This window comes from Callionymus lyra, chromosome 10, assembly GCF_982586985.1.
Source record: "Callionymus lyra chromosome 10, fCalLyr1.hap1.1, whole genome shotgun sequence".
NCBI lineage: Eukaryota > Metazoa > Chordata > Actinopteri > Syngnathiformes > Callionymidae > Callionymus > Callionymus lyra.
Genome location: NC_141827.1, coordinates 27,800,456 through 27,941,494, shown reverse-complemented (window position 1 = coordinate 27,941,494; position 141,039 = coordinate 27,800,456). Strand labels below are relative to the sequence as shown.

Here is a 141,039-nt window from a genome sequence, read left to right as displayed (position 1 = left end):
TAAATATATCTATTTACATGATTACAAAAACTGCTGGTTCAATTCCTTCATACGAGTACGCAGAGAAACCTTAAAAATATTGTGTACAAGTGTGTGATCGTCACATTTCTTTTTGTGAAACTGCAAACAGTAGTGTTGTTAAAAACATGAGCAGGAATTCATGCGGTTGATTTAAACATGTTTTTTAAACATGTTTTTTAGTGGTTCAACCGTGAGAAACAATAAATCAACAAAGCACACTCCAAACTGTGGACTCTCAGCGAGGAAAGCAGGTTTACATTGATTCCCGTCCACCTGTTGTCAGGTGTATCAGAGGCTGAACAGCCAGCAGATGCATCACAACGTCCTTGACCAAGACTCCGGGCCTTGATGGCTTTCCATGTGTTTTTGGCATCGCAGGATCTCTACTCCCTCATGTGGGATTAAAACGGTGTTGTGTTTCCTTTTTCTATGGAATGTTCCTCAGTTTCAGGTCAAGGTAAAACGTTCCAGGGTCTGTCGGATCTACACCTGACTGACATAGTGGGTCCCGTCCTCACCAACCCAGTGTCTCTGACTGTCGTCGACGGCCATCTGTGTCCTCCTGTGGTTGACCTGAGGGTCAGAGACAAAACTAAATGTTACTTTTTTATTTCATTTTTAATCATTACCTTTTGAACTTAAATGATGCTTGAACTAAATGTTTTTGTTCACGTTTTATTTTAACCTAAACTAAACATTTTAAGTCAAAAACAATCATTTGAATTAAGACGTCCAAGTTTAAGGATAATTTTATAAAGGATAAAAAAGTTTCAAGTTCTTTTATTGTCAAATATACATGTATCAAGACATACAGCATAGATTCAATTGTAGTCCTCTTAGACCCAGGATGCTAAACATGAATTAGACAGTTGAAGACATTAAATAAGACATTCAGAAAAAGTAAATAAATAATCAACACAATTAAATAAATAATCAACAATACTTAAATAATTAGCTAATGAACATAATAATTAAAATGCATTTGTTTTGTGATTATTTTTACTGAACATATTTTAATCTAAATATCTTTGTTTAAGGATGATTTAACTGAAAATGTGTTTTTTTTAAGTATCATTTTACCTTTAAATGTATTTTATTTAGAAATCATTTTAACTTAAAATGTCTGTTCAAGGATAATCTTGACTCATTTTAGGATCATTGATCTTGTTTAAGGATCTCATTGAAACCTATGTATGGTTTATTTTCTTTGCCATTAACTGTAATGCTTAGTTATGTAGTCTTAGCGAGTCATATTTTATTTTATATTTCCTCAAAATCCTTCAAATATTAAAACAATAGTTTTAAGGGTGGTTGAGGTTAATGGTTATAGTTTTTTTGTCTTTCTGTCTAGTAAAAATATATTTATAACTTGTGCCAATCCTCATGTTATAATCTAGACTTGAGCTACATGGGGGTCCACCCACCTGTTCCTGGTAGTCTCTGAAGGCCACGTTTTTAACACGGACCGCTCCTTGTCGGTCCAGAGAACGGGACCTCGGGGACTTGAACTGGCTGCGTCTGTGCCACGACTTGAGTTGCTCGTTCACGATCTGACGAGGGAGAACGCTGGAGTGACAGCGGGGATGGTCTATCACGGTGGACGGCGAGAGCCTGATCTCCGGAGGCGGAGGTCTCTGGACTCTCTGAGGTGGCGTCACAGCTTCTTTGAAGCGGTAGTCACACCTGTTGAAGGTCTGGTGGACAGCGTAATGGCTGCGGTGCACGTCCGCCTCCGTGCCGTAGATGGAGTCGTTGTTGTAGTACGCCATCGGGCTGGGCTGTTTTCTGGGACTGTGGTAATACCCGGAGCCCGGGAAGACTTGAGGTCGGTAGGTTGGACCGGAGTGCGGCAGCGGCGAGAGGAAGTGCTGAGGCAAGTCGTGGGGCATCTCCTGACACGGAGAGCTGTTGTATGAGGCAAAGGAGTGCTCCGAGCTGCTCTCCTCGGAGCTGGCGTGACTTCGGTACTTCAGATTCTGTGGCAGCGTGTCCGGGACGGTGATGGTCAGACGCCTCCTCGCGCTCTTGCTGCGCCCACGCTCGCGCTCCTGGCTAAATGCAGAGTCAGGGCTGGATAATCTGCCAAAAACAAAAGAACAAAACAAATAAAACATCCATCCATCCATCTATGTTTTAATTTAAAGTTATTTTATCATCTTAGAACTCCACAGATACACCTCCACGGAGCAGACACTGCTGCAGTACCTGAGGGACAGTTGTCTGTGGACGCGCATCTCGGGCGTGGACGGCGTGCTGTTGGACTGCGCCCGACTGAGTCTCAGGTGGGAAAGTTGTTGAGGAACAGCACAGTTTTCCAGACAATCCTCTAACGGTGGAAGTGTTTCAGTTTTTGTTTGACTGTTGACACACAACAACATATAGTCAGGAAACAAATTCACTCATAAAACGTGGATTGCTTAAGAGTTGGTGTGAAATAGACTTAAAACACGATTATTTGACGGAAAATGGCAAAGTTCTATCGCTTGTAGTACCGTTTAATCCCCGATTGATGGCAGTATCGTAAACTTTTGAAAGGCAGAACAAGTTAATATAAATGTTAGTAAGTATATAATTTATTTTAGATATTTAAAAAACATTTTCAACTTTTATAAAAACATTATTTATATAATTAAAATAATTAATATTTATCTAAAAATTCAGTCTTAAAACATATTTTTTTCTTCCATAGTTTGTCAAATAACTTCAAAAGGTAATTTTATTTTAAATGAGATGTAAAACAAACAAGGTGATTAAAGTGCAGAAATTTAAACACATATTCTAGTGTCACTCAAAACCTCATGTCTTACATGACTTTTAAGTATTATTAATTATATTGTTAAGTAAGAGCAGTGGTCAGTGTCCACTTCACAATTCTTTTTTCCATTAAACATTTTTGCCGATTAGCCCGAATGATGGTATTTTAAATTTAACAGGAGCCGCTGATCATCATGTTCTATATTGTATAATGAAAATAAAGACTCTTGAATCTTCGGCAACAAGAGTGCGTTCGAACAACACAATCAACTGAAGCACCAGAAACTTGAAAAGCAAAACACATTCCTCATCTTCACAGATAATCTGTTGACAAACATGACAGTGAAGGATCGTCCGCTGACCTGGTTTTGCTGGAGGAACGTGACTTCTTGCTTTTCTGGAATGGCTGGTCCAGACTCGACTCCGTCCAGGGCGAGTGCTCGATGGGAGGAGCGTCGTATTTCGGACTGGAGGTGAAACTCATTGGCGAGTCCAGGTTGAAACGCGGCGTGAGCGGCGTCGGCGTGAGTCGCGGACTCTGAGCCGCCGCCGCCACCGGGGACTGGAACGAGAGTTCTCTGCTGGGCTCCGAGGACCCTGTGAGGCTCTGCTCAGCCTCTGCTGGGTATAGAAGCCCTGGGGTCGTCTGTAACGACTGGCTTGCCACTTCTAGATAAAGAAACAACGGTTAGAATGTTCCCCTTTCATGACATCCGCTGTGTGAGCGTGTGACAAATATAACTTTACCTTCATCTTGAACTGCAGAGTCAGACAGAGAGCTGTCGTCCGACGTTCCCAAATCTAAGAGACGGGAAAGAAGTTAGTGTTTCTTGTCCGTACTGAAAATACATTTATCCCTATATTGCACTTTACATCGTAACATTAGAAACATTCTCATCATAAATAATAATAATAAGAAACATGTATATAATAAATAATAATTCCTAAAGAAAGTGTCTTAAAATAGTTTTTTGGTCAATTTACTTTGTTATGAACGCAACAAATAAACAATCATTTTGTTCATCTTCCTGTTCATATTTTAACTGCATAATAACAGACAAATTATTGTGATAAATTAGCTTATTCTTGGACTAAATATGTGACATCAAGGGTACCATTTTGACCGACAGTCGATAGAATCAGGACTAGTTAAGTCTTGTTCTTTCATTGGTGGCAGGACAGACTCCTCATTCCGCAGACTATAACCATTTTATCAACCCCTGTAGCTCGGGCAGGTCCATCACTCGTACCTTGAGCAAGATTAAAAGCAGGCAGTGGCGAGGACCGGCCGTGCTCCAGTCTCAGTCTGAAGGCAGAGTCTTGCAGCAGCTTCAGCTTCTTCTCCTCCCTCTTGCACTGCTGCAGTCGACTCCTCCTCACAGCTTTACTGAGGTGCTCCTCCTGGCAGAGCTTTCGAGCCGCCTCGTAAATCTTGGTCTGGAGCGCCAACTCAGCGTCTATTAAACTGAGTTCTGATTCCTGCAGGTAGAAAAGTTTCACTCAAATACTGTGGGTGGAGTTACACGGACTTGTGTGGACGTACCTCTCCTCCTCTCGGGATGCTTAGCTCGTCCAGCTTGAACGCTGCACCGATGCGTCTCCGGATCTGAGGAGGCTTCTCTCCAGGAAGTAGAGGGTAATCTTCTGGTAGTCGGCCTGTTATCTCCTGGACAGGAAACAACATTTACAGTTAAATCTTACTCGTCGCCAAACTCCTCGATAGAACACATGAGAACAGTCAGCAGAAACGACTTATACGACGAATGTTTAAAGCACAAATAACTCAATAGATCATTCATACTTCACTAAAATATGTTTTAGAGGCAAACTATAGTATAATTGTCTACTGGATCATCTCACCTATGAGATCAAATGAACACCTAAATTCACATCAAGACTTGATGCTGCCTCCTGATAATTCTTGTTACTTCACCGGCCTTCTTAAAATGTTGTAAAGATTGCATCTTGTATTTCATCTAGGGTACTTTTGTACCTTTTCTTGTACTTTTTTAAGATTGTATTTTATCAATTCATTTCTTGAATTTTACAAGAGTGTATTTTTCTATTTGGTACTTTATCAAACGTTTATTTTTGTATGTTGTACTTTATCAAGAGTGTATTATTTAATCTTTTACTTTATCAAGATTGTATTTTTGTATAGTGTACTTTATCAAAGGTGTATTTTTGTATGTTGTACTTTATAAAAGTGTATTTTTTAATCTTTTACTTTATCAAGGTTGTATTTTTGTATAGTGTACTTTATCAAAGGTGTATTTTTGTATGTTGTACTTTATCAAAAGTGTATTTTTGTATGTTGTACTTTATCAAAAGTGTATTTTTATTCTTAAACTCTATCAAGATTGTATTTTGTATTTGTTACATTATCAAGAGTGTATTGTTGTATATTGTACTTTATCAAAAGTGTATTTGTGTATGTTGTACTTTATCAATAGTGTATATTTGTATCGTTTACTTTAATAAAAGCGTATTTTTGTAACTTTTACTTCATCGAGATTGCATTTTTGTATTGTGTACTTTATCAAAAGTGTATTTTGTATGTTGTACTTTATAAAAGTGTATTTTTTAATCTTTTACTTTATCAAGATTGTATTTTTGTATGTTGTACTTTATCAAAAGTGTATTTTTGTATGTTGTACTTTATCAAAAGTGTATTTTTATTCTTAAACTCTATCAAGATTGTATTTTGTATTTGTTACATTATCAAGAGTGTATTGTTGTATTTTGTACTTTATCAAGTGTATTGTTGTATGTTGTACTTTATCAAAAGTGTATTTTTGTATGTTGTACTTTATCAATAGTGTATATTTGTATCATTTACTTTAAGAAAAGTGTATTTTTGTATCTTGTACATTATCAAGAGTGCATTTTTGAATATTTTACTTTATCAAGAGTGTATTTTTGTATCTTTTACTTTATCAAAAGTGTATTTTTGTATGTTGTACTTTATCAAGAGTGTATTTTTTTTATATTTTACTTTATCAAGATAGTATTTTTGTATTTTATCAAGTTTTAATATCTGTGTTGTTACAACTGCCACAGCTGTTGTGAAACAATGTTCTTCACGTTATCTCGTCATCTTCTTACAAGTCCAGGCCTATAGGTTCAAGAGATCAGTTGCACAAGCCGCTCCACATATTTGCTCTCGTGGCACATTCTTCAGGTCTCGGTGTCGATATCGAACGTCGAAGGAATCACTTTTTCTCACTCATTATTACAGAAGAGTCAGGAAAAAAAAAGTCCAGACTGAGTCGGTGTGTTCCAGCCACAGTTGCTGACGAGTGTGACCACTCACGCTGTGAAGCTTTCATCATAAAGAGGTGGTGCATTAGTTCACCGCGGCGTGTCCTGACAGGAATGCCCATCCCGAGTGTCAACAAGACAGAATGAGCAATACTGGGATTTTACCCTGGAGCACCTACTGACGTGATAGTTCCTCCCATTCCATGTCCAGTTTGCGATTACACATTTGTTGAGTTTGGAGCCAAGTCATCAGCTCACTTGTTTTCTGTGTCAGTTTTCAAAACATTCTGCTAACTTGAACCATCGTGGAGAGACTGATGCACTCACAGCTTCTCGGATGCAAAGCTTCTTCAGCTCCAGGATGCAGATCTCCAGCCGGTCTTGGAGCGACTGGTGTTTGAGTTTCATGGCTCTTGTGTGTGTGGTCACATCTTTGGTGTGGGATGTTGGACTGTCGGAGCCTGACGCACGAGCAGAAGAAAAAAAAAAAAGAGGTTAATCCGAGATTATGTGATGTATAATCACAGCACATTAAATTTTTTACAAAATTCCTAAAGAATTAAGCAAGTACTGAGTAATCTTTGGAAGTTAAATAAAAAGAGATGATTTGAAGGAAAATTTAACTCGGGAAGAGTAAATTAAAAGTCTGTTAAGTGACAAAATTAATCATGTTGTATATTAGGATATTTTATAACATTTACAATATTATTTTAGATTTTAATACATTTTTCCAGCCCGGTAACACGGAGCATAGTTCTAAGATTACCTTCATACAGACGGTGAAACTAGAAAACGTGTGTCAGATTAGACGTACAATTAACAGAGAGTGAGTTTTTGGCCGGTGTTGTCTGTAGCCTTGGAGACTAATGACATCAGGATTAATGTGGGAGCAGCTTGGGGCGAAGGCATTGAGCGGCGCATACCTTCAGAGATTAACAGAATCACTGCAGGTACTGACAAATGTCTGAGGTGTGACAGGAAAGACGTGTGACGGCACAACAATGGAGCGCAGAGACAGTGGTGGACGTGACCCCTGTGTGGCGGGTAGACACCACGTGGATTAATAAAGGTGTGAGGAATGTCGGGGAGGCCGGGACTCATCAGAGGACGTCGCACGACAAGTCGACTGCCTCGGTGCCAAGTGCACAGCACGGACTGATAAACACAAGAGGAACTAATCATGGCTGTTAACAGATTAATTCAAGAATAGGGATCAAATTGAAGTAAAAATTAGTTTATGTGGCGGCTTTGACTATAGAAACTATAACACAAATTTGTGATTTTTCAAATTTAAACAAATTGTCCAGGCCGGGATTCACAAAAAAGCAAATTTGTTGATAAGCCAAGCGCTGAATAAATTTTAGACACTTGGTAGAGGTTTTCAAAAAATATTCTACTACAATAGCCTTTGCAATCAAAAAAGCACAACAACTACACAGTAAGATATTTATATTAGCCAAACGAGTTAGAACTTGTACTTCGTAACAAAACATGTATTAAAATTAGGGTTGTCAAAGGTATCAAATCTTTAAAATGTTGTATCCAGACACAATACTCAGTTTTCAAAAGTATCAAAAGTTCAAAATATTCTTCTAAATGTCATGTTAATTAATTTATTATTGTTTATTTACTACCTCAGACAGTTTTCGAACAACTATTTTTTATTATATATATTTCACATGTGGTTTTGTTAATTGTTACAGATATTATTTAAGGATTTTTTCTTAATTTGGAGGCCTTTGTTTTTATCCCTTTGCAAGAAAATAATGTTAATAATTATTGGCCTTTTTTCAATTTTACTTATCTTCTATTACATTATCTATTTTTAATCTTTTGCCTTCCCTTGCAATTTATTTAAAAAATATTTAACAAATGGTTGATTCACAAAAACATATTTTTGTTGATACAAAACACTTATTTTTGCATGTTTTAATACAAAAGTTGACATAATTCAAGTGTTTGGTCAGCGATGAAAGAGTAAAACCTCATCGTAGCAGCAGCGGACACATTTAATACCTTTGAGTTCATAGTGTTGTCATGAGAGGGAAGTTTGTGAGGATATTTAAAAGTCATCAGCTGATTCAAACCTACAGAGAAATGTGACCTCTTAACTTCCCTTTTCATTGAAACCGTCTTCCTTCTATCATCTTCAGAGCGTCATTGCAAACAGAACATGACTCAGCAGAACCTTACCAGAGTGAAGAATGATCCCACTGTCCGTGTCACTGGCTTCGCCGTTTCCGTCCATCGCCACTGGATGCTTTTGCTTGTGAGGCGGCTCTTCCGTTAACGCAGAACTCAACGTTGATAAGATCATCACCTGATGGTCAAAGAGGTACTTTCGGTTATTTCAAGCCAAAAATATCTCAAATCTATTGCAGAAATAATGTTTCTAGAAGAGTAAAACACTGTTGATTTGAATCCATGTTAAGGTTAATTTAACAACCAATATATGACTCAAACATTCCTTAACACAGCCTATGACCTTTGCACAGAGACTATTAGTGCATGATGACAGTCTTATAGTTGAACTTGTTGTTTATTATACTTATTATTAACATGTTTTTTTATTAATTTGATCAATAAAAGTTTATTAAATCATATTTTTTCTATAACAATATTTTTTCATTTTTAACTGATTTATATTGATTCCTTGGTGCTCGTTCTCTATTGCTTAAATTATGAATTAACTTATTTAAAAGTCTCCATGTTGTATTTACAATACTGGCAATACAAGTTTCGGATTCTGAAAAATGTACAGTATTTCTCATGTTATGCTAAATTTCTTTCTTTAATCAAATCAAACTTTTATTATCAATGAATTATTCCTCGAGCTGAAAATTAAAGTGTTGTAAACGGCCGATGGAAATTTAATTGCCCACCCATGTGTAGATTGTAGTCATTTTCTTTATTCTGAACCCTAGCGTTATCTCGGGGTCAAGGTAACCAGAAGGCCCGAAAATAAATGTGTTTGTGGTATCCCTTGTGTGGTCTCTGGGTCAATGTGAATGACCTTGACCCTGAGATAACACAAGGGTTATCATTTCTTCTAAGGTAGACAAAAAAACTAAATAGAACACAGTGCAACAACTGACGCATTGATCTTTCCTGAAACTATTACTTAATACTATGACCTGTTGGGATGATTCAGGCGTGACTTAAACACATCCACCCGACAGTCAAGCGTATAGTCATCGTCTGTCTCCCGCTTTCCCTCCGTCACTCCGTCTCTAACCAGTTCGATGTTTAGTAATTCTGCTTCCTGTGATCCCACTCGTTTACGAGCCTGTGATGTCATGCGACGCCATTATCTCGGTTTGTCTGATAAGAAACTGGGTGCGACTGGGTCAGGATGAGATGACACATCGAGAGCTGCTGGTTAGATGATTAACTTAAGGAATTTGGTGCTGGTCACTCATTCCAGCGTATGGGAAAAGGGTTATTTATTGTAGAGAAGAAGAGGACATCCCGCCTCCCCTGATAATGAACTTTTGGACAAACAAATTCTAAATGTTCACGAGGCACTTAATCAACGCGAGGCTGCAACTGGTTTGCCCGAGCGGAGCATGACATGTATTATCCACCTAATCATGACGCCCAGATGAGCCATCTTAATTCTAGTGGCGGACAGAGAGGGAGTCTGTGTGCTCTCAAAACACTTGGTCACAACAACAGCATCACTTGCATAAGAATCGTGTGACAACAGAATTTCCAAACAGTCGCCACTTCTGCGTGTGAAACTTTAATCCCAGAAATCCACCGAAAATTATTTGTGCAACCGCAGTTACAGCAGCAGTTTAAACCTGCGAGATGTTGTGGGGAACAATCCACATGCACTGAGCAGATGTTTGATCCCTGCAGAAGAAAAAAATCTGCAGGGCATTGCTTTTTTTCCCTCTTCAATTGTAGTATTTCTTCATGTATTTGCAAGAAAAATCTTTCTTGTTTACTCACAAGGAGCCCAATAACATAACAAATACACAACATACAAGGATCACAACAACAGATCGGTGGCGCTCATTTTATTGAGCACTTTTTCACACGAATAGCTTTTCCCATGAAACTGCAGGAATAAAAGACCAACCACAATTATTCCAAAATGTTCATTGTAAGGACTTTGAAGCTGCCAACAATAATGCTGTTCTCCATTCTCTCCCACACACAAGTAGTTCCTCTTCTTTACTGGAATTACATTCATATAAAAAAGCTTTTACAACATATATTTACATATTTAACTTTCTATTATTATTTAAAAATGTACATTTGACAGTCACTGAAATTGAATAACTAACAGAATCTTTGAAAGCGCATCAAAGTAAGAATACAACCGGTGACTAATTATAATAGGATTCAAATAAATGAAACCACATTTATGTTCACAAAACAGAAACTAAAAACATTTTTTGACTCATCATCCTCTTCCAGTAAGAGTTTCTCAATCGTCCATGTCACACCTTTCCTCTTCATCACATCCATGATCCACTCATCTTTGTACTTTTGATTATTTTAATGTAAAACATTTGAGTCATTTTAACTTTATTGTGACCACATCACAATGTGAATATTTATCTTCTCATTTTCAGGACCTTCTGACATTAGACGACTTTCTGTAGTACACTCTGAGCTGCTGCACTCTCGCTTAATCCCAGTCCTCTCTAAATCTCTAAACCATTTAATGCTGGGTGAGAGGGGGAAAACAAGACATTAGAACCAGCGGGGAATACTCACGTTGACAGTCAGAATCATTTGTCACAACAATGGACAAAATCAGAGACTGTAAAATCCTGAAAATCATATTTAACACCAAAATGCATTTTTCCTCACTCTGTCAAAGTTTCAAAGGATTAGTCATTTCCGATTTAAATTCGAATTAAATAACAAATCTAGTTGACTGCACTGTTAGAAGAGTGTGTACATACTGAGCTGTACATTAACAATCACCAGGCGGATACGTCGGAAAAAACAGCTCATTTGATCAGTCATGTCTGAAGAAGAGAAGTTACTGATCACATTGACATCCCAGAAAAAAAAAGTAAAATAGATCATGTTTTTAACTTCCTATAGAGCCGGGAAAATACTGAACCTCTTAACAAAAGTGTTGTGTATAACAAATGCTTGTTACTAAAAGTTAAAATCTGTTTGTTTTTCATGTTTGAAAAAATAATCTGAGCAACAGGTGACTGACTAACACATGATTTTAACACTATTTTCGTCAGGAAACTTTCATTAATTCAAGATGTCAACATCAACAAATAACATTATATACAAATTATGAGTATTTTCAAAATACCTAAAACTACTTTTAAAACCCTAAATCGATTAGAAAAACATTTTAAAAACAATACACACTAACAATACTCACTTTAATAGATGGTGGTCAACAAATCTGAAAGATATCATCCAGAGTCTGTGATGTGACCGGAGCGCTGGACAGTGTGGCTAGGAATGAGAGACTCACCCCCCTTCGGGAGTGCTTCCTGCTGGAAGGGAGTGGCCACAGTCACTAAACAGTCAGGATCATGTAACCGGGCTTGTCCCTCCTGAGTTTGAAACTGTGTCGACAAGAATGTGCAGCTTCCCTGCTTCAGTTCTCATCACCATGCTGAGCAAGCGTCAACATGGACACTGACATGAACCCCAAAAATGATTCAAATAAATATCCATTTTTTCTCCTGAAAACTGTGTTCATCATATTGTCACCCTCCTCCGATAATTTCTCAAATAATCATCTTCATCATCTAATTGGCTCACTTGGATGAAATATAAATCAGCAAAATAGTTTAAAGAAGAAGCTATTAATGCATACTGCCATCTGCTGGCTCTTGAAGGAACAATTGCCCTGTACAATGAATGTAAGTAAGTAAGTAAGTAATTTATATTTGTAGAGCGCTTTTCTAGACCAGGGTCACAAAGCGCTTAAACAATCAAAACAATACCCAATAAAATATATACTTAAAAGATCAAGATAACACCCAGACAAACACATATGTTCTTCCTCATTTCCTGCAACAGTCCAAAAGCATTAAAGGTTATTGTTGAATCTAACTTATTTTAGTTCATTTGGGTTTCTTGTGAAACACTTATTTCAACCAATGTAAGATGGTTGGTTGGTTTTTAAAATATGATTTATTAAACCAAAAAAACCAACACAGTGATCAATTATTTGAAAAGAAACCACTTATTTTAGCCCCAATGCGTTTATGAAAAGGAGCAGTTTTATGTAGTAGCTTTAATATTAAAATATATTTAACATTGCCTGCAATGGTGTCTCTTAGGGTCCCTCTTGGGGCCCCAAGTAGCTGGGAAAGCCCTGCTGTGACCCCAGAGAAAATAAAGAAAATTGATAAACTAACTTGTGCAATTTAAATTAAGTTCCTTTTTTTTTTTAATCCTATTCCCACCAGAAATGTGTCCTCCCAAAAGCTGACAAGAAGCGGGTGGGTCAGTGGGGTGTGATTTACAAAGACCCCCGGTGGCAACACCTGCTCTTCTAACTGCATGATTCGCATTCATTCTCAAACTCAATATTCATGTTGGCTTTCTCGGAATGTCGCTGACCAGACAAGCTGAAACAAAGTCTTGCAATTCACAGTCCCTGAAAAGTAGAGATCGGATGACACGGCACAAGCAGGAGCGCAGAAACATTTTTACTTTTAGACTTCAGTGTGGGAACAACAGAGAGGCAGATAGTGTACATTACTATCCAGTACAAAGATTTTTATGAGTAGTATCAATATAGTTTTATCATTGTATTCATGTTGAATTTAACATGTCTACATACATTCACATGAGAAGCATTATAAACCACACAATATTACTATGTACCATTAGTTAAAAACACGTGCAGAGTTCAACTTCCTCAAACAATAGATAACTTTAGTAGGGTGAGAAAATGATGAGAGGAAGATAAACGACTAAAAAGAGAACAGGGGCGCCTTGTGTCAACATACCATGGCTGAATCTGATCACAACATTGTTGTCACATTACAATTGGACATGTGATCAGAACTCGTAATATTCAATCAACAGTTTTTTTCTACACGTGTAACCAAATCTTTATTTCCTTACCTTTATTCCGGGATATATAAGGTGCATTGAAAATCAAATCTTGGTTTTACTTACTGACTTTCAACCGATTTTCTTGGCAAGTTTGGTAAACTATGAACCGCACCGCAGTAGTAATACCCGAAGATATTTATTTGTAATTTACAAAAATTTGAATCTATTTAGAATCACAATAACCATTTTTTATAACTTTGTATTTGTTTATTAGTATGTTGTACTAAGCCGGTTAAAAATATGCTGCTGCTATTAAATGGATGATGAATCATATTAATTAATATGAAACATCATTATATATAATGATTGATGTTCAAATGAAATTTAAACAATCGAACAGGAGAATTATTTCACTACAGTTCAGCAGTACTTTTGCCTGAGCGTGGTCTTAGACTAGTCAACTACAGTTGCAATTTTTTAACACGTTTATGAAGTTAGTGTAAAGGAAATATTATATTGTGATTTTTTATTGATTGGGATACTTTTCAATTAAAATTGACTATGAACCAAATGAATTATAAGTTAAACAAGTATTTTCCTGACGACAAAGCATATAAATTAGGATAAATAATCCAAGTAAATGACGTGTACATGTCTTGCACATTTAGATTCCAAAACAAAGTCTGGTCATTTAAAATAAGCCTCTGTGCCACCAGGTAGCTAATCCCACTCATTCTTTGTCAAGCCAAGTCAGCAATTACGCTGCATCCTCTCTGTGACACTAGGCCAGTGTTGTCAGAGTTACCAGTTGACACACATCATGAGTGGTGTTTAAAAAAGCCAAAAGTCCCACAGAGACAGAGACCAGTCTTTGTTGAAGCACCACAGCAGCTGGCCAAACACATTCTTCAGACATCCCACAGTCGTTTAATAAGTGTGCATCTCTAGACAAGCGGTGCCAGTGTGCAGCTGCCAGCGGGCAAGTTTATCAACAAAACTTTATTTATACATCCTCATCGCAGCGCTTCCGACTAACTCGTGATTACCTCAACCAAACTTGACAGTGTAGGTAAACAACAACACATTCAAGCGTGATGACAAGTACATGTATAGAAAAATGAGTAGTGCTTCACTTTCATGGCAAAAATTCTGTCTAGTCATCGTTGATCTCTGCGGTGACTTCAGACTCGAATTGATCATCACAAACATTGTATGTAAAAGCAGCTGATGCGGGCGCATGCTAGGATGAAGAATCTCATCTATGGGAAGGGCGGGGTATTTTAAAGAGAATCATTTACATCCATCGCATATTCTCTTACCTGCAGGAGGTTTCAACGATTCAAATGCATTTTGGATCTGATTTGATTTGATCATGTCTTTACATCTAAATCTAATGGTATTTAGTGCTGGAGGTGTAGCCCCTGTTTCAGATTCCCTGTGTTTGAAGGTTCACAGCCCTGCTGGCAGGTCAGCAGTGGAATGGGAGGGGGGGGGGGGGTTGTTTAACCACTTTGGTCTTATTGCCTCCAGGTCAGTGTTGAGGAATGTGCAGCCTGAGGAATTATTTAAATTGACAACACTACAATAGGGTTGTTTTTTTTCTTTAACTTACTTCCTAAAAGTTCCAATGATGATTGTTATGCTAAAACATGGGAAGCAATTGAAAAAACAGAAATAATTTCCATTTCATAGTTTGTCATGTGATCAGAGGGTTTGTTTTAAAATAGGACATTGCAACGTATTGGGCTGGATAAATTAAACTTAACATTACAGTTATATTTCTATTTAAATAAAAAAAATTATGTTGATCAAACATAAAAGTAAAATACAGAAAATGGGAATAACCGAGTGCAGTGGACTATTATATGATAATGTAGCATATTTACACAGCAATAGCAGAAGTACATGAGGTTTCATTGTTTCTTAAGTTACATCAAGACAAAAGAAAAGTGCAAAATAAATATATTTATGTAATGGGCCTCAGACTGCAAACGTTTCATTAAAATCCAAATACTTCAACCAAACACATAAAAAAAAATGTTGAATGCGTTTTGTAATAACTGGTCTTATTTTTCTTTATTAAGCTAAACTCGCATGTGTCATGAGCAGGAGATAAAAACAAGTTCCTACCTTGAGGAGCTAACGCTGGTTAGCTAGCGTCTTGCCTCCTCCGACTCCATACTATCTCCATCTGGCTCGACTTCTCCAGATTTCAGCAGCGATGGTAAGTTATTTAAACCGCAGCTCCCCGCTTGTTAAGGTAAAAAAAAACGGCTTGGCAAAGTTAGGAGTCGCGCCACAGTGAAGCTGGAAATGCATTTGCGGGAATAAACTTTTCAACTCACACAACTTTTGCTGCACAGGATCAGTGAAGTGAGGCAGCGTGGTGCGTTTGTGTGCCCTCGGAAATATCATATAATCAAAACATCCGCTTATTCGTACTTGAATCGATTCGTTACCACGATCTCCAAATATATTATTTTAAATGTATATATTCGGGTTGTCGATTAGAATTTTACATTTAATATTGATATCTTCTGTTGATCTTAGTGGTGGGTTTCTTTATTAAGTCGGGATAATTACCATTTTCCAAAAATGCACTTGAATGCATCATCGAAAAAGATTCATCATCAACCGCCATGTTGTTTAAGAATGTACAAACTACCTGCTACCTGATTTTTTTTCTCTTTAATATTTGTTTATAGAATTTTTAATCAATTTATTTGACTATAAAATCCACTTTTAAGTAAAAGGTAAAGTTCGGCGTGGGGTTGTATACTGGTCACTAGGGGTCAGCATTATGTCACAATAAGCTAAGTGTGAGCCCATGGTTGTAAGCTAGCTTCTGTTTTGTTTTTTTGCAAGCTGTGGTTTAAAAACAACAATTCAAATGCGAAATATCGGAAGTTATAATGTATTGGTACATGGACATTTTAAAAACAAGATGGTGCCTTTGGGGTAAATGAACTGTGGGGTTATTTTTAACGACTTTCACTCATTTTTATTTTATGTGTTATAAAAGGGAACCGGTCCATGTTATTCTTCATTTCTGACCATTCTCACAACATCTTTCTTCTCCTTTTTCAGTGTTGCACAGGGAAGACAAGAGTACAAGAACTTAATTTGAAGAGCGCAAGAACAGTGAGTAAGTTATTCATTTATTTATTCATTTCATACCACTGGTTCACATTGTCCTTTTAACTGAACTGAACTGAACTTAGTGGGGTCACAGGTGGACCTATCCCAGCTACCTTGGGGAAAGGCAGGGGACACCCTGAGACACACAACCATTCCCACACTCACCGACACCTAAGGACAATTTAAAGTTTTCAAAGGTTGTTTTTTAACTGTATTTATTCATTCTTGAAAACATTGATGAACTTGATTGATAAAAGCTTTTTGTTGTGTTAATGATACAGAAATGTTAATACTGTTTATTGTATACAAGAAATGTCAAATATCTGCAAAATACTGCCAGACTGACATCAATGACCTCAAATGTTTATCAGACACAGTGTTTTGTTTTAGTTACTATGTTAAGATATGAATGATCACAAATTATAAAAATAAACAAAGATCTTACTTAGTCTGTATTGATTTTTTTTTGTAATTGTCTTATAGAATGTTCTGTAAATATTAAATACAGGGCAATGCTGTGTCATTCAGGTTGACCTTAAAGGCCGTAGCGTGGTTCATCCAATTCACCAGTAGGGGGCAGGTAAGATTTAATTCCTACGTTGAACACATTTTTAGTGCGTGTTACGAATTAACCTGAGAAAAAAAGGATTTTTGATATATCCTTGATATTCTTTTCCTATATTTTAAAGATTTGACTAAATATTACAACAAGACATGCCTTCCAGTCTCTTTCTTATGACTTTTAGAGTCAGCATTATCCTATTTAATTATTTTAATTTTGAAATATAATTTAATTATTAACATATTATTTAGGCACACTGTTGTGTAGCACTGTCTTAGAAGATTTTTGTGTGTTGGTGTTTAAAGGGATAGAGACGCAAATCATAAAGATGTATGTAATTTGAAGCAGTCATTTGAAACAGAGTTTCAATGCCTCCCCCAGGTCCTCGACTGACCCGCAGCTCTCCTTGTAACTAAAAGTATAGAATGAAAAAATACAATTATATTCAAGCAACAGCTTGTTAACGTGGAGGGTGAGAGTTGAAAAGATAAGTAGTGCTTGAATCAGAGCGTACATATTATTCCCCAGCTTCTTTTTTAGCAAGAAACACCCTGGAAAGGTGGTCAGTCTATCACAGGGCATATTAAGTCGAACGCACACAATAATAATTTAGATTTAATGATAAACCAGTCTGTTAGATAGATTCAGACTGCAACAGGAATTATATTGTTTGTTGTCTGTCATTAAAAATGAGTCCAATTGTGTTGTAATTTTTTATTGTGCTATCCTGAGCAGGGCAGATACGTCTTCAACTACGACATACTTTTACATTATTTGTCATTGTGAGTGTAAAGTATCATGTTTTTAAATTATAGTTTGTGACACACAACTTAACCTTAAGACACAGAAGTATACACAGACACATATGATAAAGCATTTCTGTCCCAAAACAGCAAATAATGAATATATAGAAATACTTCAGTTGTATTTTGTTCTTCTTCTGTGATAAAACAATTCTCTACATGATCTGCTACACCATTAGTCCTAGTTTCTCTCTGGACCTGGGTCAGCTGAGTGAGACAGGTGCGAGAACCAAGCGATACCTGTGGGTTACTAGTCATCTGCATAGTGGATTAATCCAGAGCTCATTGTAAGATGTAGAAAACATGTGTCAAACTCAAGGTCCGGGGGGGACACAAGTCATTTTATGTGGTTCGCCAGATGGTTTGCTTAGAGTCCATTCATGTATGTATTAATTAAATAAAGATGTTTACGTTTTAAAGATAAGGAACAAGGATTATTGAAGTTTACAATTCTACAGGGACTTTCAATAACAGTAAAACAGACGTTGAAGGTCACAATGAACAAACGAAAAGATAATTCGGATAAAGCCTCCAAAAATGCAGATAGCATAATCAGAATCATCAAGTCCTGTTTAGTACATTTTAATTTTGTTTTGCCTGTGATTTACATTGTAAAAATATTTTGGCTCTTTGCGTTATTGATTTTGACACCTTTACCAAAAGTAAACATTTGCCAGATCATATAACCCATTCGAGCCATTTTTTAATGGATAAGTGTTTTCCAGTAATTGCTTTATAATTTCTCCCCTGTCTTAAATCTCAGCGAACCATAGGTTATGAGAGCGGACTCCATTATGACGTAATAATGGCTTCGCCCTCGGTAATCACGCCACACTTTGCTTATACAATGAGTCCCTTCGAGGCGGAGACGGGATTACGGATATTCTGTGACAATCCTAGATGCTTGACCAAGCAGAGTGTGTGTGGTTACGGTAAACAACATTTAATCTCCAGAAAAACAGACTGTTTTCAGTGGATGGGGCTAAAGATAATTTTCTGATGTAAATATTGAAACGGAAAGAGAGTTTTGTACAAACAGACACACACTGAGGAGTAAAATAGAGTCCAAGATCTATTTAAGACGCGTTTAAATCTACACATTTGTTGACCTTTAACAGGTGGTGAGATGAATCTTAAAATCGGGCAAATCGTTAAAATTACTTTAAAACTTAATAGATAATCTGAAGAACGATCTGCAACAAAAGAATATCAAGTATCAAAGTAAAACTATACTATGAAAATTTCATAGTATAGGCAAAATAACATTTCATAATGAAATGTTATTTTGCCTTTTAGTTTTACACTCAAGTGAATTATATTTATACTATATTTATGATGGATTTAACGTGTATCTTCCTGTCAAACTATGTAAATGTCAAAGTAGAGATGGTCAGTTGTTTCATGAAGATGACCACACAAAAAAAGCATCTTTTTTTTTCATCCGGTGAGAATAATACATTTGATCCAGGAGTTGTCAGAGCTCGCATCAGAATAGACGGCCACGATGCTCTCCGGTGATTCATAATAGAGTTTGACAGGAGAGAGAAGGCTTCGGCGACCTCAGCCATTGTTCAGGAAGGAAACTGTCATTACCACTACCTTCTCACGACAGAATAGATGTTCTGAGAAAATGAAACCCGAAAAGTCCAGCTTGCAGCTATTGTGCTGCGGAGGACAGGCCGCATGTTGCAGAGTTAGAGAACGCTTCATTGTTCTGTGTGGAGTTTCAGTTAAGAAGGCACAGAGCAAATGAATGACCTCCTTCTAGGATGTGTGCTCCACTTGTTATCATTATACACCATTCAAACACTCCGCTACTTTCGGAGTGTCAAGGTGATGTGTGGATATACTCATCACGGCAGAACATCCTGCCAAACCTCTTTGTTTGGTTTGACGTTGTTCTCCCTTAAGGCTCAGCTGTACCTTTTTTTTTTTTCCCTTTAAAGAGTTTTAATGATTTCTTCTGCATTCTCGCTGCCTTGTCAGTGGAACACTACATTCCTCTCCTCGAATAAGTGCTGTCTCACTCCAATTGAGCAGAGTAAATGTGAGAGCCAGTGAATGGAGCAGCCTCAATAGGAGAAAATAAACAATTGCGTTGGTCCATGGGTGCAACGGGGGAGAGCGGAGCAGAGGAAGGGAGAAAGGCCTCCCTAACGTGCTAAGATTCCCATGGATACCCCGTCTTTTTTCTGTTTGGAGGTGGATCTCGTAAAGTACTTCAACACTGGAAGATTTCTCTTTCCCCCTTTACTCGGTTTTTATGTTAAGAGAGAAAGGGTGGTATGCGTCAGAGTGATTGTTTGACATCAGGGGGGAGGTTACGCGCACACGTGCGCTCTCGTGTACACACACACATGTACAATTTGCTCCTCACTTGTGGAGCGCAATGTTTCAGAAAAGAGTCCATTGTTCAGGTGTGAAAGGTTCTTGTTTAAGTTGTTTAACTGAATAAAAAGTTCCTCGCGCACAAAGAGTGGCACCGCCTTCTCTCGTCCATTGTCATTTTTAATTGTCAGGACCGTTTAATGGCTCCTTTTGTGGGGAAAAAGACAACCCTGCATTCCAAACACGATTCATTTCCTCTTATCATTCACTTCATGTTGTTGTGTTTAAAACAATGAATGATACACGTGGAGAAAGCAGATTCCAGCTACTTTTGAAAGGTTATTTTGACTTTATTTTTTAGCCTGAAAGTCGGCAAGAAATTGTACTGCAGAAAAGTACCATTCTTGCTTAGAACAGAAGTATTTAAGCATAAGCTAAATTCTACTAGTTTCTTCATTAAAATAATCAGCATTTTTACCATTTACAATTCTTTACACTTGTTTGATAGTTAAATTGTTTTACATTATGTGCATTATAATATAATATAGACTTTTATTTTTATTCCATATACAAATGTATACTACATATAAAGATGATAAAGAAAAAAAGGAAATTTAAAATATTTTTCAGGCTTAAACTTTTAGGAAAGAGACTGACACTTTATGTTTCAACTGTTAGGTGTCTTGAACTCATGATAATATATTGATATCAAGGAGCTTATATTTACGATCCTCCAACAATGACTTAAAGAACACCTTCTCAGGTTTATGTCACAAATACTACCCTGCTGAATTCAAATAAACATGACCCGAGAGGTTACAGGTGATAGAAAGGTCATCCTCTCACCTCGGATCATTTGGTAACCACCAGACTTAACCACTCAGAGTCCTGTTTTCTGTCCACCGCTTACGACAGGTGAAAACTAAATGAGCAGCTTTGACAGGAGACAGAGGACGTCTGTCAGTCAGTTAGCTTGAGGCTGTTTCGTTTTTGTGTTTGTTAGCCACAATGTTTTGACAATTAAATGAATGACCAACAATTACCAAAGTTATTTTTATGTAATATTTCATGTTGAACCAAAAATTGTCTATCAAGCTCTTCTGTACAGATAACAGTTAGGATAGCAATTAGTATTTATTTGGAAGATTGGTTTAAACACAAACAAACATGGATTAGCTTAGATATGTGATTAATTTAAAGAGAGATATAAAGATATTTAAAACATATTTAATATTGATTATAATTTAAAAGCCAAATAACTTTTAATATATTGTATTAGAGTTACAAGTTGAAAATAATAAAACAAAAATAAGGTTTTAAATAATCTTAATATATAGGTTCCTTATTGTCTGTTTGTGGTCGGAAAGATCATTTTTTTTATACCAATATTATAAGATCAATTATAACAAAACGAAAATGATTATACACATAGTACAAATCTCGAGTTAAAATGTTCAGCTTTGGTCAATTTACATTAAAATGTAATAACGAATACATTTTCAGTGCAAAATAACACTTGCTAACAAGTTACAAATTAATCTGATGTCCACTGCCTTTGTCACAGTTTTTCTTCAGACAAAATCACACATTATCTAGTTTTGATCACGAGTGAGGGAATCGAAAAGACGAGGCATGTTTCTATACTTGGTACTATTGCCATAATAGAAATAAAGTTCAATACCTTGCCGCCCTATGAGCATCCACTTCATTTCAAGTACTATGAAGTATATACTCTTCTGAAATGGATCAATAAGGAATTTACTGTTTTCCAATCATGATGATACAACTTCAACGAAGAGATGCATCAGGATGGTTTAATACAAAAAATGGATACATAACCAACCAGCAGCCCAGGTAATCGAGCCAACACTATATTTGAATCATTGAAGTTTTCTTATTGATTTATATAATCAGCAATTCAATGTAAAGGTTAAGTCATTAAGGCACCGGCATCATCAGTAATTCTCCTACATTTCATTTGAAAAGAAATGGCACCAACAAATGTACTGTATAAATTTGTAACTGAATTTTTAGATAAAATCAGACCATATAAAGCAAAAGTTGTTGATGGGTTTAAGTAAGTATGACCACCAATGGTTAAATTACCACTTGATCATGAACAGAGTTTGCCTTCCCTGCTTACGCTGCACTGAGCAGAATTTATATAGAAGCCTTGCTTATTCACTGCTGTGGGCTGCAGTGAGTCTGAACAGACACGATCAAAGATCACGCTTTATAACAGTGGCAATAAACATGTTCCTATTCTCTTATTTTTACATCCTGTAGATAGAATAATTAGCGCTCTTAGCTATATTTTACTGTTGAATATTATGTTTGTTGTTGTCTAGTTGTTAGAATAGTCCCAGGTGTAAATCCTGCTTGGGAAAAACTTGGGAATCTTCTGTGTAAAGTCGTTTTGTGTCTCTATGGATTAAGACTTCCGGTTCTCTGTGTTTATTCCCAACACTATACAATATTTTGAGAATAATATAATCAATAGATGCCCCTATGTATCTGCAATATATGTTTTTTTATTGTTCTTATAGTCAAGAAATGTTGTTTTTGAAACCGTTTACCCAATAGTCTGCTTTTGGGGCGCATATGTAAATATTAAGTAATGACTTATCATTGTCATCATTTTTGTTTGAGCACCAGTCTAGTCAGTTGATGGGAATACTGGTTGCACTGGGCTGCTGGAAGCTCCCAGTGGGAGTTTCAAAAGCAGATGGTCGTCTCATTGGGCAGAGATGAGTGTCAGCTGAAATGATGGTCTCCGTGATGGGAAAGCATGTCGTGATCTGCTCTTGAAAAACCTTGACCGTGGTCGAAAAAGAATAATCGTTAATGAGGATTATTTGTGGGTTTTTTTTGTAATTTTGTGAGTGATGCTATCTGTTGGTGAAGCAGAACAACTGTACTTCATTATTTCTTCTACCTTAAACATACAATAGACTTCCGTGGTTTGTTCTTGCTAAAAGTGCACTTAGGTATGTTAACAACCATGAACCTGGTCGTGCTAAAATGATTCTGAAACGATCCAATTGAAAAAATGGACAAAGGTTTTACTTTGACATTTGTTACTCGCACTTGGAACCTGTTCACATTAGACGTTCTGTGGTTCAGTAGGTCAGGACACACGGCACGCCGACACTTGGGGGACCAAGAGGTTATCACTCAGAGAGCCATTGGCGAACGAGGACCGGTCCCCCGGACTGGGACTGCAATGAGAGGTGATCAGTGGCATGATCTATCTGCGGATAAGAACATGTCCATGACTGTATTCAGATGACAAACAGGTAACTACATTGCTTGCTAATGACATGCTTCAATTTTTGTTGGGAAATAAAAAAACGCTGCACAGTAGAGAAGGTTGATGAATATGTTGGTTGTGTAGTTTTGATAGGGGTAATTTTGACCTGACAGGGCCCGGGCTCTCTCATGAATCAAAATGTGTCAGGCAGGCGCTGGAGATGGAGGGTCACTCATTGTGGCTCTGACATGCATGTGAGGGGCCGAGGCTGCTGGGGGTCAAGTGTGACACCTCATTAGGACGGTGTTGATTTAGTGTGGCCACAGCGCAACAGACCTCCTCCCATGGGGCAAAGGAGAGACGTTTCGGTGAGGGGGTAGGGAGTATCTAGCTCAGGACGGAGCCGAGGCTAACTTCTCTCCGTCGCCAGAGTCAACATCTGACAGCTTCCATGCACCGGTATAAGGATAAAGCCTTGTCCCGCTCTACCGGTCCTTAACAGTCATGTGAAATCACCAAAAACACATTCAAATGTTGGTACGTCTAAGGTTTAGTTCTGATAGGTCTTTCCCCCCACAATGAGTCCAAGACCTTTGATAGAATAACGGTGACCTATCGACCCCGTGATCTATAAATGTAAAATTGTTTTCTGTATGTCAAATACAAATGTTTGTATTTATGGAAGTCAGGGAGGTCGTTCACCTTGACCCACAGACAACACAAGGGATACCACAATCAAACTTACCATTAGAACACGTGTCAAACTCACTGTGGGGGCCAAATCTGGTCCACCAAGACATTTTATCTTGGCCACAGGATGGTTAGCTTTAAATAACAGTAGATTAATGTTTATTTTATATCTATAAAGATGTCAGTGTTTGAGATGAAATTAAGAACCAAGATTATTGATGTCTATTATACAGAGACTTTGAGTTGAGTTTGAGATTGAGTTTGACAACCCTGCAAAAGACCATGGAATCATGGGAAACGTTTTTATTTACTTTTCTTGACCTTAATGGCTACTGATCACTTCCGTCATCTGCTCTACCAACTTAGTTACTTAAAGTGAGGTGGAAGAATAGTGGATTAGATATATATATGAATATATCTATTGAAACAATTAAGTAATTCTATCTGCTATTTGTAGTTCAATACAAAATATTGTTCTAGTATTATTTACAAATTTGTCTGATTTAAAAAAAAAAAAAGAGCATGTTTCTGTGTTTGTTATTAATAATTACCTCTTGCATAGATGGAATGATTTATGAAGGTTGTTATAGTCCATCGCACGGTCCACTTTTGTTGCCTTTGAGATTTTACTCATTAGTCTGAATAATAACTGTCACTAATTCAAGCTGTTCTGCAATGGCTTTTTGAATAGAAAGAGAGGGAGAGTGCAAGTGAGAGAGAGGCCCGAGAGATTAACTCCACTGAGCTCACTCTGAGAGGCCCAGGAACGCCTGAATATTGTTCTAGTGGTGGGGAGATGGATGGGGGGGCTAAAAGGGGAAAAAAAATCCTAATGCAGCCAGAGAAATGAACTTGATGATCTCAGGGGGGCTGGGGGGAGGATCACCATTTCTTGCTTCCAACAATCAAAATTAGATTGGCCGGCACTGTGTCAACACTGGCCTCAGTTGAGGCATGACAGGGTAGGGAGGGAGGGAACCCCCCTGTGGGTGTTTGAGAGTTTGCCATGTGAACTCTTGAGACCCCACAGCGCCTTTCACTGACTGTTCAGGCCTCAAAGAAAACATATTGGCCAGTGCTATAAACGATGACATCTCTCATCCGATAGTATGAGAATGTTCTGCTGAGTCGTCTCCTGCAACACAGGAGCATTAACATGTGATTTTGCAAGTAATCTTACATAATAATGTATATTTTAACTTCTGTTTCAACCTGTCCGCTATGATAGAATACTGTGCATGGTATTAAAGAAAGTAATTTGACACTTTCAGTGTGTATTTATTAATCACCTGCAAGACAAAAAGTATAATCTGAATTCATTACTTAATTCAATTTACCTGGTCTTCTCTCTATATTAGCTGATTTGTCTCATATTTCTGTAAGATTAAATCCAAATTTCAGATTTTTATTCTAAAAACTAAAAAAAGTTCAAGGAAATTTGAATTAAACACATCTCTTGTTGTTTTTGTCATTGCCTGTGCTTAACAATTCAGAAAGGCTTAGCCTTGAAACACTAGTGAAGATACTATATATAAATGTAGTTCTCAGACCTCATATAATGTAGAAATGTCTCTTACTCAAGTAGCATTTACAGTATCTTTTCTACTTCATTTTTTATTTGTGCTAAAGTGGTCACTGTTGTGGGTTCAGATTATGACAGGCTTTGAATTTAAACTTTTTAAGGTCAAGGCAAGTGTTGCCTTAAAGAAGAGCATACATTTTAGGGCACCAAGGCAAACGTTTCTTTCGAAGTAGGGACACCAAAGCAAATGTATGTATATATATGTATATATATGTATATATATGTATATATATATATATATATATATATATACATATATATATATATATATATATATATATATACTTGTTAACACCTATTGAAAACAACAAGAAAGTAAAATGACAACTTCAATATTTATTTTCAGTCAATTATTTGACTTACAACAAATAATGCAATAACATTTTGAAATAATGCACTCGGGTTTGACATTGTGTCATTTTAGCATATCAGCTATGCATTAACATTTTGTGCTTCTACTGCTAGTAATTATTCATTTATAACAAATATGTATTATAACAAATATTCACAAACTTTTACATTTTTAAGTAAGGAGAATTACAATAAATGATAATAAATGACTGGATTCTTTGTTAAAGTAAAAGGAGTAATGAGATTTAAGGAACTAGTGAGTTTCGAGGGCAAACTAACCACTAAATACTTTTAGCACTGCATTCAAACAATGAAATAAACTTACCTAAAATGTGTATTTTGCTACATTTTTTCCCAACAGCCTGTAATTCATCGTCCTTCCTTTTTTTCACCCTTTCCTTGCTCATCATTTTTAAAGTTCGCTGCCTGACCAAAATTCACCGGACACCTTACCTTCTTTCGAGATGCTGAGTGTATCGCAAGCTTCCAAAATGGCTGCGGCCATGTTGTTTACCTTTTACCGTTAGATATTGAACAGTTGAAAGTGTGAAATAACAGTCAAGTCGAGACAAATTTACTATGTTCATTCGGCGAACATATTACACCATCAGTATTTTTAACAAATTAAAAGTCAAGGGCGGTCACGGCAAGTTGTTGCTGGAAACTCAGGTATATTTTTCAGGGAATTACGCCAAGTGTGGATGACGGTCATGGCAAGTGCCGTGGTTGCCTTCTTTATGTTTTTTTGCACATTCTAAAATAATGCAAAGGTCAATGGAGGACTATGAATTGTCAGTTGGTATCAGTGTGTGTGTGAATAATGTAATTCTATATTTGCCTTGGCATGGTTCTACAGTTGACTTCATCTACGTGTTACTCAAGTCATATTCATTCTTAAACAAGCAGTTATGATCATCTCGATATCAACATTTGAATTATTATTCAACAGCAACTTTAATTCTTACTGAACACAAACAATGTTAATATATTTAGTCCTTAACCAAGATTGAAGTGTCTAAACTGAAGTAAGAGCAATATAGAATCGTATGAAAGTAGGTCAGTGTCATCATATTTGGATTTATTTATTGAAATATTTTATCTTTAATAAGAATTGAATAATTAAAAAAATGTATTCAATAGTTTCTATATTTAAAGGTTGAATTTGTTTCCTTTAAACTAAATTATTAGTATATTGACATGTTAAACTTACTTTTGCCTTTTTGTGATTCATTTTATTAAAAAAATTGGTTTATTTTTTTAAATATTTAATTTATAAATGAATTGAAAAGGCTACGAAAAAATCGTTTTTGGAACAATTATGTATGAATTATTGGAATTAGAATATCAACCTTTCAATGTAGAAATAATTATTTTTTATTATTCAGAAAAACACATTTCAAACATTTAAAATTGTCAATACAACCACTCAATATCCTCATGGTACTGATCTACTTCCATAGATTATTTAGAAATGTTTGAAATAATCTAATGAAATTATGAGAATTTTCTCTCAGGGCTTCACAACCTTTTTTGCACTACAGGCCGGTTTAATGTTGACCAATCTTCTTGACATCTCACTGAAAAAGTTTTTTTTTAAATGTTGTTTTTTAATTTTTTTTTAAATAAAGCACCTTTCAGTAATTTATAATCAATAGTACATCAAATATATAAATGATTTTTATGTATTTATTTATGTGCGCCCCGTTAACAAATCACAGCTCTAGGTGATGAGGTAAGCAAAAGTTTATCCAAATGAAAGAACACTAATTATGGAAAGGCGGCGAGGATGTGGACATAATTACAAGCTCTTGTTTTTTCCTGTCCTGAGGAATTCCTCCAGGGAAGAGGTGGTCGTCCTGACCTTAGTTACCCTCTAAATGAAGGAGAAGGACCACATGCCCTGGCAGGGTTGACAACCAGGGCTTTAGCATGCTAACACTAAATACACAGTCAACATTCGGCTCTAAACCAGATGTTTTGCTCAAAGCACAAGACTGACAGCTGTCAGTCACATCAGCATGCATCTAGCTGGATACCTTTCTTCAAAGGTTTTCTCCTATAATTTGTTTTTGTAAGCCATAATTCGGAAATTCTAAAGTTCAGGGGGAGCGTAACCCATCAATAATTGAACATGAGCAGAGAAACTTAAACACATTCGCTATTTTAAATAGTATTTAAAATCTTGCACAAAACCAAGAACACTTGGTTCTTAATGTTTGTTTAGAACCATATTTACTCCTGGTATAAATGGATATTAAAGACGTTAAAGTGTATACAGTGCTCACATTTTAATAGCATTTAAACACTGAGGCACTCACTTAATATGTGAGGGAGAATATCAAAAAAACAAACAAACGTTATTTTATAAAACTGTAGTTTTTGTAGTTGTAGATCTCACGGCTAAGCTACCAGTTAGCCCTGTGTAAGTAGTCAAGGTTATGTCAAAAATAATGATTAGCTATTAATGAACACAGAAGACAAGATATTACCAAGTTTCTGTCAGAGATTCTCAGACACTTTGTGACAGAACAGTAGTAAAATGTTAACAACTGCACCTTAATGCTTCAGGCTACCGTATTGTTTTTTTGTTTAGATTTTTTTTTTTTGATTCATTTTTCAACTAATTACTTAATAGTACATGGTAAAACATAAATTTGTGGTTTGATGAAAAAAATGTCATAAAAAAAACACTATTTCAGATCCATTTAGTCCATTTAAAATGAATTCTTGTGACTTGAATATGTAGATGAGAAGTCACTCTCAAGTCAAAAGGACTCTCCTCGGACTGCTGGATTTTATTTACTGACACTTTCTTTTATCTAAGCAGTGTCTGATCTTTTCTGAAAGTTGACCAGTGAGACAAAAAGCTGCTACTGTTAAGTACGTCCAGCAGTTTGAGTCATCCACTGCTGCCCCCAATTCACCTTCTCTCTTAACTTTATGGCTATAATTGCCATCGTGTCCCTTCTCTAACCTCTCAGGCCCGTTGACACTCATTGTTGAGAGCTTTGAAACATGTTCAATATTCCCATCAAACTTTACATTTTTCCTTCATAGCAAATGGGCTTCAGTGAGACTTTTTTTTTTAAGTACCTGTGTCAGAGTTCTTCATGTAAGCAGTCTTAAGGCTTTGGTCGGATCATTCAGCTGTCAACACTTAATGTCTAACTTGTACTGCTAATCCTTGTGTGGCAAAACAATAAAAACATCCATCAATGTCCTCCTTTGTCTATTTAGGGCGGGTATGAATAATGATGTGTACGGCACATTGATGCACTTGAGGGGTAGTGGACTGTGTGAATGTTTGTTTATGTCAAGAGAGGACTTGTCAAAAGGTTTATGTCACTGCTGGCATCAGTCTCTCAGAGCTTGTACTGGGTGGTCTTTGTCCGTTTGCATCCGTAAAGAACTTTGCTCTCACTCTCGTTTGTCCCCTATTGATTCTCTAAATTAGGTTGATGAGAGGCCCTCCTATCAGGTGGCATATTTATTGGGTCAGGCTGGGCCTTATATGAATATCCAAATAATAGCAGCTTGGGCAAGAACACTGAGCCTCTTACCAATTACACTTTGGGTGAATCTGCTTTCTGCCACCTCAACTTCCCAGTTAGAGTGCAAGCATCGGTTGCCCAAGTGTGCTGCCGTGTGTGTGTGTGTGTGTGTGCGCGCATGGGTGCTGGAGGCAGCCCTAGCTATGCATTAGCACCATTAGAGATACGCCAATTATTTCCCAAATCACCTGAAACAAGTGTAAATTCATCTTCTGAAATATGTCTTCCTGGTTTGTCTTTATGCAATATCTGCTGTCTTAGTTAACTGAAGTTAGTTAAATGATGAATTAAGATATTATTTATATTTTATTCTCGACTTAATGATAACCCAAACTGGATTTTTTTTTTCATATAATCTTCCACCATTCTTTTAAGGTCACAGGCCTTGACCTCTCTCTCGCTCTCTCTCTCTCTCATACAAGGTTTACTTACTTTGTTTAGCTTTATGCTGTCACTTTATAAACTATAAATGAAAGGTAAATGTAATAGTTCACCCAAAATTCCTATTCCACTCGTTTTCTACTCACCCTCATGTTGACTAAGGTTGGTATTATTTTCAGAAAATGAGTTGATATTGTACATCACTTTAAGCATTAACAATGTTTTGTACATTGTATTTTTACTATCATACATATTTAACCCATACATCTATAATATGTTAAATCTCAGGCACTAAAAATTGTCAACTACTCCATTTGACAGCTTGCTCAGGACCCAAAAGTGAGCGGCAAGGTGGATTTTCCTGATAAGAAATATCTGTTTTATTCTAGTACTACAAACTACAAAGTAACTACAATTACACTGTAAAATGCCTTGCTGTGATGTTGACATATTTAATTTAAAACGGTTCGATTTATTCCCTGATTTAAGACAGACTAGATACCATAATAATTTTTTACATTTCTGATCAAATTAAAATTATATTTTTGTACAAACGGTTTATATTGTGTGCATTACTGTACTGAGACAGGTGAGGGAGGGGGAGTGTATTTGAGAGCGAGCCTCAGCGACAGTTCCACGCAAAGTTAAGTCTTTTAAAGTCACAGCAAAAAGCTGCACTTTTTTAATGCATAACTGCAAAAACACTACCAAACATTTAAATTAAATAACCACATTTATACCAATACTTACACATGCGGGTTGCCGACCCCTGCTCTAGCTATCCTTGAGACATTGTCTGTTCAATGTGTCCTGGGTCCGCCCCGAGGTATCCTCCCAGTTGGACATGTCTGGAAACATTATGTGTAAAAAATTCCCTGGGTCATCTCAGCTTGTTTATCTTAATGCGTAGGAGTAGGAGCAGCTGTACCTTATCTTATCTTATCTTATCTTATCTTGCATTATCTTGACCTTTTAAGTATATATTTTATATTTTATTGTTTTTGATTGTTTAAGCGCTTTGTGACCCTAGTCTGGGAAATATATAAATCTAAATTACTTACTTACTTACTTACCTTAAAAGAAAAGTAATTTTGGATGCGTGTTATTAAGCTCACTACCTTTAGCCTTCTTTTTTAAAATGAATGACTTTGGAATTAAAATATACTTTATAACTTCCAATAGTTTTTCTTTCATCCTCTAAATTATTTGCTTGCTCTATGTGAACCTTTTGACTCACAATCATATTTAATTTTTGCCACTAGTCAATGCAGAGTTTTACTTTTGCCCCATATTTACATGCCCTTGACTTGTTCAATAAATAAACAAGCAGTGTAAGCTAAATAGATGATTTATTGTACAAAAGAAAAATGACAGTAAACAAACAACAAAAGGCAAAATAACATTTGAACTGTTATTCATATATGCACAACCATTTAACTACAAAGTTGAGTGATTTCTTTTTTTGTGTGTCTCTGAACTACACCAACAACAGAGGAATGTGGATGAAAAGAAGCGGTGAACCTGTCCAAAACATTATAAATGAAACATTTGGGTCGTTATTTACATAGAGACTTTCTCTCTCTCTTATAATTATATGAAAAGACTTTCACTCACAGTAGTAAACCTACACTACACTTCCACTTTTCAACAGCTTCACAGGCCATAGTCGTGGGCGTTTCTATGGACGTCTTCAGCAGAGCTGCTACCGTTGCTCTTTCTCCAATAAGTCAATCTGAACCTGAGAGCATGGGGACCCTGTGGTTTTAGCTACAACTTTTTGGGGTCAGGGATCTCTTGGATTCAATGTTTGCACAGATTAATCGGTGATGTTTCTTTGAAAAAGCTAGTTTTTAGAAGGCTAACGTGAGGTAGACAGACTTAATATGCATTGATAGTTAATATTAATAAATAGACAAATGACCAGTTGAAGAATTTCCAACCACTGCATCTTAGCAGCTTTTTATCATCCTTTGAAATGTTCTAGCATATTCCTGCAATAATGACAAGAGTTACAGCACACATGTCCCCCTCTACTTTGGCTAAAATCCCTGGATACTCCTCTTTTCTTTAAATTACATACAAAGGCAAAACATGTCTATGAAACACGCTTGAAATATCGTTTAAGTTAAATCAAAAAAAAGAAAAAAAGGAAAAGGTCTTTCTAAAACTAACATAATAAAGTTGTTGGCCAGACCGTTTCCAGTTAAAGCATTCTCTGTTCATTAATCCAGACACTTAATAAACACTTGATTTATCATCCAAGGTGGGAAAAGAGGCCTTTTAGGCCACCGATACAGACAGTACTTTTAGGTTCTGGATGGGCCTAAAAAATGTGCGAGTGTATGGACAGGCCCCCGCTTCAGACAAAAGCCAGGAAAGCGGGATGGTATCAAAGATGTGACAAATGGTGTAGTATACGCGTATGGTTAATCACCAAAGTCTCCAATAGTTTCTTTTTTTTTCGACTATTCTGTACAGGGTCTCAACATCTCATAGTGCAAAATTTATTGTTGGAAGGTAGAGTGCCCCCGAAAAGGTTTTTGTATCCCTTTTAATATATACATATATCATTTATATAAAATGTCAGAAGGCTCTTTTTCCAACAGCATAGTGCTTTCGTTTACAACAAATAGAAATCTTTGTTTGGACATCCAGGAGACAAAGACAGACTTCAAGTGTACTGATCTACTCTTCAAGCACTAACGATAATTCATGACTGCATGACGGTGTACTCTGATTTATCTTGATCTATTTGACAAGCTCTAATCTAACCTCACCTTGAAAACTATTCTCTTCATTTTATAAACCCCAGTTCTGTTGGATTATTGAAGATTAGAGAGTAGGGGTGTGATCTTCTGGACAACTTCCATAAGATAAAATGACCACATTCATCAAAGGTGTAAATGGGGAGATTCTAGACACAAACCTGGAGGAAAGAGGGCTCAAATAGACTAGAGAAGGGCAGGAGTTCATACAACATTTCCCCAACATTGCATCAGCGCAGCAAAATATTGTTTAAGAATTGGAACACAATCTTTTTGCTTGAGCAGCTCACAAACAATCGCGTTCAACACTATAAAGCAGTGACTCTAACAGGCCTCCACTTCACTTCTTGACCAATTTCATTAGCCTGACTCAAAGTGCCACTTTGACTCTTAAAAACGTGTAACTTTAATAGTGAATGCCACCCTAGGACAACGATGGAGATGGGGATGACATGAATCACAAACCCATTCATCAGGATGATAGTGCCTAGAAACTGCTGAACAGCTGACAACCACTTCCAATCCAGGTAACCTTAACTGATCCCCATAACTCCATGGAGCAAATGAACTGAGTATGGTGTGCAAAAACACCGGGTCTGTGTTTGTACCTGGATAAGAAAAACAACTGTGCCCAAGTAATCATTTAGTATAACTTTAACTAAAAATCAAATTAACTATTTTGTTCCCAGAAGAAGTGACATGTAACTAATACATCATATGGTCACACTGGGGTCACAGGTATGTAACAAGCCAAGATGCTTTTTTTTAACAAATGGTAAGACTACAACTTTTATTGTTAAATCATTTTATCTTGGCTCGATATATATAATACCTTTGACCCTTGTATGAACCTGTGTCAGTTATTTTTTCTAACTGTTATCTGGAAACAGGAGTGAGATGTTTCAATCCATACTTTCAATCCATACTACCTTTTTCAAACTCAGGTAAAAACACTGACTTATATTTGTTGAATATACACACGTCTTTTATGACCGCTACCTCATATTACTGTGCCCTCGCCTCATCTCAAATGAACTTCACCAGCCTGTCTACTACCCCATTGTGAACTATCATCATTTTGGGTGTGAAGTAACTTCTTACAGCTCCAGTTCTGATCTCAATCTCCTTCATCTCAGTCTTAAAATCAGAGCTAAAGGACCTGAATGTGGGTTAAGTTTACCAAACAAGTGTCAATAAGTGGTAAAGTGGTCCTAAACCCAAGTGTTGTCCTGAGGGTTGAATATTCAGTCATCTACCTTGATGATGTAAACACAGCTTAATATAAATGTTACATTTAAAATTCCAAACCTCTCACACTTTTTATCATGTAACAATCTTCAGGAAATGTTGCATCAATTTAAGGAATTTGGTACTCTCAGAAAACGCTGTCAGAAACTAGTAGTGGACAAAGCCGTTTTCCTCGAAGAGAAAAGATCAAAGTGACCATGAAACTGTTGCTCAGATCCCCAAGAATGTCACACTAGGATGTTAGACATTTGAAGGGTTTGTTTGGTTTTGGGAACCACCAGGATGTTATTGTCTCTTGAGCACATCTCTTGGCAGAACTACCAATTGTTGCTGATCATTATTATCTTGTTGGTAATGAAAACAAAATCTATCTGACCAGGAATTCTGATTCGTAGACATTTGTGAAAAATAAAGAACCTCAAATTGTCTTTCAATCGTATCACTGTTTCTGTCTCCTGGCATCTGAATCCACTATTCTGGACTATCACAAAGATGCCACACAATTCTCAAAACAAAAACACAAAACTAATACACATACTGTATAAGACAATCATTTCTGTAGCTCTTCCATCTTTCAGCCTCTTAAAATCATACACAATGGACTGAATCTCCATTGCTCTGTACTTTTTTTATAATTACTTTTTTTTTTTTTACAGTAAAATGCAAAGCTAGTCCCATTTATTTGTGGCTGAGTGGAGTGAAATCTGGTGCCAAGAAGAAGGATCTGGTGCCAAGGGAGAGCTCCATAAGGATTCTGGGTGGTTCAATGTAGGCTGTGCACAAGTGTCTCTGTAGTTTAGGAGCATCCACATCTGTCCACCACCATTCCCGGGATCTTGCCGTGAATGATCTGCTGTTTGTCATTAAAGTAGAGCATATTAATGGGGGACATCTTGGTAGGAGTACAGCAGGGCCCTGCGGAGCCTCGGGGGTTGGCGTGCTGCACTAGATGGGTGTGTGGATATTTCTGCATGAACATGTACTCGCACTGGCCAGAACAGTAGTTGGCTTTATAGCGTTTGGGAGCAATGATCCAGTCCCAGCCAAACGCCTCGAAATCCACAGTGAGAGGGTAGCGACAGCAGCGGGACTCGGTGGAGTGCTCGTCACAGTCGAGGCCCAGATTTCGTCGAGAACGTTTGGTCGTCTCTAAAACCTTCACCTCCAAGAACGGCTGCTGGAAACAGGGGGGGGGGAAGGGGCAGGAAGGAGAGAAAGAGGTGGTTATAAGAGACAAATCAGAGGCACATGGATTAAACAATAAAAGCAGAACAATTTAAATGTCACCAGGAAAAAAATAATTCCTACCAGCAATCTGTGTTGCTTGTTAGTGTGCGACAAGAAGATCTTAAAAATGACACGCCGTTAAGAAGCAGTTTAAAAATAATTTGGGTCGGAGAGGAAAATAACTGTTAATCTGTGAACGTGAATGGAGGTGGTAAAAATGTGTGACATGTATGAGATAGTTTTTTCTATTTAAAATATGGGTTATAAAATGGGGACGGTAACATAATGTTCTGAACATTGAGTGTGCATTTCTTTGACGTTGACCAACACATAAGTGATAAACTCATTGTTAGGGTTGTGAGAAAATATCGATAAACTAGTATGTTTTCTTCCCTTTCAAATCTATTTAATGTTTTTAATAATAACTCTTATATATTTCAATGAAGTGTGTATAAAATAAAAATAATTCTGTTTTATTTACAATTAACATGCAATTACATTGGCCGCTAGATGGCAGTAGTCAACCACATTCTCCGCAGCTAAAAGAAACAATGAATCCTGGGAGTTTGATGATGACTGAGGATGAGAGGATACGGTCTTAAAAGCTGATGTTTGTATATATATCTTGTTATTAAAACGAAAGAAAGAAATTACGATTCGTCAAGAGTCATGTGGTCTGTAAATTCTGCAACACCAGAATCAAGTACTCATGCAATACTACAAATATATTATTTTTCTTAGTATCGAGTATCGCAATATATTTCAATATTTTGTATCGCTATCCCTCTATCGTGATATGTATCCACAGGTCAGAATATATTTGAAGAATTATGTCAAATTTTAATTTGAGTCACAAGACTGTGTCAAATTTCATGAAAGTTTTAGAAGTTGTGCATCTCTTAGGGTAAACGTTTACATGAATAAAATACTTGATGAACAGATGAAATCTGACCGATGACCAAAAAAGCCTCCGGACTGGACTTTGGACCCTTCTGTATTTTGCCCATATGTCTGAGAAGATCTGAACACAACCATAAACTTGACCTTTTACCAAATCAAGTTAATAAGATAAAGCTGGATCTCATGCTCTTTCTGCAAAGCTGGACGAGTTAAATGTCGGATTTGTATTTGCTCTGATCAGTGAGATTCCGTGTTTTTGCTTCATTTCCCACAACTTGCTTGTGTTTTTGATCCCTTCTTTTTTTTTGTTAAAGAAAAACAAAGCACACTGCTGTGTGCGCAGGGGGGTCTTGATTTATTGGCTTAGACCTCAGAGTTGACCTTTGGTATCTGTTGTCAAGAGCTGACCACTTAATATTAGTGTATTTTAGAAACAAGAATGTTATGTAAAATTGCCTGGTCCACACAAGAAATGTTTTCCTATTCAATCTTTTTGTCTGCTGTGAAGCTGTTTAAAGCTTTCAGGCAAAGCCAGTGATGATGTAGTAGACACGCCGGGCCTTTATGTGGCGCTGTAGTTCAACAACAGTACAACATGACACATGCTCACGAAGAAAATTACGCTCTAAACTATAGCATATGGCGTTCTTTTGATCCTGTTATTTAGAGTCATGATAAAAGGAGATCTAAGGTTGTCACTACGTGCTGCACTGAAACAACGAGATAATCTCTGTAAAAATCTGGAGTTTGATTCTGGTTTCAGAAACAAACTGCCGCTCAGTATTATGAATGAGTTTGTGTCAATTTCCAATAATAAATTATTGTTTTGATCAAAAGGGATCTAATGCTTTAAAGAATTTGGGGTTCAGCTATTTAGACATTGACAACGGAGCCGGTGTTTCATCCTGAACCTGCAGAACTAGTTAAGAAAAATGAGCATGTAGTTGCTGTAGCTTCAGCAGAAGTATGAATGCAATGACACTCAAATTCTGGTTGTATCTTCTCTGAGTTGGAATAGAGAGTTTATTTCATCTATCTGAACCATTCTTTGAACACATAAATGCAACCGTTGTGTCAACGAACTGCTGGATTGGCAGCTGAGTGTGCAGTGACCTGCCTATTAACTTTGCACCAAAAGTTTGTAGCCAATTTTAATTATCTGTCAGACATGAGTCAAGATTAATACTTTTCTAGAACAAATGCTAATGTTGACACAACTACTCTCAAAGCAATTTTTTAGCTGTTGTGAGTAAAATTTTAGATTACAGTTTATAGTCTACATTTCAGAATATGAAGAGATTTGGGGGTTTTCTGAGGAAGGGCAATATCTTAATCAGCAACATTTTCGTCTGAAGTATTTGTTTGGAATTATTTTTAAGTTGAGCTCACAGGACAAGATAGTACAATCCCTTGGATAATCAATGCAGTACATGCATCGTATACTTGTTTACTTTCTTGGTTAATAAGCAGGTCAGCAAGTCAGATTATATAAATACGTATAGCAATTCCTAAAGAGCATAAACCAAGTTCATTGTTCTTTAAGAATCTTCAAAGGGGGGCAGATGTTCTCTAAAGCTGTGTGACCAAGCTGAATTTAATAAAAAATATTGTTTGATTGTCACTTCATTTTCAACTCTACTATTGGATTTTGTTTTTGAAATTACTGTACGTTTAACAGGTTTTGTTTTTGTCTTACAAATCAAGTAGAGGTTTTGATGTAAATATGCATTTCCACTTGTGTGAAGACGATCCCTCCCAAATCCCATAGATAGGTCAGAGGGTCCTTACCAGTCCCTCCTCCCCGGGTCGCAGCGAGGTAACCGCCAGGTCGTTGCCGCTCTCGTCAAAGGCGTTGATGTCGATGCCCCAGTTGGTGTGTGGCTGCTTGAACCAGTTCTGCAACACATGCTTGAAGTCGATGCTCTGCCAGTGTCCCACTCTGGAGTTGAGCTCGATCTTCAGGGAGCGGATGCGGATGTGCCGGCTGCCTTGTTCCGTGACGGGCTTGAGTCTGAGGATCTGCAGGTAGACGGTGGACGTCTGCTGGAGCGGTCGCAGGTAAACCCACAGCTGGGCCTTCAGCACCTTGGTGAACATCAGTTTTGGGCTGAACTTGAAAAAGCAGCAGCTGGGTTTCCCGTTCACCTGAACCAGTGACTCCGCTGAGAAGGGAACGATAGTCAAAGTTACGACGTGATTTGATGACAAACTTAAAGACACAAATAATTAAATCCCAACTCCTCATCTATTAGACGAACATGTCCAACACCTGCTGGACACTTGACACTCCATGGAACACAATCTTTTTCGTCTCCGTCTGTTTAAACAAATATGATGATAGCAAGAGCTGAATTTAACATATCTAAGCATTTTCGTAATTGAATCAAAAGCTATGATATTGTCCTGACAACAACTGTGCTTTTGGCCTTTGCATGTTTTCTTTTCTGTCTTTTAGTCACATGATATACTGGAGCTACTACTAGTATAAAAACAGGGTTTTCTTTTCATTTTTTAAATCACTGTACAGTGTCAAAATTTGTGCTCTTACAAAATGTGTTACAATATACATTGATAATTAATTCTGATATAAATCATTTTTATTCAACTCATCTTATTTATATAGCTGCTAAAGTGACTCTCATATAAATCTCTATACTAGTATCTACATAAATCAGCTATCCTCTGAATTGAATATATAAATGATCTGTTCAATTGTGGCTGTCTGTTTGTGACGCTAGTCATGTGTCTTCGTTTTTGACAGGTTGTGTTTGTGATGACATAAAGCTTATATATTTACATTTTAAAACCAGAATCTTTATTGGTGGCCACTGGCCAGATGGTCACCTTAGATTCCCCAGGGTCAGTCATAATGAACTGGTTTTATTCCAACATTAAAATCAAAAAGTCTTGAAAGGAATATTTGAGGTTTAGCTGAGGGATTACATTAAGAAACACAAGGTGCATCCTAAAATAGACTAAATTATTCCGTCATGATCCGCTCGGGTGTTTATATATATTTGCATCACATGTCAAAGCTTAATTTCCATAGACCTCCCTCTGATATAATGACAGCCGTCCGTTGCATTCACACATTCATTTCCATGTAAAGTGTCCATTTATGAAGGGAAATTTATTCTGCATCTATCTGGAATAATAATGTGCTGCCACTATACAATAGAATATTTAATCTGCCTGTTTTCACAGACCTAATCTGAATGATCGCAGTTTAGATTTGGGGAAAATAAACGGGGCATTTTACCATGTATCATGTAGTCACGTACGAACAAAAGTGTAGAAAGAAAAAAGATCAAATCTGTTTGGACTTGTCAATCACTGCTCAATCTGATGTTGCCCAGGCAACCCTGCAAATGCTTCCTGGGTCAAGAGGTCATTTGGCACCTCAGTCTAGTTAAGAAATGGGATCAGGGGTCAAAACCGTCAGCCTCTTTACATCTAAGGGGTGTTGGGTGCGGGGGTGAGGGGTGCAGCCCCTAATAGCCAGATTGAGTTTGAAGGTCAAGGTCGACCCGATGGCAATGGTAATACGTCTTTCTTCACAACAGAGAATCATTTGAAATCTGTGGGACGCTGATTCTGCCCGGTTTGTTTTTGTTTTGGTCAGATGTTGGACGGGGAGTTGTTGACCGAGCCTCAGATGACCAGGTCACGACACAGGGCTCTTGTTGTTGTTTTTTTAACTCTAAACAAGTCTTGTCATTGAACCACGAGGCATGCATTGAAAGATATGAATCGAGGAGGTACAGATTCACTGTCCATTAGAAGAGTTCCGAGCACCATTGAATACGGGCCAGAGCGGGGACAGACTTGCTCGTTCAGCCTGTATTTCAGGGGAGATTCATTAGTGAGTGTAAATGTCTCACGCTAGACAAACAATATGTCAATGTTCCTCTGGGTGGGTTGCCGGGGTCACGGCAATTAACGTGGTTGGTGTTGTGTTTGCTCATCGGCACACAACCGCTAACGAATGATTTTGCAGTTTGCTTTGAGTTTACTAATTTCGGTTGTATTCAGACGTAACAGATCAGGGACGCGCAAGAAGAGGTCCTCTGCAAACCATCCACGGCGAGAAACAAGTCACTGTAAGTTTGAACTGGCCAGAGGGGCTTTTTTTTTGAGAGGGCGTCACTGGAGAGGCCGGGCACGCACACTGCGATTTAGCTACGACCCTAATTATAAAGCACACATGCACAACATATGAGCTATGTCACGTCAAACAATGACTGCATTGATAGATGAAATCAATTTGCGCCTTTATAGATCCTGTAAGTGGAGGAGGTACATGAGAACTCAATTACAGCCCACATCTTGGCAGTGGTTCCACCAGGCATTAAAAGAGGAAGCTGGCCAGTAAATGAGAAAAAAAAAAAGTAATCCCACCACCTGAACTCGCCCACAAGATTCAAAAGAGCTATTATGACTAAAAAAAGCTCTAATGTGAATCATGCAGCAAGATTTTTAGTTTTGTTTTTGCATTGAGCACCACCTACTGGACCAATCAAGATCTCTTTCTGGGGATTGTCAATGATAAGTGGAGCCTCGTCGCTCTCTGCTTAAAAAAAAGCCAGATTTGTGTCCAGCAGTGAGTTTAGAAGGCCAGGTAGTCCGTCTTCTCCCCTCATGTTTCCAGCCATCTTGGTTATTGCAGCAGCTTATTTCCCTCTGGTATAATTGCAAAATTCGCAGCACATGAATTTTACTGCCTACATGCAGCAGGCCTGCAGGTATCAAACATCTGCTGGACTCCCCGGGTACATGCCTTCCAAAGTCAGCCCACAGCTTTCTATAAGTGCGTGTAAGCCGAGACATACACAATATATTTGCTCTCCCATCTGTCCCCTTTAATATGAGCAAAGGCCATTTAAAATGCTTTTAATAAGCACATGCAGAAAATGCTGTGAGAGACGGGCCTGTTAAACAGTTGAAAACAGATGGCCGTGGAACATTAGGGACATTAAGGTGTGGTTCTACAGTAAATAGGCAACATGTGTGAGCGGGCAGAGTGTGCCTTTAATATCCTCATCTCAGCATTGACTAAAAGTGCAAAGACGTAAGAAAAATATGGCAAAAGATATCATTTTTTAGGAACCGCTGACCTTGCCCAGAGTTTACTGATTTATACTTTTTATATTGAGTCACGGAAACAACTAAGAACATTTTTAAAACATCATTTGACTTGATTTGAAATGAGTAATACTTGCATCTGACCCAGAGCAAAACTCCTGCTGGCCTGGTTATATTTCATCTTTTTCTTTTACCCTCCATAAACCAAAAGCATTCAAACTTCCAACACTTCTTTCCATGTTAAAGTTCACGTCTTTTTTTTTTTTCAAACTGTTCAAAGCCAACATGGCACATGTTGTGTGCATATGCCGAAACATATGCCATCCAGGGGAAGCGAAAACAGACCGAGAGAGACGTGGTCATCTATTGTTAATGTCCAGGAGAATACAAACCAAGATATAAGTATCATTTGCATATATATCTATATTTTCTTTCCTTAATGGGAAATGCAAATGTGCCATTTTGTGGCGAGTGTGTGTTTGGGAGCCTTCATGTTGAATAAATGTGACTCTAGGGTATCCCCACGCACCTCGGCATATTAATCATCGTGACACGTTCACGACCCTTCTAATAAGACAGGGGCCACAGTGCACCCCCTCAAACATCCCATCCCACCCCAGCCCCACTCCCTCTTTGTCCCGCTAGTGTCCCCTGGGACACTAGTGGGTGGTGGGGGAGGCTGGGCTCGAGCTGCGGATGGAGGGGGGAGTGTGAAGTTAGGCCACCTTATTCAGAAGCCCTCTCCTGGGACAACGGCAGGCACAAGACTCCTATTAGGCTTGAACACAGTCGCCCCCCAGGAGCAACAAAAGACACCTCCTAATGCTCCATATTTCAGCTATTGAGCACAAGTACACAGTCAGACATGTAAGTGCACATAAACACACGAGATGCGCTCACGTAAAATGTTAACAAACCTCACCGTGACTGCGGATGTCTCCGGCTGGACGCGGCAGAAGAAGAAAAGAGCGAGCGTGCAGTGAAGTGCAATAAGGTGGACAGCTGGACAGCAGGAAGCATGCTGGGGTGTCAGCGCTTGTGTTTGTGTGCATTCACACATAGACTACCTCTTCTATGAGAACAGTTGGACACAAAAATAAAGGGGGAAGAATACAGGTGTGACGAACCATCCGACACTTCTGGAAAACTTTGGAGATTAGTATTCGCTTTGCAAAGAATGGCACCTTTTAAGAAGTCACTTCAACTGACTCTAAAAAGCTGTTCCTCCCGCAGACACTGACGGACGACACCACAGTTCCTTTACTTCGAGACACCAATATGCCTTAATTCCCTTTTATGAATTGTTTTCTTGCAACTTTATTTTAATGTCTTTTCTCCACTTAATTTACAGGTGTCTAACTAAAATAATCTTTAGGCAATTGAGGTTTTGGGCCAAACAAATTACTTGTTATCAATATTTTGAGTCCGTTTGTAAAGTTTTCATTCCAAAGTATTTTCATTTCTGAAAACTCAATCCATCTTAATTATCTCTATGTTGACCTCCGACAAATACTTCAGAATTATTTTCTCAAGCATTGGTTTTCCTCTCATTGTTAGTCTCTGAATAATCGTCGTCGACGATAGTTCCTTATCTCAGCTTCTTTATAGGTCAACACTGAACATTAATCTTGTTTGATTTTGAGCCAGCCTTGAGTTTGACCTAACTGAACCAGGGACAGCTGAACAGTGGACCGTGGCTGAAGCATGCAGGGATGTATTCATTAAGTTTCTATTCATGTCGGGATACAAAACATAACCCTCGAGTCTCAGCTGAGTCATACACGCAGAGGGATCGGAGCTCACTGCTCTCCCCGACTTTCAGACTTCATTATCAAGAGTTGTTCTGAGGTTAGATCTGACGCGTGAGAAGTGATGAAGTATGATGGTTCCCTCTGGATTCAGAAAAGCCACTGAACTTCAGCAGCAGCACCTTCAGTACTTTTTGTGTGTTTAGTTAGAGGCTGAGAAGCAAGACAACCAGACAAAGGGAAGGTTACCTTTCCAATAACTGTTGCAGAACCTTAAGTTACCAAATACATGTTACTTTACTGATGCAGTTATGCTTGTTTTATGCTTGTTATTGTACATATATTAAATATGTTTCCTTTAAGAATTAATTCCTGTCATAGCGATGTCGAAGCTATTGTTGAATGAGAACTGAAGTGGTTATTTTCAAGGTCACATGGTCAAGATATCATCTGTTAAATCCAACTCTTGTCAGTCTTAAATCACCATAGGGTTATCTAAAGACATGTTATAGTTTAAACAAATTAATCTTTAGTTGTACCCCACGTTGAAAGATAAATAAATGAAGCCTGCTGAAATTATTTTTACCTCGATGTAACGTCCACTGAGGCATATGTGACAAACGTGAGTGGGTACATTTAAGTAAATACAGATTCATGTTCACGTTGATAAAGTGACACATGATAATGTCAGAAACAGAGATTATGGATGTCAATAGGGAAACTTCTAAAAACAAACAAAAAAGAACTTGAAGAAAGAAAGTTTGTGTAAAAAAGATTTTTTAAACATCCAATATTTAAAACAAAACATATCACAGTAATTCTTATATTTACTGCCAAGTACAGGTGGTAAACAGTAGAATTGCATTGCCTTAATATTTCAGTCTCGATTTTAGTTTTTAATGATTTGTATTGTTTAGATTTTGATTTTGCTTGCCTCATCATCGACCTCAACAACAACTATTCTCAACAACAAATTCTCCCTCCATTCTCACCGAGTGGAACAGCAATAAAAATCCATTTCAAGGCTAATTAATGACACAGTTCACAACCTCCATAATAAGCCTCCCGGTGTGCAGAAATCTTTTTCTCATTCGATGAGCAGCGGTGAACGCTGCTGCAGAAAGGCATCTTATTAAAGTTTTATGTTGACAATCACAAGCTAATCTGTCGGTAATTGTCCTGCTCGCTGATTCACTGGCTCTCTCTCTCAGGGTCTAACAAAATGCCCACGCAGCAATTCCTCCGCTCAAAGGCTGTCAGATTTAATGGACTCTTCCATAAACTTGTCTGGAACTCCTCGTACACGACCACACAGAAGCCCGGGCACATCCATCAACAATAATCCCCTCAATGATCTCCATTTTATCTTCCTCTCCTCCTCCCTCGTCCTCACTGGTGTCCCTGCACGGAGCTTAATTACTGCTGTGAAGTCATTATTTCCTTTATTAGTGAGACATAACATCTGTTTCGGGTCTTTTTAAATTGTACCTATAAAACCCTTCCATGATTTCCCTCCCTTTAGGATAGGACTGGGATGCTTGTTGCTCCCTGCGGACTAAGTGCCTCCCTCCAGAGCTCCGGCATCCCCGAGCTCTACCTAACTCGTTCAGAAGAAAAAAAAAGATCTCCTCCAAAGATGTTTCATAAGAAGATCCACAGCAGTGCTTTGTTAATTTCAGAGCTATATTTGTGATATGACGTGCATCTCCAAAAAACATCTTCCCACATGTCCAAGGAAGAGAACGGCTGCAGGGACCAGAGCATGCGAGCGTGGGAATAGCAGAAAAGAGGGTGGAGGGAGTGAGATTCCTGGGGTCCTGCGGAAATGCTGCCCCTGTATTAATAGACTTTGGTGGCTTTGAATGTTATTTAGCCATAAAGTTGACAGTACGTTGTGCTATTTCAACAGCTCGCCCAGGGCCCTTCTCGTGCCGCGACTTCTCTCAAAGCAAACAGGTCTTCTAACTTCATCAGTTTATTTCCCCCCCGCCACTGATGTGAGCGTGTGCCATCGTCAAACCCAAACCTCTGTGGAATGAATCCATCTATAAAAACCTCACTTGGTCATCAACTTCCAGCAAATGTTAAGTGAGCTGAAGACGGTCCGGCTTCTGCTGTCTTGTCCTTTTAGCGCTCTCCCTCTTTATGTTTATGGTTCCTGCACCTTCAGGAAATGACCCTTTTATAGGGTCAACACTATAAAAGACTTGTTTTTTGTGTGGGAGTGGTTTGTGGATGTCACTGTGTTTGTGTGTGTGTGTGTGTGTGGTGGGGGATAAGTGTTTAAGTTACTACCGGTTCGTCTTTGCTTCCAAAGAAAGAGACCTGATGAGGCTAATAGTCTCCTCTTCAATATATCACATAGCTGTGAACTCTGTGACCCTTTTTGTCAACAGGAGGACTTTTCTCTTGAGTGTGCGTGTGATGTGGGTGTGTGTGCGCGAGATCTTCTTGTCTCCCGGTGTGTGAACCAGGTATACCACGTGTTAGTCGGTTCAGGGGTGTGTGTGGAGGGAAAAGTTTCCACGTCTTCAATCCATCAGTGAAGGAGGCTCGACCTTGTGACACCGGTCTGAAACATAATGTGCAGCTAGTTCTTCTGGCTATTTTAAAGTGCTGAGTCATGCATGATGGGTGATATCTAGTGTAATTATTCTATAGACGCTAAGCTACATTATCGTTACAGCAAGATCGCTCATTGCATTGTCAAAATAATAGACTACATTTGAAATTACTTACTGAGTCTAAAATTGCCTCTGATTTTCTTGCTTTTTCTTTGTGACTATCACAAAAGTAGCTTTGTAGCTTTATTTAGTTAATGTATCTTGTTATTAACCAATTTTTTTTATCTTCTTTTACAAGTTGATGTTTATTTCCGCTCCGATTTCTTTGCTTTTTATTTTTGTTTTGGGGTTTCCATCAAGTAGCATCCTAGTTACATTTAGCTATCTTGTATTTACCTAAATCTATCCGCTGTTACAATTTTAAAAAGTGTGCTTAGGTTTATTTGCCTTTTAATGTTCATTTGTGATTACCAAGTAACATTTTAGCTTAATCTAGCTCATTTATATTGTTATTTACCAAACTTTTGTCCACTGTTACGATTTGATTTTTGTTTCTCTTAGATTTACTTGCTTATTTCTTTGTGAGTCTTAGCTTTATTTATTTTGTCTGCTGTTACAATTTGATGTTGTTTTTCTCCTCCAATTGTATTGCTTTTTCTTGTTGGTTTGTGATTATCATCAAGTAGCATCTTAGCTTTATTAAGCTAATGTATCCTGTTCTTTATGACATTTCTTCTACGATTTTCTTACTTTTTCTTGTTGGTTTGTGATTAACGTTAAGTAGCATCTTAGCTTTATCAAGCTATTGTATCCTGTTATTTATCACGTTTTTTCTACGATTTTCTTACTTTTTATTGTTTGTTTGTGATAAAAGTTTAGTAGCATCTTAGCTTCTTTTAGCTAATGTATCGTTGTATTTACTTAATTTTTGTCCGCTGTTTTAGTTGGATTTTTTTTCACAATGTATCCTGTTATTGCTGACATTTTGTCTAATGTACAGATTCTTTTTTTTCCTCACATTTTTTATCAAAAATTATTTTGCTTGTTACATTGTGGTTAGCATCAAGTAGCAATTTAGCTCGATATAGCTAATTTTAATCTTGTTATTTTAATAACCATCCCTGTCAATTTGCTGTAGCGATTACTAAATGACCTGACAAAATGTTAAATATTTCAGTTTAATACAATCCATTTGTTAGCAAAGTTGATGACTTTCTAACTCTTTCTTGCCTGATTTGTATAATCAATAATCTGACACCCATCAGGTCCTCTATTAGAAAGAAGGATTTGGGATTATCATGGAAACGTAAGGCTTGATGGAGAAATCTGTCAGTGTTCCAGTGGAAGTCACATGTTACTGTATGGAGGGAGACGCTCTTGTACATGAAGTGCCGCACCGCGGTATAAATAGCTTGTACTTTTCCCTGATATTTCATCGTAATTAGACACCGGGAACCATGGACCCTCTCAACCCCCACTGCGGCACCCACGCACCTTGAGTGAATACTAAGAAGCAAGCCTGGCACCGGTCCAGTTCAGTATGTACTGTGTGAACCCACATGGCCCATCAAAGGCAGTGTTCAGCACCGTGAAGGGTGATTGGGTTCGAGGTGTGCAGGGAATCGTGTTTGAAGTGCTCCTTCTAGATCTAGAGAAACGAAGGAGGCACTTTTGATCAAAAAAAGAGCCATAGGCGAGAAAGATGCACTCGTTTTTCTCAACTCTTTCTCCGGTGGTGGAGAAGAGGGGATATAGGGAGGAGGAGAGCAGATGATATAAGGAGCAGCTGACACACATACACACACAGAGAGAGAGAGAGGGAGAGAGAGGGGGAGAGAGAGAGAGAGAGGGAGATGAGGAAAACAGAAGATGAATAACGAAGAAAACAAATCTGTCGTTAATCTAGAGGTCATTTTGAACTCATTTGAAGTTGCATTTTTCATTTTCCTCCAATTGGAATACACGTTTGTGTTAACTGTTGCACATGTATTGATCAATGTGCTGCCATTTAATACCACAGTGAAATCTTCTGTATTTGTACAAATGCGTTTATAAACTGTAATGTCATTTTTGGCATTCAGTGTTTATTTTGAGTCAATAATTAATAATTTAAGGGGTTTTTTTTCTAAAAAAGCATATTTAGCTTGATTTTATTTTCTGATTTTTATACTTATATATTTTCAATGATTTTAGCTCAATGACCAAAAAAAGTGACCACGTAGGAAAATGTAATCGCCCACCACTGCATTAAAGGGTCTCATGTGTTAGTTGCACGAATGTTCATCTTTACATGCCAACTTTGCGTTACCATGGAAACAGATAGACAGGTGATGCCATCAATTGTTGTTGAACGAGCAGATACGACTCATCGTTGTTGGGTGTAAAAAAAAAAATCCCCATTATGTGATGTGTGTTTTATCCGCCTTTTGCAGAATATATTACGTGTGTAAATGTTGTTGAACCCCGCGATCCTGCAGGAAAAAGGTCACACACTCCCCTCGACCCTAAGTGATTCTCGGTCTTTGTGTACCCGTGGTGGAAAAAAAAAACTAGCTGCGCCTATAAACTTCGCATTTAAAAGGCAAGTGCGTCCGAGGGGGGCCGCTGCTTGAGGGGAACAATGGCAGCTTTTTGGACACACTTTTTCTCACTGCGATGAACAGCAGGGACACCGGTAGAGGCTCCTATAAAAGAGCGAGAGGGCACAGCTGCCAGGGTTCAACAGTAATTTCACAAAAGTGCTCCTGTGTGAATATATAGGGCGAGGAGTGGCGAAATTTGGCGAGAATAAAAGGCTAAAATAATGCTGCATCACCATTAATAATGCACTTGACATTCACATGCTGCTGGTCAGCTGCTGGACACTAACGCTGCCTTTTGTTCTGACCCGTGTTTACGAGGCGATATTGACGCTGTCACAGCTATTGATTTATCAGGTTCATGCGTGATCCCGTTACTGACAGCCGTGACTCACAGCTGAGCATCTGATCCGGCAGCTTCACGGAGGAGGCTCCCAGAACCCCCCCACCACCCCAAACAAAAAAAAAATCAATCATAAAAAGTAGGCTAGGTCGGTGTCCAGTTTGGGGTCACCGCGTCCGCAATTACGCGCGTGGCACATCAGTAGACATTTAGGGGGTGTTTTCCAACATTTTACTCACGCTCAGAAGCCATCGTGATGACGGACTCCGTGGTGGCGTGGTACTCATCCTCCTCCATGAACTCATCCTGGGTCGACGCGTAGCCCTGGAAGTCGTGGTGGTCCAGGAGCTGCTGGAGCGGAGGCGCCTTGGGCAGCAGCTGGTTGACCACCTCCCGGCTGATGTTGGGCGCCTGCTTCAGGCGCAGCTTGCTCAGGATCTGGGACTTGATGGTCTCCAGCCGCAGCACTTTGCTCTGCTCCCTCCACACGCAGGCGGAACACTCGTGGGAACCGGCGTCCTCGTCCAGCAGGGACAGTCCGGCATCCGTGGGCGTCTCGCTGGCGGGAGGCAGCAGCAGATTGGGCTCATCGCTCCCCGACTGTCCCAGAGAGATGAGCACCATCAAGCACAGCAAGAAGTTGTACCTCGGCATCACGATTAAAAAAACAACTTTTGTTTGCTTGTTTACTCTTTTTTATGGCGTCGCTCCTGGTCTCGGATGCAGCCGAGCATCAATGCCCTCAGTCCAAGTTGGGTTTTTTAAGGGGAGGAAACGCGCGCGCGCTCCAAAGTGGTACAAGGTGTCCCGATACAAGTTAAATGATCAATCTGATGGATGCATAGCAAGCTCACGTGGATGCTCGATGTTGTCCTCTCAGTTGTTTAGTCCACGGAGGTGTGCGGTGTGTTCAGAAGTGTCACTGAAAAATGTGCAAGTGCGGTCAAAAAGGGGCTCGTTATATATCTCCGCTGCCCGGTGTCGTAATCCGTCTCCATTGGCTAAGATTGTAACAAAAGGCTTTTAGGTCTATCACCAAGTCAAGAGGGACAGGGAGCAGGGAGAAGGCTGCAACTCTTCTCGCAATGTTTCCTACAGATATGCTTCATTTTAGGGGGGGATTATCATGATGATGACGTCAATATCGTGCAGCTTGTTTTTATGTCTTCAATAAAAAAAAACTTCTTAACCAGCTGAGATCTTAGCCCGCAAAACAAGGGTCTGGAATGGATGTCCATTCATGTCGACGATCAAAAGTTTCAGTTTCAAGGCAAATTCAACACTTTTTATTCTGGTACAGAAGTTTATTTTGCAGTCAAACGTTTTTAGGTGTTGTTTCCATTTGAAATCCACATTTATTGGGATTTTTTAAAATGAGTTACTATTTTTAACAACATATTTTAACATGTTGTGGGTTGTTATTATTCCATGCAACTTTCTTTCTATACTTCTATTCACATTTCAAATAAGGAAAAGGGTACAAAGAAATCTAAATGTATTGATATATTAAGGCCAACATTTATAAGTGTTTTCTTTGTTGACCCTAATAATGACCTCACTAACTATTGCTTAGTAATGACTTGAGTTTAATACAATCCATTTGTGAATCCACATGAAGAACATGTCACTGTTTGACAACTTGTTTAAATTAAATTTATAACAGAGCCATGTTGATTCTGAAATGAGAAAAATTCCAAAGGGCTTTTTTAAGATTTAACTAAGATTTAATTATAAATCAGGTAACAACAGACCAGCTCCAATAGCTAAGCTGTTTTAAACTCTAGGTTCATCACATTTAAACATCATTTCACTTAAAAACACAATAATAATTGGCGGCTTGTGGTTTGGTCCACCGCTAAAATAACACTTAATTTGGTGAAAAGTCAGTTAAAGGCGATTGACAAGTGTCATATTCGACTCTATTCTACCATCTGTTGGTGAAAGAAGGAACCTGCATCTCTCGTTTTGTCCATTTATCACGACAGATGCACTAAATGCGTTTTATTTTTCCAACGCATCTGTATTCGACTGTTTTGTTTGTTAGTAGGGAAAAAACATATAAAACGTAGCTTAGAAACAACTCAATGAACAACAAATACCATTGTAAACATTGGTTTTCAATGAATACTGAATATACTCCGATATAATAGATAGGCAGATATGGATAAGTCAACAGCAACTTTTACTGCAGTTTACTCATCTACTAATATACCTGCTACTTTTACAAGTGTTCCATTTTACAGACCTAGCTAATCCAAGATGAAAGGTCACACAAAAAAAGGATTATAGAAAATATTTGAATTTTTATATGCAATTCATACAGTATATGGTAGCTTATGAAGATAGATGTATTCATCATTCAATCAAAGAAAATGTGATTTAAACATTCCAATAAAAAATAACTTTAATTTTAAAAAGCACGTATTTATTTATTTTTTAATTTAATAATAAAGAAACAACTTTACCTTCATACTTGCATAAAGCCTGGTCATAAAAGATACCTTTTTGTTGTAGGTTATACTCAAGTTATATTTATTTTAGGAATCATAGAGTAAACAAATATATTAATATATAATTAATTTAAATATAACGCTAACACAGACAGTCAGTATATGTGTATGTTATCCATATATTTGCATTGATTTCCTTCTTCCACATGATTAACTCAAGAGAATGAATTGTCTTTTGGAGTGTATTTGTGTTTGTCTGCCTCAACCCAAGAAGCCTTTTGGCTCCAGAACTAAAATCTGAAGCTTGTTCACAACATTTTGAAGAACCCTACCTTTAAAGGGCAACTAATATTTTGATGTGAGTGTCTGCTAAATAGATCTTGGGCCTCTATTGTACTCATCAGTATGTGTCTGTTTGTACAAAACTCTCTTTTCATTTAATAATACAATTCTTTCTTCCACAATTCTCTACAATTTCTTAATATTTAGTCTTGTTTAGAATAACCACACCCACTCAGCTGTGATTTGTCAAACGTTGGGGGTTGTCACCGCGTGTCATAAATCCCGGAAGTCTTCACTTCCAAGGTACTCGTTGTATAAACAAAGTGGGGCGTGATTACAGCTGGCTGGAGGAGGAGATTAGACCATTATTATGTCATAATGGACTCCGTTCTCGTAACATCTCGTTCGCTGATATTTGAGACTTTATAACGTAATAACTTCAAAACACACAGAGGAAGACTTGTGAGTGAGTCAGGAAAGTTGTTTTTTCACATTAGTTTACCTTAAATGAAAAAAATTGTAAGTAAGTGATCAGTATTTATAGAGCGCTTTTCAAGACCAGGGTCACAAAGTGTTTAAACAATCAAAAAAACACCCAATAAAATAAATACTTGTGCATTTCGCACACAAAAGCAGAGTGTTTTATTTCAGGTCAACCTTCTGAGGGCCTAACTGCTACAGGCAAAATACCTCCTGGGGCTGCTAGGTCGACCTTGCTCAGACCAGATGCAGGCTATTGAGAATTAAAAGCACTTGCCTCAAGTCCACTGGTACTGTTGAGGACAACAAAAACGCGTTAGAGATCGAGGGACTCAAATATGTCTTTTTGGGTTTGGCTATTATCAACTTGGACTTTTCCTAACATGTGTTACATGAAGGTGTTCTCTGTCTTCATCCCTGTTCTCGACGAGTCTCGCACACGTTGACCCCGAGAGGAAGTGGGCGGTCGTGGGCGGCGTGGAGGACACTTTTGGTCCCTGCAGACCTCCGTACTTATTCTGCCTGTGCCTGGGCGTCGATTCTGTAGTTCCTCTGCGTAGGAAACAAGTCCACTTCTCCACAGCGAGGGCTTCGGAGGCGGCTCTTACATAAAACCCAAAGTGGTATAAAACAGAAAGATGCTGTCGGTCGTCCCGGACAACAGCGGCTCCCCGAGAAAACGGACGTTGTCTCGCGGCTTCAGCGAGGATGAGTCTCTGCGCACCATAATTAAAGAGGTCAGTTCGGCGTCTCACCATAAAACTACAGATAATGTTGACTTTTTACACACAATCTGCTCTGCGCGGTGACACACTTTAATATGTTAAGTGTTTTCTCTTCTGAATGTTGTTTTATTGCGGAACCATTCTCACATCTGCCGCCGCCTGTGTTGACGTTAGCTTCGATGCTAAAGCTAACTGTGTTTTGTCTCTCGTCAGGCGGAAAACTCAACCCGGCGTCTGGCTCGAAGCGAGAGCCGAGCTGGAACCCTGAAGAGGAGGAGCGACAGTCAGGTGGGCTTCACACGGCAGCGAACCTGCAATTCACTTTAGAAAATATTGTTCTCTTCTTTCTTTTTTTTCCACTCTTGGGCAAAATAGTTTCTCCAAATGTACACGCTTAAACCACTCGTGACTTCTACCATAAATACAAAGTAGTGTAAAAACATACGATTGACGACTCATACAGTCGATCATAAAAGTTAAACTCTCAGTATAACTTAATTTCCCAACATTAAATACAGAATTGGACCCACTTTGAAGGGTGGTCATCTGCAATGATTAAGTACAAAGTACAAATACACTGCTATCTCATGTTGTTCTACTGCAAAGTTTGCAAAATAGTTTTTGCAATGACCTCTTCTTGAAGAGCAACTAATGCCAAACTCCAACTTTCCTGACTCACTCGCATGTTTCCAACGTTGAAGTCTTCCTCTCCAAGATGCACCATGACCATATTTTGAAGTTATTACTTTATAAAGTTCTCCCCTCGTCTGAAATCTCAGCGAACAAGAGGTTACTACAGCTGAGTTTTTTATGAATGGCTTCACTTCTCCTACAGCTATCTACAATCATGCCCTTCTTTGTTTATACAATGAGTCCCTTGGAGGTGAACACTTTTAGGATTGATAACGTTTGGTGACAAACCCTGATGCTTGACCAATCACAGAAGAGTAGGGGGTTTGGCAAACTTAAATATCTTTCTAATATATATTTCAATGAAAAGAGAATTTTTCTACAGACACTGATGAGTACAATAGAGGTCGAAGATCTATTTAATCGACCCATTAGTTGCCTTTAAATACACAACAAGAATTGACTGACACCGAAGGGCTATCGGCTTAGAATAGTGAGCACTTAAATTAACGGCATTAAGACGTGAGATTACCCCGTAAAGGTCCAGCATGCACTACTTAAGTTTTATTTTTTCATATTTAATTTTGCACAAGGAAACCAAAGCACATTCCTAGTTGGTGGAACCCTTCACGACGATGGTAATAAAAGGATTCTGATTACACTCTAGCCATTATTTCAGAACATTGTTGGTTTACGTGGCCTAACCAACATTTAAGTTTTTTAACTTTTTACTCGCATCAATGTTAAGTATAGTTTAGTTTATGTTAGTAGTAGACCACTTTTGTTAAACTCGTATCATCTGTCGTGCTGGGTGGTTGGCTGAAAATCACACTAGATTAATGTTGTTATTGATATAGAGACTTGTAAAGATGCCAGTGTTTAACATAAATTCATATTATAGATGTTAACAACTATACAGAGACTTCCAATGAGGGTTAAACTGATGTTGTAGCAAAGGAATTGCTGGGAGTGTTTGTTAAACAAAAGCAACCACAGAGATAATTAAGATGCCTTCAAGAATCAAAAGACTATTATACTATTTGACTCATACTTCCTGTTACAGCCAATAGGCATTTTGTTGGGCCTGCAAGTTTTATTTTCTCGTAGTGTGGTTGAGATTGACACCCCTGGTTAAAACTGCAACAATGTATTCTTTATCCCACTCATATTGATCTTCCAAAAATATTATAGTTATAGCTTTATTGACTCAAAAGTGCACATCCACTGGATAATTGTAGCGGCTCAGTGAGTATCCCATCCAGCCCACTCTGCTGCAGGACAAACACACAGATGCATGTGGACCCTGGCCTGCTCTCCTGGATCTCGGACTATCTCACTGATAGACCACAGTATGTCAGGCTGAAGGACATTGTTGGATGCATCAGGGACAACAGCGAGGACGAGTACAGGAGTCTGACCGTGACTTTGTGGACTGGACTGAGAGGAACCACTTCCAGCTGAACACCTCAAAGACCAAGGAGCTGCGCTTGGACTTTAGGAGGTCCAGGACAAAGGACATGTGACTTTTAAAAGGCTGTCACTTGATTAATATTTTATCTTCATAGCTCTATTTAGTTTAGAAACATCCTAGGAATAAGAAAATGAGCATTTTCGTCATTAATAAGGGAAATCAACTGTCGCACAACCGCTTCAACGTCTTTTGTGAACAGACAATGCCAAAAACAAAAAATCAAATTGACCAGCCATTATGATTTTGTCAAGATAAATATTTTAAATTGAAAGATAAAATTGTGACCTTCCTGTCATGCTGCTCTGCTTGTCTTTATTCATCACTCCTCTCTGTATCTGTTACACTTTTGTTTGTCGACCTCTCGTCTCTCCGTCAGTTCTTCTCTTCCTTCTCATGCGCTCGCCTGTCTTCACCTCCGCTGATCCCTTCTTGTCTAAATTGATTCCACTTCCAAGCTGCACGTCTCCTCATTTTCTTTCCTTGTTATCTCTTCAACTCCGACCGTCAATATGAGTCTTCTCTCACAGGCCAAGCTGTTTAATTATTTGACGAAGCGCCTATTGTTGTTTTTGTTTCCAGCACTCCAACCAGGAGCTCTTCATGGGACTTCCAGAGATGGTGACTATCCTCGTTACATTCATTTGTCACAGTCATGACTGATCATTGCGGTGCCATCTCCGGCTTGTGTGATGATTCCTCCCCCTCATGACTTACTAATCGCTCGCCCACTCGCATGTTGGCTCGAGCTCCGCACTAGTTGCCCACACTCAGTTTTGTTTTTTATGTGTGCTTGTTGTGTAGCTGGAGCTGCAGGCCAGCTACGATGAGGCGGTGCAGGAGCTGCGGGGGATGGAGGTGCAGCGAGAGGCTCTGTTGTTCCAGGTGGACGTCCTGCAGGACACGCTGGGGGGAGTGGAGGAGCTGCTGGCTGAGGCCCAGAGGGAGGCGGGACATGCCCATGCGGTGCGTCAGCCGCGGATAAGCCTTGAGTCACCGAAGCTTAGCGGTTATGAGTTTGACTTTTTTTTTTCTCACAAAACTTGTAGGAGCTGCAGCTAGAGCGAGAGTCCAGGCGGAAGCTGGAGGATTTGGTGTCGTCTCTGATGAGGGAGGTGGAGAGATTGAAAGAGGTGAAAAGAAAACGGAAACCTGTTGAGCTTCAGCAGCTGATGATGTTGATCAGAAACACAAGTTTATCTCCAATTTCCTTTCTGCATTTTAATGATCAAATGGTCCTGTCAAACTCCAGGCCAAATCCGGCTCACCAAGTCATTTTATGTGGCCTGTAGGACGGTTGTCAAAGTAGATGAATGCTCATGTTGATAAAGTGACCGTTATTGATTAGGGGTGTGAGAAAATATTCATGGACTTGCATAACACAATATTTTTTCTCCAGAATTGTATTGATTTTACTTTTTAATTATTTGGTTTTCAAATCATATTTTATTTTTTATAAATGTTCCTTATGAATAAAGTGTGTAATGAATTAAATATTTTTTATTTAAAATGAAGTTAAGCAAATATTCATATCATATTTTGTTGCAATTAATCTAACAATGAAAACCTGCAAGATCCTCTTGTTGACTGTTGACGAGAGGATTACGGTCAACATAGCCATAGCCAATTATACACCTCTTCATGATGATGTCATTGTTAAAGACAAGATAAGATACTGAGATTATTGATATCCACATTTATACAGAGTCTATCAATCAAGATAATGTTGAATGAATTTGATGGGAGTGTGAGGTGAATGAGAACTAACAGAAACGATTAAATGAATCCCGTTCCTGTTGTGTTGTTGATCTTGATCTGTTGAATGTTTTCAGGAAGTGAACTCCAAAGAAGAAGCAGCTGCCAATCATCATGACGCAGCAGACGGGTCATTGGGACAAGGATGTCGAATGAGAGAAGAAGATGAGGAAAAAGTCGGCAGCAGATCCTCGACAAAGTGTGAGGAGACGGCAGGCGGAGAGTCCAGAGAGGACGAGCAGCAGCAAGCGGTGCGACGGCTTGTCAGCAAACCTCTGGCTCACATGCCCTCCCTGGCTCTTGAGGTTCCCGTCCAGGGAGACGGCGTTCTGCGGAGGCCTTACGATCACGACCTGGATGGACGAGATCCTTCCCCAGACCGGAACGACTCCGACAGCATCAGTGCCTATGAGGATGCGTCTGCTGATACTCCTGAGCTGGACCAGATCTTCCCAGAAAGTGCTTCGGATCTTCCTGATGATGCTGGAGACAGAGTGATAAGCGAAGACCCCAAAAACCCTGAGGCCTGCGTCGTGTCTTAACTGCTGAGTAGATCTATGAAGGTTAGTTGGAATTCCTGAAATATTCCCGTAAATCCACTGAAGCGTCAGTTTGAGAACAAACTCAGGTGGTTTAAAAGCAACTCATGACTACTTTTTTTCTTTACATGTTTGCCTTTTACTTTGTGTCTTCTTTCAAGTCTATCTTGTCTTTCACCATCTGCTGCCACTTGAAAACACCGCTGAGTCATCTTAAATGAAGTTTTCTCCTCATAGCTATATTGTCTTTGGGAACATTTTGGGCAGCAAAAAAGAGGGGTTGGGGGGCATAAACAAAGGGACATGTGTGAACTATCTGTCACTGCAAAGATATAAAAGCTCCTCTAAAGGCAGCTGCCATGGTGATCATTACTGTTTATTTAATTGTTGTTGGAGGGACTCGGGCTGCTTATGCACTTTCTTATTCATCTTCATGGTGAGATTCTGTCAAAGATAATTTCCCTTTAAAACCAAACGCGTGGGAGAGACTAGTGCGCTGCACGGTCTGACTATGTTTGCACATGAGCGAGTCTCTTTACCATGTTTGCTGAACACTTTGTATTCCATTGAGAATAGCTGAACTTTTTTAAGCGTCGTTTTTTTTTTACACTTTTCAAAAACTTAAGCAAAGAATTGAACTATCAACTCTTGTAAATGTTTGCATGAGCACAGAGGAATGTACTTTTGATTCCGTAAACCGCCATGTTTCATACTTTTGCACGCCATGTGTTCTTATCTCTGCATCTGTTCAAACTTTTGTTCTTCCTTGTCGTTCTTTGTTGACTCAACATCCAAATCCTACCGTGACGTCAGAGTTACTGAAGCACACAAGACTTTGGTGTCCATCAGGTTGATCACAATCATCCTTGTTATTGATTTTTATAAAATGCATTCTGCATGATAAACCAAATGTGTATGGAATGTGGATCCAGTTTTTACACTGATGTTTATTTTTTAACCAAAACGTTGAATATTTAAATACAATCTGTACATTCAGTCATGTTTTTAAGGGTCTTAATATTTTATCAGCAAATCCCAGACATATCAAAATAAAAATGATTTAATAATTTCTCTTTTGTCTTGTGTTTAATTTGAGGGATTGTAAAACCAGGTGGTTAACATTTTTACTTGGTCAAAATCAATGTCCAATCCTTTTAAGTGTCCTCTTCAAAATGATTGGATTGTGGTCTGTCAATCAAACTCATATTTACCCTGCCCTTTCTTCTTAGAATGTCACAAGAAAAAGTTGGAATTAAAGTCCCACACGTTCTTGGGAACATTCTGAACTTGAGAGTAAGATGCATTTTGTTTTCAAAGGTTGAGCTTCCCAACGTTTTGCAGAACATAAACCCCATCTTTAATTATCATGGTACTAATGAGTTTAGTGTTGCTTTTATTTTAAAATACTGCTGAAATATACGTAGTCAACAACAAATGTTGTCCATTTGAGGAAAAATTATTTTCTAAACTTCTTCCAGACAATAATAATCAATAGAATTGAAACTATATAAATCGTTTTTTCTTCTGCAGCCGAGTAACTAATGCCTCATGGACCGTTAGCGATCTGTGGTCCTCAGTTTGAACCTAAACTGGCTTTGAAGATATGGATATTCTTGATGGGACACACACACAACATGACGCTGGACGCCTCCTGTTTAACAGATTTTTAGCTAACTACTCGCATTTTTCAACCGTTTAATTTGCAATGGCTCATGACCCACCTCTGCACAAGCTCCCCGTTCAAAGTAATGACATGGAAAAACTACATTTTTAAGGCAAGGTTTTTGATAAACAACAAACGTGACGTCAGACCTGGTGAAAGGGTTGAAATCAGTTTTATTGATTAACAAACAACACATCTATGCTAATGTCAATAGATTTGCTCTCTAGGTGACGATATCTAGAACAGCCCCTTCTCTTTCTTCATACTCAGCTGCTTCCAGCGCGGCAATCCGTCAAAGTCGTCTTTGCTGATCCCAAATATGCTGCTGAAGTCCGAGTCTGACAAGTACTTCTGGAACACAGTGATTGGGGTGAATTTAGGAGCAGCCCAGGGTCGACCATTACATTATGACCCGTCATAATTTGCTGAGGGAGTCCATTTTTAATGATCTGTTTTACTATCCATTGAATGTTTAAAAAACATGATTATAATGTAATACAAAGTACACAGGAAATATTGCAGCAGTGCTGTAGCCTACTCCCATCAGTGTGTGATTGCCTTTGAATGGGTGAATGAGTAACTTCGTGTGAAGTGGGTGCTGAAAAAGAAAGTAGCCATATAAGTAAGAGCCATTTACTATACTTAAATATGTCTATGGATATGTATATATCAGTGTAATTGTTCACAGGTGAATATTGTACAGATAAATCATTGCACAAATTTAATGTTAGATTGAATTTTAAGATGGAGCTAGAGTCAAGAAACCTCATGTACAAGACTTCTATCATTTGAAACTTGTTTAAGGGAGATGAGGGCTCACTTTTCTTCATCCTAAAAGACACTGTTAAGAATATACAAATACCTTCTAAAAAGGAAACACTAATTATCAAGCAAGCTCCCATTTTCTATCGTGTGATGTTTCCTGTGTAGCATGTTAGCCTTTTAGCTTCTGCTACTAACTAGCCTAAACTATAGACTTGTTAAGTTTTTTTCCGAACAGTTTCTTGTGTCGATGTGTCACAACCAGAGGGACAGTAGAGACGAGCAGTATGGAGTTATTTGGGTGCTTTTAAGTTTGTCTTTTTGGACGCCATAGGAACATAATTTTCTGCCTATAACTTAAAAAAAAAAAGATGGATTACTGTATTAATCCCAACCCTTCGTTGACATGAGGGTGAGTAGAAAATGAAGGAAATCTGAATTTTGGGTGTACTATTTCTTTAATAGTCCAAAAATGGGTGCGTCTTACACCAAAAACTCACCTCTTTCTTGGCCGGGTTCACACCCTCAGGGAGTTCGTGGGTTGGCATGTTGACCAGAGAGTCTGCAGGGAACTCTGGGAAGACTTCCTCTGCGTCATCGACCAGCTCATCCTGGAGAGAGAGTGTTTGTGTTATCGTACATTTCAGCCACGGCTTAAACAAATCTGTACCACTGCAACAACGACTGGCGCCACTTCCTCTCCCAGCTCCTTCCTCAGCTCCTCGTAGCTCTTTCCCTCCTGAACACACAACCTGTGACTCATCCCGTTTCACACTTCGCTTTTACAATTTACTGACGCTCCACTTGGACGGATCCCACGGGCCGAACCACCCCGTGAAGGTTGTGGGTTCAAATCCCTGCTTGATGAGGATGATGTGTGTGTCCGGATCTCTGTCACCGGGGTGTGTGCGCAGGTACTCTTGACAGGTCCTCATCGCGTCCTTCCTCTCCGACTCTCTGGCCTCCTGACCGATCCACATGAAGACCTGAGACCAGCAGACAACCGTTCATATTTGAGAAGAAACCTTGGATCTGCACAGCATGACCAACATTTGAAGCTCATTTTGCAATATTTGCCGTGACCTGTTCCCCACCTGGTCCCAGGTATCCAGGAGCATGACATCATCTTCCAAAAGGTCGTCCTGCGTGAACTGAGTCACCTCCATCACGATGAACCGACCGGTCTTGTTGGAACACTCGAAGAGACGTGGCTGGTGCTCCAGGGTTGTTTGTTGAAGTCTCACACACACACACTCAGAAATGTTAGACAACCTTTCAAATAAGATACATGACCTCTCACCTTTTGTCGTTTGCATACGGAGCCTTTCCTCCGAGAAGCTCCCAGAACTCCAGCGGCTCTTGTCCCTCAGCGACGACCTCCTCGCAGCCGCTCTGAGAGTTCTGGCCAATCACGGAGCTGATCTCCTTGGCCATGGCTCGCTCGTCTCCACTTGACCCCTGAAGATATGATCAGACTTTGAGCCTTCATGGCTTAAAAGCGGGGTAGTTGATCCTCAAAACGTTGTAAAGAATATGCATTATGCAGCAGTCCCTCTGTTCGGAATATTTCCTGTATGTGAAAGTGTATCACTGCCATCAGAAAATTAAAAGGTTGAATTTAACATTTCAAATATTGAAACTTTGAATTTTAAGCATTAAATATATATATTTTTAATAAAAAATAATTTCTATATTGAAATGTTGAATTTGTTATGTGTTTTTATTTAAATTATTTAATTTTGATTTTTTTTTTCTGGTGGCACCATTATACCAATTTTTTTATTGAATTTAAAAGTCTACGAATCAGTATTTCTTTAAAAAAAAAAAGTTTTAATGATTGGAACAAATTGTGGGACATGTGTATGATTGACATGTCACCACTCAATTATTACTTAAAGCTGCACTACGTAAGATTAAACATATTTGATTTTGGCTTCACTAGTGGTTTACCAATGTAACTGCAAAGGCATGATGTTTTCACTGCACTGTACCTTCCGCAGGTGACTAGTATTAGTATTGACTAGTAAGTATTGCATGAATTGGAGATGGTTTTAAGCTATATATATATATATATATATATATATTTATACATATACTGTGTATATATGTATATGTATATGTATATGTATATGTATATATATATATATATATATATATATATATGTATGAAATGCAGTAAATACTTTCTATAATCAAATGTGAAAGTGCTTCTCAAAATATTATATTAACAATACACAATGTGTATTAACAGTCTCAGAGCAACATGCAATATCCAGTATCTTCAGTATTTATTTTTTAACTTTAAACTCTGTTTAAAAGCCATAATGAACCGTTAAATATATATTTAACCTTTGAAATATAATTTTACCTCAATTTAAAAGTAAGTTAGTGAAGCGCTTAACTGTGTTTTGACTAAACTGGCTAAAGTATTTTTGTGTCATAATTGATCGTCCTGAAGTTTGTCACACACAGGAAAATCAGCGCTATCAACAAGAATATCTGTTATTGTCGACTTTCATGCGTCGACTGAAAGTTTTTCGTCGCTACAGAACAGCAAATTTAACAGTTACGTTTTGTTTCACCTTTTTTTGTTTCTTCGATCTCCTCATGTTCTTTGTCATGATGCGTCTTTAGATGTTTAATAAAGTTAGTGGTTTTTATATATATATATATATACCTCTAATATATATATATATATATATATATATATATATATATCTCGTCTTGCTCACCTTCCCACACCAGAGGTGAAGTCCAGACTGACTCTTGAGCATGAACACATCGTTTGAGTTCAGCGAAGAGGCCAGAGCTGGAACTTCGATGGCTTTTGTGTTGGACGGGTCAGAACCACGGATCTGGAACAACCTAATGGGGGGCTCGGGTTCGTCCGGCTTGTTCCTACTGGTTCCTCCCTACAGAAGGAAGAACGGGTCAAGTGTCACATGGTCACGACCCCGCAGAGGTGACTTCCAGAGCATCGAGCACACGCACCTCATAAATGACCATCTTCCCTCTGAAGATCGCCAGGAAGTGTCTGGGTTCTTTGCCCATGCTGACTCTGACTTGAACAGCCTCTCCGTTGTACTTCTGGTCCAGATCTATGGCCTGCAGTGCTGAGGCTGCGAGTTCATCTGTGGTGGCGTGTCGCCCCTTGAGAGGTGTCAATCATAAGCGTGAGGATGAGACTTCAGATGAGTTACTGTCCGAATATTCACTAGTGGTGTGAGTAGATATTCATACACAGATTCATCACGATAGATATAATGTATATATTTTTAATACGTTTTCTTTTCATTTATTTTTCTTTTAAATCACATTTTATGACACATTAAATGTTGCAATTAAACGTTAGGTGAGTCAAGTACTTGACAATACTACAAATATATATTCTTGTATATCACAACCTATAAATAATAGCATTGTCCCTGTATTGTGATACGTATCATATCACCGGTTTCTTGCAAAAATCCCTTAGAGTTTCTCATGAATGAATGGAATATTTTAAACACATAATTTTTGCAGATGTTCACCTGCCAGATGTAGAGCAGATAATGTTCCTTGTTGCTCACGAGATACGTGTAAAGGATCAAGTAACAGTCGCCGCCGTAGAAATAGCCGTGACTTGGAGGCTCCACCAGAACCAGCTCCAGATCCTCGACCCTCCACACCTACCAAACGTATATAGCTGTGGTCATTCTTCTTCTCACACCTGGAGGTCACCTGACCAGAGATGCTCTCATCTCACCTCCACTTGACCAGAGCCGTTGTCCACCATGCGCTCCTCGGCCGCCATCTCTGGCCGATCATGCATCAGTGTCGCGTCAAACTTCTCTGGACTGATGTGAGCTTCGAGAACACAGTTTAAAACATAATTAAAACTCATGAAGCTCATTTATTTTGGATCATTAAAAGCTCCTTTAATAAGTTACTAGAAAAATATGATCTGTGGACAAGCATGAAAGATTTAAGTTCACTGTCTTCAGGGTCGGTATTTAACAGCCTTTTTAAGGCAGGTCTCATTTATTTTAACCCAATCATTGTTTACGCTCGACGCCTGTGAAAAGTCCAATATAACATTTCAAATGGCATTTAATTTGTTTTTTATACATTATTTTATTGCTATCAATAATTTCTATATTTAAAGGTAGATTTTGTTCTTTTATTCTTAAATAATAACATTTACATTTACAAAATAACATAACATTTTTTAAAAAGTTTCTTAATGAATACATTTTTTACATGTATAGTTTGATATTTGAATTCCTACATTTTTATATATATATTAATAATTTGTAGTCTATAAAATCCAGGATGCAAATGAGTAGCTCAGTACTACTAAAAATAAAAAAATAAAATGATATTGAATTTAGAAGTTTTATTATTGAATAATTGTTATTAGAAAATGCAACTGTGTGTGTGTGTTTTGGTTTGTTTTTCAGAAAAGATTAGCATATCTATAATTATTAATTTTTCAATAAACATTTCAGCAAAGAAAACTAATTTAAAAAAAACATATTAAGTGCATAAATATACTTCCTGAATAACTTTGATGATGCAACATGAAGAGTGATTAAAATGGATTCAAATAAATGATATTTTATTGTGAATAAATAATAAATAATTATGTTGTTTGACAGCACTAACAACATACCAACTTTCCCTTTGGTGTGCACGCTGCCCAGCGGGGTGAGGTTCTGGTCCTTCACGGTCCAGTTCTTGAAGAGCTGCATGAAGAGAGCCGACTCTCCTCCGTCACTCACCGTCTCCACGCCCGTGATGGTCGGGTAGTTCTTCACTTTGATGAACTCCTGCGGTGACGCCCGGGTCAAACGAGGGTTGAAACATGTCGTGGGTCGACCTCACCAGAGCTCTCGCCATCGCCGCCTTTCTCTCAGCCTTGTTGGCTCTTTTTCCCTTCCACACGAAGATCTTGGTCCCACCCTGGTCCAGGATGTAGCAGTCCTGCAGCAGAGAAGAGAATTGTTGAGTTGGTCAGAACACTTCTGTGGCTCGAGGATTAAAGCTGACCTCATGGTTGAGGAGCTCCTGGACCAGCGGTCTGATGGCGACCTCGGTGGTCTTCATCTCCCCGTCGGCGTCAGACAGGCTGAGATCATAAAGGCAAACTTCAAGAAGAGTCGAGGTTTGAAGAGAGGAAGGTTGCCTCACTGGTGTAGAGATAGTTTGCTCTTCTGCTCCAGGTCAGCTGTGTCATCAGGAGGACCCTCTGTGATGTCCAAGGTTCTTTCTCCAAGAACTTGAGTCAGCAGCTGCATGCTGTACGGAGAGCCGCTCTCAGCCTCGCCCTCCACGACCTTGACCTCCACTCTGCCTCCTCGCTCCCTGTCCCGGATGCTTTTGGCCAACAACATTCCCTGGGCATTCACGGAACAAACTTCATTAAAGTCTCGTGTTTCAACGATTCATTCGGGTCGCAGGGGCAGCAGCTTAAGCACAGAAGTCCAGATCATCCTCTGGAACAGACCAGGGCAGAATGTGGACTTTTATTAAATTCTAGTCTTGAAATATGACTTATTGATTTTGTTTTAAGGTTTTCTGGTATTTCCACTTTTGAGTATTTATTGCCAAACTATTTATATAACATAAAAACATATTTAGAAAAATAGGGCTTTTATTTGAGATTATAAAAAAAAGTCAAAAAATCCAATTAATTTGAGTAAATTCAGTTATTTTCTGACTTTATTTTGTGTTTTTGGCTACTATTTTTATTCTCTGCTGAATAACTGAAGAATCTGATGGATTATTATTTTAAACTTGCACATTAGATAAGGAAATAATAATGACTCTCTGAGGGTTTATATTTTAAACAATGTGTGTGTAAAATAAAATAATTCCATTTTTTTTAACAATTAAGAGGCAAATATTGAACTTCCAGCCAGAAGATGGCAGCGGTCATAACATCCTCTGCAGCTTAATGAACACTGTAATCCCGAGAGGTCCTGGCGTTGACTGAGGACGAGAGGATACAGTCGACTCCAGCAGCTTTTAAAGCTGGTGTTTGAACATATTTTGGTTTCAAAACAAATTGAAGCAGATACGACTTTGTCAAGAGTCATGTGGTCTGTAAATACTGCAACACCAGAGTCAAGTACTCGACAGTACTACAAATATATCTTTGTTACTACAGTATCACGATATATTTTATCATGATACATATCCCATTGCCAGATTATTTCCAATACTCCCCAGACCACAATTTGCCAATGTATGATTTTTGACTCTTCAATAACTTTAGACCCCTCCCAGCAGATTGACCTTCCTTTAAGAACGACCCCTCGATTGTGAGTACCTCAACAATTGTCACAGAACCTGGTGTGAACCCGCATATATACACTTCTTAACTTTGAGTCTCTCCTGTGTGTTGCTCTGGGGTCCGTTCCACTGGACGATGGTGTCGCCGACGTCGCACAGGAACACGTCGCCGATGTTGAAGCTGGTCCAGCTCAGCTCCACCTGCCACGAAAATCGCTGACTCAGCGTTCCTCTTCTTCACTTGTGACGTGACGTAACCAATGACTCACCTCCCAGGCGATCACCCTCTTCCTGCCCTTGACGTGAAGAAGCCTCTTCACATCGTACGAGTTGGTGTCCACGTGCCTCATGCCTGACGCGACTCCGCCCATCTTATAGCTGGATAAACAGACCCCAGTGAGAGCGTCGAACCAACAACACTTAAAAAAAAAAGGCTTTAATCACATTAATCCCTGTTTGAAATAACCCTTGAAGAGGTCGGACTCGTGACCCTGGACCTCCCGGTGCTGGACCGGGGCGGAGCCAAGGAAGTCGTCCAGCTGCAGGGTGTAGACAGCGGCCGCTCCTTGCTCATCCTGACTGGACCGGGATCCGATCCAGTAGTGGATGTCGTAGCGCGGCGAGCTCCTCACCTTCTGGGTCTGGAAAGTTGACAAATGGAAAAGTCATTATCCAAACCCTGCGGTGGAAAGACTCACTGAGAGCAGGAGGTAGCAGTCGCCCTCGTAAAAGTTTCCGTGGAACTTCTCCGGGACCAGAGCCAGATCCAATTTCTGTGGCGAAATGACAACCAGTCAGTCATTTACAGTAACCAGAGACCTCCAGACTCCACCTCTATCCTCCAGATGATGATCCCTGGAGCGTGAGACACGGCCTTGAAGGTCACCTCCATCCTGAAGAAAATCCTTCTGCAACGTCCACTTTTCATTAACTAGCATCAAGGTTGAGTAAAAGATGAAAAGACTTACCAAGTTTTTTCTTCTCCGACCGCTGGTTTCCTGCCCGACAAGGGTCTCCTCTCCGTCCCTCTGTCTGCTCAGAAACTATTTGCCTGACTTTGCATTATTCCACAGCAGTCCGGGGACGGCACCTGTAAGCAAATGAGTTGATAAAACGTCATATTCAAATACTTTTTCTCTCACACTTTTAAAACATTTCAACTGGTTTCAAACTCACGACATCTCGTAGCAGTCAAACTAAATGTATCCAACCGGAGATATGAGTCTTGATGTTGCATTTTCATTGTTTGACGCCTATCTTTAATTATCTCAATGATTTCTCCTCATTCACCGAACTTCTCTTACAATCTTACCTTTAAGACCGACATCTTTACAGGTCACCACACCAACATGAACATTAATCTACTTTGATTTGAATATGTCCAACCAAAGTAGAGGAAAATAAGGAGGATTTGAAGGGCACCGTGTAGTCTGAAAAATACACTAAATTAATCTGTTATTTTGGCTATAATTTAGTACCTGTTTGAAGTGATTCTACAATCATTAGTATCTGATAACCACTGTAAGGGATTTGCTGTAATGGGATTAAAAGGTGTTTCAGTGGACACAGAACCCTCTAGTGCAGGGTTAGGGAACCTGGTCCAGAAAGAGCCGCAGTGGGTGCAGGTTTTTGTTCCAACCGATCAAGCATGTACAGTTTAACCAATGAGGTTTCAGCTGAACAAGCAACACCAGACTGACAATCAACTGATTACACTCCTAAGACACCTGATTGGATAAAATGTGTCCTCTTGAATGGTTGGAACGAAAACCTGCACCCACTACGGCTCTTTCTGGACCAGGTTCCCTACCCCTGCTCTAGTGGTTATATAACGCAGTATATATAGTTTATATGTAGCATATGTCGAGAAAATAATTGTAAATCTTGACATCTGTGACAGTCTGTGACATATAGAAGAAACACACAACCATTCAGACACCCACTTTTTTTTTAAAGCTCCATGTTTTAAACCCAAGCAAGCACTGGGGGAGCACATAAACTCCGCACAGCTGGAAGTGAACCAGCAACCTTCTTGCTGTGAGGCTCTATATTACGAGTTTAAGTTTAAGAACATAATTATGGACAAACTTATATATCATGACATTGTATCAATATTTGACTGCAGAAAATGTAAGATTTAATTTAGTTTATTTAATTTAAATTCTGTATTTATTATTGTTTGAACTCTAATTACAACTTTCTTTAGTTCTTAAAGTTCTTAGTTTAGGACTTCTCCCATTTTTGCTTGGTTCTTTTGGTGAACCTTTACTTCCCCGCAAAATAATTTCAGTAAATAAGTAAGTATTTTGTTTTTACTAAATTATTTTGAAATATTTAGTTGCAAATTAAGGTTAATTTTTGTGTTGGTACTTTTTTTTTTTTTTTACTTCTGCCTTTACTAGTGTTGTCTATGTATCAATCAATATTATTGTATTGATTTTTTAAATGAACAATTAAGTAAGAAAGTAAGTCATTTTTATATTGTATTGTAATTGTAATTTGTATAGAGCTTTCACAAGAGGGTCACAAAGCGCTTAAACAATCAAAATAATATTCAATAAAGTATATATTTTAAAGGGCAAGATAAAACTGATAACACAACAGGAGTTCCAGAAAATCAAGGAAAAGCCTGAACAAATAAAAACGTCTTAAGATGTTTCTTAAAGGAGTCAGTAGACTCCATCAAGCGCAAAGAGAGAGGAAGATCGCTTAGGAGCAACAGCCTGAAAAGAATTCTCTCCTCTGGTCCTGAACATATGACTTGATTTTTGCTTTAATTTCTTCTACAATTAAGGAAAACAGAAACTGGATAGTTGTTCCTAAAGTATCACAATGTATTGTGTTTTTCCCCTGTCTCGTGACAGATTCTTGCCAATACACAATCCTAGTCACAGCTCAGGGTATAATAGATGCATGATGTCCAGAGTGACATCATCTGGTTTCACATGTTCCTGACGCCAGAGTGGAGAGAAAAATAGTATAAAAAACAAGTCTAAGTGTTGTTTATGTGTCCATGATGTAATGAATCCCTCCATTTTCGTATTAATGGAATCCCCAAATGTTTCTTGAATCTATTTTTTTGAAGACATTGGCGACACCAAGGACAGTGGAAAAGATTCTGGCTCCGGCTCAGACTTCCATCTCCACCAGATTTCCAGGGCTCCTCCTCCCAGGACATTCCAGCCCACCTCAGGGAGCCTCCTGGCTGCTCCACACTTGCAGGAGCGGAGCTGTGACGGCAGCCATGAGAGGACTAGTTATCTTAATGAGTCTGGCCTGCCTCGCCGGCGCACAGCACCAGGCTCTCATTGACTATCTGGAGCGGCGGCTGCTGGCTATCGAGGTAAGTCTTCTTCTGCCTCCCCGCTGGGCCCTTGGCTGGAACTTCCAGGAAAAGGGAAGAAAAAGAGGGGGCAAAGGCAATGGAATGCAGATGTGGATCATTCAGGGGAAAGTTCTGGTTCTACTCCACCAGTAAAAAGGATTCTTTTATTGACACTTCTGCTCTGGTTTACGCGATAAAACTTAATTTTTATGGGTTTTCTGGTCCAGAGTGTCTCTGGATACGCTCACCCCCTGCAGAGAGGATCCCTTTTTTTTGTCTCTTCCCCTGAAAGGTCAGAGGTCGAGCAGATTCTTAAGTTGCTCAAAAACGAAAAAAATGTTTGAGAAAAACGATAAAAAATGTTGAATAATAATATTTAAACAGACACTAAACAATGATGTTATTTAATCATTGATGATGTTAAAGTCTGTTTATCGGCTCCTTTGACGTGAAAATAAAACTTATTATACTCTGGGATGGATTATTCTGGAGGATAAAGGGTTTTATTTTTCCAGCAGCCTCATTGGTCGAAAGGTCACAACGCACCTTATTAAGAACAATAGGCAACACAGAAATAGATGATCAGAATCTGAAGACTTTTATTGCCTTTTATTTTATTTTAGTTTGACTAACTGATACATGAGTCTCTGGTCCAGAGTGTCTCAGGAAGCACTGACCTCCTGCAGAGAGGGTCTTATTTTCACTCGTCTCTTCCCCTGAAAGGTCAAAGGTCGAGCAGAAGTAGATCATCAGAATCTGAAGACTTTTATTGCCAGTGAACCATCATTTGTGGTGATGCAAGATAGAATAAAAATGTTTGAAATAAATTAAATTAAATACGATAAAATCAAATAAGCAACATTACATAAAAGGAATAATCATAGTTATATATATAAATAAATGTTTGTTTTGTATTTTCTTCAACTATTTTTAACATAATTTTTATTATTTTTTCTTTCAGGTTTCAAATAAATTTGATTATTTAAGTTAAAATACATTATTTTCACTGTTGGAAAAGATTTTTTTTACTTGGCGGGTGACATTCCTAAATGTACGGTGGCCAAAAAAGGTTACATAAGATACAAAAACACAATAATAAAAAGCAGCTTTCACTAATACTATAATAATATTCATCTGCACTTTATCGATTACTTTCTTTTTTTGCTCTTAAATCACAAATCATTTTTATCATTATTCGTTTATAGTTTATATTTATGTGGAGATTTTTTTTAATTCACAAATAACATGCAAATTAAATTAAAGTGTTGTCCATTTTTGTGTTATAATACAATTTCCGGTCACTAGATGGAAGCAGTCATTAAGTATTCAATTAAAGTGACGATAAAATCCTGCCAGAACCGAGGACTGAGGACGAGATGATACAGTTAAAGTTGATGTCAAGAGTCATGTGGTCTGTAAATTCAGAACTCGTATGTACTTGTTACTGTCTTATCTTATCTCAATGATTTGTCCTCATTCACCAAACTAATCCCTTTTCCTTTGACTCAGTCACTTATCTTACCTTTAAGACCGACATCTTTATAGGTCACCACACCAACATGAACATTAATCTACTTTGATTTGAATATGACCAACCAAAGTAGAGGAAAATAAGAAGGATTTTAAGTGCACTGTGTAGTCTGAAAAATACAGTAAATTAATCTGGTATATTGGCTATAATTTAGTACCTGTTTGAATTGATTCTACAATCATTAGTATCTGATAACCACTGTAAGGGATTTGCTGTAATGGGATTAAAAGGTGTTTCAGTGGACACAGAACCCTAGTGGTTATATAACACAGTATATATAGTTTATTTGTAGCATATGTGGAGAAAAGAATTGTAAATCTTGACATTTGTGACAGTCTGTGACAGTGTAGAAGTATACTACAAGTATATACTTGTTACTACAGTATCACGTTATATGGTATATTTGCTTCTGTATCGAATGTAAAGTGTGTTATTAACATCCACAGTATAAATATGATATTTACGTATACTGTCTGTATCAATGTTACACTCTGAGTGGACCATCTTTCAAGAAGACCTCCAGTCCAATGACCTCCTCTGTGATCCTGCACCAGGACCGCATCGCTCTGTGGCACGAACAAACCGCCCGCTACGCCTCGGAGCTGCGGGAGCTGAAGCAGCAGATGCTCTCTCAGCTGGTCAACCTGGACAAGGAGAAGGAGACGCTCCGGCTGAACCTGGACGGTGTGGGCGCCCGAGTGGATCGGGTGGAGCGCGAGCTGGACTACCTGGAGACCCAGAACGGGGCGCAGCCGTGCGTGGACGTGGACGACAAGCTGATCGAGCAGCAGGTGACTCTGGTGAAGGAGAAGCAGAAGAGCAAGTACCTCAAACTCTCAGGTGATTTAAATACTTTAGGGATTAAACTGTTCTTTTTAATCACATCAATTTAAACTAAGATAAGAAAGCATCAAAATTAAAATGTCTTATTGACTATTTTTAGGAAAAAGGAGCAAACAAACAATTTAGTGATGCAATGATGACAAATATACAATCAAACAAAATGCTATTATTATTAATAAATGATGTAATTATTACACTCCTATATTGTGTATATAATGTTAATTACTGTATGTTCTTCTGTCTTTTGGCTTAAAACGCTTATATAACTTCTTTCTTTACTGTACTTATGCAGCCCTCGTGAAGTAAGGGTGACACCGAGTAGAATTATCGTGTAGAAATCCTTTGGACGTCTAACTAGATGTGTTTTGGATTACTTTGTATCAGTCATTACTAGCTAAACTTTAAATTTAACTTGGTAAAGTTCTTGCTACTTAAAATAGAGTAAAATAGAGTCGATATTGAGATAATTCTTCCAAAATAGTGATTTTTAAGTCTCAGATTAAAGAAATAAAAATAAAACAGTAGGCACATATATACTTATTTTATGATAGTTATGATTTTTTTTTAGATAACACATTTTTTTCAAACAAACAAAATGATCAAGGGTTTCCTTAAAAGAATCATTATTGTCATTGTAATAAATATCGGAAAAACTGGGGCAAACAATAAAAAAAAAAAGATTCTGGTTTTTTTTTAATATTCATAATAATTCAAAAGTTTACATATTTAAAGGTTGATTTTTTTTTCCATTTAATAATTACATGTTTCTTTTTACACATAGAGTTTAATATTCTGATTCCAATAATTCAAAAATGCATTTTCCAAATTCAATATATATAAAGTTTGTGGTCTTTTGAATTGAATATAAGATGTTGGTTGAATAGTTCCAATACCAAAAGGATTCTGAGCTACTTAATCGTGTGATTCTACTTCATCAACTGATCGCCTTTGTAATTTATTAGGTAAATGTGTTTTATACGACTTTGTCATGATAAAATAGAATATAATACTCTGTCCTACAAATTGAACAATTACATTTTTTTTTTAATTATCAAAATTATAATATCAAACTCTATGCGTAATAAGATTAATTCATAATTCAAAATATTATTTTTTTTATTCAATCTTTTTAAAAAACAGTCAAACTTTCAAAATACAAATTATTAAATTCTATTATTAAGAAAAAAACAATGCTTCAAAAACACAGAAACAACATTTCAATAAACAAGTTTCAACTTTTAAAATGTTAGATTCAAGCAACTGATGATAAACTTCCATAAAAGAAAGTTGATCATTTAGAAAAGAAAAAACTAAATTCTTACTATGTTCATGATCATTGAGACACTTATTTATTCCACAGAAGATTCTTCTCGTGGTGTTCTTGTGACGTAGAGTCATGTTGAAGTATTCAGAGGATTGTGTGTCTTCTGTTCAGACTGCAGCGACATGATCTCCAGCGTCAAAGCCATGAAGATCCTGAAAAGAGCCGGAGGTCCTCAGGGCATGTGGACCAAAGACACCAACAGGGGTTCGGGGAAGGTCTACATTTTCAACGGGACGGACGACGACACCGTCCACGAGTTCTCCTCCGTGCAGGACTTCATCCGATCGTCCAGTCTGTCGGAGTCCCGGCAGATCAAGCTGCCCTCAGCCTGGAGGGGGACGGGTCACGTGGTCTACGGCCGCCACGTCTACTACGTCAGTCGAGCCGAGGATCTGACGGTGATCAAGTACGACCTGAGCAACTCCTCGGTGGCCGACAGCACCTTGTTCCCCATCCAGGACCACCTGCCCGTCTACCCGCTCAACCCGGAGACGGTGATGGACCTGGCGGTGGACGAGGAGGGTCTGTGGGCCATCTACGCCACGCGCCAGAACGACAGGTACGTCTCTCTGGCCAAACTGGAGGCGTCCGGCGTGGAGATCGTCCAGACGTGGGACACCAACTGTCCCCGGGAGAACGCCGAGGCGGCCTTCGTCATCTGCGGGACTCTGTACGTGGCGTACAACACCAAGCATCCCGGGCGCTCACGTGTGCAGTGCGTGTACGACGTCAACGGTCTGGTGAGCAGCGAGGAGGCGCCGCTCGTCTACTTCCCCAAGCGTTACGGCTCACATTCCGGGCTGAAGTACAACCCGCAGGAGCAGCTGCTCTACGCCTGGGACGACGGCTACCAGATCCTCTACAAGCTGGCCATGAAGAAGAAGTTAGAAGTCTAGGGTTGTCACTGACCGTAGTTAGTGTTACACCAAATCTTATCTGGATTTATATCGACTCGCCTCAGTATAACTTTGCGTTAAAGTCATTTTACTTCACTTGAGACGAATGCTAAAGCAGACTTGATGAACTTTATGTTCCCGTGTTGATGTACATAAATATAACACAAAATAAAACTGTAACTTTTGAATTCATGTTTTTTTCATCGCAAAACATGGCCCTCTGGCTCCGTCTATGCGGCCCACAAGAGATCAAATAATACTATGAAAAAACTATAATTATGGGGTTACTATAACTATACTATAACTGTTGTTCTAAGAATGCGTGCAGTACCCTCTACAGGCTGTCGCCTCAGGATGTGCCTGTAGAGGGCGTAATGCACACATTAAGACTGACAATTTAGAAATGTTGTTTATTTTACAATCTTATTGTAATCACTAGTTCAACTCTACATGCAACTTGTTAAAGGTCCATGTTTTTTCTAAAACAAAGTGATTTTATATCACATGTATAAATTGAATGTAAAAAAAAATAGTGAATAGATTAAAACTAAAGAATAGATTTATAGAATTATAAAATCTCATTTTATTTTTCAAATCAATTTTAAAATATATGAAATTTAGATTTTCTTTTCAAATTAAAAGATAACCAGGGACGTGGTCGGGTTAGGCAGGTGAGGCAGTGCCTCACCTCTGAATGCGCAATGGGTCACAAACTGTGTTACATGCAATTTGCGGGCGCTCGTATCTCTGTATGTCGCCAATATAATGCTCACATATACGTTTATTTTCCTAGATTTTCCACAGTCTAGATGATGTCTTTAACCATTAAAGTAGAATGTTTCTAAGGGTGTTTTTTATTTTCGCTGATCGGAAATACAACCGCAGTGCAGATGTTGTACACATCAAATGCAGATATAGTGGGAGAAAAGTAAATATTACCTCACAAGGGAATATTTCCATTTGGTATCCTTTCAAAAAGAAAAAAAAAATATCACACAAACCCACAAATAAACAAGAATTTTATAAATTCGTTTTATTTTTTTTCAAATACTTATAAAAACTGTGCAGGAATTTTATAAAATCTTTAGTAAGAAAGAAGCAACGGTTTACGAACATCTAAAACTTGATTCAAAACTTTACACCTTTTTCCTTTTCAACACTGCGCTAAGAAAAGAAAACTTCAATTTGGAACATTCTCCACATGTCGAGCTAAATGACTTACAAACAATCGTTACTTGCACTTTCCCAAAAACCTACGCAATTGTTTGCATCCTGTTGGAACAATTTAACTTCAGGGGGCAAATTGAACGACGCCCCGAACATTTACAAATGGAACTCACATAAATACACAAAAATAACAACAATGAAGAATTTGAAAAAACAACCGTTTCCTTTACCGATCAACCTGGTTTGGAAACAGCCGAGTAATGGTTTAAATCCTCAAATGCGGCAGCGGCATAGTCACGTCACGGAAGAACCGATGAACCAGCGCGTTTTTGGCAGATATTCTCTTCATTGGGTCGTACTGGAGCATCTCCTGGAAGACGCGACGACAACAAGTTCAGCGTCACGACAACAAAAAACACACAAACAAACAGAAAAACTTCTCACCACTAGCAGGTCTCTTCCGTCTGAATCCAGCAGAGGAACCACTTTGTTCAGCTCCTGTCTGGCCCATTTGGGAAACGTTGGTTTGTAGTCCGGCATGGACGTGACGCCCGGCCAGATGTTGTCGTCGGGCGTTCCCAGCGTGCGGAAGATTCTGAACAGCTGGTCGATCTCAGAGTCTCCGGGGAACAAGGCCTTCCTGGTGGTCTGGACGAAGGTAACAAAGATATAATAGTCCATCATAATACTTATTTTTTACTAGTATTTTCTTTACCATTTCAGCAAAGATGCATCCAAGACTCCAGATGTCAACAGCTGTGGAGTAATATTTACACCCCAGGAGAATCTCTGGTGCCCTGTACCACAGCGTCACCACCTGGGGAAGAAAGTAATAACTTTATCTTTAATACACTAAAGCTGACATTGAAAAAAAAAAAAGCACACAATGAGCCAAGAATCCTCCAAACATCGGGCTGTTGTGTCGTACCTCGTGAGTGTACTGGCGAGCCGGGACAGTGAAGGCTCTGGCGAGGCCGAAGTCGGCCAGTTTGATCTCGCCCTGGGCGTTGATGAGGAGGTTCTGGGGCTTCAGGTCCCGATGCAGGACTCTGTGGGAATGACAGAAGGCCAAACCTTGTAGAAGCTGGAAGAGATAACTCTGAAAAACAAGCACAGGATCTGTCAATAATTAAATAAATAAAAAGATAATTTCTTTTGTTTTTGTAACAATTATCAATATTTGTAGTAGTTTTAAAACATTTCCCTTTATAGACCCTTCGATGACATGATCATTTCCAAAGGAACCGATGCAAAAAGTTAAATACAAATATTATAATGTTTTTTAAGAACATTTTTAACAAAGATTGATTGTGTATCATATTTTCAGCGTCAATATTGTATTTACATCTGTTGCCAAGTAACCAAATTTTGTTTTATATTTCACCATACAATTCCTCCGCAAATATTCTCCACCACAGGTAACCTGATTGGTTAAAACTATTTTTTTTAATATTTTAGGCGCAACAATAAAACACATCTTCCAGCTAAATTAACCTCCAAATCACGTCGTAAATTCTTGAACACCAGAGTAAAGTACTCGACAATACTACAAATATATCCTTGTCACTACAGTATCACAATATTTCGTAGTAAATCATTATAAGCATCGTATCGCCAGATTCTTACACACCCCTAGTTTTGCGTCTACACGCTTCCTTCCATTCTTCCTCAACGATCCATCGATTCTTTACCTTGATCAGAGGCAGGGGGACGCCGTTCATCGAGGAAGAGTCCATGAACTTCTTCAGGTCCTGGTGCAGAAACTCAAAGACGAGGTAGAGCTTGTTTTCTGTATGGATGACATCCTGCAACCTGAGGCAGAACCACAAACACAATCAGACAGCAAGTCATTGGTCAGCATTGTTCAGTCATTTGTTTTCATGTTCATCTCAGGAATCAATAGTATTACATCTAATACATCCAATACTTCATACTACATTATATGGTAGAACCTCTCAAGGACTATCACTTATTGTTTAGTTATAATTGTGGGTGTCATTTTGACGAATTAGTTTCTTTGTTAACTTTGCAAATATATCTTTGAGAAAATGAAATCAATATTGTGGTAAAATAAATAGAATAATAAATAAATAGGCACAGTTTGATCTTTGGTAAGAATACATTGTAAAACACAGGCAAAAAAAAAGAGTGTGTGGACTTTAAGAAACTTACTTGACAATATTTGGATGACTGAGTTCTTTGAGAAGCGAAATCTCTCTGATGGCCGTGCTCGGAACTCCTTCCGTTTCCCTGGACATTTTTAGAGATATTTGAAGAGTCTGGGTTGCATTTTCCACAAACACAACTGAGAACAGTTACAATTAAAGTAAAATAACTGATTTATCATCCATGTTCTGAAGCGAACCAAAACATTGAGGACTGTACATAACCAGAAGCTGCCACTAGAGGTCGCAGTTTGAGAAGACAATAATTCGTCTTGTGATAAAAATAAACGCTTAAATAAATAAACTAAACTAAATTATGGATACTGACGAGTTATTACTAGTGACTGATCGCTAACTCGAGACCAGGGACACACACTAGTTGACGCTCGAGTAAGTAAATAACAACAACTTACGTGTCAAGTCTGATCTTCTTCAGCGCCACAGTCTCGCCTGTGTTTTTGTTCTTCGCTTTATAAACAACTCCATACGTTCCTTCTCCGATCTTCTCCACCTTCTGGAAGGAATCCATGGGTGAAGCACTTGTAGCGGCTCGGCTAAGCTCCGGCGGGTCTTTGTGTCGCTGTGACGCCAACAACCGTCATGTACCGACTGCTCCTCGCGCGCTCGCTTCTGTGTGAACCAGGAGCTGCAAAGTTCGCGGACAATTCGACACGACGGTGATAAAGGAGATGAAGAAGGTGATAAAGGAGGTGAAGAAGATAAAAACGTCGTTCAATTGTCCACAGTTCCTGTCGCACAGCTGCTCCTCTATGGAAACACAACCAACACACGGGCTTTTCCCGCGTTAGCATGGGAGCCGCTCGTTTCATTCAGCGACGCGCTCCGTATGAGAAGGGCGGTGTCCTCGGCGGCGTAAGTACTGAGTCCAAGTAGCTAATTTATCAAACTAAACCCGAACAATAAATATGTATTTCAGAGAAATTACGGACTTTTGGTATTTAGTTTGGATTGCATTTTATTTCTTGGTTGTGGCGACGACGGAGACAATTTGGAGAAAAGCGCTATATAAATAAAAATTACTTACTTACGTGTCATGCCGGTGTAGAAAACAAACTACCGAACTCCCGTTCAGACCACGTGGTTCCAGCTTCAAATTACGTAAAAGAAGTCAGATTTTCCAAATGATTAAAAGGTTTATATTAAACAGTTTTTATTACATTACATTTATAACCTTATTAAAAAAATATTATATTTTTTATTTTTTAAAAAGTTATTAGGTATTATTAATTAAATTAGTAACAAGTAACTTTTTATTTTGTTTAAACCAAAAGATAAGAACTGCTTATTGTTAAAGTGTAACATTGTTGGGACAGTGATGTACAAATAATTTTAGATTGACTTTTTCTTCTCAGCACACATTATTAAAATAAATGAAAAAAAAAGATTTAATCAAAGTACAATACATTTATATCATGTCATATATTGTGACCGAACGACAGAATTTTTTTTTTTAAGTACGAAAAATTGTATCATAAAATATATCGATAGAATAGAATATCTTTATTTGTATTATTAATTGTTAGGACAGTTCTGTACAACGAAAATCTGTTTTGCGTCCCTACACCTCTTGCAGCAATCAATAGAATACAAACAAATAATGAATATAAATGATAAAATACATTTAAAAAAAAATACATTTATTCAAAGTGCAAACATTGTTTAGTGATGGTACAAAATATTTCTAGTAATACTGTTTTTATATTGTAGCTTCACTTATAATACTACTACTATTACCTGGATATTACCCGATAAACAATGAATGTGTTCCTCAAATCCTGCGCGTCACAGGTTCTGTCACGAGGCAACATAAGTAAAATAGTATATATTGAAGATTAAAGACGTGTGTGGAATGTTGGGTCTGTGGTGTGAGGGCAGGACTTATATTTTCCCGGACTCTTAACAGCACATGAGGGGGTCACATGTAGTGCAGCTCCAGAAATCCCACATACATAAGTACCGTGGAATACCAGAAAATAAAATCTCTATATTTTATTTTATCGATAAAACACGATAAAACAAACAATCATTCTTGCTTTCTTCAGAGTTTTAATTGATAATTCACATTCACGTCTATTTTGTCAATTAATTCCCTTTTTCTTTTAAAATTCCATCTTATTTTTAGTTTTGGTTAAACCAAATGTTCTGGGCCTGAGAAGATTTCCTTGTCTGCTGATTTTATTTATCGTCATCCCTGATGTTTATTGGAAGCCTGGAGGCCACAAGCAGTCATTTGACCCGTAATTTCAGAGTGAAAAAGGGAAACAGATCTAGGAAAGTTTCTGTCGTCTAAACCAACTATTTTGAGTAAAACTTCTTGAATTTAATTATATTTAAAAGCTTTGTCTAAAGGAGTTGTATTCAGGATATTTTTGAAATTAAATTATATAAATATAATTATATAACTTTCATATTTAATTAAAAAAAAACTTTTTTATAAAGTGTTCCCATGTCAAGTCTCTATTTCATAATGTTTTCTTTTATAACCTACTACATATTCAAACATGTGTTTCTTGGTGAAATAAAATGTGCCTTGATTTCAAAACAAGATTAAAAAATATGTATTTAAATGAAATACTTCATGAGAAGGAAGGAAACTCTGATAAAGAGAGTCACAACACTGAAGCACGGGTGTCATTCCTGGAGCTGCTGCTGCCCGAGGTGCTCAGCAGGACGTGGAGGAAGATGGAGGGAACAAAAGGACAGTATTGATCGGCCTCACATCGGCCTCACACACTCGTCTTGTGACGCACACGTACTTGTAAAGTCAGACATCTGAACCAGGCGTGACTCTCTCGGAGCACAGAGACTGAATCATGGACTCAGTGTTCTATGGTTCGAGTCATGAGTCCGAACTGTCAGTCATTCAGCAATATGTAGATATATATATGAAATATATAAAAATAAAATAATATTGAATAATATAAGTGACTCATGCAGTTAAAGTAGACTATCTCCATCCATCCATCCATCCATCCATCCATCCATCCATCCATCCATCCATCCATCCATCCATCCATCCATCCATCCATCCATCCATCCATCCATCCATCCATCCATCCATCCATCCATCCATCCATCCATCCATCCATCCATCCATCATTCATCTTTCCATCCATCCATCCATCAATCCATTCATCCATCCATCCTTCCATCTACTCATTCCTCCATCTTTGGTGTTATATAAAAATGAATCTTGAAATTTGTCCATCCATCCATTCTATCTATCTATCCATCCATCCATTCATTCTTCCATTCTTCCATTCTTCCATTCTTCCATTCTTCCATTCTTCCATACATCTATCCATTCATCTTTCTGTCCATCCTTACGTTCATCCATCCATCCATCCATCCATCCATCCATCCATCCATCCATCCATCCATCCATCCATCCATCCATCCATCCATCCATCCATCCATCCATCCATCCATCCATCCATCCATCCATCCATCCATCCATCCATCCATCCATCCATCCAGCCATCCATCCATCCATCTTTGGCATTATCTAATAATCAATCTTGACATTCGTTTATTCATCCATCCCTCCATTTTTTGTGTTATCTAAAGATTAATCTTGAAATTGGTCCATCCATCCATCCATCCATCCATCCATCCATCCATCCATCCATCCATCCATCCATCCATCCATCCATCCATCCATCCATCCATCCATCCATCCATCCATCCATCCATCCATCCATCCATCCATCCATCCATCCATCCATCCATCCATCCATTCATCTATCCATCCAGGCATCTATTCATCTATCCATCCATCCATCCATCTATTCATCATCCATAAATCTTAAGAATCATTCTAGACATTTGTGTCAGTGTAACCTGGATCTACACTTTATTTATCCATCAATGTTCTTTCACCATTCATTCCATTCATCCTCTCTTTCATTCATTATTTAATCAATTCATCCACTGATCTTATCCTTGTTGACAACTGAACTCCTTATAAGACATAATTCATCCATCCTTGAATTCATATATTCATTAATCTATAATCTGTTCTTTAAACATCCTTCTCTCTAGATACACCAGGTTGACGTCACAGAGGAAAGAAAGACTTGAGGTGTAGACGAGTGAACAAGAACGGAACACCCACCTTCATCATCATCATCATCATCAAAGGGGTGTAGTCACAGTGATGTCAGAGCCAAACAGAAAGTTTATGGTAATTCAGCTCCTGGCTCCTCTTAAAGAGCGTGACCCGCCTGGGTTTGTTGATCAGGACTGAAGGGCGAGGGTCTGGGTTCAGAGAGCGCGAGAGAGGAGGCACACAAGCGGGTAAAGGATGAAGACTCTGACGGTTCTGCTGCTGGTGTTGGCTTCTGCCACGGCCACCCGTGAGTATGACTCCTGAAACTTTTTAGAAAATTATCCTTTATATTCACAACTCTTAATCTGTGCGATAAAACCCTGTTCCAAATGATTTACTTGGATAATTTGCTCATTATTTGTCTATTCCACCTTTGAGCCCCAAAAACTACAAATCAAAGAGTGAAATTGACTATTTGACGCTCATTTCACGCTCAACAAAGATTTTTCTGTGGAGCATCTTGTAAGTTGGTTCAACAGTGACACACTTATTTAACGGCAGATTGATTTTCACACACTTTAATGTCACTTTTTCATTCAGACACAACACACACACGAACACACACACGTCTGACGATGTGTGTGGGATCCCTCATTCCAGGCTCCAGGATTAGAGATGTTGCTGCTCAGCTGAGAGTCACATGAAAAGGATTGGGGGGCGGTGGAGGTGTGGGTGGAGGTGGGGGGGGGGGCTGAGCCGTGTGACTGCTGCCGCCAAGAACCCCAACACTCCCTTAATAAAAAAAGGAACTTTTTATTCTTGTATGATGTTGTGAATTTTAGCTTTTCTTGAGACAATAATTTTTAACAGTTTTTTTGACTTTCCAGGAACAAGAAGTCAGTTCACTCGATACAAGTCATGGAACACTCGCATGTATCCCGTGTGGAAGGAAGGAGACACCAGGTTTAGAAACTGTTGGTCTGGTAAGAATCGTCATGGCTCTTAGTGATATTGATTTTTACTTATTCTTAATCTTATTTTATTCATTTTTTTCAATTGTCAGGTGGCCAAGTGACTTTTGATCTGAAGAATGACGCGCCCACGCTGACCGGAGCCCAAGCAACGTTCAACATTAACATCAATTTCCCTCCGAACCAGACGGTTCTGGCTGACGGGCAGGTCGTCTGGACACAGAACTGCACCGTTAATGGTGAGTTCCACTTCTGTTTGTTCCCTGATGACACGCATTTCACAATTTCTCTCCTGCTTATAATCTGTTGAACTGACATTTGAATTCCCTAGTATTTGAAAATATAGCATACTAGCTGAAATACCCGAAATTCTGGAAATAATTGTTATTTAATATATATTAAATATGGTATGAATTTCATTAAAATTGGATGTATATAGCTTTTTTATGGACACACATTCACAGTTGGACACACACAATCATACAGACAGACAAACACACTTACTATTTTATTTTACTATATTTCTTTTAAAATAGATAAATTACAACCAATGAAAGAGTTAAATTAACTATTTTTCATAAATTAAAAAAAATACATAAAATAAACTAGAGTAGGCCCCAAAAAAATTTAAAATGAAAGAAACATAAATGGGAGTTTTACACCTACAAGTTAAGCCAGAAAACATGTTTCAGCAAATACATATATACATTAAACTGCTTCTTTATGGATACATTTTCACAATCTATCACCTGCGATGTCTCCTCCAGGACGACAGTACCAGCAGGGCCAGGCGGTCTATCCGGACCAGGACTCACAGGCCACCGGAGTGTTCCCGGACGGAACACCATTCAGGAGCCAAAGAAGAAAATCGCGCTATGTGTTTGTCTGGAAGACCATGGGTACAAACATTTTGTCTTCGTTACAAAAATCATTTTTAACTATAAAACAAAGTTAACAATAACTGTACTCATTTTTAAAGCAGCAGCAAGTAACATTTTTACTTTTTAAAGTGGGTCAGAAACAGCGGTTGCATTAATTTATATTCATAGTGGTTAGTTTTTTCCAACTGTCCAATAACAAACAGAGGTTGACCACGTTGCCTCTTGCCCTGAGCAGCTGGGATATAATCCAGTGGGACGTTGATAAGGAAATAAGAGGTAGAAAATAAATAACATCATGATTAAAAGTTATTGTTGTTGATGTACAAACACTATAAGGCTGACAGTAGCTCCTTGATTTCGATTGTACTTCAGAGAATATCTTTGTAGTCGAATGACTGAGATGTTGAATCCAGGTAAGTACTGGCAGGTGGCCGACGGTCCCTCCTCCTCACTCAGCATAGGGACGGACGACATTCCTCTGGGCTCCTACAACATGGAGCTGGTCATCTATCACTGTCGCGGCAAAGACAAGTTCGTTCCTCTCGGTTACGCCTCCAGCAACTTCATCATCACCGGTGAGTTGTCCGACCCACCTTGAGTCCACCTTGAAGTCCACGTCCGTGACTCACCTCTGGTGCGCTCCTGCAGATCAAGTCCCGTTCACCGTCTCTCTCGCCCAAATCGACGACGTGAACCAGGCCGACACCAACTTCATCCAGAACCGAGCCATCGCTTTCAGTGTCATGCTGCACGATCCCAGTCTGTACCTTAACAGTGCTGACATCAGCTTCAGCTGGGATTTTGGAGACAACACCGGGACCCTCATCACCAGGGAGCGGCTGGTCACGCACGCCTACCTCGCTGTTGGAACCTTCAAGCCTCAGGTGGTTCTGATGGCAAGTATTCCCAACGGCTGTGGAAACCCGACCGCCGGTGAGATTATCTTGTGCTCAATAGTTGCTGTTCTTCTTGTTTGTGTTCTAACCCTGTTGTCACTTCAGTGGTTCCTGTCGACCCCTCGGCTGCCCCTGTCGTTGTCGTGACTGCAGCTGCTGATCCAGCAGAGGGAGGAGATGTGATTGCTCTGGATGTTCCAGCATCTGATGCCACGCCTGAAGCTACTGATGCTGACAATACTGCGGACGTGGATGCAGGTGTTGATGCCGACGCTGCTGCCACTGATGCTGCCACTGATGCTGCCGCTGATGCTGCCACTGATGCTGCCGCTGATGCTGCCACTGATGCTGCCGCTGATGCTGCCACTGATGCTGCCACTGATGCTGCCGCTGATGCTACCGCCGATGCTGCCACTGATGCTGCCACTGATGCTGCCACTGATGCTGCCACCGATGCTGCCACTGATGCTACCGCCGATGCTGCCACTGATGCTGAGGCTGACGCTACCGCCGATGCTGCCACAGATGCTGCCGCTGATGCTACCGCCGATGCTGCCGCCGATGCTGTTGCCGATGCTGCCACCGATGCTGCCGCTGATGACACTACATTAGACGCTGCTGTCATCATAGACGCTGATGCCACTGATGTTGCTGCTGCTGTCGAAGATGCTGCTGCCGCAGACACTGATGCCACGGATGCTCCCGCAGATGCCACTGCTGATACCGCAGCTGATGTAACTGCTGATGCCGCTGCTGATGCCGCAGCCGATACCACTGCTGATGCCGCTGCTGATGCCACAGCCGATACCACTGCTGATGCCGCGGCTGATGCGGCTGCTGCTGATGCCACAGCTGATGCTGCAGACGATACCACTGCTGATGCCGCTGCTGATGCCGCTGCTGATACCACTACCGATGCCGTTACTGCTGTGGCTGACGTTGCTGCCGCAGTTACTGAGACTGAAGCGGACGACACAGTAATTGATGCCGCAGCTTCAGTGGCTCCTGCGGCCGAGGGAGAAGTTACAGATGCAGCTGAAGACGAGGCTGCAGTCGAGGCTGCAGTTGAAGCGGTTGAAGCTGAAGTACCCGTCGAGCAGGAAGCTGAAGTCGCAGCCACTGTCGCAGCCGCGGAAGCGGCTGCTGATGCTACTGTAGAAATAGTTGAGACTGCAAATGAAGTTGCAGCAGGTGAGCAAAAGGTCAGCTGTACATTCCAGTGGATCCCTCTTAACACGTTTTCTGTGTGTGTTAAAGAAGCAGAAGTCGAAGGCGAGGCAGATCCAACTGAAGCAGCACAGGTTGCACTGGTCATCGCTAAGAGACAAGCACCAGAACTGACCGCCGACTGCATGGTCTACCGCTACGGCTCCCTGTCCACCACCGTGGATGTCGTCCGTAAGTTCCATTGTCACCCATGAATAGCAGTGAAAAGTTGGTAAATCCAAGCTGTCGTTCTCTTCTACAAACACAGAGGGTATCGAGAGTGTGGAGATCGTACAGATGGCTAACGTTGTGTCACTGGAGCTGGAACAGAACGCAGTCGATGTGACCATTTCCTGTCAAGGAAGGCAAGTAAATGACACATAAACATCAGAAACTAGCATAAAAGAATCTCATTTTGTAGTTAATTATTAATTACTTTTTCCAATTGGTTTTTCATTCAACAATTTATAAGACAAACAAGGAACTATACAGTAAAAAAACAATAAAATCCTTTTATAATTTATAAATATATATTTATATAATATAATCAATCGGATGATTACAATCGATTTAAATCAATCGACTAAATACACATTAGCATTCAACTAAATCTAAAAAAATTAAAAATGAAGTTGAAAAATAAAGAAATTTTACAATTAAAAATAATAAAGAGAAAAATAAATATTAAAACATATAATTCCAGTGACAGTGATTTTTTAATGAATTGGAAACTGTTAAACTGTAATATTGTATTATTATTATTATCAAATTTTTTTCAACATGTTTTTATCAACATTTCTTAATGAAACGTATATTCAACATAGGAAAATTAAAAGAACAACAACAATAAAAACAATTCTTTCAAATAAAAAGAGTGTAATAAATACAATCCAATTATATTAATGTACACTAAACATCATGTTTTCAAAAATGGTCCTTCCAGTCTGCCCAGTGAGGTCTGCACCGTCATCTCGGACGCCGACTGCATCACGCCGGTTGAAACGGTGTGTACCGTAGCGACGCCTTCTCCAGACTGCCAGATGGTCCTCCGCCAGTTCTTCAACGACTCTGGTGTCTTCTGCCTCAACGTGTCTCTGACCAATGACGTGAGTCTGGCGGTGGCCAGCGCTCGAGTCAATGTGGCCATTGGTGAGGATTTTCTGTTTTGAACAACAAAAAGTTGCTGTAAATGTTTCTTTTGTAATAATCTCTTCTCACATTTGCAGCCTCTGGTGGTTCCCCGGCTGGAACTGCTGCGACCATCCTGGGGATGATGGTTCTCGCGTGTGTGGTCTGCTCTGTTGGCCTGATGTACAGGTTAGTGTCATATTAATAGTAATAATAATAATAATAATAATAATAATAATAATAATAATAATAATAATAATAATAATAATAATAATAATAATACTGTGAGAAGTAATGAGCTCTGAGGGGCAGCAGGTGGCAGCAGCGAGAGCAACATAAGCTTGTCTGAAGCATAGAGAGAAAATATTTAAACTATTAATGGATTTAGATGGGAGTAAGTAAGTAAGTAAATAGGTAAAGGTTATTTCTAGACCAGGGTCACAAAGCGAATTAACAATCACTGTTGTGTAGAAAAAAACAACATTTAATCATCTATATCAGCAACATTTACTGAATATTTGATCAAAATCTGTTTATCTTTTATGTAGAAAACGGAGAGAAATTTACATCACCTCCTTGGCAGGGGTAATAATAAGTAGTTGAAATATCCACTTAAACTAGGTAGGATGGACAAAAGAGATTAGTCAGTAACAAGCTCAGACTTATTATTATGACTTACTGTATTATTACTTATGCTGAGGAGCTAATGTGATCGTCTGTTTCTGACTTTCTTTTACGGGACAAATAACAAGTTATAAAATGTTGGTTTTAATTACCATCTAGATCAGAGTACGGTCCTGGAGCCACGTGTGGCCCCTTGACTGCATTTATGTGGCTCTCATGAGGTCAAAGATCATAGAAACTCACATTTTAATTGGGATTTATTTTGCTTTATTCATTAAATTCAAAATATGGCTTAAAGGGTATTTATTTTAGGATTTCTTTGCTCTTCCATTTGTGTCATTTTTCTAAGTAATCATTGTCCCTTAAAATGATTTAAGAAAATATTTTGAATAAGGAAAAATTGGGGTGAAAGTGCTTTTATATTAGCTTTCTAATAATATTTTATGAAAAATAATATTTAGCTTGACTTATTACTTAACTATTAGGTTTATTTATGTACCATTTTAGGTTTTCTCATTATATTAAGGCTAGACTTGTTTAACTCCCCGTGGTAGCTCCAACAACCCACTGAGCTAACAGCTAGGAAAGATGTTTCAAATGCTAAAAAAGGATCAAATTATGAAGCTTGATGAATAAACTCACAATGTTCTCTTCTATAGTGTGAATGATAAAGTATTTCTATATGTAACATATTTACTGTATATATATTACTTGAAACAGGCGGTTCAAGCAGTACCAGCCTCTGCACGAGGACCACGAAGGCAGAGAGGGAGGAATCTCGACAATAACATCAGTGCCCATGTTATTGTGGAACCTGCTGAGTCGGCAGTCTCCGGGTGAAAGCCGCCCTCTTCTCCAGGGAAGAATGGTTTAATGTCACTTCATCATCTTAACATGCCTCTGACACCCGTAACACTCTTGTAACAAACCGTCCCCTGACATTTAGAGACAAAACAGGACTTGACGTAACAAATATTGTGTCACTAAATGTATAATTTGACACAAAAAAGCACTGATTCTATTTTATTAACTAAATTTACATCTTAAATTACGTCTTGTTTCACCTTAAAAACTATTAAAATGATATTTAAGCACCATGAATTTGTTAACTATTCTTTATTTTTCTACTGCTCACACGCCCAAGGTTAATATATTTTTGATCTAATGGTTTTCAGTAGGTTGTGGTCAGGACGGCTCTAGAGAAATAGAGTCTCTGTTCAATTACAAAGATTGGCTGAAGTGCTTGAGGGTGTCTTCAGAGAAGCAACGTAGCTACGTCTTATGGTACGATGTTGATGGTGAAAAAATGGATGACGTCGACTTTAATGGGAAAAGATAATCGAGCGACAGAGCAGAACCAACAGGCTTGTAAAAAAAAGGTTCTGGAAATACATTTGTGTAGGAAATAAAAAAAAATCTGGATGATGATTCTCACACGACGAGTACGACGCTGATTTAAAATTTTTAACACAGTTATCAGAAGCAGATTTCATCCTCATTTTCTAACACTCATGTCCACTTTTTGTTTTTTATATCCTGTCTCTCTCTGCTTTGAGGCTCCAGTTTAAAATATCAATAAACACTTGTGTTTCCTGGATGTTGTTTGTTCCACTTCAACAATAAAAGCTTCAAGTTTACTTTGCGTTGAACATTTTTTTATTTAGAATTCATTCTTGAGATCCTTTTTTTAAAGGTAAACCCAACTCTCACGACTCACTCTCAAGTTTCAAGTCTCACATCATGACCATATTTTGAAGTTATTACTTATATATATATAATAATATATATTATAAAATTCTCCCCTGTCTGAAATCTCAAAAAGAAAGCAAAAGAGAGGTTATGAGAGCCATTATGACATAATAATGGCTTCTCTCCTCCAGCTGTAATCATACCCGCTTAGTCCCTTGGAGGTGGAAACTTGCTTGACCAACTTGGCTGTGGTTATGGTAAACAGGATTTCATCTCCAGAAAAATTAAGCGTTTTCAGTGGGCGGGGCTTAAACACATTTTCTGTGAATAGTTCAATGAAAAGACAGTTTGGTTGACTCTAGTTGAGAGTAGGAACAAAGATGGACCTGTAAATATAGAGATCTGTCTTTTGGCTCAGCACTTTATTCACTAAAAGTAGTATAAATGTTACTTTTCACATTTTTTAAAGCGATGGGTATTAGAAAATGAATTATATTTTAACAATTGCTGATGTACCTGGGCGTGTGCTGGTCCAGAAATCCAGAGCAAGACAAGATAAATGGTCGTAATAAGCTGTAAGTGCTCTGCAGTCAGTTCACGACACAGATTCAATTATTGTTCCTCTCAGAGACCACACCTAGCACCGCACCAAGAAGCAGGCTGGTGCCTGAAAACTGCACTCCCACCTTTTAATACCCTCTTTATGAGAGTACCGCAGAACCTGCAAGATGACACTCAGAGCCCAGTCAATGTATTGGGATTTGGAGCTCCTTTGGGGATTGTCGCGCGAGAAGAAGGATCAATCTCTAATGGAAACATCTGCTCGGGTTTTGTTACTGCAGAACCAGGATCGTGTTTTCAAAGGACTTAAGCAGAATATTCCTTTATACGTCCAACAGTGGGGAGACTACAGATGGTGATGAAGTGATGGTGGTGGAAGGATGTGGACTAGAATAGAAGCTGGGATGAGCGGCGAGGGGACGGTGGGGGGAGGTTGGACGACGGGACCGACAAAGAGGGTTGATTGAATTACATGGCGAGGACTAACGGTTCTCGTTCGTAACAACAGATGGATGAAGCAGCAGGAGCAGAAGAAAGAAACTCAAGATAAAGATGGTTAAACAATCTAACCAGCTGACTTCTCTGGGTTGGATTCCACATTGGAGCTGATCGATTAATTAGTCCAACACAAAGAGATGTCTCGACCACTCCCAGTCGCCACTGAGCATGCCCAGAATGATGTCAACATCATGACAGATTTACCAATAAAATTCTAGAGTGCCACACATACAGATTTGTGCGCACACACTCCTGCCTCTAAAGGACATTGATTTATGTTTGAAACACACACTCAGTTGATGTCTGGATTGAAACGAACACAACAATACAGCAGCTTGTGATGCTTTTGTGTTGCTTGTGATACCATGGGATCAATATGTTCGTAGTATTGTTGAGTACTTGACTCTGGTGTTGCAGAATTTACAGACCACATGACTCTCGACGAAATCTGCTAACATTTGTTTTGAAAATATGTCCAAACATCAGTTTTTAAAAGTGTATCCTCTCATCCTCAGTCATATCGGAGATCTCGCCGGATTTCATTGTTTGCTGTGCCAATGACTGTGGCCATCTAGTGGCCAGAAGTTTAATTGCCACACAAACATGAGCCAAGGCTGTGCTGTTGATTGTATATTTTAAAAAAAACGACTTAATTTATTTTTTAAATACGCCATATTGAACTGTAAACCATTAAAGAACTATGATAAAATATAATATGATTTGAAACAAAAGTTTGCTGTGGAGTATCGATACAGTATCATAAAATAAAATATTGCAAAATAAAGTCGTATCTATATTTTCTAACCAAACCTAATGATACTACATTTTGTCACCTCTACCAACTAGGTTTTGTGTTCATCATTAGGTTTCTGTATTTCTGTTACTAAAATACCTCAAAAAGTAATTAAAGTGATAGTTCACCCAAATTTAAAAAGTAGCCTTTAAGCTTCTCTTTGAAGCAGAAGATTAAAGACTAACATTCTACACAGACAGGAAGTACTTAAAAACATCGTGAGCGCTTTTCTGACAATATTTTTTCATTCCTTATCTTATCTAAAAAATAATGTCTTCCAATAATTTCTATTGTTTCCTGGATCAACATGAATCTGGATCAACTGCATTTTGCTTTCTATGGGACACATAAAATGTTCTGGGGGGCCAGATCTGGTCCTTAGGTTTGATACATGTCGTATGACTGACCAGGAACGCTTCCCGCTAGACCTGAAGGGTGGATCAATCGAGGAGTAGAATGAAAGAGCAGAGGCAGTCGCACATCCCTGAACTCTGCCAGATAGAATTTCAAACCGTATCTCAGTTCAGTGACGACATCACAATCTTTTGTTGAGTCATTCTGCTTGTGTGTGTGTGTGTGTGTGTGTGTGTGTGTGTGTGTGTGTGTGTGTGTGTGTGTGTGTGTGTGTGTGTGTGTGTGTGTGTGTGTGTGGATGTGTGTGTATGTGTGAATCATGTAGACTGACTTCCCAGTTAGGGTTTTGGGGGTAGGTGAACTCCATAAGGGGATAAGGGGGGACATTTCAAATATGTATGATTCCGACGAATTTAATCTATATATATTACATTCTTGATAAGAGGGATTTGTAAAATTTCAGCTACTTCTGTTAATTGGGCGGCAAAGTGGGGCAGAAGGCCCCCATGAAAATTCAAATACTTACAATTTAGATGAAATTTGAACCATATAGATTAAAAACTAAGTAAGAGGGATTTGTAAATTTTCAGCTACTTCTATTAATTGTAAGGGGGCACGAAGGGGGACAGCAGACACCCATGAAAATAAAAATGCGTCCAGTTTTGATGAAATTCAAACCATATATATTACATTCTAAATAAGAGGGATTTTTAAAATTTCAGCTTCTTCTGTTAATTGTAAGGGGGCACGAAGGGGGGCAGAAGACCCCCAATAAATTAAAACGTGTCGAATTTCAATGAAATGAACATCATATTTAACACATATTAAATAAGAATGATTTCCCTGATGATTTTGCTCTTTTCAGCCATACTGAACTTTTCTTTCCTCCCTTTCTCTCTTCACTCCACTTGTTTTACAATATTCTATCAATTCAGATGAACACGACAGAACCCTTTGACGTCCTCTTCCTAGAACTCCATACGTGGATCTTTTTTCATTCATATGAGACACAGACGACTGCGTGTAATGCATTTTTAAAAAGGAAAGGAATAACTGCAAAGTCATTTTGTGCCCCAGACGACTGAGATATCAATAAAGTATTCCATTACTGCAGAAAGAGAGAGAGAGAGAGAGAGCAGGAAGGAGACAAATGGATTAGAAGAAAAAAAATGGTCTTCAGCCTTGTGATTCAATTAAACTTTGAATGTGACATGGAAGGTGATGCTCAGCAGATATCAGGAGAGAAGAACATTGGGGCGACACGTTTCACAAATATGGATTGGTGATCAAGCTGAAGGTCAATAAGGAAGCGCAGGAGTCATAAATCAAGCGGCAGCATGGGTTAGTTACCAGTGGTTGAAGTCAGCCTGGCCCGCCGCCAGAAGGGTTAATGGTCGGTCCAGACAGAGGAAGACGGATGGAAGGAGGGAAGGCGTCTTCCTCTGAAGGGCAGGGAGTGGCCAGCTTGTAAAGAGTGATGGAAGTGGTGGGTGTGGCGAGGAGGAGGAGGTCAGAGGATGATGGGATGTTCAGGCTATAAAAGCCTCCAGTGCTGAAGTGAGCTTCTGCTTTCCCAGCATCTCTGAGCCTCGCCCGCCGCTCCATCTCTTCAAGACTCGCCATGAGCCACTCCATGCAGACCTCCACCTCCTACAGGCGCACCTTCGGGAGCCCGCACCCCATGACCTCTTACCCGCTCTCGTCCTCCCGCGTGGGCGGGGGTCGCTACCTGCGTTCCGCTTCGCCGGCCGTGTCGTCCCGCGTCTCCACCTCTTACCACCAGCAGCGCTCCCGCCCCGTGGCCCAGCCCCCCCGCCTCAGCTACGACAAGGTGGACTTCACCTTGGCCGAGGCCGTCAACCAGGAGTTCCTGGCCACCCGGAGCAACGAGAAGGTCGAGCTGCAGGAGCTCAACGACCGCTTCGCCAGCTTCATCGAGAAGGTGCGCTACCTGGAGACGCAGAATGGCGCACTGCAGCAGGAGCTCAACCAGTTCAAAGGTCAGCAGCAGCACGGCCAGCCCAACCGGGCCACCGAGCTCTTCCAGGAGGAGATGAAGGAGCTCCGGCGCCAGATGGACGACATCGGCAAGGAGAGGGACCAGTATCTGATGGAGAGGGACAACCTGGCCGAGGATCTGGGTCTGCTCAGGCAAAGGTAAGGGATCGTCGTATGAAAATCACATTTAAGATAATAATCTAAAGAAATAATATGTTTTTAAATGAAAGATCAGTGAAGCTCATACGAGTACTTTAAGAAGGTACTTTTAGTTAAAAATCTGTTTTTATCTCCAGTATTTCTTTGGTACTTTTGATCGTTTAATCCACATTATGTGCTCAAACAATGGATGATCTCTGTGTTATTCTCAATAATCAACAGGTTAATGAAAACATGTTGGACACACAGGTGTGGTCAGTGCGTTGCTCAAGGGTGTGGCCCATTAACTGTGACCATCCATCACATCCTGGGACGTGAGTCTGGAAATGAATGAGGGAAACGTTCAATGACTTCCAAAATTAACAAGATTAAGACCATTAAGCGGATGGTAACAATGTCGTTGCCGTGGTGATGATATCAATATATCAATATATGGACCAGACACTGGGTGGGGTTGTCGTTGCATCTATAGGGGTGGGGGGGACAGGAAATTGAGGTAGTAAAGGAGACAGTTCAGTGAGAGCATCATTAGGAAAGATCAATGTGACTCCTTTGGGTGTTCTCAGTGTTGCTGGAGAACCTCGTCAAGGAAAAAAAAAAAAAAAAAGGTCCAACAAGGCATGAATAAAAGATGAGAAGGGTGACCCCCATCACACACTCTACACACTCGTCCACCATGACTTCAGCCGGGGTCAGAATCGAGCAGACAAGATGGCCGTCTCCTGTTGCTGGGACATTAAAAAAGACAAGGTAGAAGATGAGGTTTCCCATTTTACCAGCCATCGAAATTATGAGGAATATGAGCATGTTCACTGCATGTATCCCTCACACCTAGTACCTGCCAATTTATTTAATGTAAAGGATTATTCACTCGTGAAACTTGCATTACAATAAAACCATCGTCCAATGATTTTAAACGTTTTTTTTAAAGAGTTTTGGATGGTGATATGTCGATTAGTCTCAATGTATAATTTAGCAGCCGCTCCCTTACCATGTAAAAAAGTAGTTTTTTGGGGGTAAATTTAACCACAATTGCTTCTCAATTAGACAATTCTTTGTAAAAAATAGTGTTAATGATGCTAATTTAATTATTTATTTAATCCATCTTTACAATAGTATTACTCGGGAAAATAAATGTAACTTTATATATATATATATATATATATAATTAAATTAAATGTTTTAACCTGATACATAATGGTTTAGCTTTTGAGTTGAAAACCTAAAAACACTTGAATGTTGTTGAATAACATACTTTCTTTCGGGCCAGAAAAATCTTGATGAAAGAAAAAAAAACATTTGATGATTTCTAGCTCTCAAAGAAATCTTATTTTACTGTTGATTGTATCTTGTGTTCTGAGTGTTTTGGAAATTGGAAGCGAATATAAATGGGTTTGAAATTGTCCCTCGTCCCGGCGTCTATTCAATGCTAAACCTCACAATAACATCTTTGTTCCTCACATAATGTCCTTCGAACCCACGCTCTACACACGGAGCTGAATCTATAATTTATAATCTACTTAAAGGGTTTTCTTTGGATGGGTCCAGTTGGACGGATTCTACCATCAGGCAGATTTTTACAAGCAAATTGATCCTGAAAGCCTTTTCATGCCAGCAGATGCTCGCCGATGAAGGCCCGGACAAATGCTCCAATAAACGTCTATATTGGGTTGAGAATAAATGGCTTTTGTATCGTGTGTTCTTCAGGCTGGAGGAGGAAGCTCAGAAGAGAGCAGATGCTGAGAACAACCTCGGGGCCTTCCGTAAGGTCAGAACACTTTCCTCTTCTTTACAGATGATGGATGGATCTGCACCACTGTGAGTTCAGCTCAGACTTTTTATGACAAACTAGGATGTGGACGACGCCACCTTGTCTCGTCTGGAGCTGGAGAGGAAAATCGAGTCACTGATGGATGAGATTGAATTCCTCAAGAAGATGCACGATGAGGTGAGGCTGCAGCTCTTCTTTATATAACTTGTTGACAACACAAGAAACATACGCACAAACTAATACAGACGTACATAAACATACATCGGCAGAAACAAATACATATAAACATACACACAGGTACAAACAAATACACACTAACAAATACACACAGACATAAACATACACAAACATAAGCAAATAACATACACACAAACACAAACACACATTGGCAGAAACACACACACACAAATGCACTAAAATATACACACACAAATAAACAAACTCAAACAAGCGAACACATACATAAACACACATAGGCAGAAACAAAACACATAAACACAAATATACACACACATAAGCACTAACAAATACAAACACATACATACAAATACACACCTACACTAACAAATACATACACATGTGCAAAAACAAATACACACACAAACAGGCACATATACATAAAAATACACACATATACATACTAACAAATACACACACACATAAACATACACACACATACGCAGAAAACAAATACACAAACAAACAGGCACACATTCATAAAAAATACACACATATACACACTAACAGATACACACACATAGGCACTAACAAATACACACACAAACAGACACACATACATACAAATACACAAATATACACACTAACAAATACACACATACATAAACATACACACACACATACGCACAAAGAAATACACCCACACAGACTCAAACTTTTAGTAAACGTTTTTTCCATCAACGTGTCCACAGATTATATATAAATGACATAAATAATATAAAAGCTTCAAGGTTTTCTAGACGACATAATCAATAGGTTAAACCAGAGGTCGGCCACCAGTACCACTAAAAGAGCCATTTGGACCACTTTCCTACAAGAAAAGAAAACCCTCGAAAGAAAAGAAAAAAATCCATATCATGTTCACTTTCTTTGTTTGCTTTCACGCTATATTTAAACAAACTATAAATAAAATGCACAGTTTGTGTTAGTTCACCCAAAATTCAAACACTCATTTTCTACTCAACCAACTAAAGGTTGGGATTATTTCTGTTCTTTCTGTAATCTGTTCTTTTTAGAGATATAGAAAAATGTGTTTATTTTTATGTAGCGACTGGAGCTTTGACGTCTTCGTATCTAACTTTGTCCTGAAATGACCCCCTTGCATGTATAATTTAAGAAATTATAGTTTAATTAATTAAATTAATTTTAAATCACATTTTTGAACAAACTGAAGTAAAATTCTAAAGCGTTGCTGTGCATCAAAGTGTAATTTTTCTTCTAATTTTAAAAACCGTCACAACTTCCCGCTCAAGTTTTGACGGTTGCTTGTGTGTTTGAGCAGGAGATCCAGGATGTCCAGGTGTGTGTCCAGACCCAGCAGCTGAGGATGGAGGTGGACAGCAGCTCCGCCAGGCCCGACCTGACCGGGGCCCTGAGAGACATCAGGGCTCAGTACGAGAACATCGCCATGAAGAACATGCATGAGTCTGAAGAGTGGTACAAGTCCAAGGTACATCAACACACAAGCGAGGAATAAATCATGAGATTTGAGAAAGTCTTAACTCTGCGTCTACATCCCTCAGTTCACTGACTTGACCGAGTCTGCTAAGAAGAACACTGATGCTCTGAGGTCGGCCAAGCAGGAGGCCGGAGAGTCCAGGAGGCAAATTCAGTCTCTCACCTGTGAGATCGATGCAATGAAGAACACCGTGAGACCCAGCCCCCGACCTTCTCTTATGAAACATCACTGTTACATTCTCAAGTGTTTCCTTCGTGTCTGCAGAACGAGTCCCTCCTGAGGCAGATGCGCGACATGGAGGACCAGTTCAACAACGAGGTCGGAAACTACCAGGACAACGTTTGCCGCCTGGAAGACGAAATCCGCAACCTGAAGGATGAGATGGCCCGACACCTGAGGGAGTACCAGGATCTCCTCAACGTCAAAATGGCCCTGGACATTGAAATCGCCACTTATCGAAAACTGCTGGAGGGAGAAGAGAGCAGGTGTGAGGGATTAGATTTACAATTTACTCTCGATATTTTACAGGATCTCCATTTAGATTTTGAATATCAACCCTCTTAAAAATCAGATGTTAAATTTGATCAGAAAAATATTTAAACAATTTCCCGAAGGAGACCTCCAGAGGGTTCAATAAAGTTTTCATCTAGTTTTATCTATTTAAAAAAATTACTCCAAAAAACAAATTTTAAATAAACAAAATGTTAAAAAATATATTGATGTTGGGCACTAATCTAGGTTAATATCATTAAATAATCTTTTTTTTTTTTTTTTTTTAAACCCTATTCGTCCAACAACTAACCCTTTGCAATTTCTTTTAAAGAGCATTTAGTAACCAGTTAACTTTGGTCAGTTACTATCTAAATCAGCTGTGTCAAGGTCTTTTTTTTAAATATATTTAGCTATTTTTTTTCTTTTCTTGATACTTCTAATTGATCTAGTTTGAGAGATCACATCACCAATTTGAAATCATACCAGTCATTTTTGTTTTTAAAGCATTGATAACTGAACCTATTATCCATGTGTTTAGGATCACCGTTCCCATTTTCAACATGGGCATGAACCAGCACATGGGTCAGAAAGGTAGGCAGCAAAAAATTGCTTTATCAAAAATCAAGATTACAAAAAAATCAAATGATTTTTTGACAGATTATGAGCCATTTCCTGACAAGGGGAGCAAGAGGACCGTCGTGATCAAGACTGTTGAGACTCGTGATGGAGAGGTTCGTCTCTTAACTATTTTAATATTGTCAATAATCATTTAAATTAATTGTCTCGTTATAGGTTGTGAAGGAATCCAAGCGAGAGAAGGAGCGAGACCACAGCGACCTGATGGACAAGGATGAGAAAGACCAGTGAAAAAAGATCTAAAAGAAGAGAAAGAAGAAACGTTGATAGATGTACTGCTCATTCTAGTTAGGTGTTTCGTTGTTTAGCAAATCTTTAGCTGCAGTGCAAGATCTCGGTGCTATTGAAGCCACATTGCAACAGCATGACCAACTGAAAAAACCACATGTGGCCTTTATTTATTTACAGCAAGAAACACTGACTTGGAATATTTAACAAGAAACAAAGAACACGCAGCATCGTATGAAAATAAACCACTGCCATAGGAATAAATGCTTTTGTCATCCAGTTTCCTTTAACCAGGCTCATCATCAAGTTCAATACACATTATTTAATTATGATACATGTAATCAAACTGAAATAAACTCTCTGCTTCTCTGGCAAAATCATGACTATGCGAATAAATAATTGGAGAAAAGAGGTGTCTGTTTATATATTTTAGTGTATTGTTGTTATTATTTAATGCAATATTCATTACCAATTTTGAAATAACTCCTACTAGTTACAACTCTGAAGGGCAACACATTTTATGTCACTTATAATAATCATCTAAATCATGTTACTACACGCTTTAGTTTTTAAAATGTCGCTCCAAGTTCTTTCATATGAATATTTACATGCAATGTTTTATAGACATTTTGTAATAACTTCTGAATTAAAGCTCTGATGGTCAATACATGTATGTCACTTATGAAGGACCTTCATATCTTGTTACTAAACTCATTACTATTTTTTAAATGTTATATAAATTCTTTAAAATGAATCTTCATCTTCATGCCATTTTCGTAAACATTTTGTAATAACTTTGTAATTACAAATCCGATGGTCACCAAAGTTATGTCACTTATTTAGTACCTTCATATCTTGTTACTAAACTGGTTACTTTTACAAATTTCTCTTTGAAATCTTTTTAATTATTTTAACAAATTATTTAAGATCAATATTTTCATGCCATTCTTCATAAATATTTTCTAATAACTTTGTAATTACAACTCCGATGTCACCAATTTCATGTCACTTATGAAGTACCTTCATATCTTGTTACTAAACTGGTTACTTTTACAAATTTCTCTTTGAAATCTTTTTAATCAATATCTTCATGTCAATTTTCGTAAAGATTTTGTAATAACTTTGTAATTACAACTCCGATGATCACCAAAGTTATGTCGCAATTTTTTGCAATATTTTTAATTTTATTATTATTATTCATTACATTCTTTTATATAAATATTTTCATGCAATCTTTCATAAACATGTTGTAACCTCTGATAGTCACCAAAAAAGTGTAGTAACATAATATGGAGGCCCTTCATTACTCACATAAATACACTCACTTGGCGCCAGCATTGAGATCCGTGTATTTAAACCGCGGAATATTATGGTTAAAACCCAAAGTGTTGACTCGAAGGCAAGCAATTTCGTTGAATAACTTATTCGTATTGTTGAAATTTTGACGACAAAATAATGTTTTCACAGCTGTTTTAATTTAACAAAGCGCTAAATTCGACCTATCACACAACCAATTGTTTCTGAAAATGTCTACATGTAATGTCTGAAAAGTAAAACTCGGGGCCATGACTCACAAGAAGTGACGTCAATGTACTTCCTGTGTCAGTCGATTGGCGCCAGTCTTGTTCGCGTGAAAAGAAGCGGCGCTAGTTTTGACAGGTTTGTCCCATTTTGTTTTATTCTGCGTGATAACATTTAGTCAGATTCCGTCTTAAAAACTGCGTTCGTTAGACATGAGCAACATATGTGTTTGTCTAACTATGTCAGGCGAAATAAGCGCTTCATTTGTTATGTTTCCACAGTCTAAGACGTAGTTACGAACATTAAGCAACTAAAAATTGCACATATTTTTCTTTTTATATACTTAATATGCTTTTATACCTTCGGGAACAGATCATTTTTGATATACGGTATTTGAATCCGTCCTAATGTAATCGAATTTTACTTACAAAATAAACGAAATAAACGAATATCTTTTCTGAAAAACACAAACTGACTACAATGAGAATCATCTCCTTTTTTTACGTTTCTTTATTTATTGTGTGTCAGGTTGCACATCTCAAAACTCTCACCTGGTTAAGGTGGAAACAAACCCAAGATGAACTGTGAGTTGTTGGCCACATGCAGTGCTCTTGGATACCTGGAGGGAGACGCTTACCACAAAGAAATCGACTGTCTAGGTTGGTAACACGACTGTAGTGTATAACACTGTAGTGATGATATTGGTTTACAATTCAGGATTATTTCCATTATTGATGTGTTTCCTTTTTTGTTACTCAGAGAGTGTGAAGGACCTGATCCGGTACCTACGTCATGAAGACGACTCTAGAGATGTCCGGCAGCAGCTGGGTGCTGGACAGATCGTCCAACACGACCTCCTTCCCCTCATCGTTCAACACGGAAAAGACAAGGCACTTTTTGACGCCTGCATTAGGTAATTCTTCTTCTTCTCTTCTCACTCTTCTTACCTGAACCTTGGGTCTCATTCTAGCTTTTTTTTTACTGTTAACACTTAGTAAGTGATAGTGCTAGTTGTATAAGGCTTGGTATTAAAAGAACATTTTTTGTCACAAAATTCGATTAATTTTAAGTACAATTAAATCAAATATAGTACACATTTTTAGCTTAATTTTTCGGCTTGGTACAGTTCCACTTCAATCAGCTTTCGTACAGAAAGAAGAATAAGGTTAAAGAATATGTTGAAGTTTCAAAATTTCATTTCAAGTTTACTAATAAAAAAATTCAAACTGAAAAGTCGAAAAGTAATCTTTTACATCTGGGAACTGACACCTGGCACTGAAAGACAAAGAATGATACATCTGGTGCCGAAAAATAACTGTAGCTCTAGTTGTATTGCTCATTTTTAATTTTTTAATTTATAAGATCATTGTATACAGGATCAAAAGAGTCACAGCAATCTCATTGTTTTTTTGTATATGGTTTGTGAGATGGTAAAATCCTCCTCTATACTAACTTGGCAATAATATGGACTTTGTAATTACAACTCCGATGTCACCAATTTCATGTCACTTATGAAGTGCCTTCATATCTTGTTTCTAAACTGGTTACTTTTACAAATTTCTCTTTGAAATCGTTTTAATCAATATCTTCATGTCAATTTTCGTAAACATTTTGTAATAACTTTGTAATTACAACTCCGATGATCACCAAAGTTATGTCACAATTTTTTGCAATATTTTTAATTTTATTATTATTATTCATTACATTCTTTTATATAAATATTTTCATGCAATCTTTCATAAACATGTTGTAACCTCTGATGGTTACCAAAAAAATGTAGTAACATAATATGGAGGTCCTTCATTACTCACATAAATACACTCACTCGGCGCCAGCATTGAGATCCGTGTATTTAAACCGCGGAATATTATGGTTAAAACCCAAAGTGTTGACTCGCGGGCAAGCAATTTCGTTGAATAACCTATTCGTATTGTTGACATTTTGACGACAAAATAATGTTTTCACAGCTGTTTTAATTTAACAAAGCGCTAAATTCGACCTATCACACAACCAATTGTTTCTGAAAATGTCTACATGTAATGTCTGAAAAGTAAAACTCAATCAATAACCTTGATCAAGTTCCTCTTTTTTGACTTTAGGGAGTGTCCGACGTTTGAACGCAACAGAAATGTCTGAGGGTCTCTTTAAATGATCTAAAAAAAAAAAAAAATCTTTTACTGTATGATAATTGTTTGAAAGCATTTTTCTCCTCAACAGTGCTGTGGCTTCCCCAACTTTTTTGCTTGAATCTAAATCCCAGAATGATTTTATTTAACATCGTAAGAACATTTCTTCCGCAGACTTATGGTCAACCTCACACAGCCTGCAATGCTCTGTTTTGGCAAAGTCCCAGATGACCCAGTGTTACGACATCACTTCCTGCAAGTAACATCTCACCTGCAAGCCTATAAAGAGGTAAATGCTTATTTTAAATTTGCCGAAAATAATATATCTTATTAATGTTCATTTTGGTTTATGTTGCAGGCCTTTGCCAGTGAGAGAGTTTTCGGTGTTTTAAGTGAAACATTGTACAACATCTTGCAGCTGGTAAGTCTCTTCACACATGTTTACGATACTTGTTTTCAAACTCGCTTGTTTTTTTCCACAGGACTGGGAGCAAAGAGAGGAAGAAGACAATCTACTGATCGAGAGAATTCTTCTATTGGTCAGAAATGTTCTTCATGTTCCGGCGGACCCTTGTGAAGAGATGGTCAGGACTGAGTGTTCCTTGTGTTTTTGTGGAAAATATCATGTGTTCTCTCGTGCTGTAGAAAGTGGACGACGATGCCAGCATACATGACAGAGTGCTGTGGGCCATTCACATGAGCGGCTTCGATGACCTGATCAAGTTTTTGGCCTCTGCTCAAAGCGAGCAGCAGTGGAGTTTGCACGTTCTGGAGATCATCTCTCTCATGTTCAGAGACCAGGTTAGACCCAAACATTGTTATAGATGTTCTAAAGAATCTCCTCAGTAATGTGATGATGATCTGCAGACCCCCGATGCACTGGTGAGCGCTGGACAACCTCGCTCGGCCGAGGAAAAACTGAAAGATGCTCACGAGCTTGAAGCTCTGAGGCAGAAGGAGCAGGCCGAGAGACGTTCACGCACGTTTCAAAGAGGAACCAGGTGAGTGATTGACTTTAGTAACCATACACACATTTAATGTCTGCAAATAGTTTCATTTAATCAAGATAAGTTTAAAATTAAATCAAGAAACTTTTCTTTTTTTTGGACGGATTATGACAAAAATAAACGTCAGTAAAACCAATACACAGTTTCACTTTCATTTTGCGTAATAAAAATTGTTCTCTAAAATACAAGTATGCAAAATAATTTAAATAAGAGACTCATTTATAAAAAATATATTCATGTCACGTTATAAACTGTGATGGTTGACTGTTGAAATGAATAAAAGGAGACCATAAAATAAACCTTTTTATTTATATACATTTTATTCTGTCTTATTTTTTAAATTAATTTAATTGAAAACTAAGAAAAAAGCGTTGCTAATTTCATATATTTCACAATTTAAATTAAATTGCATCAAATGAAAAACACATTGTCTAATATTTCATATTATAAACACTTACTTTAACTTGAAAAATGAAAATAAGCCAAAATAATCGTTTATCTTAAAAGAACCAAAACACTCATACATATACCTTTTTATAAGGTGATACCAGAACCTCCCTTATATATTATATCTTTCAGACACTCTCGCTTCGGGGGGTCCTTTGTTGTTCAAGGTCTCAAGTCAATCGCTGACAAGGATGTGATTTATCACAAGAACATTCATAATGTGAGTAAGACCTATTCACTAAAATAAGTTTTATTTAAGTTTTATGACTGGAATTAATCACATCTTTCCTCTTATATTTTGTAGTTTAAAAACTATACACACGACATGGACAAAGCAGTGAGACGAGTTCCCAAAAGGAATCGTCGGATGCAGGAATGTAACGACAAACGTCGCTCGGCCTTGAATGTTCGACTTTTCCTTCGGGAGTTTTGTGCGGACTTTCTGGAAAACTGTTATAATCGACTCATGTATCTCGTCAAGGTGAGTGAAGCCATGATACTCTCTGTGTTAGTCAGTTTTAAGAAAATAATTAGACACAATTTTATGACATTATTAGCTGGTTCAAAAGTTGTTATCTTGATTTACCTGGATAAGTAGATTAAAATCTGGTATATGTAGTCTTGAAATAATTCAATATATTTTTTAAATTTGTTTGCAATGATGGTACATCTTTCTCTTCTTTCAAATTTGAAATCAAACTTTATAATGCCCCTCCATTTAAAGTAGTTAACAGTTGTTTCTAGACCAGGGTCACAAAGCGCTTGAACAATCAAAAGCAATACAAAGTTATAGAATATCATTAAAAAAGAAATGTGCTCAGATGTTTATTCTTGAAAGGCATAAAAAGAAAAAAAAACTGTTGCTCCTCAACCTTGAGAAAAAGTAGTGGAGGTGGCTCATAAATGAATCAGACCCAGGACCTATTGGTTAAGGAGCGCCTCAAAGTCAGGCTTGATGAATGATTGAATGATTAAATGAATGCTTATGAAGTGAATTTCAATCGCCGCGTTAACAGAACGGTTTACAACTCCTTAGGAAAGTTTGATCCGGGAGCAGAGCGAGCAACACGACGAGACCTACTATCTTTGGGCTCTCAGCTTCTTCATGGCCTTCAACCGTGGGAACGGCTTCCGTGCTGACTTGGTCTCTGAAACCATGTCCATCCGTGCGTTTCATTTCATCGAGCGAAACATCACCAACTACTACGAGATGATACTCACGGAGCGCAAAGAGGCCACGTCCTGGTCCCGCAGGTGAGAAGACGCCCAAGTACAAGTTGCTGAAATAATTATATTGTAACAATACATTGAATTATTGTTTTTATTATTAAATTTATCTCATTGTGTCCTATCTGTTTCAGTAAAAGTTTTTCACAATTATTTGGGCATACAAAATTATTGTTTTATATACATCCACTACAATAATGCATCTAATAAAGCAAATTTTAAACTAAAATCAAACAGTTTTCCCTCTGTTTTTATGCAAATATTACTGTACTCATTTCAGGATGCATCTGGCTCTCAAAGCATATCAGGAGCTGTTGTTAACTGTGAACGAGATGGATCATTCTCAGGATGAAAACATCCGTCAGAGTTCTCACGTCATTAAAAGTGAGTGTTTTTTTTTTTTATTGAGGGAAAAATATATGGATCTATGCTAAGACCAATAAACAAAAATTGAAAAAAAGTAAGTATTGTTCAGGCAAAAAGGAATGGCAATGACATGTAAATAGTAAAAGTAAAAGGTTATTTGTAAATTAATAAATATTCAGATCTGTATTAGCAATAATCTGAGGATATGTACATATGATGACACAGGGCATATATTGTGATACTGTAGTAACAACAATACATTTGTAACAAGAACTTGACTCTGATGTTTTTATAATTCCTTTAATTTGTTTTGAAACCTAAATGTGTCCAAACATAAGCTTTATAAGCTGCTGGAGTTGACTGTATCCTCTCATCCTCAGTCATCACATGATTTCAATATGTATATTATAGTTTACTGTTTGTTTGGTTTGATATGCTAAGTGTATGTTTTCAAGGTAACATCTTCTACATGATGGAGTACAGAGAGATATTTGTGACTCTGCTGAGGAAGTACGACGAAACCAAACAGCCTCACTCTTACCTCAAAGACCTGGTGGAGTCCACTCATCTGTTCCTGCGCATGTTGGAGCGTTTCTGTAAAGGTCGCAGGAGTCTGATCGTCCAGGTCTCTTTCTCACTGGTTTGGATTGGATTTTAACGTGGATCACTGATGGCGGTGGGTTTTTTTTAACAGAAAAAGCGAGTGAAGAAGAGAAAGTCTCGGGCTGGTAAAAAGACACCAAAGTTAAGTCCAGAAGCTGTGGAGGAGATTTGGACGGTTTTGGCTGAGGAGCTGAAGTCAACGGGCTTCAAGGTCAGTTTGAAACGTGTTTGGACAATTTATGCGACATCTTTATACTTACTCCAGGTGTGGCTGGTCCATCTGAGAAAAAATTAAATCCCATATTTTTATTTGATTTATTTTTCAAATTCTGTTACTCTTAGGTAGAGTCCAAAGATATCAAAATGTTGTTTATATAAAGTTTACGACCATTATACTGGTAAATAAAGAGATATCTAAATGACAAAAGCTCAAGTTTTCCTATTTATGAGAGACAAAACATTGTGAGTTGAAAAATGTATTTCTTAATTTGCTTGGTGTCATTTTTACATTTCCAAATACATTGAAGTTAACTGAAGGGTTTCCTGTTATCACACATTATAAATTATATAAAAATATTTTCTTACCTTCACTTTAATTCTCATTTCTTCCAGGTATTTGGACTTGAGAGCTTTCTTTTGTTTAAAAACAGCGAATCGAGCCACTCATTTTATCGTTAACTTCCCCCGACCACTGATTTTGACATGACACCCTCTAGCAAATTATGGATAAAGACCACATTAGTTAATCAATCTATACTGTAGTTTGTAATGTTGAATATCGTGTAACTTTAAAGAGGAATCATGACCCCCCTGATGATTGTGTTTCTGACATTTTCGACCGGTTTCTGCAGCTGTCAGAGTCTTTGACAGAGAGTATTGTGCCTTTCGATGCTGCATCTGAAACTCCTCTGGAGGATCAGAGGACGGAGGCCATGGTGCGAGTGCAGGACGTGCTGCTGGCACGACTAGGACCAGAAGCTCTGGCTCTTCTGAGAGCTGCTAGGTTTGCGGAGAATCTTGTCAAACATTCTTCCTGCATAAAAACTTTCCTAAATATGGTTGGTTTACTTTCTCAGGGAGGTTTGGCCGGAGGGAGACGTGTTTGGCTCCGTAGACGTGGAACCTGAAGAAGAACTGGAACTTCTCAAACAGATTCTTCATGCAGACCTGCCAAGTAAACATGCTTTCACCCTTTTAAAGTCTAGAAATGCTGTTGACCTCAGAAATCATTTTAACATATTCAACAAACTTACATTATTGTTGTAATTAAAATACAAAAAGAACAATACGCTTGTGCAAACATCAAGTGTGAAATCTGCCAACATGCTTTTGACACAGTTTTATTTGTTGCATAAAATACTTGGCAGTTGAAAAAGAGATGTATGAATATTTTGACAATCAATTCAGGGTCAACTCAACCTGAAGCTGAAGATCCGGAGGAGGAGGAGGAAGCAGGAGCAATGGAGGAAGAGGAACTGGAGTCAGTCCAGGTTTCTGAAACCGAATTCAACTTTTTGGACTTCATTAAAAGGTAAGAAGATTATTATCAACCTGACGAAACTGAGAACTTTCATTTGATGAGAAAAGTATCAAAAGTTATATTAAAAAAAAATAAGATTGTTATTTGAGTTTTATTTTATCTCAAGAAGTGTTGCAAAAACTTTCAATTATAATGTTACATAGATAAATCATTCTGGCTCCCCTGGCGTCAGAGAAGTCTAATAACATTTCATGGAACCTCCGTTGCTACTGGATGTGAATAAGTTTACCAAATAATTGATTCGTTTTTATTTTTGAATTAATGTACCTTTTTATTTTTCCCACATTGGGGAAATTTGGTTGTTTCAGCAGTTCAAGAAAGAAAAAGATTAAACATGCTTACACATTATATTAGGATATATAGTACACATATTGAAAATAATAATAAATACAATGATGACAAAATATATATAGAAATATTTATAATAAATAATAAAATGTTAAATAATAAATTAAAATAAAACACAATAATGAATAAAAATAATGGTTGTCTTTATCTACAACCTTTTTTTTAACTCAATATTTGTAATTCTCTGCTTACGAGGGTTAATTAATTAAGTCAAAGGGCCGTATGTGGGCCCCGGACCATACTATATATTCGATATTTGTGGGTAACCATTTTCTTTTTTTGCATCTTTTTAGATTCGCCAACCCGGCGATTGTGCGTCCATACGTCCTGCTACTGAAGACCTATTCCAAAAACTCTCCTCACACAAACCACTGCATCGCTCGGATGCTGCACCGCGTGGCTGTGGACCTTAAAATGGACCCTCTACTCTACCAGCTGTCAGTTTTCCATCTCTTCAACAGGATCTTGAATGACCCTGCAGCCTCCGTCTACCAGGTCGCCATCTGTCAATCTTCACATTGTCAGTCGTAGTACTTTTGAGTCGACCGTCCTCTTCATCACAGGAGCTGCTCACCTTCATCAAGTTCGTTCTCGGACGATTCTTCAAGTTGACGGCAACGAACAACAAGGCTTATGTTGAGCTTCTGTTCTGGAAGAACGTCGGCGCTGTGCGAGAGATGACGGAAGGCTACTTCACAGAGGGGTTTGTGTTTCATATTCGCTGTTGAATTTGAAGTTTTAATCTCTAAAATATCAGCAAGCAGACGAAACCTTCATGGACTGAAGAGGAAGAAGAGGAGCTGCGTAGACTGTACGTAGAGCACCGACACTCTAATGGTCAGTCTTTGTCTTGTTGTAGCTAATGATGAGATGCCTTGTATTAATTCACATTCATCTAAACATGATACACTATCTGTTCTAGATCCAGACATCGTGGAGACTCTGCTTCCTTTACTCGGCAACAGAAACCGGCGGCAAGTCGTGATCCAGCTGGTGCACATGGGCCTGGTGGAGAATTCCAAAGAGCTGAAGAAACCAAAGTGCGTAAACTGAATAATTCCTGCCTGAGTGTGAACCTGTCGACTGACTCTTGACATCACAGGAAGGGAACCCGCATCGTTCTGTGGACAGAGGAGCAGGAAGAAGAGCTTCAGATGCTCTTCGAAGAATTCCAAGAGTCCGATGGTGAACGCGCCTTCGTAACCGTAGACGATGACCTCACTGGATTCTTTTTAACGGATGTTCTTTCTTAGATGTTCTTGGTAACATCATGAAGAAAATCACCGCCAAGCGCTCCAAGGCACGCTTGGTAGACAAACTGCTCAGCATGGGGTTGGTGTCCGAGAGACGACAGCTTTATAAGAAGAGTCGCCGCGGTGCTCAGGGGAAGAGCTCCGGGGCAGCGATGGTACTAATGTTGACCCTTTTACAGCTTCACTTGGATCTAAATCAACACCTTTTTCATGTGGTCTCAGACTGAAGAAGACTTCCTGGCTGGATTATCCCAAGAATTCCCTGATGATCTTGTGGAGCGAGAAGAAGAAGATGATGATGAAAATGATGAAGAGGAGGAATCTGACGAGAGTGACGCAGAAGAAGAAGATCATGAGGAGCCAGGGAGGTCTAGTGAAGGACGAAGGAAGAGTCAGACTAAGCCGTCCCCTGTGGTCAGAGCTGACGTTGGCAGCCTGGTGTCCAGTCTGCATGAAGCAGGTGAGACGCACAAGACACACAACAACAAATATGCAATGTTTACATGTACACATAGTCCAGAGGGACACATTTTGTACTGGCAATGTTGTGAGAGGCAGTAGAAAAGACGCTAAATACATAGGAAAACTTGCACATGGATATTATAAAACTTAGCAGAAGTTGGAAACTATATTATTTATCATTTTATTGTTCTCAAATATATTTAGATAAACTATTGTTTATCGTAAAAAATATATTCCATCGATCAGGTATTGTCAAGAATCTGGTGATATGAATCATCAAGATACAGGCACAATGATACAATATATTGTGATACTGTAGTAACAAAGATATACTTGTAGTATTGTAGAGTACTTGACTCTAGTGTTGCAGAATTTACAGACCACATGACTTTGAATTCGTTTTAAATCAATAAGGTGCAGTTAAGTATATCGATAAATGTAAACATGTCGCCCCTGAAAACTCTCAAGCTCCAGTCAAAAGAATAAATGAAATGGCGTCAAGTAAAGTTGGTGTGTCTAGAGTAAGACTTGCATCAAGACCTGATTCCGTCTTAGAATTTAACAAGACAAAAAAACTTTTGTCACATGATTCTTCTTTTTGGTTTTATTGTGTATGCAATAAAAGAGCTGCATAGTGAAACAGTGTCAAATGTCCAGCAGATGTCAGTAATGCCAAATTATTAAGATTTTAAAAAGTCTCACTGAGGCTTCATCTCAGCGTCACGGATGTATTCTTGCTTACAGGCATGTCTGGACCCCTCGAGTGGCTGCAACGTTGTCTTAATAGAACAGCAGATGACCGCGACGCTGACGGTTTGCACACTCTCTTTTTCTTTTGCGTATTCGATGTTATTTGGACCATCAATACATTTGTGTGTTGATATATCGTGGTATAAACTTTGTCCATTTCCAGGCTTGTCCCAGCCGGTTCCACTTGTTCCTTTCTCTGAGCCAAACGAGGACGCCATGGAGCACAAGACCTTCCAGAAACTATTACGTAAACTCAGATTAAGAGCACCTGCAAATGAGCAGGTATTGTGTGCTTTTTAAATCTGACCACTTCATGTAACAGTATATACAATTCAGTTTCTATATCTTATTGTACTTGTGATTAGGAGTCATTTTGGAGGATCTCGGAGAAGCTGAGCTCATCCCAGCTACGAAGTGCTGCTGCTTCTCTCCATCTAAGAGAAGGTAATGAAAGTGCTCTGGTTCTTGAGGAACACAATGGTTCCAATGAAGAGGAGGAGGAGAAAAAGAAGGTGGAGGAGGAGAAAAAGAAGGTGGAGAAGAAGAAAAAGAAGGATGAGAAGAAGAAGAAAAAGGATGAGAAAAAGAAGGAAGAGGAGGAAAAGAAGAAAAAGAAGGAGGAGGAGGAGGAGGAGAAGAAAGGGAAGAAGAAGTCAAGTAAAGAAAGAACAAAAGCCATGAAAGAGCTGCTGCTGTCACGCAAGAGGAAGCACCACACCTCAGAGGATCCAGGTGAGTGAACAGGTTTCCCACCGAGCTTTGGCTGAAACAAGACCCTTTAATTCCACTCAAAACAAACAATTCACAGCTAGGGGGAGCCAGAAAACGGATGTATTGCTGCTTGAACTTTAAGAAATTCAGAGCTCTATAGGACTTGTTTTTTAATTTGAAACATATAAATAATTGAAGGATGGTGACCACTCTGTCCAACAAATGAAAGAAAACAGGACCGAAACTTGATTTATTTTTCTTTTTTTATGACCTCTAAGGTGTTTTTCAACAAACTTCAAATGTCTTTCTGCCAACGTGACAGCATCTGTGTGTACAAATGTCTACAAACCTGATTCATTTTGGGGGTTTCTTCAGCTTAGATGGAGAGGAAATTATGGCAATTAGTCCTATCAAATAGACTAATAGATGTAATAATCAAATGTTAAGTTTTTAGCTACTCGATTTCTAAATGACTTTATTTGTGGTTTAGCACCAATTGAAGAGGAGAGTCCATCAGACAAAAAAGCTACAAAAAGGTAATCGTAAAATCTTTCTGTGAATTTGATGGTTTGAATCTGAATCTCAATGTATTTGTTCTAGGATTAATAAAAAGAAATCAAAACGAAGCAGAGTGTTGGAAGATGATGATGGTGATGAAGAAGAGGTGGTTAAAGCAAATGAGAAGAAAGAGGAGGAAGGTTTGTTATTTTTAGTCGTTTTCTGCTCCAGTGTTCAGACACAGGCGTGATTCTGCCTCTTCAACTTGATGGTTTTACAGCAAACGTGTCTGGATCTGCGATGGAGTTGGACGGACATGAAGACTCGGACAAGGAGGAGATATCCGCTCCGTCTAAGCGCAGAAGGAAAGCTGCCATCATTGCCGAAGAGGAAGACGAGGATTAAGGCCTGTTGATATTAGTATGTGCGGACTTTCTTACGTTCTGTTTGCATCTTGACGTCGAGATCCAACCCTTGTAAAGACACCCCTGGATGCTTGACGTCTCATTGTTCTGGTTTTTAGTGGTTTGTGCAGACTGATGCTTTTCATAAACTGGTCACCATATGTAATCTTATGGTGTGTTTTAATAAACCTTGTTGAAGATGTTACCTAAGTAGTTTTGGATATATAAATAAAACAATAATTCAACTTCAACTTGTTTATGCGTCTGAACTTCTTTATCTAAACTATAGGGGGCGTGCTAACGCTGAGAGATCCATCACTATAAATAATTTAACTCGGGTTTGTTTCTAATGACTCAAACCTTTAAGATTTGTGTTTAATGTTCTTATTAAAGATGGTGGACACAACGGGGATCTACAGTCTTTGAATGTAGATGTTCCAGCTGTGTTGGAGGGGGCTCTTCTGTCCTGCACATCTGGTCTATGTTAGTGACTTCCTGTCGCTGCATCTGCTCTGCCCCCCCCATCGCACACCCAGCATGTGAGCTCAGAAGAGGGAGGTTTGCATTTGACGCTTATATCACTTCCTTTGAACAGGCCTATGAAGTCCACTTTCAACTGCATGTTATATAAACCAGGATAACTCATTATTCTTTGCATCAAGAAGAGAAGAACAAACACCTGGAGGTGGGTGGAGTGTGTACATCCGAGGAGCACATCTTTGATGGCATTCATTAAACTTTCTAACTTCATCTTTAGATTGAAAGCAAAGGCTAAGACTGTCAATCGAAATCAACTGTTTCGTGTTCACAACTCTTGACATTACCCACTCTTTGTAAACATGCTTTTGTTTGCCAATACTGAGGCTCCATTCTTGCACTAAAGTCTGTTCCCACACTTGTTCTCCACATGCTGGTGTCTGGTCGTTACATGTTTAGTTTGCATGTTTATGCAGATGAATTTGTTACTCAAATGATTCTCTGTGAGAGCTTTGGTCTTTGATGTTTTTATTTTCGAATATTATCACTAAGAGAAGGACTTAAAAGGAAGGATTAAAAACGTGTAATTGATTAGAAACACTTAGTATCAGTTCAATTAATTAATAAAATAAATAGTATTTTTCCAAAGGAAGTGAAGGTATAGTAATAGAAATGAACACATTTTACATCTTTATATATCATAATGATTAAGTTAAGGATCCAACCATAGCCATAACCACTGGATCTGGTTTATTAGTCCGTACCGTATGTTTGTAAAAATGTTAAGATTATTTTGAGCTTCAAATCAGAAGTTGCTCTAAATTAACACTATAGTTAACGATGCTTTCAAAGTGAAAGGTATGTTAGGTAATTGGGGCCTAACAAGTTTGTAAAGTAATATTTGCAAGTTAAAACTGTAGTGAATTATATATATTTTAACCCTGTTTTCAATGTCCAAAGAGGAGCGTTAGGGTGAACTATCTCACTGCACTTGAACGAGACTATCATAGTCTCTGTTTAAATTTTTGCAGTTGATTATTTAACTGTCAGCTCTGGGTCTGTTGACAAGGTCTCGTTTAATATTATTATTCATTAGAAGACAAAAAGGGATTTGGGAAAGTGGAGAGCAACCGATTCCCACGTAGAGCATCCTTGAGCAAGGTGAGACCCTGCAGTGTCATATGTTTGTATTAATGTGGCATTATTATTAGTCAAGTATGTGTGTGGAAATAAAGTAGATCATTAGGTTCTGAGTTCATTGTTACTTTGGAGGCAGATTTAATTCTTAATTATTCAATCTAAATATATAATTAAAAAGCTACTTTGATTGATTTGGAATCGATTAAGACACAATTGTTCCACCCATAATAAGGATGACACCAAGGGATGACTTAAAAAAAAAAAATATATATATATATATATATATATATATACACACACAGTGGGGCAAAAAAGTATTTAGTCAGCCGCCAATTGTGCAAGTTCTCCCACTTAAATTAATGACAGGTCTGTAATTTTCATCATAGGTACACTTCAAATGTGAGAGACAGAATGTGAAAAAAAATCCAGGAATTCACATTGTAGAATTGTTAAAGAATTTATTTGTAAATTATGGTGGAAAATAAGTATTTGGTCAATAACAAAAATTCAACTCAATACTTTGTAATATAACCTTTGTTGGCAATAACAGAGGTCAAACGATTACTATAGGTCTTTACCAGGTTTGCACACACAGTAGCTGGTATTTTGGCCCATTCCTCCATGCAGATCTTCTCGAGAGCAGTGATGTTTTGGGGCTGTCGCCGAGCAACACAGATTGTCAACTCTCTCCACAGATTTTCTATGGGGTTGAGATCTGGAGACTGGCTAGGCCACTCCAGGACTTTCAAATGCTTCTTACGGAGCCACTCCTTCGTTGCCCGGGCGGTGTGTTTGGGATCATTGTCATGCTGGAAGACCCAGCCACGTTTCATCTTCAAAGCTCTCACTGATGGAAGGAGGTTTGGCTCAAAATCTCACGATACATGGCCCCATTCATTCTTTCCTTAACACGGATCAGTCGTCCTGTCCCCTTAGCAGAAAAACAGCCCCAAAGCATGATGTTTCCACCCCCATGCTTCACAGTAGGTATGGTGTTCTTGGGATGCAACTCAGTATTCTTCATCCTCCAAACACGACGAGTTGAGTTTATACCAAAAAGTTATACTTTGGTTTCATCTGACCACATGACATTCTCCCAATCCTCTGCTGTATCATCCATGTGCCCTCTGGCAAACTTCAGACGGGCCTGGACATGCACTGGCTTAAGCAGGGGGACACGTCTGGCACTGCAGGATTTGATTCCCTGTCGTTGTAGTGTGTTACTGATGGTAACCTTTGTTACTTTGGTCCCAGCTCTCTGCAGGTCATTCACCAGGTCCCCCCGTGTGGTTCTGGGATTGTTGCTCACCGTTCTCATGATCATTTTGACCCCACGGGATGAGATCTTGCGTGGAGCCCCAGATCGAGGGAGATTATCAGTGGTCTTGTATGTCTTCCATTTTCTGATAATTGCTCCCACAGTTGATTTTTTCACACAAAGCTGCTTGCCTATTGTAGATTCACTCTTCCCAGTCTGGTGCAGGTCTACAATTCTTTTCCTGGTGTCCTTCGACAGCTCTTTGGTCTTGGCCATAGTGGAGTTTGGAGTCTGACTGTTTGAGGCTGTGGACAGGTGTCTTTTATACAGATAACGACTTCAAACAGGTGCCATTAATACAGGTAAGGAGTGGAGGACAGAAGAGCTTCTTAAAGAAGAAGTTACAGGTCTGTGAGAGCCAGAGATCTTCCTTGTTTGAAGTGACCAAATACTTATTTTCCACCATAATTTACAAATAAATTCTTTAAAAATCCTACAATGTGGATTCCTGAGATTTTCTGTCTCTCACAGTTGAAGTGTACCTATGATGAAAATTACAGACATCTGTCATCATTTTAAGTGGGAGAACTTGCACAATCGGTGGCTGACTAAATACTTTTTTGCCCAACTGTATATATATATATATATATATATATATATTTGATTGAAACCACTTTTTTATTGAAGCAACTTTTTTGTTTGAATAATTAAAAAAAACAAATGTACCTCCATAGATACCAAATTGACAAAAGTTCATGGTACTGCCCAAATATAGCTCTTAATAACTCTATAAATACAATTAATTATAAATACATGACTATATTTTGACTACAACTTAGTTTGATTGTGTAAACTTTAATATAATAGTATTTTTAAGATAATTCATTTATACTGCTTTTAAACATAATTAAAACACATTAAGACATTAAAAGCGGAAGAATCAAAAGTTGATAAACTGGCAGAAAAGGTTTAGAAAATGAAAGGCAATTCTAAACAGATATTTTAAGGTGAGATTTGAACTGGTTAAATGTTTCTACAAATAAACTGTATTATTATTATTAAGCTTACATCATAAAATTAAAGCATTTTTAGATTATCCATAAACTTATTAATGATTTGTTCTGTTATTGAGTTGATGTTTGATTGAATAACTGTTTGTTTCTTAATCCATATGGTGAAGAGTTAGTGACTTGCACAGCATATGAATGTAAAGGACACTTTTTCTGACATTTTTTATTTTTGCTTTTTTTTTAAAACTTGTTGGTTCGATTGTATGAACTTCATTTTAACAAGAGAAATATTTATTATATTTAATAATAATAATATTTAGTGTAAAGTGCTATTAAAAACTGTACATTGTTGTTATCAGCAAAGCCTTTTAATATATAATTATGTTTTCTATTATTGACACAGTTTTGACTGAATAATCACATCCTTTTAATTATTTTAATCAATGCAGTGTAAAATAACTCAGAAACCAAAATGAAAAAGCCCTTTTTTTTCCCTCCAAGTTCATATTAACAATATATGCTGAGATTTATTTTTGGTGTTCTGTGACTCCTTAAGGAATTCGTTCACGGGAAGATACACATGTAAATATTAATAAAATATATAATGCATAAAAAAAATAACAGAAGAAAAGTGAAGACGCCATTTACTGGAATTTTCCCATTTAAATGGCAACCCTTCTTGACTTGGACTTTTTTTATATTAAATATTTATTTGTCAATTTTAACTTTTTACTACTATTTAATTATTTTTCCACTCAAAAAAAACATACATGTTAGCATTAGCCTGGTGCTAGCATTAGCCTGCTAATGTTAGCCCAAACATGGCCACGGGTCCTTGGAAACTCCGCTCCTCCTCCTCCTCCTCCCCCCTCCCTCTCCACCCACCAACCGTCCCGCTGCTGGCAGATGGAGTCAGAGAGGGGTTTGCCTCGGAGGGAAAAAACTTTTTTTTTTTCCTCCTTTTGTCAAAGCCTCCCTCCCTGCCTGCCCTGACAGAGAGAGTGAGGCGGAGTGAAGGAGGAACCGCCGGGCCTTTTTTTTTTTTTTTTTGCGAAGCTTCAGCCCCGAAACGTGTGCGTGTAGTTGGGGGTAAAAACTTGAGAGTGAGCGCCTGGAAGTGAAAACAAAACGTGGACCGCAAGCGATGCCGTTGTTCTCGGCGTATGTTTACAGTCTTGATCTGAAAAGAGCCGCAGAGAAGTTTGGAGGAACCGGTTTTGTTTCCCCTCTGGAACCTCGCGGTCCTGTGACTGGAGGCTGTTTTTCCCGTTTGACAGGCTGCTAGTCACGGAGAGGTTTCCACGGATCAACCTTCACACTTATCGGTGAGTTTTCACTTGAAAAAATCATGTTTAATGATCTTTTTTCATTGTGTTTCACGGCTGGAAGTTGTCGCCCTCGCATCTGAGAGGAACACAATAGTGGTCTTCTTTCATGTGTGGAGCACAAACACTCCAGTGATTCATGAGAAAAGAGGTCTTTGGTGTTCACTGGAGCTCACTTGGACCTCAACCATCATTCAGGTCTTTGTGGATCATTGGTTGTGCAGCAGTGGTTGAAGGAGAAGAGAATTCATCAACCTCTTCCTACAATGTGCTTCTATTTGTTGTCTGTCGGTTTTGTTGTGTTGGCACAAGAGTGTTAACTAGTAATGTGTGTTTTAGTTTTCATTTTTGTAAAGAGGCTTCAATCTCAACTTCTTTGTCAAATATTTAAAAAAAAAAGAAGTTTGTAAACTTTTAGAGACTTTATTCTTCTAATTTAAAATGATAAATTAAAATTTGACTTGTTTTCTACTCCCCCTCATGTCGACTAAGAGTGAGTTGTAGACAAAAATGTTTGTTCATTTTAATGTAGCGACCGGAGCTCAGTTGTCTTAGTCTTCATCTTCTACCCAAAAAGACACTTAAAATCATCGAAATAAAAATAGGTTGGTTTATTTCAAGCCTGTTTGTTGCGGGACATCCCAGTTTCTCAACTGTTGCTTGAAGCCTTTCCTTATTGAAACACATTTGCAAGTGTCTTAGTCTAAAACAAGCTAAACATGTTGACTTTATTTTATTTTTATTCTGAACAATCTATCAAGTTTAGACTTCAATACTAGAGGGATGTTATAGACAAGCAGTAAAAGGGTATTTGGATTTTTTAGATGTCTTTTTGGATGAAGAACATAAATTGTTAAATGATGACATAGATTTTTCTCCTACAACTCTAAAAAGTATCAGATTACTTAATAATCCCAACCCTTGGTCGACATGAGGGTGACTAGAAAATGAGTGAAATTTTCAAAGCTGTGAACTGAGTAGTTATAAGGTAAGGTAAGGTAAGGTAAGGTAAAACTTTATTGATCCCTCAGGAGGTCTCCCTTGGGAAATTGTTTTTTACCAATAGCCAGCAATTTTTCATAAACAATAAAAAATAATACATAAAAAATAAAGTAAGAAGAACATAAAGAGGAAGAACAAGATGACACAATCTAAGTCTAAAGACAAAGACAAAGAACTTATGACTATAAACAAGCTAAAAATATAGTTATTAAATGTTTGGGAACAGCTTTTAATGTCACGGTTTATGGAGGTACTTTTGTGTATTTTGGGGCGAAGAAATTTGAGCCCCGACCATCCAAAAGAAATGGATGAATGGTAGAAAATGAATGAAATTCGAAATTTGGATGAACTATCCCTTTAAGGGGCCACGTCGCTAAGGTTAACCCAGCCTGGTTCCTGCGGTTCTGCTCAGTGATCCAGGACTTGGGAGCGCCTTCTGATTTTAGGGGGTTGCGTGATGACATCCTTTAGGTCCCTACCCATGACTGTAGTCTGTAGTTACACCGCCCTAAGTCCCCCCCTGACAACTACATGACCGACTCCAGCAACTCTGTGCCAGATGGTTCTGGCCTCTTTGAAAACCCAGAGAGGAACTCCTTCTCGATCTGTCCCCGCTCACAGCAGCTTCTAATTACAAGGCACATGTCTGTCGTCGGGATCCAGGTATAGGCAGACGTATTCCGTGGAAGAATAACAAGATGACGTGTCAGGAAAGTCTGATGAAAGTCTAACGATAAAAATCTGCTTTCCGTTAAGACTTGTTTGCTAGAAAGTTCTGAGCAGCTGACTCACCAACAATGTTCAACTTCCCATTTTACAGCACACGCTCTGATTTGAAGGTCGAAATCACTACTTCTGCTTTTTTTTTTCCCTTCAAACTCGGACTATCCTTCCCGAAATGTGACCGGGATGAACCTGGAGGCATGTTTTTATTGAGGCGTAATTGTGAAGGGACAATTAACGTTGAGCATTTTGAAGGTGGAAAACAATGTTGTCAATTTGAAGTATTTGTAGGTTGAGGTGATCTGAGGAAGCTATTTTGGTTTCCTTGGAATTCTGCCAACTGTAAAACCCTGGCTTTTGCCGACAAGAGTGTCTTGGGAAATGGAACAGTTGCTTAGCAAGTGGCTTCTTTGAAATGTAGTCTTGTCGTGCTTTCAATGTGGTTGACATTCATTCTAGGGGTGCAACAATGAACTGATAAAATTAGATTCTGAAAAGTGTTGATTCCTTGTGTTGTTACAACCACTAAACTTGATAATACATCTTTTTGTCTGAAAATAATAATAATAATTTCATTTATATAGCACTTTTTAAACTGTAGTTACAAAGTGATTTACATAAAAGCAAACAAATACAGTTAGAAATGACACGAGCCATTAAAACATTACAGTAATAAAACAAGATAAAACGACACGTGTTCCTTTTAAGGAAAACATGATTCAATAAAATGATAAAACACTGAAAATAAAGGGGAGTAAAAACCCATTGATGAACACACGGGTTAAGGGTTAAAAGGGCGACGTCACACAAAAGCCAGTCTGTAAAAGTGTGTTTTTAAAAGAAGGCACAGACTCAAAATAAGGAAAATTTTGACACATTTGGATAACTGACGCTTTTATATGTTACTTCTTATCCCCCGCTGATTCACTGCTTGGCTGCTTCATTCACTCTCAATACTATCAGAAGAGCGACTCTTTGGATGTTTAGAGTTTTTTGAGATAAAAAAAAACACAACTGATGGTGCAAGTGAGGCAGAAGCTTTGCTAAAATGTCAAAATTCTGGTTTTCGATAAAGGTTTGGAAGTTAGTGCCTTTGTCTCATAAGAAATCAAAATTAAATACCTATTAATGAAAATGAAAAGAAATAGCCAAAAAAGAGCTTGGGATGGAAATCTAATTCTATATACCAGTTTGCTTTTATATAGGAATTGTGTTAATGAGGAAAAAGCTTTATTTTTAGTTCAGGATCATATTATATATATTTTTTTCAGACTTCAAAAAAAAAAATTTGAATTGTAAATACTCTCCTCTACCACAGACTGTTTGGATTCAGAAGTGCGGATTCGGCAAAAAAAAAAGAAGTTAATCAACACATATTTTCCTAATATCCGGCAAGCCTTGCGTGGACGATTGAAAGAACATTTGTTCTTTGTTTTCACATGAATCAGAAGGAAATGCTTCTTTCACTTTACAGCTGAAGAAGCTTAACATTTCTGCCTCCTTACAGTCTTTTCTGATCACTTCATTCCTCTAATGGGAACGAAATAAAAAATAAAACTGCAATCATCTGGTAAAGTTGTTTCTTCTAAGAGCCAGGCCACAATGTTGAATAGGAATGAGTTTTGGTTGGAAGTCTAAATGGATGTTGAGGGGAGCCGTGTCAGAACAAAAGCACTGTTGAAGGGAGGGTGTAATATATTCAACGTGATGCTGATAATCCGACACAGGAACACATGTGAGGATTGTCTGTCTGGTGAAGACTGCATTGATATTTATGTTAATGATTTTACTTTGTTGTTTACACTTGACCTAAATCTAGTGACCAAGCGTGGACATTGTTTTTTTGTTTTGTTTTTTAAATCCTTCTTACTGTTGTTGATGTGTTTTTACAACCATCGAACAGGAAAAACAAACGTGACAAAACATTCAAATATAGTTTCTTTATTGGTATTAATCAGAGAGTTTAACATTAACCATGTTGTAAAAAATAATGCAGAAGTTCAACAATTTAGCTTCGAAACCTACATAACCTTTGACAAATATAATTCAGCGTCTGGTTTGCTTCCTCATTGGTTCTGTCAGCAATGGCCTCTCTTCTTCTTTGTCTTCGGCCACTTCCTGTATTGCCACAACGAGTCAGCCTCTACCGCTTGGTCTTCTTTCTATTCTACTTTTACCCTATTTTTTTTAACGTGAAACGAAGCGCTATATAAATACAAATTACTTACTTACTAACTTATACGTGATGATGAAGTTGTATTTTGTTTCTTATATTTAGACGTCTGTTTTGTTTGCGTTGTCTTGAAATCACTTTTTAGATTTGATTAATTAGAATTTCCCATGTTAAAGCACTGGGTAGTTTTGGGTACCTTAATATTTTTGTAGTAAACTAACTTGTGATGACACATAAACTTAAAACTAGTTTAATGACTAATGTACCGTGACTTGAGCTGTTTTGTGTGTTGTTTTTTTTTTCAATTTTCACTGTAAAAGTTCTTGGGGATGGTGTGAACATGCTACATATTTCGCTGGTTCTGCTGGGGGTTAGTTATGTTATTTACAAAGCCAGCATAACACATATCATATTTCATTATCCACAATCGGATTCATTACCTCATCATATCCATCCTTCATTCAGACAATGGAAATGTCTGGAAACAAACATTATTTGCAATCAACTAGTTAATGTAACAGTTTGTGTAAAAATACTTTTTGCCTCCAGTGATCATGTCTCAGCTGAGTATTGTTCAGACTCTCCATTATGAGATGAGCAGCACAATCATCCAGGAGAGACTCGGAGTAGAACGGCAGCGTCTATCTTGTTAGAATGAATCTGATGGTCGTTTCAGTGCGTTGGTGTCTGACTGATGGTTACTATCAATCAAACATTGTTACTCCAGACAGTCTAGTATTTTCTGAACCTCTGTCACTCCTTGTGTTGAGGATTCAGGCCTCTGGTTGTTCTGCATGTTCTAGCAACAGCGTCCACACTTTTAAAAGACAAGACAACTTATGTTGTAGCACTTGAACCGTCCTCCTCGTCCGACAACGATGCATTAACCACACTTTGTGTCGAACAGTGGACTGTACTTGTGTGTGTTGTGCGTGTGTGTTGGCTACACTGCAGCCAGAAACCTTGACAACCGGTCATTTTGAGAGAAGCATCCCATTTTTAGCAAGTTAAACACAGACTGCATGTGTGACGCAGGAGGTTTGGAGTCGGATTGAAAATGATAGACATGATATTCTGGGCGAGTGAGATCCCCGTTGGAGGTCGAATTTTTGCTAACCTTGAATCTGATAAATGATAGAGCAACAGTGGAAACACTGAGTCCACGCAGCAGCAGTTGTAGGTCCTGAGCCGCTGCTTTGTTTGGACTCGTCTGGAGAGTAAATCGAGTTGCAAATTATCGCTCTAAACCTGTCACTTATGTGTATTCACTGTGAAAATAGCCAAGGGAAAATATGATTGCTCAACAATGACAGCAGAAGAATCTTCTACGGACCCGCCTGAGGACAGGAGGTTTGAGCTGTGCTCGGTCTGGAGGTCGACTTTATCAACTACCTCACATGAACTTGCACACGTTACAAGTTCTACGTACCCGCACCTAGGGCCGGGCGACTTTTATTTAAGGGGGGGGGGATTCAGGGTCTCCACTGTTCTGGCGTAAACCCTGATTAGACCAGTTGTTTATAAGAAAACGCTGAGCTTACGAGTCTAAAATAACATGCAGGATATTTAGTAAATATTTATATTCTGTAAATATTCATTCACACATTTTGAAACATCACTGGTTTTGCCCTTGCATTATTATTATTAATTTCCTTGTATCCCTCCAAATAATCTTAGAGTGGACTGTTGATTTGTTTTTAGAGTGGTTTGTTATATTTTTCACACTAGTTTAGCGCCGTTTACTTGGTTATCATATTTGTTTTTAATTTTTTGTTGATGGAATGAGGACTTCTATTTCTGACCTAACCTTTTTATTGTTAAGTCATTGTTGAATAAGTCAATGCAATATTTTAACAAATCGATGAGAAAATCGACAATTCTTTATAGTTTTTCCTACTCATGCTTCAAGAACTGGCGTTTTAACAACCATGTAAATAATAAATATTGAATAATGAAAAAATAAATGGTGATATTTGCTCTACTTGAACCCATCACTTCCAAATAAGAGTTAATGCAGCATATGTGCAGTGCAGTATAGACATGTGACTCTCTTCTGAGGCTCGTCATTGTGTTTCATTTCATGCCTCTCTATAAGTAGCTCTCCACAATCTGACATTATTCGCTGAAAGGTCTTATTGTTCGCACTAAAGTCTTCCACAGCTTTTAATCTCCTCCGGTGAATAGAGCAGAGATAAGACTGATGGCTTGATGGTCATTATAAGGATGCAGGGCCATTCCAAAGATTCTTTTTATTAGATTTGAGTTCAGTTTATTGGGAAATATCCAGTCATCGCAATGTTATGTTGGAAGAAGAATAATTCCACATTCTTAATATGATGACGCTCAAGTTGCATTTGAGACGCACACACACACTTCACCAAACAAATGGTTCCAATCCAAACATCTTGTGGTCTGCCATCAAAACAAGGATCTAAAATGGTTCAACAGCAAAATGAGATTAAAGATTATTTATGAGAGCGTCCTCCATCCTTTTTCGATTTTTTTGGCATTACATCAGATTTTATAGATGGCTATCAACACGTACAAATAAAACACAAAAAGAAGTATATTTCCGATAAATTGAGTCATTTTGAATTCAAAGTCTGTTAAAAGTGCTAGGATTTTTTTCCTGAAACATGAAAGCCTTGAGAAATGTGTCAGTTATTAAGTTATTAATGTGGAGTTCTGTGGTGCTTATTATTCATGGGCAGTTCACCAGTTTGTGCGCACTAAACAAAAGGTTTATTGGTTACGCAAGACCTCGCTTTGCTCGTGATCAGCCGCTCTCGGTGACGTTGGTGAAGATCCAGAATTATCGGCTTTATTTTAATCATATTTCACTCGGATGTGTTTTTCCAAACAAGTCCTCATTGTGTAGCGCCACGTTTCTTTTTCTACGGCGCTCACAGTTTCTATGATTATTTCGAGCGATGCTCACGTTCCTGCTCGTGGCACGAAACACGGGTCAGTTCCTGACGTTCTGCTTCCTCATCTGGTCTTCCACTTCCTGAGGAAATTCATGTCATGGTCCATATGATCTTTAGCTCAACGTCTTCCTGAGTAAAAGCAGATGTTATTTTTGAGCGGCAGTATTCAAGCGCTCCTCTCATTGATCGCACCATCCTGTCTTCAGTTCCCTGGCGTCTAGACGTCAGCGCTCTCCTCCTCCTCCTCCGTGAGTTACAGCCACAACTGGACCAGAGATTCCGGTGAATACTGCAGGATTTGAAAACTTCTCAGCTGCTCCGGGCTGTCAAGTCAGTGGAAAAATTTCAGCAGAATCTTAAGCCCCCACAGACCCACCCCCTGATCAAACACACCCAAAGTGGCTATGCAGAGAAGTCGGGCCTGACCCTCAGCAGCTGAGCAACCAAAGTGACACCCCCCCACTGTGTTGATCAGAATGACCATCGTTTCCTTTTGAGATTCCAGTTATCTCGGAGCTTGTGTTACGTTGTTTTTTCGTTGGCTCGTTTCCCCTTTGACTGGATGGGTTGAGAATTGATGAGAAGCTTTTTAAGTTATTCACTTCAAGAGAGCTTAAAAATGACCATTGCATTTGTTGGTCGACTCCAAATAAATAAATAATATTTACAGATCCAAGAGAACACAGAGACCATATTGGTGAAGATGTATTGCGTCATCTTGAAATGTTAGGATTCAACCCACACATGTTTGCTGTGGTCATGCTAGCATAATATAATTTATCATAAGGATTTGTTAGCATAAATTGATAGCTTTGTGTGGATTTGTATCTGTCAAACTGCTTGCTGGAGGGCTGCCCTCGCAGAGAACTTTTTTTTTTTTTCTTCTATATAATTAATAAAATCTATATTGTTCTCTACTTTGTTTTCAATTAACGTTGCGCAAGTGGAACTTCATTTTTCTTGGATCACATTGACTAATCGTAGCTGAGATCTGGAATTCAGTTGAACTGCTGCTTATTTAACCAGATCCAGAGCTTGTTTATTAATTTTATGTTCCAACATTCTCCAGATTTTTGCCTCATAAAAGACTCAAGTATTCGGAATATTGAATAAGAAAAGTCATCAAGTTGGTCCTAAAGTTATCTATTTTGAAGTTTAAAATGTTGAAGAAAAGGAAATAAGGAAAGTTATAATTCTCATACATCCACTGAAAAAAACCTTTTAAAACCACATTTTGACTGACAACATGTAACGACAACTTTGTCACAAATAAAACACTGTTTGACATTGACTCCATCTACTTAGAAACGTCATATTGTTTTGTTTTTCTGCATGTGATTTGGCTTTGTTTCTTTGTAGGTAGAGACGCTCAGGTGTTTATGTGAGTGAACAAAATGTTTTGTTCTGGAATTGTCTCTTTAACAACTACAAATTGTTGCATTGTTTCATTTCATCAAATTATCAAATTACTTTAACTGTTTATTATTTTAAACATCCTTGTTAATGCAGTGGTCTTATCCAGCAAAGCAAAACACACATTTATATTTAATTATATGTTAACTCATTAGTTGAAATCACAGACTGACAAAAGATGAACAAAACATGTTAAGGTTTTGACCTGATGGTTGTGTTGGCATTTCCTCTTAACTTACTGTTCGTTCACATACTAGCGGTAGTGACTCAAGGTAAAGGTAATAATTAAATTGAAGGGCATTTTTCTATAATTCCTTTTGTGTCACTTTATGTTCAAATTCACTAGATCAAGGATTCACTTTTAAATTGTTGATAAGCGGTGGAATTAAATTGACTATTTCTCAACAAAGAATACAAGATGCGGCATGAGTAAAACTAAGTTGAGAAATGATTGGTTACTTGGAAGAAACCCATTTCCATTGGTTGTGACTGCATGTTTTAATTGTCATTTAATATTCAACTTTAAACACTTTAAGGACTCTAAAGACTTGTGGTGTGTAAACATTTATTGAAGACTGGACGGTGATATCGTACCGAGAGAAATCTCATTCAAGAGTTTAAAATAAAAGCTCATATCTTCCATCAGTTCAACATATTACCTTTGAAGTACATTATATTTTATGAAGAATTCTTACAGTCAAAACAATGTATAATGGAGACAATGGGCTGCACAAATTTACATAAGGATTCTTTCTACGTCTCTTCTAGAGGTTATTTTATTTTCTAAAATGCGTGTTCTAAGGTTGAAATGGCGGCTCGTGTTAATGCCCAATTCTGCCTTCAATGTGAAGTAGAACAGAAGATGTTGAATTTTTGCTATAGTAACGTCAGTGTTGTTACATCTGAACAGTGAAGTTGTGTTCTTATCTATAAATCAAGTTCTGCTGGTCAGTGTGCTGAGGCTTTGTCAACTTAGTTGCCTGGCAACAAGGGGGGGGGGAATTCTCCAAAATTCCGTTTGGAAACATTGGACGAGTCGCGCCTCAAAGGATTGATAGCCATGTTGTTGTCAGATATCCCTTCCTGCATCACTCCGAAGCCCCTGCTTGGCAACCCCCAGAAAGCAAACACTAAAGATCCTCCTGTATCCTTGATGCTCTCCGCCATCTTGGTTTTTGGCGTGTATGGCGTCTTCAGAGGTCACAGCGCGGGCCTCAGAGTCTTTGTTGAGTCCCATAATGGCTCTATTCTCTCTGGGCGACAAGGCTGTCGGACAGAGGAGCATTGTGGTCCGACATGAGGCAGACATGTGGAGTGTTGAATGAGTTAAGTCCTGCTAAAATCTTTTTAAAATACTCTATTTATTAACACTTAAAACAGAAGATAATGGAAAAATACTTGATGCATTAACTCGTACAAGATGACTTTATCCTGTTTTTATCGTAAATAAATGAGACATTCAAGATGTTTGAAGATGTATATTGTTATTAGTTATTATTAGTTGTCTTCATAGTATACGTTATGTGTCTCGCAGTGCGAAGATGAAAGTCGTCTCTCACGACCCCCAACGTGAGCCGAGTAAACGCAACAGTAAAAGCGGATTTAGTTTGTGTCCAGTCTTCAACTCTCGATAAACATTAATAAACAGGCTCTCTGTGGGTGTAAACATTGATGAGGAGGACGTTATGCAGTCTCACAGGTATCTGGTTTTCAAACTATAAACTGTTTAGACATCATCAACAGGCCAGGAAAAAAAAACAGGCTGCGCTCCATCTATGACTCATCTCTGTTGCAACACGAGGAGGAAGAACCAGAATAGGAGTATCGATAGAGACACCATTGTGTGAGGAGCTTTGCTTTCTCTACCCTTGTCTTTGATAGACTTCTGCTTGGAGAACTTCCTAATTCACTCGTACTCTGCTCCCCAAACCACCGTCGGGATGTCTCGACTCTGTTTTCGCAAGAGGTCCCTCAATAACAATAGAAACAAGATTGAAGGACAGAAAACCTCATGGTGGGTGACGGAGAGAGGGGGGGGAAGGGTGACGTTCCAATGAACTCTTCATTTTTTCCATGTTGGTGCATCAAAGACTGCACATGCAAGGTCCAGTGACGGTTGTCCGACAACAAACCCGATCGTTTGTGCAGCCGTGATGTCTGGAGCCGGGGAAACACCGGGCAGAAGTGATGGCTCGGAAGTGTGAATGAGTGTTGGCGCAGGGTCTGAAAACGTGAGTTGGCTGTAATCAGATCCGGGCTCCGCTGAGATCACATTTGAGGCCTGCCAGAGGCTCGGCAGCAGCGGTCCACCCTCTGTCAGCTTAACCCTGCAACACCCCTCCATGCTGAACATCTGCTGAGAAAACTATCTGAAAAACCCTAGTGTTTATGTTGCATTTGTTGGGGTCGTTTTAACTTTGACAGCAAGGACTCGCAAGTTTTTATGAGGATTATTCATAAAAGTATGTACATTTTATTCATAAATATGTGTTTAATGTACTTGCACGTGGTTTAAAATGTTCCTAAATTAATAAATAAACAATAGTGGGTAGTAGTATTAGTAGAAGAACTCACATTTCTCCGATCGTTGAATCTCTTCACTGGCTGCCAGTTTCTTTCAGGATCAATTTTAAAATTCTGGTTCTTCACTTTCATCCGTACAGGCTTTGCTTGATTGAGACTCCTGTGTTTGTCTCGGTGTCGTCTTGACCTTTTAAAAAAATATTTTATTGAGTATTGTTTTGATTGTTTAAGCGCTTTGTGACACTGGTCTGGAAAAGCACTCTACAAATATAAATTACTTACTCTGTGAGGTGTATTACAGGAATGGTTCCCTACACTACTTGCGTATATAGCTGAGTAGTACAACAGTGACTCTCGTATGTATAATGAATACATAATATGCACTTTTTTTGGGAAAAATATAGGATTTTAAGTTTATAGTTTGAATAATTCAGTTAATAAAGTTCTGTGATTTATGTTGGCTACAATTTAGTACTTCGAAGTTTGGTCTACTACTACTGTAACTACTGGAAGGGCTTCGCTGTAATGGAATAATGCGTTTGTTTGGAGACGGAGACCTCTAGAGGTTATATAGGTCATAACCTTTGACTAGATGTGTATAAAAATAGTGTTGACGTTGACCGCTACTCTTGACAGAAGATGTATCAAACATGGAACATCTCAACAGCGCAACTCCGGTTCGGTCACTGGTCTGAGCTCATGCATGGAAGCAGGATGTGATGATTGAGTGACAGCTGCTCACGAAGTTTCACATGAACGTATGGTCTTGTTTCAGGGGAGCGTCCACACCTGCTCGCATGGACTCCAGATAACATCCGCGGCGAACCCGTCCCGGACCACGTTCTTCAACGGCCACCACCATGGCGGATCCCACCGAGCTGAGCTTCGAGGCGGAGGTGTCTAATGTGGACCCCTGCAGTCTGGAGATTGACAGGAACTATGACATCATCCCGACGGTCATCTGCTCCATGTGCTGCCTGTTCGGGATCATCTACTGCTTCTTCGGTGAGACCTGCTCCGCCTCACGTCCCCCGTGGAAGCCCCTGACACTAAAGTCTGTCGTCTGCAGGGTACCGCTGTTTCAAGGCCGTCATGTTCCTGTCGGGCCTGATGTTCGGCGCCATCATAATCTTCCTGCTCTGCCACAAGGAGCACGTCCTGGACACGCAGCTGAGCGTGGAGGCCAGCGCCGGCATCGGCCTCGGGATCGGCCTGCTGTGCGGTCTGGTCACGATGCTGGTGCGCAGCGTCGGGCTCTTCATGACCGGCCTGCTGCTGGGCCTCCTGCTCGCTCTCGCCGCCCTGCTGGCCGCTCACCAGTTCTACACCCCCACCACGGTCTGGGTGCCCCTGGGGGCCCTGCTGGGCTCCGGCATGCTGTTCGCCGTGCTGACGCTGCAGTGGCAGAAGCTCTTCACCGTGATCTCCACGGCCGTGTTCGGCGCCGCCATCATGACCGTGTGCGCCGACTACTTCGTGGAGATGCTGGTGCTCGCCACGCACGTGTACGAGTGTCTGCGTCTCTCCCCGCGGACGCCGCTCTGCTGGTACAGTTGGGTGATCATGGGCATCTGGCCCTCGCTCAGCCTCTTCGGAGTCCTGGTGCAGTGGAAGCTGACGGACAACAGCTTCTCTCACACCGAGGGTAAGAAGAGTCGAGCTTTTGTTTTTGTCCCATTTGGTTCAAATGCCATTTAATCAGTCAAAAAAAATGTAAATTGTATTATTATTTAATAGGATTGTAGAGAAACTCTCATGATACGATAATATCGAATTATTTAATTTTACACTCATTCTATTGAAATATAAACCAACAAGAAGTTTAATAGAAATACAATTTTATTTGACCCCTTCCACCCCATTAAAAACAAAGAAAAAGTATGCTGTTGAATTCTGGTACAGTAACTTGAAAAAAATCTCTCTCTCTCAATATATATATATATATATATATATATATATCTGTTTTATAGACTTTGTTACAACCCTAATTATTTATGTTGTCTCTGGGTCAAGGTGAATGACCCACAGACCCCAAGGCCTGAAAACAAACATGTTTGTGTTATCCCTTGTGTTGTCAAGGTGACCTGAAGGCTTGAAAACAAATGGGTTCGAGGTATCCCTTGTGTTGTCTCTGGGTCAAGGTGACCTGAAAGCCTGAAAACAAATGTGTTTGTGGTATCCCCTTATGTTATCAAGGTGACCCGAAGAGCTGAAAAAAATGTGTTTGTGGTATCCCTTGTGTTGTCAATGTGACCGAATAGCTGAACACAAATGTGTTTACATGGCTACCATAAATACAAATTAGGTGCGTCACCTTAAGACGACACGAGGGTTAAGCATTTTAAGTGCACCTTCTAGTCCAAATAATGTGGTACCTGAAACATTTTCCACTGCTGATTCACTGAAATAAAAAATGAAAAGGTTTGTATCCTCAGTGATTTCAAGGTCATCAGGACAGATGTGTGTCATTTCAGTGGTCCTCAGCCGGAGGCAGAAGAGAGTCCAGCTGATGAGGATCCGAGAGAAGGAGGCCAAGAAGCGCCAGCAGGCAGGTGGGCAGGAAGGCACGTACCGCCGTAAAGCCACGCCAGTTAAACGTTATGCTGGGGATCTACTGGCGCCGGTCAGTGTCACCATCATGGCGTGCGCCGTCGTCGTCGGGTCCATCTTATTTAAAGCCGTCACTCACCTGTTGATTCTCCTTCTCCTCCTCCAGAGCTACCTACAAAGTCTGCGAGACCGACAGATGGGCACCGGTACTTCCCTTAGCAGCCAGGAGACCAGCAACCACACCATGATCGACATGGACTACGAGACCGGCTCCACCGTTCCCCTCACCGCCACCACCCCGGTGGTCCGGGTCTGAGGCGGCCACCGTTTACAGCGACAACGTTTCTCTGAAGCGAGAAACCGGACGTTCATGACAACCACTTATGAAGATACTAACCCTGACACGGTCCGGAATTTTCCTCTCAGCAGCTAGTATGAGCCTCAACAAAGTACTGTGTAGTCGTGTTGCCCTCGAGTGTTCTTAACCGTCTGTTCGTGTGACCCTTTGTGTTTTTACTTTTGAAAGTCCAGTAGGTGAAGAATTAATACTGAGGTGTGTTTGAGCTTTTTGTAATTTATTGTACACGTCAAGTACATTGTAGCGAAGTTGCATGTGTCATTTTAAGGTTTTTACTCCAGTAACAATTGATCCTGAGGGATGTGTCGCCTGAATCTGTACATACCTGTTGATAGTGTGAATTATAAATAAAGGGTCTGATACAAAATCGAATCACTGCAAAGATTTGTGGCGGAAAATGAGTGAAAGACCACATTTTGATTTAACTTTGAGCGCAGACCTATGGAAGCCCAAATAAAACCTGGTTGAAGAAAATAATTTAACTTTTTGTTTTATCAACAATTATTCTTTTACTTTAAAAGGTTGTGTAATAAAATGATTACTTTTTTTGAAGTTGGGAAACCAATTCATTTTTTTCCAAAGTTGAGTAACAACAAAAAAAGTTCTTAAAAAAAAAAGGACTTTTAAGTTGGGTAACCAAATTAATTTCTTTTAAACTTGGGTAACAAAAAAGGTAGGGTTTTCTTAAGTTTGCTTAACCATTTAAAAAAAAATACTAACCAAATTTAAAAAGGTGTAATAAGAAACTTTTATTTTTTTTAAATCTGCATTATTTGTTAACACTCATGATCAGTGATATCATCTTGAATATACAAAAATATCTTGCCCGGTTGGATTCATGTCATTTGTCAAACCTAGTTTATTCCATGTCACGTTCAGGGTTTTATGTTTTCCATGAGGACTCGTGAGTTGCTCGGCCTGAGCGAACATGAGGCGCTCACTCCTTCCATCAGCACCTCATCCAGCGCTCCTTCTTGCTGAGAGGGTACCCTCGATCCACCCTCAGCAGCTCGTTCACCCGCCAGTACTTGTCCCCCCTGAAGAAGAAGATCTTGCCGTTGGTCCAGGTGAGGGCGGCGTCAATGTCCGAGGGCACCCCGGTGAACAGCTTGTCCAAAGGTTTGGGGTACAAGCTCAAGTCGTTGTACCTCAGCTCATCCCACTGCCAGTGATCAGAGCCCTGGACACAGCAGGGGCTCTCAATACTTATGGGATTTTTTTTCAGTTTTCTTTTTTAATACATTTGCAAAGATTTCTACATTTCAGTTTTTTCCTGTCAAGATGAAGTGGTGAGTGAACATTAATGAGGAAAAAAATAACTTAAACTTAAATGATTTTAGCGAATGGCTGCAATGAAACAGATTGAAAAATCGAAAGGGGTCGGTTTACCTTCTGTAACCACTGTTTCATGTAAGTGTGTAAAAACTACATTTCAACTTGTAAAATTAATTTAATCATTTTCATATTAAAAGTGATATTGGAAAAAAAAACATTTCAACTTTTATAAATGAATCATAAGACTCAGAAGATCAAAATCTATGTGTAAAAAAACAAACAAAACATTTATTTGGAAAAAATTGTTTTTTTTAAATTCAATTACATTCAAAACCAAAATTAATTCAACCCCTCAATGTATGAATTATTGAATTAAATTATTATTAAACCTTTCCATACAGTAATTTAATATCTATTTTTATTTTAAGCTTGATTAAAAATGTTAATTTTCAACATGTTAAATGTTAAATTCAACCAAACAATGTTCCGATGTCACTTCTAGTGTCGCTCACCTTGATGAAAACCAGCTTCTTGTTCTTCTCCAGGTACAGAGCTGCGTCTATGTCGTGAGGGATTCGCTTCACTTGCTTGGGGTACCCATGGTCCAGACGGAAGCTGGTGTAGCGCCACACCTTCTCCCCTGACACAGTAGATGTTGACCATCTCAAGACCAGATGTTAAAACCACTGGATTTACCTTTGAAAAAGTAACTCTTGTTGGTCCTCTGGGAGTGGACGGCGGCGGTCAGGTTCCCCGGGACTTCCCTCCAATGAGAGCTGATCTTCAGGGGCTTGTTGTGGCCCAAAGTTGAGACGGTCCACATGTAGTCACCGCTGAAGGCGAACGTCTTCTTCCCCGGACCTGCACACAGAATCACAAGATCAGTTTCTCATGACCAGGAAGAAGCTCGAGTCGGATGAAGACTCCATCTTGAAAGAAGACCTCAAACTGGATCATCACCACAGAACAAGACCTTCACATCAAAGTTAGGAAACACCAAATGTAGCTTTTATCATTATGACAAAGAAAACTTCCACCAGCTTTAGAAGGTTTTTGTTGTTTGAATTAATGGAGTAAAGATCAACTCTTTTTAAGACAGGAAAACAACATTTCCCTTCGACTGACATTGTTTTACTCATGGGTCACTTGAGAGAATCACAACACATCCATTTGTGTAAAAAATAATATCCTTTTGTTTTTATTGATCTGCCTGTAAACTTCAGGAAATGTGAAAAATAAAGCCATTTTCTATTTTTTTTATTTAATGTAAAATGATTATTATTGGTCTCATATCAGAGTCTTGTTCGGGAAGTTTACCGTCAATTTATTGATTTATTTAATGGTTCGGTGTTTAGATGAAATATTGCATCAAATAATTGATTATATAAACAATATTAGTCATAATTTATTGGCTCCATAGTTTAGTTTAGTGAGTGTCTGACTATAACTGAACTAAAATTCCAGAGGAAATATGGATTTATTTGAGTATATTAACTGAATAAAAACACGTTTAATCTTTTTTATTTATTTTCAATTTTGTTTCTTTTATTCCAGTTTTGAAAATACAACCTAATAAAAAACGTTTTGGTTTAATCTTAGTTTAATCTTTTGACAAAATATTTAAAATCAGGAAATTTCTATTGAAAGGAAATAGAAGTATTAAACGACAATAACCGTGATATAGATATGTAGACGTATAGAGATCTTACCCAACATGATGGCATCCAGGGAGGCTGTGCACGGGTCTGGAACCAGCTCTGGATCTCTGCTGCTTCCTGTCGGTTCTGGAGCTACAGGAGAGGTCGGCTCGAGCAAGGTGCGAGGCATCGGTTTACCTTCAATAGAAAGTATATTTCTCAGAAACAAAAATACTAAATTCTGCCTTTTAAACGTATTATTTGAAACAAAACAAACTGTTTTTTTCACATTCTTACCCAAAGTAATTTCATCTTCTGCTGCCACATGTTTTTTCTTAAATTTTTCTTCAAATTAAATTAAATTTAAAACAAGCCTTATTTTTTATTTTATAAATGACCGTCAAAGTCAACACAAGTTGGAGAAAATGGTAAAAGACATTTCTGGGATTCAGCTTCAATAAAAATTCTTGAATATAGTAGCTTAATATTTTTATTTTATTTTATTGTTGTAAAAAAAAAAAAACTCAAACATTTTACGAACTAAATTATCCGGTTTTTTACGTGTTTTTCTGCCACCTGGTGGTTAAAATGGCGGAGTGAAGCTATTACGTCTTAATGGACTTTGCTCTCGTAACCTTTCGTTCGCTGAGATTTCAGACAGGGAGAACTTTATGACGTAATAAGTTGAAAACATGGTCATGATGAGGGACTTCAACACAAACACAACATTTGAAACATGAGAGTCAGGAGGGGAGAGTTGGGTTTTCTCTGGGACTAAACGTAACTGGACTTCTCACCGTACAGGGCCTGGATTCCTCGCACGTCATCAGAATGCAGCGCGAAGTTGACCCGGTACCCCAAGTATGCCGGGGCCATGAGGGCGCTCCTGTACTGCGAGTGACCCAGACCCAGAGCGTGTCCGATCTCGTGAGCCGCCACGATACGAAGGTTGGTGCCGTAGTACGACCCCTCGGTCCAGAACTCGTCCTCGTCGAAGTGGACCGTCCCGGATTCCGGGTACTCGGCGTGGGCCAGCACGGATCCTATACGGAGGTTAAAGGTCACGAAGATGGAGGACAAGCCGTTTCCGTGGAAACCACGAGACCACCTACCGGGACCGTCAAACGGGCAGAAGCCGGTCTTGGCGTGGAACTTGATCTTGATGTCCGCTGGTCCGTCGGTGACCTCGGTGAAGGTCAGAGGGGTCACGTTGCTCCAGTAACTGAAGGCCGACTGGACGGCTGCCTTCACCGATGGCTTCTTCATATCAGGTGTGTAGTCGTAGAGGCGGTAGGTCAGACTCTTCTTCCTCCAGCGACCTACGTTACACACAACTGTTACACACAACTGTTACACACAACTGTTATACACACAAAGTGACTTTGACTGTATTTCTGCAACCCCTATGGAGGTCACACAAAAACAATTAAAAATGATCATTTATAAATGTTAAAATGTTGTTTTTATTATTTACCTTTTTTATCTCTTTCTCTTAAGACACTTATTGGAGGAATATTTTCGAAGTGTTCTTTATCATATTTGTAAATGAAATGTAAATATTAATATTACACAATCTACTTTAAATAACTTAAGCTCATTTAGCTTTTATGATGTCACTTAATCTTTTGAATTTTCTTTTTTATGTTAAGAAAATATAAAATGTTTTTTTTAATGAAATTAATTGATAATCTCTGATTTTTACAATTTCTTTAAAACAAATTGAGCAACAAACAATTCGACAAACTCTGGAACTAAATAACACTTTTTTAAATTAGTTTACAAACACAGAAACAAATTACAATCTAGTAAAACAAATGTACAAACTCTTAAACTAAATTACAAAAAAACAACAATTTAGTGAAACAAATGAAGAAATCTGATGTCTTAACATATACATTTGTTTCATAAAATTGTTTTTTGCGCTTCCAGGCCAACGTAAATTTCATCTTAAGATGATTTATAATGCATTTTACATTTTTTTATTTGAAGTTTTCCCATCTGATTAAAGCTCATTTAATTTGTTCCTTCTTTCAGAATAAACTGTGGCCCCTGAGTAAATCTGATCACCCCCTGATCTAGAGGGGAATCAAAGAGTTGTTTCTTATCATAAAAAAAAGTTGTGTAAATGTTGTTGAAGTGTGTCATGAAAACAACAACACTGAGCAAGTTGACTCACGCACGAATCTGTACTTGTTGTGCTTCATGTTGAAAGGATCCTCCAGACCACAGCGCGGTCGCCTCATCACACTCATGGTGGCTTCATCCAACTCTCCAGTGGGAGTCAGATCGTTCACTCTCTGGAAGACCCTGAAAATCACAGCAGATGTTTGGAACACTATTGTGTTGAGACACTAGCAGTTCACACTGTGCCTGTTTTTTGTATTTTGTATTTATATCTCTTCCCTTATGGATGTGGAAAAAAAATCATCTTTTTTGATCTGTAATCTGTTATTTACAACAAAAATATTGACACCAAAAAAAACACCTTCTCATCAAAAACCAACTTTATTTGGTGATTGTTAGACTTTTTAAAAAATTTTTTATTTGTTTTTATATATATATATATATTTTTAAGGACCAATCCTCCTTCATCCTGGCCTGTATTTTCTTTTTCCATGATAATAAAAAAAAATTAGCCTTTTTTACAAGACAAAAATAATATAGCTTGTTTATTAAAATGTCATATCATTAAAACACCTTTTTGTCTTTATTTGTTTTATGTTAAGTGACTTTTTTTTTTAGCTCGACGGCCCTTAACAACATCCACAGTATATGATCTGTCCCTTTAAGAAAGATACAGTATGTGTTCTACTGTAAAGTGTGTTCAGATAACTCTTGTTTTATCATTTGACACTTTTAATGACATGATTTAAATTGAAGTGCCTTCAGAAGGTATTTAGAACTACAGCTCTCTCTGTACAGCAACACATTATTGAACGACAGCGCCTTTACGTGGTGTGTTTAATAACTGCAAGTCCAGAAGTCACCTGAGCGCTTGAGTGACCTCCTCCTGGCTGAAGGGGTTCAGGGGGTCCGCAGGATCATTCAGGTAACCAAACTGTTTCAGAAACGCCTGTGGAGTCAAACGTGAATAAAAACTGATTTTAAATGTAGAAGTGGAACAACTAAAAAGAGAAAGAATTGACAAAAGACACACTCCTACACACACACACGATCATACGTTCACACACTCTTATGAACTTTTTTTTTAAATCTACTCTGAAGAAAATAAAGAAAATAACAAAGTTATTCACCAGCGCTTCCTTCTGTTGCGTCCACGGCACAACTGCAGAGTAGGAGCTTCTGTGCGTCAGGACCAGCAGCAGCACCAGGATCTGTGGAAGGTCCATCTCGATGGTTCTGACCTACAGACGCTGTGGTGTTAAGAGTGTGTGTCTGGGGAACTCCAGGGGTTTTAAATCTCAGCCCAGAGTGTGAGTCAGAGATGATCCACCTCTGAAGAATGAGAGAGCAGCAGAAACTCACACATGCACACACTCACACACACCAACGCGCGCGCACACACACACACACACACACACACACACACACACACACACACACACACACACACACACACACACACACACACACACACACACACAAATACAGTCAAGCACACACACACATGGACAAATCTAATAACTCACAAAGACACACACACCGGCAAACATGAAGACAAGCAAACACATGAACACCTATACACAGTCAATCAAACAAAGTCGCACACACACACACACACACACACACACACACACACACACACACACACACACACACACACACACACACACACACACACACACACACACACACACACACACACACACACACACTTATAATCATTAATCTTAAGACCAGGACTTACTTATCCCAAATTCACAATCAATAATGGTCTGTGTCCATTCATCACCTTCATCATCGTCATCATCACCACACCTTGTGTATCTGGGTCAGACACTTCAAGTGTGTGTCTGTGAAACACATGTCATTAGGTTCAATCTTCACATTCAAGACAAGTTTAATGACATATATTAGGAGCAACTTGTTCTTTTCCTGCACTTTAACTCTCCTGACCTGACGCACAAACACAACACTAGTGTTGATTGTTGTTGTGTTTTCCAGACGAGGGCTGTGAAAAAAGGTCACGAGTGAATGTACAAAACCCAGGATGTGGTTCATTTTACCAATTGAATCATATTAATCTGTGTTTTTTATTAGGGTATTATGTTTCGTACCTGCGTACAGATTTTAAAAAAAGGTTTGGATACATTTATTTGCCATTTCTTCATCCGGAAAATTAAGTTCAGTCTTTTTTATTAAAGTAATACTTAAAAATGCTACATGCTAGTTTTGCTGTAGCATTTAGCAATAGCATTAGCATAACTAGAAAAGTAGCATTTTCACTCCCTGTCTGTCAGATATCTGGAAAATCAGAGATTAATTTGTGTAACAGAAACACACATGTATTTATATATATGTAACATATCTTCTAGTCTCATAGTGTTTTATGTTGCACTGACAGTCGAACACACACATGCAGTCAAGATGGTCGTACGCTCGACGTCACGAGACTAAACCTTCTCATTGGCTGCTTGCCAACCTTGTCAACCTTTTCAAACTGAGAGAATAAATAGAATTTCCATCCATCTTCCACAGGAGTGGGAGGAAGAACACTACTATGCAACTCTTCTGAATCCTCTGACAGAGATAAAGTTTTATTGAAAACTAAATCTTGACTTCATCAAAATGAATCATGTTTACTTCTCATAAACAAATGCTTACGAATACACTTCTGGGATGTTGAAAGTCTTTGTGGTTCCACAAAAGTTATTAATGAACAGATGGAGGAAATGACAGTTTGCCATGACGATCGTCTCTCACGAAGCAATGGTTGTCATTTAAATAGCTTTTTTTTTTTAGTTCAGCTGAACTTTATTAAGGTTCTGGGAATACAAACAACATGTGACACCTGGGTTCTCATGAAACGACTTGCTAGTTGTTGTCCTTACATGGATGATCGATAAATCCGTAACAAAGTATAGACTTTAACATAACTTAGACTCTAAACCTAACCCTAACTGTGACTCTAACCCTAACCCGAACACTAACCCTAAACTAAACTCAAAATCCAAATCTGAACCCTAACCTAAACTGTAAACCAAACCCTGACTCGACTCTAACCATAAAACACAAAAAACTATTTTTTTTAAACATTTTTCAAAACTTTTCAAAAAAAGTTTAATGTAATTTTTTAAATGTTCAATTAATTAATTTTTTTTTCTTCAAAAAGCCCTAATCCCTCAAACACTTACTAACATAAGTAATAAAATACATATGTATTGTGGTCAAAATGTAATAATTTGTGCTTTACAAACAATTGTTACTTACTTACTTACTTACTTACATTAGTAAATAAGTAATCAAGTATAAAGGTAATCAGTAAAAAAAAATAAAAAATTCTGATATACTAGTAATGAAGTACAAATATAATCCAGTTAAAATATTTAAGTTAATTCAATTCAATTCAATTCAATTCAATGTTATTTTATTTGAAGTGTCTTATCATAACAAAGTTATCTCAAGACACTATACAGTTGAAGTAAGACTATAGTTGATTAAGGAAAAACAGATCCCAGCAATTCAACAATGAGCAAGAAGCGAAACACTGTGCAGTGAGCTATGGCGAGAAAAAACTGGGAGGAAGGATGGGGGGGTAGACAGATGGATAAGGAGAAGAGTGAGAGAGGATATAGTGAGAAATAAAAGAGGAGAGTGTAGGAGAGTCCATGGAGGTGCTGGAGAGAACTCGGGATCTGATGACGTGGTGAAGATCCTGGATCAGCAGCAGCTCTGGAGGTGGAGCCCTGGGGCTCCGGGAGAGAAATAAAAAGGTGTGGGTTTAATCTGCACAGGTGATGAATGTAATGCAGAAAAGAAGGATATATAGAGCTTGTTGTCTAAAACTCCTCCAGCATTCTCAGCCTATAGCAGCTAAGATAAACAGTTAATTATAGGCTTTATCGAAAAGTAAGGTTTTAGATTGTTTTTAAACATAGAGAGAGTGTCTGCCCTCCGGACTGAAGCCGGTAGTTGGTTCCACAGCAGAGGGGCTTGAAAACCTGGCTCCAAATCTACTTTTAGAGATTTGTGGTATAACTAATAGATCAGAGTTTAAGGATCGTAAGTTAGAAAAGTACTGTGATATATTATTAATTGAGTACAAAGATAATTAAGTAAAACTAATAGAGTTAAAAAAAAGTACTTGGATTGTAGTGGAATACAGTTGTAATTGAGTAAAAATACTCAAATAAAAAATACTATAACACATGAGTAATCAAGTAAAAAGTAATCAAGTTAAGTACAAATATTCAAGTTAAACAGTTAGTAGCAAATACATAATTTATTGAGTACAAATGTGTCAAGTATTAAAACGTAAATTAAAAAAAGTATTTACAAACATAGGTAATTGTTCGAGGGAGTATTCGGGCCACACAAATATGTTTTTTATTAAATTTAATTACGAGAATAAGGTCATACAAAATACTTATTACAATTTTAAATTCATTATATATAAGTTATCTTACCTGTTGATGGTACGACTTCGCCAATGCTGCATATCCACGCTGTTATTGTACGACTTAAAACTCACAAATGAAATAAAATGCAATTTTTCTACTATTTTATATTCAAAAAAACTAATTTAGCAAACTTTCTTTTTTTTTCGGTCACCCCTACAGTAAACATGGGACTGTGACCGCTGAATAAAAAGAGAAAACAACGTGGACAGCAATTGTGTTTCGTTTTCTTTTATTGGTGGGAACAATAATTAGGGTTCAGGTCGGATAAACACTCTTCAAGCTGTCCGGGGTTCACTGCATGCAAAATAAAAATGTCACATTGATATTCACTTCCAAAGGCACATGTGTGAAACTGCCTGAATTGACGAGGTACGAGGATACTTTCAACAGTGTGTCGTAGAGAAAACATGTCTGTTATTGTGTACGTGCTCTATCGTGTAAAGAAGGTGATTAAGTCCTTAAATTGTCTTTTGCTCAGTTTGCCAACCCTCCTCCTGACCCGCCTTAATCCCATCGCACCCTTGAACTATCTCTGACCATTAATGCTGGCAGACTCCGCCTCTTTGATAGTGTCATTCTTTCAGCAGGCCCAGCTTCCTGAGGGCCTCCTTCCGATCGGCCCCCATCCCCGGCACGATCATCACCGAGTAACCCACGGCGTCTGAGGGTCTCTGAGTCGACGAGGCTGGAGGGGTGGTTTGGATGGGCTCGGCTGTCTTGACGAATCTTGACTCGTTGTAGTTCCTAGAGTTGTACTGGGACGTGGATCGCTCCAGGCTGGAAGACTTCTGTCGGTGGTGGAGGACACCGTTGGATGCCACGGGCTGTTGCTCGCCGCGGGGCGTGTGGTGGAAGCTGGCGCTGCTCTGAAGCAGCCTGGCTTTAGGTTCTTGAGAAGAGCAGAACGATGGGGCTCTGGAAGGATTGGAGTTTGACCAAACCTTGGAGGATCTGTCGTCGGATATCAGAGGAAGTGGTGGAGGATTCTCGTCGTCTTTCAGCAATCCCAGCTTTTGTAAAGCTTCCCTTCTCACCGTGTTTGGATCGGAAGCTTTTTTCAAGCAAAAAGAAGGTCTCGAGGTCACCGTCAAATCCTTCTCCTGCACAGGTACTGCTTTAGGTTTAGGAGCCACCGCTGGAGGAGCAGCCACGAATCTTGAAGCCTCCGCGTTTGTTCTGTCAATTCTTCCGTAGCGACGGCTTTCCATGACGGCCGGTGGCTTCTTATCCGAGTCTATGGTGTGATCCACGGTGGGACACAGAGGGGTTTTCTTGGTGGAGGCGCTCCTTTGGAGGTGGACCAGAGCGTCATACGACAGAGGTCCTCTGGGTGTGGCTCCTTCGGTCGTACGAAATGATACGTCTTTGGGTTTAGTCGGAGGTTGAATCAGGACATTGACCTCAAGAGGAACTTCAGGTTTGCTTTGTAAGGGGCTCGGTTTGATGCTGGAAGGAGCGAGACTCGGTTTGAAGCTGGGGTTCCTATCGAGAAGAAAGCCTACTTTAGGACGAGGAACTGGACCAACTGAGCTGCTGGCCTGCGCGAACGGTGTCGGAACCATGTAGCTCAGCTTTGGTTTGGTCTCTACATGTTCCTTGATGGGATCCATGGAGTGATGCGTTTGAAGACCTTTGAAAAAAACGTATGTTATAACACATTAGCATGTCTGGAGCTTAGTTTACCATTGACTTGGCTCCTGCTCTTTTGGGCAGAGATGTTGACACCATTGTTTCCAGGATTGGACGAAATCTCGAGCTCATCGTTGGACAAACCACTATCGTCTTCAGCATCCAACGACTCAATCGTCTCCTCCAAGAACATGAGACAAGCCTTCTCCTCGGCCGACAGGTACTCCAGACTGTCATCGCTCTGAGTCATGACAATGGTTGGTCAGATGTTCATCAGCAGGAAAAGGTTGTCGGTCGAGTTACTCACAAAAGCAGAAGTTGCGCTGACGACACTGTCGCAGCTGCCGGCACTGTCCACCCCAGTCGCGGTCTCCTGGTCCGACCCGCCGGGCCAAGTGTTGCTCCTAGGCATCGTGTCCAGGTTCTTTTTTATACCCTGGAAAAGAAACAATAATGGAACCAATATGATGCTGACCTACAATCTCAATGTATATGCTATTTGAAAAAACACTTTTTATTGTTTGTTTTTTCATGAAATAATGTTTCTTGGGGAAAAAAATCACATTACTCATTATTTTTCTAAATGTATTAAATTATTACCCTGATGATGATAGGTTAAAACTGCAATTAAACTTCCAGCCACTAGTTGGCAGCGGCCAGTACGTCCTCCGCAGCTAATGGAACAATGAAATGTCTTGAGATCCCGGCGGTTACTGAGGA

The 141,039-nt window shown here is 38.7% G+C and overlaps 12 protein-coding genes across 17 annotated transcripts in view; 6 read left to right on the top strand and 6 right to left on the bottom strand.

Annotated features, from left to right (window-relative positions):
• LOC148071310 (innate immunity activator protein-like) overlaps positions 1-15,371 on the bottom strand; it is a 16,608-nt gene extending 1,237 nt beyond the window's left edge. The window contains exons 1-10 of one of the 2 annotated variants that reach the window (XM_087801603.1): positions 15,166-15,371; positions 8,230-8,356; positions 6,364-6,497; positions 4,319-4,441; positions 4,026-4,254; positions 3,523-3,576; positions 3,138-3,444; positions 2,227-2,379; positions 1,446-2,100; positions 1-594 (exon numbers count right to left, since the gene is read on the bottom strand). The exon at positions 1-594 is cut by the window's left edge and continues 1,237 nt beyond it. In XM_087801603.1, coding sequence (XP_087657729.1) covers positions 505-594; positions 1,446-2,100; positions 2,227-2,379; positions 3,138-3,444; positions 3,523-3,576; positions 4,026-4,254; positions 4,319-4,441; positions 6,364-6,497; positions 8,230-8,353 — 1,869 coding nt within the window. In that variant the 5' untranslated portion in view covers positions 8,354-8,356; positions 15,166-15,371 and the 3' untranslated portion in view covers positions 1-504. Of the gene's footprint in view, positions 595-1,445; positions 2,101-2,226; positions 2,380-3,137; positions 3,445-3,522; positions 3,577-4,025; positions 4,255-4,318; positions 4,442-6,363; positions 6,498-8,229; positions 8,357-11,398; positions 11,496-15,165 lie in introns of those variants that run through there. The other variant, XM_087801602.1, reaches the window with a different exon arrangement.
• Positions 15,372-31,003: 15,632 nt separating this feature from the next.
• On the bottom strand, positions 31,004-50,613 carry gdf11 (growth differentiation factor 11). Of its 2 annotated transcripts, none has more exons than XM_087801614.1 (3): positions 48,367-50,613; positions 37,600-37,973; positions 31,004-34,861 (listed from the first exon to the last, which is right to left on the bottom strand). In XM_087801614.1, the coding sequence occupies exons 1-3, from the start codon at positions 48,779-48,781 to the stop codon at positions 34,481-34,483; spliced, it is 1,170 nt and encodes a 389-aa protein (XP_087657740.1). In that variant the 5' UTR covers positions 48,782-50,613; the 3' UTR covers positions 31,004-34,480. The 2 variants fall into 2 exon arrangements, with proteins under 2 accessions (XP_087657740.1, XP_087657741.1); XM_087801615.1 differs by having other exon boundaries at positions 31,004-34,858.
• A 1,240-nt stretch (positions 50,614-51,853) lies between these two features.
• LOC148071308 (uncharacterized) lies at positions 51,854-57,525 on the top strand. Its single transcript, XM_087801619.1, has 6 exons — positions 51,854-52,076; positions 52,278-52,352; positions 54,745-54,783; positions 54,967-55,128; positions 55,212-55,295; positions 55,995-57,525. The coding sequence occupies exons 1-6, from the start codon at positions 51,978-51,980 to the stop codon at positions 56,457-56,459; spliced, it is 924 nt and encodes a 307-aa protein (XP_087657745.1). The 5' UTR covers positions 51,854-51,977; the 3' UTR covers positions 56,460-57,525.
• An 822-nt stretch (positions 57,526-58,347) lies between these two features.
• Positions 58,348-66,176, bottom strand: avil (advillin). The gene is made up of 20 exons (XM_087801599.1): positions 66,123-66,176; positions 65,987-66,062; positions 65,853-65,927; positions 65,599-65,795; positions 65,424-65,532; positions 65,245-65,355; positions 64,051-64,256; positions 63,910-63,988; positions 63,745-63,843; positions 63,533-63,689; positions 62,627-62,727; positions 62,412-62,549; positions 61,873-62,031; positions 61,614-61,793; positions 60,182-60,339; positions 59,976-60,120; positions 59,679-59,867; positions 59,552-59,620; positions 59,382-59,492; positions 58,348-58,470 (listed from the first exon to the last, which is right to left on the bottom strand). The coding sequence occupies exons 2-20, from the start codon at positions 66,044-66,046 to the stop codon at positions 58,357-58,359; spliced, it is 2,457 nt and encodes an 818-aa protein (XP_087657725.1). The 5' UTR covers positions 66,047-66,062; positions 66,123-66,176; the 3' UTR covers positions 58,348-58,356.
• A 2,199-nt stretch (positions 66,177-68,375) lies between these two features.
• On the top strand, positions 68,376-73,331 carry LOC148071306 (olfactomedin-like protein 3A). The gene is made up of 3 exons (XM_087801623.1): positions 68,376-68,497; positions 70,565-70,850; positions 72,289-73,331. Exons 1-3 carry the CDS (start codon positions 68,399-68,401, stop codon positions 73,071-73,073), a joined length of 1,170 nt encoding a protein of 389 aa, XP_087657749.1. The 5' UTR covers positions 68,376-68,398; the 3' UTR covers positions 73,074-73,331.
• Positions 73,332-74,090: 759 nt separating this feature from the next.
• Positions 74,091-77,177, bottom strand: cdk2 (cyclin dependent kinase 2). Its single transcript, XM_087801620.1, has 7 exons — positions 76,819-77,177; positions 76,413-76,490; positions 75,932-76,052; positions 75,169-75,339; positions 74,956-75,057; positions 74,685-74,888; positions 74,091-74,610 (listed from the first exon to the last, which is right to left on the bottom strand). Exons 1-7 carry the CDS (start codon positions 76,932-76,934, stop codon positions 74,506-74,508), a joined length of 897 nt encoding a protein of 298 aa, XP_087657746.1. The 5' UTR covers positions 76,935-77,177; the 3' UTR covers positions 74,091-74,505.
• Positions 77,178-80,729: 3,552 nt separating this feature from the next.
• pmela (premelanosome protein a) lies at positions 80,730-87,654 on the top strand. The gene is made up of 12 exons (XM_087800487.1): positions 80,730-80,781; positions 81,362-81,457; positions 81,538-81,684; positions 82,213-82,344; positions 82,740-82,901; positions 82,975-83,259; positions 83,328-84,413; positions 84,480-84,620; positions 84,697-84,793; positions 85,372-85,577; positions 85,655-85,745; positions 86,901-87,654. Exons 1-12 carry the CDS (start codon positions 80,730-80,732, stop codon positions 87,052-87,054), a joined length of 2,649 nt encoding a protein of 882 aa, XP_087656613.1. The 3' UTR covers positions 87,055-87,654.
• Positions 87,655-91,696: 4,042 nt separating this feature from the next.
• On the top strand, positions 91,697-96,837 carry prph (peripherin). The gene is made up of 8 exons (XM_087801793.1): positions 91,697-92,232; positions 93,940-94,000; positions 94,085-94,180; positions 95,523-95,690; positions 95,764-95,889; positions 95,964-96,184; positions 96,730-96,773; positions 96,818-96,837. Exons 1-8 carry the CDS (start codon positions 91,697-91,699, stop codon positions 96,835-96,837), a joined length of 1,272 nt encoding a protein of 423 aa, XP_087657919.1.
• Positions 96,838-98,670: 1,833 nt separating this feature from the next.
• timeless (timeless circadian clock) lies at positions 98,671-110,467 on the top strand. Of its 2 annotated transcripts, none has more exons than XM_087800360.1 (30): positions 98,671-98,714; positions 99,105-99,235; positions 99,336-99,489; positions 100,877-100,991; positions 101,061-101,123; positions 101,185-101,286; positions 101,348-101,503; positions 101,570-101,703; positions 102,289-102,376; positions 102,461-102,637; positions 103,193-103,410; positions 103,664-103,767; positions 104,205-104,374; positions 104,444-104,563; positions 105,204-105,355; positions 105,429-105,526; positions 105,760-105,883; positions 106,534-106,735; positions 106,804-106,943; positions 106,998-107,077; positions 107,163-107,280; positions 107,343-107,425; positions 107,494-107,648; positions 107,716-107,953; positions 108,700-108,768; positions 108,869-108,987; positions 109,071-109,437; positions 109,907-109,952; positions 110,017-110,114; positions 110,195-110,467. In XM_087800360.1, exons 2-30 carry the CDS (start codon positions 99,154-99,156, stop codon positions 110,317-110,319), a joined length of 3,897 nt encoding a protein of 1,298 aa, XP_087656486.1. In that variant the 5' UTR covers positions 98,671-98,714; positions 99,105-99,153; the 3' UTR covers positions 110,320-110,467. The 2 variants fall into 2 exon arrangements, with proteins under 2 accessions (XP_087656486.1, XP_087656485.1); XM_087800359.1 differs by having other exon boundaries at positions 110,011-110,114.
• A 4,675-nt stretch (positions 110,468-115,142) lies between these two features.
• Positions 115,143-129,564, top strand: LOC148071301 (transmembrane protein 198-like). Of its 3 annotated transcripts, none has more exons than XM_087801254.1 (5): positions 115,143-115,528; positions 127,065-127,294; positions 127,359-127,934; positions 128,764-128,841; positions 129,006-129,564. In XM_087801254.1, the coding sequence occupies exons 2-5, from the start codon at positions 127,150-127,152 to the stop codon at positions 129,056-129,058; spliced, it is 852 nt and encodes a 283-aa protein (XP_087657380.1). In that variant the 5' UTR covers positions 115,143-115,528; positions 127,065-127,149; the 3' UTR covers positions 129,059-129,564. The 3 variants fall into 3 exon arrangements, with proteins under 3 accessions (XP_087657380.1, XP_087657379.1, XP_087657378.1); XM_087801253.1 differs by having other exon boundaries at positions 128,764-128,853; XM_087801252.1 differs by having other exon boundaries at positions 115,149-115,528; positions 128,764-128,912.
• A 363-nt stretch (positions 129,565-129,927) lies between these two features.
• On the bottom strand, positions 129,928-135,488 carry mmp19 (matrix metallopeptidase 19). Its single transcript, XM_087800780.1, has 9 exons — positions 135,364-135,488; positions 135,097-135,182; positions 134,286-134,416; positions 133,222-133,428; positions 132,907-133,152; positions 132,182-132,307; positions 131,169-131,333; positions 130,985-131,112; positions 129,928-130,377 (listed from the first exon to the last, which is right to left on the bottom strand). Exons 1-9 carry the CDS (start codon positions 135,457-135,459, stop codon positions 130,147-130,149), a joined length of 1,416 nt encoding a protein of 471 aa, XP_087656906.1. The 5' UTR covers positions 135,460-135,488; the 3' UTR covers positions 129,928-130,146.
• Positions 135,489-138,902: 3,414 nt separating this feature from the next.
• On the bottom strand, positions 138,903-140,731 carry LOC148071299 (specifically androgen-regulated gene protein). Its single transcript, XM_087800994.1, has 3 exons — positions 140,627-140,731; positions 140,374-140,560; positions 138,903-140,320 (listed from the first exon to the last, which is right to left on the bottom strand). The coding sequence occupies exons 1-3, from the start codon at positions 140,729-140,731 to the stop codon at positions 139,263-139,265; spliced, it is 1,350 nt and encodes a 449-aa protein (XP_087657120.1). The 3' UTR covers positions 138,903-139,262.
• Between the last annotated feature and the right edge of the window lie 308 nt (positions 140,732-141,039).

What these genes read in the sequence shown, in the direction of transcription:
- gdf11 (XM_087801614.1), bottom strand. Translation starts at nt 48,781, where the DNA reads ATGCCGAGGTACAACTTCTTGCTGTGCTTGATGGTGCTCATCTCTCTG. An exon ending in CATCACGATGGCTTCTGAGC is followed by an intron (nt 37,974 to 48,366) that starts GTGAGTAAAATG and finishes TTCCCTTCTCAG; the next exon opens with CGGAGTCACTGGTTCAGGTG. An exon ending in GACCCGGGGAGGAGGGACTG is followed by an intron (nt 34,862 to 37,599) that starts GTAAGGACCCTC and finishes CCCTGTTTCCAG; the next exon opens with CAGCCGTTCTTGGAGGTGAA.
- LOC148071308 (XM_087801619.1), top strand. Translation starts at nt 51,978, where the DNA reads ATGCTGTCGGTCGTCCCGGACAACAGCGGCTCCCCGAGAAAACGGACG. An exon ending in TCATGGGACTTCCAGAGATG is followed by an intron (nt 54,784 to 54,966) that starts GTGACTATCCTC and finishes CTTGTTGTGTAG; the next exon opens with CTGGAGCTGCAGGCCAGCTA. An exon ending in AGGTGGAGAGATTGAAAGAG is followed by an intron (nt 55,296 to 55,994) that starts GTGAAAAGAAAA and finishes GAATGTTTTCAG; the next exon opens with GAAGTGAACTCCAAAGAAGA.
- avil (XM_087801599.1), bottom strand. Translation starts at nt 66,046, where the DNA reads ATGGAGGTGACCTTCAAGGCCGTGTCTCACGCTCCAGGGATCATCATC. An exon ending in ACTGCTACCTCCTGCTCTCA is followed by an intron (nt 65,796 to 65,852) that starts GTGAGTCTTTCC and finishes TCAACTTTCCAG; the next exon opens with ACCCAGAAGGTGAGGAGCTC. An exon ending in CGGCGATGGCGAGAGCTCTG is followed by an intron (nt 63,690 to 63,744) that starts GTGAGGTCGACC and finishes GCGTCACCGCAG; the next exon opens with GAGTTCATCAAAGTGAAGAA.
- LOC148071306 (XM_087801623.1), top strand. Translation starts at nt 68,399, where the DNA reads ATGAGAGGACTAGTTATCTTAATGAGTCTGGCCTGCCTCGCCGGCGCA. An exon ending in GGCGGCTGCTGGCTATCGAG is followed by an intron (nt 68,498 to 70,564) that starts GTAAGTCTTCTT and finishes ATCCTGCACCAG; the next exon opens with GACCGCATCGCTCTGTGGCA. An exon ending in CAAGTACCTCAAACTCTCAG is followed by an intron (nt 70,851 to 72,288) that starts GTGATTTAAATA and finishes TCTTCTGTTCAG; the next exon opens with ACTGCAGCGACATGATCTCC.
- cdk2 (XM_087801620.1), bottom strand. Translation starts at nt 76,934, where the DNA reads ATGGATTCCTTCCAGAAGGTGGAGAAGATCGGAGAAGGAACGTATGGA. An exon ending in AAGAAGATCAGACTTGACAC is followed by an intron (nt 76,491 to 76,818) that starts GTAAGTTGTTGT and finishes AAAAATGTCCAG; the next exon opens with GGAAACGGAAGGAGTTCCGA. An exon ending in GATGCATCTTTGCTGAAATG is followed by an intron (nt 74,889 to 74,955) that starts GTAAAGAAAATA and finishes ACCTTCGTCCAG; the next exon opens with ACCACCAGGAAGGCCTTGTT.
- pmela (XM_087800487.1), top strand. Translation starts at nt 80,730, where the DNA reads ATGAAGACTCTGACGGTTCTGCTGCTGGTGTTGGCTTCTGCCACGGCC. An exon ending in GTTTAGAAACTGTTGGTCTG is followed by an intron (nt 81,458 to 81,537) that starts GTAAGAATCGTC and finishes TTCAATTGTCAG; the next exon opens with GTGGCCAAGTGACTTTTGAT. An exon ending in TCGAGTCAATGTGGCCATTG is followed by an intron (nt 85,578 to 85,654) that starts GTGAGGATTTTC and finishes TCACATTTGCAG; the next exon opens with CCTCTGGTGGTTCCCCGGCT.
- prph (XM_087801793.1), top strand. Translation starts at nt 91,697, where the DNA reads ATGAGCCACTCCATGCAGACCTCCACCTCCTACAGGCGCACCTTCGGG. An exon ending in TCAAGAAGATGCACGATGAG is followed by an intron (nt 94,181 to 95,522) that starts GTGAGGCTGCAG and finishes GTGTTTGAGCAG; the next exon opens with GAGATCCAGGATGTCCAGGT. An exon ending in AAGAGTGGTACAAGTCCAAG is followed by an intron (nt 95,691 to 95,763) that starts GTACATCAACAC and finishes TACATCCCTCAG; the next exon opens with TTCACTGACTTGACCGAGTC.
- timeless (XM_087800359.1), top strand. Translation starts at nt 99,154, where the DNA reads ATGAACTGTGAGTTGTTGGCCACATGCAGTGCTCTTGGATACCTGGAG. An exon ending in TGTACAACATCTTGCAGCTG is followed by an intron (nt 101,124 to 101,184) that starts GTAAGTCTCTTC and finishes TTTTTTCCACAG; the next exon opens with GACTGGGAGCAAAGAGAGGA. An exon ending in TGAGAAGAAAGAGGAGGAAG is followed by an intron (nt 110,115 to 110,194) that starts GTTTGTTATTTT and finishes ATGGTTTTACAG; the next exon opens with CAAACGTGTCTGGATCTGCG.
- LOC148071301 (XM_087801252.1), top strand. Translation starts at nt 127,150, where the DNA reads ATGGCGGATCCCACCGAGCTGAGCTTCGAGGCGGAGGTGTCTAATGTG. An exon ending in GATCATCTACTGCTTCTTCG is followed by an intron (nt 127,295 to 127,358) that starts GTGAGACCTGCT and finishes TGTCGTCTGCAG; the next exon opens with GGTACCGCTGTTTCAAGGCC. An exon ending in CTGGGGATCTACTGGCGCCG is followed by an intron (nt 128,913 to 129,005) that starts GTCAGTGTCACC and finishes CTCCTCCTCCAG; the next exon opens with AGCTACCTACAAAGTCTGCG.
- mmp19 (XM_087800780.1), bottom strand. Translation starts at nt 135,459, where the DNA reads ATGGACCTTCCACAGATCCTGGTGCTGCTGCTGGTCCTGACGCACAGA. An exon ending in CTGCCCGTTTGACGGTCCCG is followed by an intron (nt 133,153 to 133,221) that starts GTAGGTGGTCTC and finishes ACCTCCGTATAG; the next exon opens with GATCCGTGCTGGCCCACGCC. An exon ending in CCTGGATGCCATCATGTTGG is followed by an intron (nt 131,334 to 132,181) that starts GTAAGATCTCTA and finishes TTCTGTGTGCAG; the next exon opens with GTCCGGGGAAGAAGACGTTC.
- LOC148071299 (XM_087800994.1), bottom strand. Translation starts at nt 140,731, where the DNA reads ATGCCTAGGAGCAACACTTGGCCCGGCGGGTCGGACCAGGAGACCGCG. An exon ending in TCAGCGCAACTTCTGCTTTT is followed by an intron (nt 140,561 to 140,626) that starts GTGAGTAACTCG and finishes GTCATGACTCAG; the next exon opens with AGCGATGACAGTCTGGAGTA. An exon ending in GAGCAGGAGCCAAGTCAATG is followed by an intron (nt 140,321 to 140,373) that starts GTAAACTAAGCT and finishes TTTTTTTCAAAG; the next exon opens with GTCTTCAAACGCATCACTCC.